General features: G+C 45.9%; 5 protein-coding genes across 5 annotated transcripts; 3 read left to right on the forward strand and 2 right to left on the reverse strand.

Annotated features, from left to right (window-relative positions):
• Nucleotides 1–24,845: 24,845 nt before the first annotated feature.
• On the forward strand, nucleotides 24,846–46,220 carry LOC103191457 (tapasin-like). Its single transcript, XM_042344820.1, has 9 exons — nucleotides 24,846–25,214; nucleotides 31,934–32,152; nucleotides 32,833–33,102; nucleotides 33,693–34,034; nucleotides 39,687–40,013; nucleotides 42,832–42,933; nucleotides 43,937–43,974; nucleotides 44,318–44,367; nucleotides 45,126–46,220. Exons 1-8 carry the CDS (start codon nucleotides 25,154–25,156, stop codon nucleotides 44,330–44,332), a joined length of 1,374 nt encoding a protein of 457 aa, XP_042200754.1. The 5' UTR covers nucleotides 24,846–25,153; the 3' UTR covers nucleotides 44,333–44,367; nucleotides 45,126–46,220.
• Nucleotides 46,221–48,538: 2,318 nt separating this feature from the next.
• On the reverse strand, nucleotides 48,539–93,015 carry LOC103189738 (complement C4-A). The gene is made up of 41 exons (XM_042344796.1): nucleotides 92,803–93,015; nucleotides 91,044–91,236; nucleotides 89,989–90,169; nucleotides 89,643–89,713; nucleotides 88,921–89,006; nucleotides 88,321–88,403; nucleotides 87,064–87,151; nucleotides 86,384–86,489; nucleotides 83,567–83,696; nucleotides 82,615–82,730; nucleotides 81,423–81,563; nucleotides 79,405–79,602; nucleotides 78,415–78,609; nucleotides 77,572–77,721; nucleotides 76,723–76,849; nucleotides 76,479–76,550; nucleotides 74,810–75,004; nucleotides 74,117–74,231; nucleotides 73,443–73,513; nucleotides 70,717–70,856; nucleotides 69,716–69,922; nucleotides 68,425–68,476; nucleotides 67,265–67,348; nucleotides 65,954–66,157; nucleotides 65,000–65,075; nucleotides 64,218–64,374; nucleotides 63,243–63,347; nucleotides 62,146–62,314; nucleotides 60,219–60,424; nucleotides 59,455–59,607; nucleotides 58,707–58,766; nucleotides 57,963–58,056; nucleotides 57,165–57,309; nucleotides 55,125–55,227; nucleotides 54,570–54,644; nucleotides 53,141–53,243; nucleotides 52,043–52,132; nucleotides 51,212–51,304; nucleotides 49,987–50,073; nucleotides 49,499–49,630; nucleotides 48,539–48,768 (listed from the first exon to the last, which is right to left on the reverse strand). Exons 1-40 carry the CDS (start codon nucleotides 92,865–92,867, stop codon nucleotides 49,539–49,541), a joined length of 4,878 nt encoding a protein of 1,625 aa, XP_042200730.1. The 5' UTR covers nucleotides 92,868–93,015; the 3' UTR covers nucleotides 48,539–48,768; nucleotides 49,499–49,538.
• A 6,057-nt stretch (nucleotides 93,016–99,072) lies between these two features.
• Nucleotides 99,073–103,055, forward strand: LOC103189736. The gene is made up of 4 exons (XM_007910238.1): nucleotides 99,073–99,417; nucleotides 100,682–100,811; nucleotides 102,045–102,118; nucleotides 102,651–103,055. The coding sequence occupies exons 1-4, from the start codon at nucleotides 99,087–99,089 to the stop codon at nucleotides 102,899–102,901; spliced, it is 786 nt and encodes a 261-aa protein (XP_007908429.1). The 5' UTR covers nucleotides 99,073–99,086; the 3' UTR covers nucleotides 102,902–103,055.
• Nucleotides 103,056–107,318: 4,263 nt separating this feature from the next.
• On the forward strand, nucleotides 107,319–109,613 carry LOC121851191. The gene is made up of 2 exons (XM_042344852.1): nucleotides 107,319–107,809; nucleotides 109,258–109,613. The coding sequence occupies exons 1-2, from the start codon at nucleotides 107,335–107,337 to the stop codon at nucleotides 109,473–109,475; spliced, it is 693 nt and encodes a 230-aa protein (XP_042200786.1). The 5' UTR covers nucleotides 107,319–107,334; the 3' UTR covers nucleotides 109,476–109,613.
• Nucleotides 109,614–132,526: 22,913 nt separating this feature from the next.
• Nucleotides 132,527–133,999, reverse strand: LOC103189735. The gene is made up of 2 exons (XM_007910237.2): nucleotides 133,501–133,999; nucleotides 132,527–132,900 (listed from the first exon to the last, which is right to left on the reverse strand). Exons 1-2 carry the CDS (start codon nucleotides 133,955–133,957, stop codon nucleotides 132,683–132,685), a joined length of 675 nt encoding a protein of 224 aa, XP_007908428.2. The 5' UTR covers nucleotides 133,958–133,999; the 3' UTR covers nucleotides 132,527–132,682.
• Between the last annotated feature and the right edge of the window lie 10,180 nt (nucleotides 134,000–144,179).

Consider the following 144,179-nt stretch of genomic DNA (forward strand, 5'->3'; position numbering starts at 1 on the left):
CTGGCAAGCTCGGTCCAGCTCGGACAATTAACTTGTAAGGTTAACAGGAACTGAGTGGTATGTGTCATGGATACCTTGTGTTTATTAATGCTCTACCTCATTCTAACAATATTGGCTGTAGATAGTCTATATATAGAAAGTTTGGGTTGAAATAAGCCGCTTTGCTTTAAGAGTAATTATGATTCGGGCACCACAATATAATTTTATAGCGGGACAGCCTTGGAGACGCAAAGTCAGTGATCTGGGTGAGTGTTGCAACAAAAAGGCAGGAAAAGAGGTTGTGTGGAGCCTGGAGCGGCAAGTGACATATTGGATGGGAAGGAGTTAAAATAGGAGGCGGCTCATTGGACTCAAAGTCGCTCTTGGCGTTAGTGTCATCAAGGGAGGGTTGCCTCCGGGTCAAGATTGTTTTTCTTTGTTTACTAACGTTAGATAAAGCTGCCGGTGACACAGTTCTGCTGTCAGGGTTTTATTTTTTGTTCAAGTTGTGACCGTCTATTTTATTGTCGGGCGTGTAAGTGAGCCATAGGGTCCATTGTTAGGACCAATAAAATACCGTTGTCTTCTCTAAAAAGTGCATCTCGAGTCTCTGTTAAATTCAAGGAGGGAGAGAGAGACACAAACAGGTTAATGAGAAGTCATCTGTCTGAGAGTGCGAAGGGCACTGACTGAAGTGTCCCATTGTTGCGCTATAAGGCATTGGGATGACCTGTCGTTGTGTTAATTCTCATATAGAGTTCTCAGCAGAACTCACAGAGAACAATCTACACAGAAGCCACGAGTACACTGGGCCCTTCACATAACATGTGTAAACATTCAGAGGACTCCCTGTCCCCAGTGATTGGTCTGCCCTGCAAGGTCCTGCCAATGAGCCAGGCTGGGCTGGGCTGGGCTGGGCTGGGCTGTCAGCAGCAATGACCTGGAACCCTGCGGACCTGCCTGGCTCAGGAACCAACTCCTGCTCTGTATCACACTGGTTGCTCTGCACTGTGTCGCACTGGTTGCCCTGCACTGTGTCGCATTGGTTGCCCTACACTGTGTCACACTGGTTGCCCTTCACTGTATCAAACTGGTTGCCCTGCACTGTGTCACACTGGTTGCCCTTCACTGTATCAAACTGGTTGCCCTGGACTGTGTCACACTGGTTGCCCTGCACTGTGTCGCACTGGTTGCCCTGCACTGTGTCACACTGGTTGCCCTTCACTGTATCAAACTGGTTGCCCTGCACTGTGTCACACTGGTTGCCCTTCACAGTATCAAACTGGTTGCCCTGCACTGTGTCACACTGGTTGCCTTGCACTGTGTCGCACTGGTTGCCCTTCACTGTATCAAACTGGTTGCCCTGCACTGTGTCACACTGGTTGCCCTGCACTGTGTCGCACTGGTTGCCCTGCACTGTGTCGCACTGGTTGCCCTGCACTGTGTCGCACTGGTTGCCCTGCACTGTGTCGCACTGGTTGCCCTGCACTGTGTCGCACTGGTTGCCCTGCACTGTGTCGCACTGGTTGCACTGCACTCTGTCGCACTGGTTGCCTTGCACTGTGTCGCACTGGTTGCCCTGCACTGTGTCGCACTGGTTGCCCTGCACTGTGTCGCACTGGTTGCCCTGCACTGTGTCACACTGGTTGCCCTGCACTGTGTCACACTGGTTACACTGCACTGTGTTGCACTGGTTGCCCTGCACTGTGTCGCACTGGTTGCCCTGCACTGTGTCGCACTGGTTGCCCTGCACTGTGTCGCACTGGTTGCCCTGCACTGTGTCACACTGGTTGCCCTGCACTGTGTCACACTGGTTGCCCTGCACTGTGTCACACTGGTTGCCCTGCACTGTATCGCACTGGTTGCCCTGCACTGTGTCGCACTGGTTGCCCTGCACTGTGTCGCACTGGTTGCCCTGCACTGTGTCGCACTGGTTGCCCTGCACTGTATCGCACTGGTTGCCCTGCACTGTGTCACACTTGTTAGAAAATAAAATCAGCCAAATCTGTAAGGAAATAACGCTAATTCCTCTAACCAGATATCAGACTGTTTTATTATAATTCGTTCGTTATTCACCAATATCCCGATGGGTCAGACCATACAATCAACAGATCTTATAACGGAATAACACCACTATAGATATCTCGGTTGAAGAGTTCAACACTGTGTCTTTCCAGCACACAAGTTTGATTCTTCATGTTTTCAGTCTTCTTGCTTACAGCTTTCAATCTTCCATCTGATATCCTCAGTCTTAGTGTTTCCAGCTCTCAGTCTTCCATCTCTGTACCCTTGTCTCCGCAGCCCGGGACGGTCCATCTCCCGTATCCTTGTCTCCGCGACCCGGGACTGTCCATCTCCCGTATCCTTGTCTCCGCGACCCGGGACGGTCCATCTCCCGTATCCTTGTCTTCGCAGCCCGGGACGGTCCATCTCCCGTATCCTTGTCTCCGCGACCCGGGACGGTCCATCTCCCATATCTTTGTCTCCGCGACCCGGGACGGCCCCGTACACAAAGTTATCGGAACTCTTATACCAATGTTCATCCAATCATGGTGCCGACATTAGATCACCGCACCGTCGAAATCATGCCGGGTTCACGTGAACACCTCATGGGGTGTACGTGCCTCACACACACAAACACACTGTCCTTGAGACAGTCCGTCATCTCGTGTACGTGTAGGGAGTTTCAGTCCAGCTGCCCACAACACACTTAACTTAAAAGTTAACCCGTTCGCAACATCTATTATGATTCTAACATTATACAAAAAGTGTAAATTCTAACACACTGTTTTCCCTGCACTGTGTCGCACTGGTTGCCCTGCACTGTGTCGCACTGGTTGCCCTGCACTGTGTCGCACTGGTTGCCCTGCACTGTGTCGCACTGGTTGCCCTGCACTGTGTCGCACTGGTTGCCCTGCACTGTGTCGCACTGGTTGCCCTGCACTGTGTCGCACTGGTTGCCCTGCACTGTGTCGCACTGGTTGCCCTGCACTGTGTCGCACTGGTTGCCCTGCACTGTGTCGCACTGGTTGCCCTGCACTGTGTCGCACTGGTTGCCCTGCACTGTGTCGCACTGGTTGCCCTGCACTGTGTCACACTGGTTGCCCTGCACTGTGTCGCACTGGTTGCCCTGCACTGTGTCACACTGGTTGCCCTGCACTGTGTCACACTGGTTGTCCTGCTCTGTGTCACACTGGTTGCCCTGCACTGTGTCGCACTGGTTGCCCTGCTCTGTGTCACACTGGTTGTGTGGGTGACCTCAGGTGATGTCTGTGTCGGGGAAGATGTCCAGTTCCATGTAATTCACCACAACAACTGCATGAAATACCAAGTGACAGCTCATGGTCAACAGCTGTTTCTTACTTAACGATGTGCACATTGCAACAACAACTAACATTTGTCCTGTGCTCCTCACGCAGGACAGCGTCGCAGAGCTTGACAGTAGCAGATCACGATACTGAGCCGGGGGAAGTGTGAGTAGGGGGGTGGCAACCATTGATGAGTGAGACTTCAGGAACGAGCTGAAGACGGGAAAGGAAGGAAGGGGCAAGGCAGAGTGATAGAGGAAGAGTATTCCAGAGCTTTGCAGCCTCGTGGCTGAAAGTGTGGCCACCAATGGTGGAATAGAGGGCCCGAGGAACATGCAGAGGCCGGAGTCAGTCGAGCGGAGGCAGCGGGTTATGGGTTAGGGGGTAAGCAAGTGGGAGAGGTTGGGAGGTGCCAGGGGATTGTAAGATTATATTTGTGATATAAGAAAGAAAAGGCTACAGAACTCAGACACCTGCCTATCTCAAGGCTGAGAAACAAGTAGGCTGTGGCAGGCTGCCCGGAAGTTGTCCATATCTCTCTCTCTGTGCAAAGCAGCCTACGACAGGTGGGAGCTGTCTCTGTGACAAGCGGAGATAGAGTTAGAAACACATGAACTTTGATATAGTTGGAGCTGTTATAAAGGGTCAGCACACTTCCCAGTGGAATCAATATCGATTCTACTGTACCTATGGTCTCAGTTTTAAGAATAAGTTAAGATAATTGTATTACTTAATAAACCTTGGGGTATTACACCACCATATTTGTCATTTCCATCTGAATCTCTTACAGCATGAGGGGATTTGGAAATAAACGTGAGGATCTTGAAATCAATCCTTTCGGCAATAGGGAGCCAGTGGAGCCTGGCTAGAACTGGTGTGATGGGTGTATGGAGTTTAGTACGGGTGAATCAGCTGGATCCTGTGCACGGTGGAGCTGAGAGACCGGCAAAGAGGGCATTTGAGAAATCCAGTCCGGAAGTGACGAACGCATGGATGAGTGTTTCGGCTGTGTCCTGAGTAAGGAACAGTCGGAGGTGGGCAATGTGGCGAGGGTGGAGAAAGGCAGGGATGGGTTGCTGGGAAGGAAGAACAGCTGTGGATCAAACCTGATGCCCAAGTTACATATAGGTTTGGTGAGTCTGAGGGATAGGTCAGGGAGGTTGAGAAGGTCAGAAGTATGTATATGGAAAGAGACAAGGAACCATCTAAAGTGAAGATATTCAACTGGAAGAGGGCAAATTTCAGTGAACTAAAAAGGGACCTAGCCAAGGTGGACTGGAAAGAAAGATTGGCGGGTAAAGAGCAGTGGGAAGTCTTCAAGGATGAGATAATAATAATAATAATAATAATAATCCTTGCATTTGATATAGCGCTTTTCACTTCGGGAGGACGTCCCAAAGCGCTTCACAGAACACACTGTAAAGTGAATTGACTGTATATTTGTGGGCGAACGCAGCAGCCAATTGCGCACAGCAATGTCCCACAAACAGTCGTGGATTGAAAATGACCAATTTATTATTGTTTTTGGTTTTGGAGGGATTATTATTAGGCTCTGTGTGGAGTAAGGAAACTTGCCCAAGGTTTGGCCCTCTGCCTGGAATTGAACTCAGGTCTCTCGCTTGCAAAGCGAGTGCTCTAACCACTGAGCTGCAGGACTCCACATTCAGGACCCCAGATAGTTCGGGAACAGAATAAATACATTCCCACAAAAGGGAAAAGTAGGGCTTCCAAACCTCCATGGATGACGAAGGTAATTGTATCTAAAATGAAGCAGAAAAAGGAGGCGTATGACAAATGTCAAACCCAAGATACAGAAGACAACCAAATTGAATATAGGAAGTGCAGAAGAGGTTTGAAAAAGGAAATAAGAGCAGTAAAAGGATTATACGAAAAAAGGTTAAGGGGTAACATTAAAGGGAATTCTAAAATATTTTACAAACATATCAAGGAAAAAAGGCTAATCAAAGGTAGGGTGGGGCCAATTAAGGACCGAGGGGGAAATCTTATTGTGGAGGCAGAGGGCATGGCTGATGTGCTGAATGAGTACTTTGCATCTGTCTTCACAAAAGAAGTGGATGCACCAAATGCTACAGTATCAGAGAGGGTAGAGGAAATGGATAGGATAAGTATAAACAAAGAGGAAGTACTGAAAAGGTTGACTCCGCTGAAGTCGCCAGGTCCGGACGGGATGCAGCCAAGGTTACTATGGGAGGCACGGGTACAAATAGCGGAGGCTTTGGCTACAATTTTTCAATCTTTGTTGGACACAGGAGTGATGCCAGAGGACTGGAGAGTGGCCAATGTTACTCCCCTGTACAAAAAGTCACAGAAGGACAAACCTGGGAACTACAGGCCAGTCAGCCTCACAACAGTAGTGGGGAAACGCCTGGAGACTATAATCCGGGACAGAATAAATCTTCACTTAGAAGAATATGGGTTAATTAGGGACAGCCAACATGGATTTGTTAAAGGCAAATCTTGTCTAACAAATCTGATAGAATGAGGTAACGGAGAGGGTGGGTAAAGGTAGTGCAGTTGATGTAGTTTATATGGACTTTCAAAAGGCATTTGACAAAGTGCCACATGAAAGACTTGTAAGAAAGATAGAAGCCCATGGTATAAAAGGGACAGTGGCAGCATTGATCCAGAACTGTCTGGGAGACAGAAAGCAGAGAGTTGTGGTGAACGGCTGCTTTTCTGACTGGAGAGAAGTGTACAGTGGCGTCCCCTAGCGATCAGTATTAGGACCACTGCTCTTCTTAATATACATAAATTATCTGGACTTGGGTATAGCAAGCACCATTTCCAAGTTTGCAAAGTTAGGTAGGGAGGTACACAGTGAGAAGGATAGGAGCCAACTGCAGGAAGACATAGACAGAACGGTAAACTGGGCAGACACATGGCAGAGGAGTTTCAATGTGGAGAAATGCGAAGTAATGCATTTTGGTAGAAAGAATGAGGGGAGGCAATATAGGCTGGTAATACAATCTTAAGGGGGGTAAAAGAGCAGAGAGACCTGCGGGGGGGGCAGGTAAATGCATCCTTGAAGGTGGCAGAACAGGGAGATAAGGCTGTAAAAAGGGCAAATGGGATTCTAGGCTTTATCAATAGGGACATAGAGTACAAGAGTCAGGAGGTTATGATTAACTGATATAAAACACTGGTTAGGCCTCAGTTAGAATACTGCGCCCAGTTCTGGGCACCACACTATAGGAAGGATGTTAAGGCATTGGAAAGGGTACAGAGGAGATTTACGAGGATGGTACCAAGAATGAGGGACCGTGATGATGAGGAAAGGCGATAGAGGTTAGGATTATTCTCATTGGAGCAGAGAAGGTTACGAGGAGACCTAATAGAGGTCTTCAAAATCATGAGGGGATTTGATAGATTAAAAAGGGAAAAACTGTTTCCACTGGTGGGTGTGTCGGTGACTCGAGGTCACAGATTTAAAATAGTCTCTAAAAGAAGCCGAGGGGAGGTGAGAAGAAATTTTTTCACGCAGCGAGTTGTTCGAATCTGGAACACATTGCCTGAAAGGGTGGTCAAGGCCGATTCGATAACTACTTTTAAAAACGCGGTGGATGGGTATTTGAGGAGGACGGGTTTGCAGGGTTATGGGGGAAGGGCTGGGGAGTGGGATTGACATTAATTGCTCTATTCAAAGAGCCGCACAGACTCGATGGGTCGAATGGCCTCTTTTTGTGCTGTACAATTCTATGATTCTATGATTCTTTGAAGTGTAGGATAGAAGATGCTGACAGGAGCCAATGATTATGGCTTCCGTCTTGTCAACATTTAGATGTAAGAAGTTTGCGCTCATCCAGCATATAAATGAGGAAGAGGAGGATGCGAAAGATGGAGCCCTGGGAGTCCTGCGGAGTACTGTAGCTCAGTGGTTAGAGCACGTGCCTCACAAGTGAGAAGCCTGGGTTTGATTCCCAGGCAGGGAGAAATGTTGGGCAAATTTCCTTACTCCGCACACTGCTGTTTACCTAGCTGTAAGTAGGAATCCAGTTGTTCGTCGATTGGTGGATCACTTTTACGGGGGTAAATGCAAGAACGTTCTTAAGGTGCTGGACAGACAGAGTTTCGGACCCAAGCTGGTGTTTGGGGTCGGGGAGGGTGTAGGGCAGAGAGGGGGAACTGGGTGATCGAAGAGCACGTTCAAAGAGCAGGGTCTTGAGATGGACTTGAAGTTGGCAAGGGAGGAAAGGCAGCTGAAACCCTCGTCCATGCGTTTGCATACCTCAGGAACACTGACCTCAGAAATGTAACACAACAACAACTTGCCTGGATATTACTGCAGTGTTGAACCATATCCATTTCATTGTGAGTTACAAAGATTTGTGTGACAAGCTACACATGGACCAATCAGAGTATTGCAGAGCGGAGCTGACAAAGTATGTGGACAATATATACTGTTCTATCTGCTCATTGCTCTCTTTTACTGTAGGATGTGGTGAGGCCAAGAGGATAAGAGATGAGGTTACTGAGGGCGATCTATATGGGTTAAACGTGCTCTTTATCGTTGTCTCGTCATCTCGATACTGTAAATGGTTAACCAGTTTATCCTTTGACAATTTGGGGTGAGCGAGTTTGGGGGGATCGGGGTTGAAGCTTGTCTGCCGAGCAAACCCCGGTGGAAGATATTTGGGTCTAATTTTGGTTAATGGGGGTGAGGAGGTCTAACCTCACTCACCAATCATTCACAAACTCTGCCTCGGTTTCCAGTCGCTGTTTGCTCACTTGTTATATTTTCCTTTATTGCTCTCCATCGTGGCTCTGACATGACTTTTTACTTCACTTGCCCTTTGGATAGTCTGACCCTATGATCTCCATGTTGTAAATCCCCCGCCTGGGGAGAGATTACATTAAGTGGAGTCCTGTAGCTCAGTGGTTAGAGCACTCGCTTTCCAAGCGAGAGACCTGAGTTCAATTCCAGGCAGAGGGCGAAACCTTGGGCAAGTTTCCTTACTCCACACAGAGCTTAATAATCCTCCAAAAACAATAATAAATTGGTCATTTTCAATCTACGACTGTTTGTGGGATATTGCTGTGCGCGATTGGCTGCCGCGTTCGCCCACAAATATATAGTCAATTCACTTTACAGTGTGTTCTGTGAAGCGCTTTGGGACATCCTCCTGATGTGAAAAGCGCTATATCAAATGCAAGGATTATTATTATTATTATTAGCACTTGAAGTGGATTCTGTTCACATTAAACCTGTTTCCATCCACTTTGAAACCAGTGTGAGAACCAGGGAAAGCATGTGTGTGTCTGGCTTTGTCATCAACAACAACAACGACAATAACAACTTGCTATACAACATCCCTCATGCAGGATAGCGTCCCAGAGCACTTGGTCAGTGAGTCTGCATTGACCTGCAGCTCAGTGCTTAGAGCATTCGCCTCGCAATTGAAAGGACCAGGGTTCACTTCCTGGGCAGCGCAAAACATTGGGCAACTTTCCTCACTCCACAGTCATGCTCTGTTTTCCTTGCAGCAAATAGGAACACAATTGTTATCGATTGGTGGTTCACTTTTTCTGGAATATGAATGTGATAGGGAGCCAGTGGAGCCTGGCGAGGACTGGTGTGATGGGGACCCGGAGTTTAGTGTGGGTGAGAATACTGCCAATGGAGTTCCGGATTGGTTGTAGTTTGTGTGTGGAGCAGCTGGGGTGCCAGCGAGATTAGGGGCCAGACGTGGAAATGGTAGGACATTTAGGTAGGAAAACTGATAGGAGGCAATATAGGCTTGGAAGTTCAATCTTAAGGGGGGTGAACGTACAGAGAGATCTGGGCGTTCAAGTAAGCGATTCATTGAAGGTGGCAGAGCAGGTAGATAGGGCAGTAAAAAGGGCATTTGGTGTACTGAGCTTCATTAGTAGGGGCATAGAGTATAAGAGTAGGGAAGTTATGCTTAATCTGTACAAAACACTGGTTAGACTTCAGCTGGAGTATTGCGTCCAGTTCTGGGCACCTTACCTCAGGAAGGACATTAAGGCACTGGAAAGGGTGCAGAGGAGATTCACAAGAAGACAGGCTGGAGAAGTTAGGACTTTTCCCATTAGAGCAGAGAAGGTTACGCGGGGACCTGATATATGTCTTCAAGATCATGAAAGGTTTCGATAGGTGAGATAGGGAAAAGCTGTTTCCGCTGGTAGGTGTGTCTGTGACTCGTGGTCACAGTCTTAAGATATCTACTAAAAGAAGCAGAGGAGAGGTTAGAAGAAATGTTTTCACTCAGCGAGTTGTTAGAATTTGGAATGATCTGCCCGAAAGGGCAGTGAAGTCCGATTCGATAACAGCTTTTAAGAGAGAACTGGATAGGTATCTGGAGAAGACAGGTTTGCAGAGTTATGGGGAGAAAGCTGGTGAGTGGGTTTAATAAAAGTCAGTTGCTCTGTCAAAGAGCCGCACAGACTCGATGGGCCGAATGGCCTTCTTCTGTGTCGTAACATTCTATGATTCTATGATTCTATGATCTGGGGGTCGAACCTGATGCCTCGGTTACATACCCGTTTGGTAAGGTTTAAGGAAATGACACGGAGGTTGAGAAGGTCTGAGCTACAGGAGAGGAGAAGTTGACAGGAACCAAGGAGTATGGCTTCCATCTTGTCTTTCAGCTGCAGGAAATTTGCGCTCATCCAGGCCTTGATGTCTGACAGACAAGCTGACAGGACAGCAGCGGACTTGGAATCGCAGCTGGTTGAGGAGAAGTAGATTTGTGTGTTATCTGCAAACACGTGGAAGTTAATCCGGTTTCTGCGGATGACATCACCGAGAGGGGCCATGTATTGAGGAAGAGGAGGGGGACAGGAATGGAAGTGCGGGTTCCACCACACGCCACTGTGCAGGAATCAAAAGGAAAAATATATGTTGAGAAAACTATTACGAATGCGGGGACTTCACATAATATATTGTAAAGTGAATTGACTGTGTATTTTGTGGGTGAAACGCGGCAGCCAATTGTGCACAGCAGAGTCCCACACAGTCGAGGATTGAACTGATCAATTTATTATTATTTATTTTTTTGAAGGAATTATTACCCATTGGAAAAGCGATCCACCAAATGACTAACAACTGGATTTGTGTTTAGTGCAGGGTAAACAGGCTTGTGTGTGGAGTAAGGGAACTTGGCCAACATTTCGCCCTGATGGGAATCGAATCCAGGTCACTCTCTTGTGAGGTGAGTGGTCGAACCACTGAGCTACAGGACTCCACATATCCTGTGAAAAGCTTTGAGATGCCTCGAAGAAGCGCTATAATGATTAGTTGCTAAATCAAATACAAGGCTTAGTATTGTATAAAGTTTCTACTGGCATCAGTCTTTCTTTTTTCAAAAAAATTATGCGTAGATTGAATATATAGTTACATTTATCTTAAAATTAAAAATTAAAACCACTTCCCATCAGTGGTTTTAAAACCACTTCCCATCAGTCAGTGTATTGCGGGATGTTGCTTCCCATTTACCTGACAATATATAAAGTTACAATTACACATTTCTGCCTTTTACTACTGTAACCGCTGAGGGGAAGACGGTAAGAGAGGCTGAGGGTGAAGCTGATCTTTGTGGGTTAAACGCGCTGTATGTTTCTCGATCAAGTAAATGTGCGTTTACATTCACAACCTCTGCATTTAGCTGCGTTTCCACACTCCACGTGGTTACTGGTCACATTTTATTTTGTCACACAATCTGGACCCAGACATCGATTGTCACTCTCCTTTCATCTGACAATACGATGGTCATTTTTGAATTCCTTGTCTGGGAGCAGATTTCGTTCAGTCCTTGAATGGTTCAGATCGTACCTCTCACACTGCCTCCACAAAATCTCTACAAACATTTTCTCCTCGAGCCCCCGCACCGTCTCGTGTGGTGTTCCTCAGGGCTTTGTCCTTGGTCGCCACCTCTTCAATATCTATATGCTCCCTCTTAGTGACATCATCCTCAGACATGGGGTCAACTTCCACATGTATGTGGATGACATCCAACTATACCTCTCTGCCTCCACCCGTGACTCCACGGGTGGACTCAACTGCTGTCCTGACAGACTGTCTGTCAGACATCAAGTCCTGGATGAGAGCTAACTTTCTACAGTTGAACTTCAACAAGAAAAAGTTTGGCTTCCATCAGCACCTCCACACCTCAAGCACTGACAGCATCACCATCCATGGTTGCACACTCCACCTTGCTAAGCCTTGGAGCCTTGTTTGACCCTCAACTATCCTTTCTTCCTGTTGGGATTTCCAATCCCGAGGTTCAAATACAATCCCGAGGTTCAGAGACAATCCAATTAAGGTGTATTAGAGATTTATTAATCAAAGTAACACATGCGAAACTAGTAAAATAATACTGCCACTGCAAATAACAGAACTTATACTACCAGTTTTGGAGCAGTCAGTCAGTTGCGATGGTTTCAGCACACCTTCTCTCTGGTGGTTCGGCTGCCCCCTTTGTCTGGCTGGATCTGTTGTCTTACTTACCTAAAGTCAGGATAGTTACACTTTTTCCACCTGGGTATCGTCTCCCCTTCTTCTCCAATCAAGCATCTTAGCGCGTACCCAACGTATTCGACCCTCGCACATCCTTGTACCCATATCTTCTAGATAAGCAGACCCTTTTGAGACAAAGCAGCTTTCTCATTATTCTTCAACACAGGACATCGTGCTTCTCCCTTCCAAGGCCGGAGCCTGTCTCTGTCTGGTAGAAACATTTAACGTGATCGGCATGTGTTCGCAGAATACTGAGCAACTTTACTGGAATGTAGATTTCTTGGGCCCTTCTTGAAGCCTGTTCTGTGCCTTCTCTCACCATGATAACTGACTGACTGTTGGCCTTTCAAAACCAGGATGGCTTATTCTGCCATTTCCTAAAATGTTAGTAAAACAGTTTCTTTCCCCCCTGTTTCCTACCGCAATGTATTTATGAGTATTGATAAACATTTATATTAGATTATTATATATCATATTACATTATTATACTTTAGATTAAATTATTATATATTATATTAGGTTATTATAAATCATATCAGATTATTATACGGCATGTTAGATTGTTATGCTTTATATTAGATTATCAAGTGATTGAGCTGAAGAGAGAGAGAGAGCGGAGGAGAGGATCATGAGATGAAGATGTTCACCAAATATGGTACCTATTATTACAGGTAATGAGCTCTAACACACATCCTCCATCTCTGCTACATTTTGCCAGACCTCCCCACCTCAATACCTCACCCTCTTCATAATTCTCAATCCATAATTCTCCCCCCAAACTGCCCTCCCTACCTCCGAGCTTCTATACCTCCCCCAACCATCCTCCCTCCATACCACCCTCCATAAGCACCCTCTACTCCCCTCCATAACAGCCCCATACCTCCCCACTCCATATCCGCCAACCATACGTCACCGTATCTATACATAGGAACGTAGTAATAGGAGGAGGCCATTCACCATTCTATCAGATCATGGCTGATCTGTACCTCAACTCCAATTACCTGCCTTTGCCCCATATTCTGTTACTTTTGGTGAAAAACCTCCTCCTAATTTCACTCCTAAACGGCCTGGCTCTAATTTGAAGATGATGACCCCTTGTTCTGGATTCTCTCACCAGAGGAAATAGTTTCTCTGTGATTGCGCTATCGAATTCCTTTATTATTTTAGAAACCTCAATCAGATCACCACTCAACCTTCTAATCTCAAAGGAATATAGACGATCCCTCAACCCCCTCCATACCTCATAAATCAACCTGACCGCTCCCTTCGATCACTGAACAGGTCTGCCCACTGTCATCAGATGGACCTTCAGCTATTCCTGCCCTGCTCTTTAGTGTATCAGCTGGTCAGTCTGGTCACAGTATAGAGTAGTGCTGGGGGAACATGTTCTTGTCTGACCTGCTGTCCTTTGGATGAGATGTTAAACTGACGCCCAGTTTAGGTGGATGTTAAAGACCCCGTGCCACTAATTGAAAGCAAATGGAGTTTCTCTCTCCCACTGTCTTGGGCGACAGATAAGTTTGGTCTCTCACTTCACAGCTGTTTGTGGGACATTGGGACATTCTGCAGGAATTAGCTGCACAATCCAACACTGTCTCTCCATTTCACAGTAAATCAGAACTGCTTTGAGGCGTCCTCTCAAAGAAAAGACACTGTAACATCTGTAAGAAATGCAAAGATTTGCTTCAATAAGAAATTGTACAATGTTGAGCCCACTGTCTGTTCTTATTTACCACTTTTGCTCTTCTTGTGGTTTTGTTTTGCATCTCTTTCAGCACTGCAATACCTCAGTCTTTCACTTCTGCTCTGTGTCAGAAGCTGTGATCCAGTGATGTGGGCAATCCCAGGCACTGTCACTAATCTCTCCATTGGGAACGATATCTGGTTCCCTGTAACTCACTTCGACAGCCAGTACATAGTGACTGTTCTACACAAACATCCAATTCCCACCGAGATTATCAGATGGATTTTAACAGAGTCGGAGATGTCAAAGATTGTGAACACCACCTACAAAGACAATGACAAGCGCTAAAGGACACGACTGTAAGCAACTCTAATACTTTCAGTGTAAAAGGTTACTTGAGTTTGTGAAACCCGGTGATAAATTAAGCCAGACATCGATATTCAGGTTAATACTTTTGTTTTCTAAATTAAAATACCATTGTATCAGAGTTACAATATGCTTCCTGCAACGTGTAGTTCCAAACTATCGAGTGATCATGATCTGCAGACGGGCAAAGCGCGGACAAGGCAGAGGGATTGAGACAGAGTTCCAAAGGTTCGGAACATAGTGGCTGAAAGATGTCGATGGTGCAGCAGAGGGGATGAGTGGCGGGCAGAAGGCTGAAGCCAGATGAGCTAAGGAGATGAGTAGAGGAGTGGGGTGTGAGGTCGAGGAGGTGGAGAGGCAAATTAATTTGTGAGTGTGAGGATCTTGAAATGAATCTGATAACACTGTTTAGAAACAGGCCATTGGGAATGACGTACAAAGTAGCTGGATGCTGTGATGGGGGAACGGAAGGACAGGTGTTCTGTAGGTCAGAAAGGTGTAATAAGAATGTAATTTGCTGTTGTTAGCAAGATGCAATAAATGTGACGCTAAAGACAAATGTCCTTGGAGGTGGCGTCCTTTGATTGAGACGTTAAACCACAATCCCGTCTGTGCTTGTGGATGTTAAAATTCCTGTGGCGCTACACAATAATAATAATGCATTTCATATAATAATAATAATAATAATAATCCTTGCATTTGATATAGTGCTTTTCACATCGGGAGGACGTCCCAAAGCGCTTCACAGTTCACACTGTAAAGTGAATTGACTGTATACTTGTGGGCGAACGTGGCAGCCAATTGCGCACAGCAATGTCCCACAAACAGTCGTAGATTGAAAATGACCAATTTATTATTGTTTTTTTTTGGAGGGATTATTATTAGGCTCTGTGTGGAGTAAGGAAACTTGCCCAAGGTTTGGCCCTCTGCCTGGAATTGAACTCAGGTCTCTCACTTGCAAAGCGAGTGCTCTAACCACTGAGCTACAGGACTCCACAAAGCGCCTCAACACATCGTTGAGATGCCTCAAAGCGCTTTACGGTGTATTGTAAAGTGCCAACAAGTGAAATGCAGCAAATTACACACTGCAGTAACCCACAAACAGTCACGATTGAGTGACCACATTTGTTTTGGAAAGGAATATTAGCCCCGGAAAGTGATGGGCCAATTGGAAAAGATAAGCGAGTTTCTCTCTCCCGGTGTCCTGGCCTGCAATCCTTCAGACAAAAATTCTCACTCACTTCACGGTTGTTCGTGGGACATTGCTGTAGGTTGCGTTCATCTTTGGATGCACAGGCAGTAACATGGCTTTCCTCTTGGCTTTAGCAAAGTGGGAAGGTGACCTTACTCATAACAACAGCAAGTGACATGGACAACAGTTGCCGCACGAGCCGGACACCCGACTGAGCAAACAATTGTATGTAAAGAGTGACATTTACTGTGTGATATTGACATTGATGTGACATTGTGTGTTTCAGAGCCCGTGGCCCAGCCCGTGGTGAAGTAACCACTAACTGCTCTGTGCCAGCTGCCACTCTGACCTGCTCTGCTCCCAACGGTACAAACCCACTATTCCACTGGGAGAAAGTTTTGGGCTTTGCTGGTAATACAGTCGACTACAATGGGACTACATTTCATCTGAGCAACGTCACGGGGCGGGAGCGAGACAGCTACACGTGTGTGGCTCACAACCCGGTCAGCCAGACAGCCAGCGAGCCAGTCACTACAGATCTGTGCCCTGACAGCGGCTCAGAAGGTGAGAGAGAGAGAGAACAATCCTACACTGACACAACCTGACATCAGGGCATTTAACAGGAAATTCAATACACGAGGGAGAAAGTACACTGGATTTTAGCCAAATTGGTGAGGGGGCAGGAGGGATGGAGGCTAATTGGAGTATAATTGTGCATCATCCTGACTCCAACAGTCACACTCTTACCTCTGAGTCAGGGTTTGGAACTCTTGTTTCAGGCGACAATGCAATGCAGTGCTCGGGGGGTATCAAGTTGGAGATGCCGTCCTTTGGATAAGTTCTGAAATTAATGTCTTGTCTGTTCCTGTTCACACGGACATTAAAGATGCTGTGGTAGAACAGAAGGGAGTTTCTCTCTCGGTGTCCTGGCTGACAATCCCCCAGATAAATCCAGTCATTCACTTCACAGCTGCTTGTGGGACATTGGTTTGCGCAAATTCGCTGCCGTGTTCACCCACAAAACAGTAAATCATGTGAAGCGTTTGGAGAGGTTCTCTGTCTGAAAGTCGCTGTATCAAATCCAGGGATTTTTGTTTTATTGTTGTTATTGAACTACATTTCCAATCTGTTTCAGGTGGAAGGCATCGCTGGGTTATTCTTGTTGTTCTACTGTTATTGCTGTCTGTGTCACTTGTTGTTGGTATGAAGCACAAAATGACCTCGAGACGAAGCTCAGCATTGGGGTGAGGACAGCTTCACACTTTACAGAAAACCCAAGAGATAAGCCACGTTTCTGCCTGTGATGTGTGGGTGTCTGGAGACGCGGCAGGTAGGCAGCCTGTACTGTACTGTCCTGTCCTGACCGCAATCCTCCAAATAACAATTGCTGATTCACTTCACGGCTGTTTGGTGGACATTGCTGTTCCCAGAATGACATCAGCCTACAAAATACACAGTTACTACACTTCACGGTAAACTCCTGTGATGTCACGCTGACGTGAATGGTGCTGCGCTAAATGCATCGATTATTATTATTAAGAACTTATTTTTCACCCTGGTATGAAAGCTGCTCCTGTCTCAAAGAGTTTGACCCCCCCCCAGAATATTCTCACCCACCACCTATATATGTTTCGTTTACACACAGGAGCCTGTGATGTGCAAGACATCTCGGTGAGTACAGTCGGTAACACTGTCGTGGGGACAACTATTATCATCTTGTTTCTGTTTCCTCCTTCAGGAGGAGGATTGTGTCACCAACAGCTCCAGATTGTGTGTCTGTGGATCAGACACAACCCACAAACAGAACTGGAGCGACATCTAATGGAGAGGAGAGTGTATAACATTATTGTGAAACTGATGTTGGAGATGAGAAGCTGCTGTCGGGCTGGGCTGGGCTGGGTTTGTAGGATACAAAATCCCTTTAAGAAGTACAAGGCCATAAAGGATGTAAATATACCTACAACTCATAATCTGGGATTCGTCAAGAACACGCGAGTAGGAACAAGAATTGCTCAACTCAGGACTCTGTGTATATTTCCCTTTCCTTGTCTTTAAGCGTCCTCCGCTTCTTCTGCATGACATTGGTCCAGTCAACTTTACTTGTGAATTCTACTGAATAGAGATCAGCATTACTTTTGATTCATTAACTCAATATACCTTGAATAAGCTTCCTAACCTGCATTAATAAATATTGATTAAATGAAAGAATTTGTGTTGATCTTTACTTCACCAAAGGATCAGTTATAGGAGATTCCTTACAGCCACCATTTACTGGACAGGAGAGATACTCGTTTGATTGTTATAAGCGATGACCTGTATGAGGCTGAGGTCACATCTTGTAATAATTGCTTATATGGAGGGAATCAGGAGTTATTAATTTAAGAATCTACAAAAATAGGAGATCCTCCCAAAAAATATGCCCATGACGCACCTTTGTACAAAACCTTTCCAATGAGATATAAATAATATCTCTACGTCAATCGGTTACTGTGTTATTGGCGGACAGCCACACACGCAAACATTTTGTCTGTATTAGTATAGATGTATCTCTCTAGAAGGGTGTGTGATGTCCTCTGTCACTACTTTATTGCAGAATACCATGCATGCCGCACATTTTGTGGTTTAATTAAAGTATTTTTTAAACCTAGCTGATCAACGATAGTACATCCCCAAGACACAATATGCCCATGACACTCTCCCTTGCAAGACCTTTCCGATAAGCTATAAATCATGTCTCTATGTCAATTGCTTAATTGCATTATTGGTGGACAGACACACAGAGAGACATTTTGTCTTTATTAATACAGATGATAAATCCTTGCTTTTCCCCTGTCATTGCTATAATTGACTATTTTCATGTTAATACTTTGATCTGTTGTTTAATTATTGAAACATGACGAGGCACCATTAAAATGACTTAATGTTTAATTTCAGACAGCTCCATCTCTGTATGAGAATAACCACCTGAATACAATACAAAATTGCATTTGTAAATCACCTTTCATATCGGGAGGACGGCCCAAGGCACTGGACTGTCAGGGATTTGGACCCAAGCTGGGGATCGGGATTGGAGAGGGTGGAAGGCAGGGAGGGTGGCTGAAGGCTCGCTCGAAGAAGCATGGCTTGAGGGAGGCAAGGGGTGGGCCAAGGCAAAGGGAATGAGGGACGGGGTCCAAAAAATGAGCGGAAAGGTTGAAGGCCCGACCGCAAATGGTGGGTCAGACCGGGCGGGGAATGTGGAACAGGCCGGAGGGAACGGACAGGATGATATGGGGTCAGCAGGTCACAGAGGTAGGAAGGAGCTAGCCATGGAGGGCCTTGAAGGTGAGGATGAGGATTTTGAACTCAATCCTCTCTACGGAGTGAAAGCACTCGCAATCCAGTCTATTGAGCAGGATTTGAGACGTTCACTAACTGAGTAGCTTCAGGTAGTGTGTGGGCAGGTGTAGTGAGAGGCTGTGGGCTGCGCATTCAGTCAGCCCACTGTGTTCCCTGCCCTCCAACCACGCTGATCCCAACCACCAGCTCGGATCCAAATTCCTGACTGTCCATCGCCTTGGGACATTGTCCCGACGTGAAAGGCGCTGTGTAAATAAAACTGGTTGTTGTTGTCTAACTTCTTCTTGAACGCATTTATGTTTCTGAATGAACCCCACTTCAGGCAGCAAGTTCCATAGTCTCACAAGTTCTGTTGCTCCTAAATTCTGTTTCATATCCGCTAGTCATGATGCTATATTTGTGTAAGTAATTTCTGGAATGAGATCACCAGCATGTGTCCCTCCAGGGAGATACTGTGCAGTCCATTCCAACAACCTATCTCTGGGATTTCCATGTGTCGGTGGGATGGATGCAAATCTCAACTTAAGCACTGTGTTGGGTTTCCGCATGTGTCAGACCTGGCTGACAAATGTATATATATTTGTGTCCCCTGGTTATGTAATCCCCAACCAGTGAGAAAAGCCTATTTATGGTCACCTTTTAGAAATTTAAGCATAGGTATTAGGGCCCCATTAAATGTCTCCTCTCAAGCAAATTAAGGCCTAACTTATTCAGTCTATCCTTGTAGCAGTAAGGAATTTATTAACTTGTAACATGGTACATTGTTTATTTACTGGACACCTCACTGGGAGCGAGGAGATCTGGGACTAACTCTCACTATCTTCTCTCTAATAGTGAGATCCTTTAATCCTTTGATAAGAAAGACAGAGATTGGACTGAGGACAGAGTCGATTTGATAAAACTCTTTTTAAACTCCTGCACGACCACTTCATCACAGTTCACAGCTTCCCCTCGGCTGACAATAATTACACACACAATAGAGCTGCCCCACCACCTTTTTATTATAATAATAATAATAATAATCCTTGCAATTGATACAGGGCCTTCTCATGTTGTTGAGATGTCTCACAGAGTTTTACGGAATATTGTATAATTTGGGGGCGAAAAGCGGTAACCAATTGCGTAAAGCAGTGTCCCACAAACAGTCGTGGATTGAGTGACCAAACTATTATAAATTTTTTTTAGGGGTTTATTATCCCCGGAAAAGCAATCCGACAATCGACCGATGCTACTTACTGCGAGATAACCAGGTCATATGAAGTAAGGAAACTTTCCCAATGTTTCGCCCTGCCCATGAATCAAAACCAAGTCCTTTGACTTGCGAGGCGAGTTATAGGATTCCCCATTTATTTAATACATTCTTAGAAGTGGGGACTTATTCAAAAGGGAAAGGAGTTTTTCCCGGTGTCCTGGCCAATGATCCTGGATTCATTCCACCTGCCTCTCTTCCACCCCACCCTTTCAAGGCACGTCTCCAGGAATGGATTAACTAATGAATCAGGTAAACCAAGCTTTAGAGCCCTGAGGTCTGAGGAGCCCTGGATATGTTGATGCTTTTACCTTCTGCTCTCCCCCGGGCAGTGCAGTGAGCGGTAGGAGGTAAGAGCGTGGAGAGCAGGAGCCACGTCTGGCAGCAACAGACATTCTTTTGGAGGTCAGTCTGGTGTCTGACACATGCGGAAACCCGTGCTTAAGAGTCTCCAAACCGAGCTGAGAATTCCATGACTCTTAACCCACCTCCACATGGAAATCCCAGAGATAGATTGATGGAATGGAATGCACAAACTCTCACCCTGGAGGGACACAACCTGCTAACCTGCTATGGGGTCCTGTAGCTCAGTGATTGGGGCACTCACCTCGCAAGCGAGAGGATCCGGGTACAATTCTCGGACAGGCCAAAACCCTAGACAATTTCCCTTCCTTCACACGCCTCTGTTTACTTAGCAGTAAGTAGGAACCTGTTTGTTGGCCGATTGGCAGCTGGTTTTTCTGGGGTAATAATCCCTTCAAAAAAAATATAATTAAAAAAAGGAATAATTTGGTCACTCAATCAATCCACGACTGTTTGTGGGACGCTGCTGTGCACACTTGGCTGCCGTGTTTCGCCCACAAAATATACACTTTACAGTATATTCTGTGAAACGCTTTGAGACGATTCGAGGAAATGCTAAGGGGCTGTATCAAATGCAAGGATTATTAGTATTATTACCTAATTTCAGAAAGTATTAGGCGGAAGTTGGCAAGAGATGAGGTTTGGGAACCCCACAGTGTGCGTTGGGGGGAACTGGAGTCATTTTCTGTGTGTTCACTGGAGTGTGTGAGGGTGAGAGAATGGCAGTGTGTGTGAGTTGGAGGAGAGGGTGGACAGGCTTTCCGATAGTCGTGAGGATGATTTGACGGCCTGTGAGTTCCTGATCTCGGCGCTGAGCGAAGGTATACGTCACTCACACGTCACTGGCAGGACCAAGGCCTCAAAGTGAAGCCATTACAAACACAGTCACTGTTAAGGTAAACCCAATGAACAACGGCAAGTTACAGGGACAGGTCACAGCAGTTTAAATACAAAACTTATATACTTAATCAAATAAAATCAGCTCACAAAATACACTTTACAGTAGAGTATATCTTATGAAGCTATTCGAGATGTCTCAATGACGTGACAAGGTGCTAGATCAAATGCAAGGATTATTATTATTATTAAAACAAAATAGAGCCTATGCAACCTATAGGGTACGTTAACATAGTTTTTGTGGTAAATGTTTTTTTTAATTTGGTCAGCCTCATGCAGGAAACCCTTTGTAAGATATACTATAAAGTGTAGTGACTGTGTGTATTTTGTAGGAAACACGGCAGCCAATTTACACACAGCCAAAGGGTCCAACAAACAATACAATGCAATATTACATTTGTATCGCACCTTTCACGTTGGGAGGACATCCTAAGGTGCTGGGTAGTCAGGGATTTGAACCCGGTGGGGGTGATTGGGTAATGGTGGGTGGGGGGTGGGTAGGGTAGGAGAGGAGCCAAAGGCACGGTTGAGGAGGAGGGTCTTGAAGGAGACAAGGGTCTGTGGGATGGAAATCCATAGGGTGGGGGCATAGAGGCTGAAGGCCTGAGCGTCGATGGTGGGGCTGGCTGAACGGGGGACGTGGAGCAGGCCAGATCCTGCTGAGTGGAAGGAGCGGACAGGTTGAAAAGTGGTCAGCGGGTCACAGAGGCAATCACAACGCGAACAAATGATTTTGTAACAACATTTCTCCAGCGCCCGTCACATGGGGTAGCACCTCGGAGCACTTAAAAGTGGCGGAGCTGTACTGCCCAGAAAGAGAGGAGGGGGGAGAGGTGACCGTAACCTATAATATGAGGGCAACCTGCGCCTAATACTTTAAGGAATTAGGTAAACAGAATGCGTCCCTCCAGGGAGAGAGGGCAGATTCCATCAGGTGGGATCCATGGAAATCCCAATTCAGTTACTCTTAAGCACGGTGATGTGTTTCTGCGTGTGTCATACACCTGACTGCCCAGTGCATTACTGTATACACACAGATAATCCCTATCCCATCACACGTAATCCAGATAATCCCTATCATCCATCACATACCGGCCTGCGATGCTACCTCGGAGTGGAGTCCTGTAGCTCAGTGGTTAGAGCAAGACAGAGGACCTGGGCTAAACCTTAGGCAATTTCCTTACTCCACACAAGCGCCTCTGTTTACTCTGCTGGTAAAGTAGGATAAAGTAGGTTGTTAGTCAATTGGGGGAGGGGAAATAAATACTCGCTTTTCCAGGGGAAATAATTCCTTCAAAAATAATAATACAGAATAATATATTGGTCACTCATCCACCACTGTTCTGTGGGACACTGCTGTGCGCAATTGGCTGCCACGTTTAGCCCGCAGGATATACAGTCAATTCTCTTCACAGTATTTTCTATGAAGCAGTTTGAAACGTCTCGAAGACTTGATAAGGAGCTGTATCAAGCGCAAGGATTATTATTATTATTTATTATTATTATTATTATAATTTTCCCAGTCTGTCTATTGCTCCCCTGTCTCCACCCCCTGTAACTAACAGCAGCTGATATTCGGACTGATTCTAACTGGTCAGGTTCCACCTTCGATCTGCCTGGAAACAGCTCACACCGAGAATCGACAGCCTCTTATAGAGGCGTTCCCACTGACATGGAAAGTCCCTGTTCTCTGTCTGTCTGTCGGTCTCTCTTGATTATTCTGTATCTCGCTCTCTCTCTCTCTCGTTTACCCTGTGTCTTACTCATCGTGTCTGTGCCAGTGCTCACCCCACCCCACTCTGTCACTTTCAACTCTAACCCCATTCCCTGCTCTCTCTCTCTCTCTCTCTCCCCCCCATCGTGCCTGTGCTGGCGCTTGCTTTCCCCACACGGGAGCTGTCTGCTGTAACCCCATTCCCCCGCTCGCTCACTCTCTCTCTCCCCCCCCCCCCCCCCCGTGTCCATGCTGGTGCTCGCTCAAATAATTGCCAACTTCTTGCTTAAAAGTTATTATCAAATCGGCTTCCGCCGCCCTTTCAGGCAAATGCATTCCAGTATATTCTATGAAGCGCTTTGAAATGTCCTGTAGCTCAGTGGTTAGAGCACTTGCCTTGCAAGCGAGTGGTTTCAATTGCGGGCCGGGCAGAACCATGGGCAAGTTTCCTTACTCCACACGCCTGATAATAATCCCTCCAAAACAAAAGGGAGGTGAGGGGATGGGAGGGGTGGCCGATGGCATGGTCGAAAAGGAGGGTTTTGAGGAGGGACTTGAAGGAGGCTAAGGAGGGGGCGAGGAGGAGTGACTGGGGGATGGTATTCCAGAGGTTAGGAGAAGAGTGGCTGAAGGCTCTCCCGCCAATGGTGGGGCGGGTGGGTCGGGGGACGTGGAGCAGGGCAGCGCCGGCTGAGCGGAGAGCACAAGCGGGTTGGCAGGGGGTTAGGAGGTCACAGGGGTAGGGTGGGACGAGGCCATGGAGGGCTTTGTAATGTGAGGACCAGGATCTTGAACCGGATCCTCTGAAAGATAGGGAGACAGTGGAGTCGGCCGAGAGTGGGGGAGATGGCGTCACGGAGTTTGGTGCGGGAGAGGACACGGGCTGCAGAGTTCTGGATTATCTGCAGCCGGTGGAGGGAGGAGCTGAGAAGGCCGACAAGCGGGGAGTTTGCATAGTTGAGCCTGGAGGTGATGAAGGCATGAACAAGAGTTTCAGCGGCTTTTATTTTATTAAAACAATAATAAATTGGTCATTTTCAATGCATGACTGTTTGTGGGATGCTGCTGTGTGCAATTGGCTGCCGCGATTCGCCCACAAATATACAGTCAATTCACTTTACAGCATATTCTTGCAGCATCAACCTCCATGGTTGCACACTTCAACGCACCAAGCCAGTCAGGAACCTATGCGAAAGCCCAACGTGAAAGGCGCTATACAAATGTAACCTTGTTGTTGTTGTTGTTGTATTCTGTGAAGCGCTTTAGACGTCTAGAAGACATGAAAAGCGCTATATCAAAGGCAGGATTATTATTATTATTATTGTTATTATTCGCTGTCTCTCTCTTGTTTACTCTCTGTCTTGCTCTCTCTGTCTCTCTCTCTCTGTATATATCATTCGTTCTCTTTCTCGGTCACTCAGTTGGGTGGCAGCCTGGCTCAGTGCTATCGCTCTCGCCTCTGAGTTAGAAGATTGTGGGTTCAAATCGCACGTCGGGATTTGGACTCACAATGACAAAGATGACATTCCAGTGCGGTGCTGGGGTCGGGTGGGGTTTGCATTGACAGAGGAGCCGTCCTTTAGATGAGACCTTAAACCAAGCTCCAGTCTGTGCCTGTTCAGGTGGTGCTGTTTGAAAAGAGTTTCTCTCTCTCTCTCTCTCTCTCTCGGTGTCCAGGCCAACAAACCCCCAGATGAAATTGACCGCCTGTTTCATGGCTGTTTGTGGGACGTCGCTGTGCGCAAATTGAGCTGCTGCTTTTGCCTAGCAATACAGTCACTCCATTTCACAGCATATCCTGTGAAGCACCTTGGGACGTCCTTCGAACGTGAAATGGCGCTGTACCAAACGCAAGGATTATTATTATTTGAGACGCCTCAAAGCCCTTCACAGGATACACTGTAAAGTGACTTGACTGCGTGTGTAACAGAGAGAAGAGGTTGTGGGATGTGGCCGTTGAGAGTTAGCTGATCTCCTTTGTGGGGGGGAAGGGGGGGGGGGGTTCCTCAGTAAATATCCGATGGTGAGCTCACGGGGTGACGAAGGGTTAACAGTTAAAGCTGGAGGCCGGGGCGATGGACCTCACACAAGCACTTGATAAAATAACAACGACAACTTGCATTCATATAGCCCCCCCACCCGGAGCAGCATCCCAGAGCTTGACAGTAGCGGATCATGACGCTGAGCCGGGGGGAGTGGGGGGTGAGGGGAGGGGGTGGGGGGCGGGGGGTGGAAGGGTGACTGTAGCCACAATCGAAGAGGAAGGAGCCAGTGGAGCCTGGCGAGGGCCTGGGGTAACAAGAAGCAGTGTGGGGGTTGAGCACGGCTAAGAATCCTGGATGATAATCATACGGATTCCCACCCACCCCTCACGCACGCTCTCGCGCGCTCTCAGTCCCAGCCCACTCAGGTCTTGAGAGCTGCTGATGTTTGTTCAGTCTGCGGCTTATCAATTCCAGGAAACCCCAAATAAAGTGAAAGTGAAACTTAAGGCAGGTTCAGTGCCAGTGAAGCTGGGCCAGAGTCGGCACTGAGCAGTCGGACCAGCTCCCAGCTCTCTAACCCACCATGAGGGAGATCGGTATCATCTTCCAGCTCTCGGTCCTCCTCGGCCTCTCCTCTGCCACAGGTAAGCCTCCCCGAGAGGACAGGTGCATGTCAGGGTCAGTGTGAGAGCCAGAGAGAGAAGCTACCTCTCTCTCTCTCCTGCTCACTCCTCTCTCTCTCTCTCTCTCTCAGCAGCTCTCTCCGGGCTTCACAAGCCGAGATCCAAGAGCGCAACATTTGCTCGAATATTAATCACGATCCTCGCACTTCGATGCAGCGTCTTAAACAAAGAGCCTCGCTAAAGTTTGCGCAATGGGATGCGCCAGAGGCCTGAGGGAGAGGGAGGGAGAGAGAGAGAGAGAGTGCGTGCGTTGCATTAATCTGAGACGCTGTCCTTTGGACGAGACGTTAAACCTCACTTTCGTGTCTTCGGCCCGTTCAGGCAGACGTTAACGATTTCCTCCCACCCACCCACCACCCCAGACACACACACACACACACACACATACAAACACACACACACATGCACACACCCACATACACACAAACATACACACACACATACACACACATTGACAAATACAGACACACACATCGAAACAGAGACACACACACATACAGACACACACAGAATATAGAAAAACACACACACACACATACAGCCACACACATATACAGACACACACATATACCCAGTATATATATAATTAGATTGATAAATAGTCCACTCCGTAGACACCGACCTGCTTCAGGTCCCCCGCACTTCCCGCCCCGTCATTGGCGGTCAGGCATTCAGCATCTCTGCCCCCAACTCTGTAACTCTATCCCACAATCTCTCCACCTCACCCCCTCACTTGCCTCCTTCAAGTCCCATCTGAAGACCTTCCTCTTCGATTGTGCCTTCGGCCACCCTCCCACCGCCATCCCCACCCCTCCTGCCCTCTAACCCTTCTGACCCCCAACTCCCAGCTCGGGTCCAATGCCCCGGATTGTCCAGCGCCGTGGGACGTCTTTCTGAAAGTTTGATTTGTTGTTTTTGCTGTTGTAGATTTAGACAGGGCCTTTAATATTGAGAGGATGCTTCAAAGCACATCAAACATAAAAGCACATACACACACACAGAATCACACACCTAGAAACACACACCTAGAAACACACACAGACAGAAACACACAAACAAACACACAAACACACGCACACAAACACACACATAGGAACACACCCACACAGAAACAAACAGAAACGCACACACAGAGCACACACATAGAAACACACATGTAGAAACACACGCACGCTAGAAATACACACACACACGCAGAAACACACATAAAACACACACAGAAATTCACACACACACAGAAACACACACAAATACACGCAAAGAGGTACCACCACCCCCCACCCCCCACCCCCAGGGACAGCCCAAACTGCCAGAGCCCAGGGAGAGGCGAGAGGAAGTGAGCCAGTATTTGATAGTTTATCGGGGTTTAATGTCCACGGACAACTGTTGCCCTCTTTCCGCCCTCCCGCCCCCACTTCACCTCCCCCCCAACCTCCGCTGCTGCTCCCCAGCCTCGCTGCAGACTACCAGCCCCACCACAGGCGAGAGAGACGGGAACCCACAGGGCAGTTGGATGTGAACTTAGCAAGGAGCCAAGTTTCACCTAAAGTGTTATAAGTGAAAGTAAAATGGAGGCTGTGTCTGCCCTCTCTGCCTCCACAGGCGCTCCGTCACTCAAGCTCTCTCACCCTATATATACCTGGTGATGAGGGGGAGGAGAGAGAGAGAGAGAGAGAGCTGCAGTGTCGGAGGCACCGTCCTTCAGATGAGATAATACACCCTCACTCCCCGTCTGTGACTGTTCAAGTGGACTTTAAAAATCCTGTGACGCTATTGGAAAAGAGAAGGGAGTTTCTCTCTCTCTCTCTCTCTGTCCCGGCCAATGATAATAATAATAATCCTTGCGCTGATATAGTGCCTTACATGTTTTCGAGATGTCTCAAAGTGCTTCCCGGGATATACTGTAAAGTGCATTGACTGTATTGTTTGACCCTCAACTGTCCTTTCTCCCCCACATCCATGCCATGACCCGCTCTGCCATCCCCCACCTCCGCAACATCACCCGGCTCAGCCACTGCCCCCGTCAGGCTGCCGAACCCTCATACATGCATTCAAGGCTGGACTACGGAAACGCCCTTCTTGTCGGCCTCCCCCAACTCCCCCCTCCACAGGCTGCAGATCATCCAGAAATCTGCAGCTCATGTCCTCTCCCGCACCGGGCTCCATGAGCCCATCAACCCCACTCATCCCTCAGAGGATACCGTTCAAAATCCTTATCCTCACTTTCAAGGCCCTTGCACGGCCTTGCCCGCTCCTACCTCTCTGACCTGCTGACCCCTTATCAGGGCTCGCTCTGCGCAGCGGGCTCTGTCCTGCTCCATGTCTCCCGCCCAACCATCGGCGGCCGGACTCTCAGCCTCTCTGCTCCCACCCTTTGGAACTCCATCCCACAGTCCCTTCGCCTCGCTTCCTCTCTTGCATCCTTCAAGGCACAACTCAAGATCCTCCTTCTCAACCATGTCTTCAGCCGCCCTCCTACCCTTTCTGTCCTCCCTCATCCCAACCCTGTCGTCACCCACCACTCGGGGTCTGATCCCTGACTGTTCAGCACCTTGGAACTTCCTCCCAACATGAAAGGCGCTTTACAAATGTAATTTTGTTGTTGTTGTATGTTTTGTAGCCGGAACGTGGCAGACAATTGTGCACCGCAGGGTCCCACAAACACTCGTTGAGACTGTTTTTGTTTTTGTTTTGTAAAACCACCCAAGATAGGCATTTATGCAAATTAAAAATACTAAAATTCATAATAGACATCTAGGCCTGTCATTTAATACTATTTTTAATCCAACATGGGCGAAGGGAGGCGAGGCGAAGGGACTGTGGGATGGAGATCCATAGGGTGGGGCAGAAGGGCTGAAGGCCCGACTGCCGATGGTGGGTCGGGCTGGGCGGGGGGCGTGGAGCAGGCCAGAGCCTGCTGACCAGAGGGAATGGACAGGATGATATGGGGTCAGCAGATCACAGAGGGTAGGGAAGGGCAAGGCCATGGGCAACTGTATCCTCTGGGGGACAGAGTTCTGTATTCTTGTGTAACTTTGCATTGTCTACAGACTTTTACAAATCTGCCTTTTCATTACCACAATTCCCAACCACTAAATGAAGATTAAAAGTCACTTTTGATGTTGACATTTGCAGCGCACTTAAAATAATATTTGTCTAAAAAATATCAGCATGTTTTCGAAATATAAAATCAACACCATTCTCACTTTAGCTATACACAGTGTCTGCAAACAACTCACACCAAGGAACAGATTTGATCTTGGACACAATTACTCATTAGCAGCAAGAAATGCAGTTTTAGCCATCTCCATCTTTAATATCTAGAGAAACGTAAAACAATCATCTAAATATAGAAACATAGGAACAGGAGGAGGCCATTCAGCCCCTTGAGCCTGTTCCGCCATTCTAGAAGATCATGGCTGATCTGTACCTCAACTCCAATTACCAGCCCTCGCTCCGTATCCCTTAATACCCCGACCTAACGGCTATAATCCACAGCCTTTTGGGGGAGAGAGTTCCAGATTCCCACTAGCCTTTGGCTGAAAATCTCCTGCTAATTTCACTGCTAAATGGCCTGGCTCTAATTTTAAGATGATGTCTCCTTGTCCTGGATTCTCCCACTAGAGAAAATAGTTTATCTGTGGCTACCCTATCGAACTTCTTTTTTTCTTTTAAAAATCTCAATTAGTTCACCCCTCAACCTTCTGAACTCCAGGGAATCCAGATCAAGTTTATGCAACCTGTTCTCATAATTTAAGCGCTTAAACCCATATAAAACTGTTCATTCACTTCATGGCTTTCATAATATTAATAATCCTTGTATTTGATATAACGCCTTATTACATCTTCAAGATTTTTCAAAGCACTTCACACAATCAAGTGCACGTGTATATTTTGTGGGTGAAATTATGGGATATTACTGTGTGCAAATTAACTGCTGTGTTTGCTTAATATTATTATTATAATAATTGTTATTATAATATTATAATAATTGAGACTCGTAAGAAGAATAGAAGCCCATATTATTAAAGGGACAGTGGCAGCGGATACAGAACTGTCTGGGAGACAGAAAGCAGAGAGTGGTGGTGAACGGTTGTTTTTCTGACTGGAGGGAAGTGTGCAGTGGGTCCCCAGGGGTCAGTATTGGGACCACCGCTGTTTTTGATCTATAAAAATGACTTGGACTTGGGCACAGGGAGTACAATTTCCAAGTTTGCAGATGTTACTGAGCCAGGAAAAGTAGTAAATGGTGAGGAGGATAGTGGCAGCCAACAAGCGGACACGGACAGACTGGTAAAATGGGCAGACATGTGGCAGATGAAGTTTAATGTGGACAAATGAGAAGTGATGCATTTTGTGAGGAAGAATGAGGAGAGTTAATATAAGCTGATGGTACAATCTTAATGGGGGTGAAGGAACAGAGAGACCTGGGGGGTCATATAAGTAAGTCTTTGAAGGTGGGGCAGGTCAGATAGATACAACTGTTAAAAAAGCATACGGGATACGAGGCTTTATAAATAGGGGCATAGAATACAAAATTCAGGAATTTTGTGATGAACTTTATAAAACACGGGTTAGGCTTCAGTTAGAGAAGGTTAAGAGGAGACTGAAAAGTTTTCAAAATGGTGAGGGAATTCGATAGGGTGAACAGGGAGAAACTATTCCCACTGGCGGGTGGGTCAGTAACCCGAGGACACCGATTTAAAATAGTTGTTAAAAGAAATAGAGGGAAGGGGAGGAGACATTTTTTCACGCTGTGAGTTGTTGGGATCTGGAATGCATTGCCTGAAAGGCTGGTGGAAGCCGATTCGATAACAACTTTTAAGAGAGAAGTAGATAATTATTTGGGGAGGACAAGTTGCAGAGCTATGGGGAGAGCGCGGGGAGTGGAATTCATTTAAAAGCTCTTTTCAAAGAGCCGGCACAGACACGATGGGCTGAATGGCCTCCTTCTGTGCTGTATAATTTTATGATTCTATGAATAATCATTGCATTTGTTACCGCGCCTTATCGTGTGGGAAGGACGTCTCAAAGCGCTTCACGGGATTTACTGTGAAACGGAGTGATCCATAGTAACTGCACTTGTATGCACTTGTGGAGTCCTGTAGCTCAGTGGTTAGAGCACTCGCTTTGCAAGTGAGAGACCTGAGTTCAATTCCAGGCAGAGGGCCAAACCTCGGGCAAGTTTCCTTACCCCACACAGAGCCTAATAATAATCCTCCAAAACCAAAAACAATAATAAATTGGTCATTTTCAATCCACGACTGTTTGTGGGACATTGCTGTGCGCAATTGGCTGCCGCGTTCGCCCACAAACATACAGTCAATTCACTTTACAGTGTGTTCTGTGAAGCGCTTTGGGATGTCCTCCCGACGTGAAAAGCGCTATATCAAATGCAAGGATCGTTATTATTATTATTATTATTATTATGAAGCTCTTTGAGCCGTTTCACTGAGGTTAGGAGGTGCTGCACCAAATATTGATACAGTGGACGCCACTTAAGCCAGACATGTCAGGGCTGGCCGTTTTGTCCGGTTTAAGTGGCGTCTGAGGCTAACTGATGTTTCCTTACCTTTTCCCACCCAGCAGAGGAGCAGTGGCGCCTCCTCCCTACCTCCCATTACTGCTCCCATTGGACAGGAAGGGGACCAATTAGCGGAGGCTCCCAGGTGATGGACAGCCACTTGTGCTTGGATGGGCTCCACCATTCACAAACACCGGGTTTGCCCATCAATCACGATTAGATTCCTTTCATTCCTTCCCTTGTTCCTTCCTGTTCCTCTGCGCTCCCCCAACCCCTCCCACCCCCCCAGCCTCGTGCTGCTTCTGAATGGCTGGAGTCACTGTTAATCAATTGCAATTCGACTCCTCCCATCGCCACCCTCTCGAGACGCGGAGTGAGTTAACGCAGCAGCAAATATCTCGGCGTATCGCTCGAGTTAATTGAAATGTTTAAAAAAGAAGTAAGAATACAAATGAATCGGCGGCCTTTTTGTCTGATTTACCCAGCGGCTGGGGGTTAACAGGCGTCCGGCTAAAGCGGCTTCCACTGTATTATAATAATAATGCAAGGATTTGATATAGCGCCTATCAGCGCCTATAGACACCTCAAAGCCCTTCACAGAATATACTGTTAAGTGAATCGACTGTGTACTTTGTGGTGAAAAACAGCAGCCAATTGCGCACAGCAGCGTCCCACAAACCGTCACGGATTGAAGTGACCAATTATTTTTTGAAGGAATTATTATTGGGAATTATAAGTACTGTGAGACGTCTCGAAGAAGTGAAAAGCGCTATATCAAATGCAAGGATTATTATTATTATTATTATCCCCGGAAAACTGATCCGTATAATAGTCTAATAACCGGGTTCCTACTTACTCATCGGTAAACAGAGACGTGTGGAATAGGGAAACTTGCCCAATATTTCACGCTGTCAGGAATCAAACCCACGTCTCTCGCTTGCGAGGCGAGTGCTCTAACCATTGAGCTACAGGACTCTGTGATGTACAATATAAAGTCTCCAGGGATGATCTTAAGGTTAGAATGAACGAATCAACGATGTGTGGGACCGGACCGGAAGCACAGAGTGTTTGGAGATGTGAGTGGGTTTGGGAATCTCTGGGAATAGATGTGCGACTCGTGTCTTGGCTGACTGTCTGTGTCTCTCCTCTCCCTCAGTACCCGGCCTGCCCCCCTCGCCGGGGGATGTGCTGGTGGATTGCTGGTACATCGAGGAAGGGGGCGGCCAGAGAGGCAGTTTCCCGAAAGCCGTGACTCAGGAAAAATCCCAACTTCACCTGCGCCGCGTCTCACACAAACCCGGAGCCGAGCAGGACATCCCCGAGCGGGTCTCCCCGAACGCGGACTTGAAACCCGGAATGCTGTTTGACGTCACAGGTGAGGCCGGTTCTGTCACACGCAGCGACACGTGAGTTCATTGTATTTTGCATGACATCGTCTCGGAGCTGAACTGGCTCCAAGGTGACGAGCCTAGCAATGGGATGTCGGAATCGAGCCAACCCTGCGTGACGGTATCTCGCCCGGTTCCTGAGCCACGAGGGTCCACAGTATTCCAGGGCACTGCTGATGACAGCACAGCCCGGCCTGGCCCAACCAGGACCTGGAAGAGCAGACCAGTCACTGGGGGCAGGGAATCCTCTCACTCAGCTCCTGTTAACCCTATAGCCAAAGCCCTATCGGGTCGGGTGGTCCTGGCTGGACAAGCAGCGGGAAAGTTCCCCAGACAGTGATATCCATGGCAAACTGCGTGGTTTTACCTGGTTAGTCTCCAGCAATTACCCGATGCACACTCTGGGATCCCCCAAGTTCTGGCTCTCGCCAACCTGCGCTGAATCCTCTCTGGGATTAAGTAAACCGGATATGTCCCTCCAGGGAGGGAGAGTCTGAATCCCGTTCCAGACACGGGGAGACGGGGAGGCTTCCGCGCGGAGGCTTAAGTGACTCTCAGTCTAGATTGGAGACTGCTTAAGTACGGTGATGGGTTTCTGCGTGTGTCTGAATCCGACCTGGTCCCAAAAACTAGTTAACGGAGATTTCTTTTTCGCGTCAATGACTAGATTATTGGAACGTGATCTGTGACCCCGGGTTTCGACGCCTTGAGCTGGCGGCCCCGAAGCCTCACTGCGAGATTAACAATTACGTGCCCCAGGATTCCCACGTGCTGTGGGCTCAGGGCCTGACCCAGGACCAGAAGACCCCGGCCTACGCCTCAGGCTCCTGGTTCTCCTCCGACATCCAGGCGGCCGACGGGAACCTCCGTGTGGCCAGTGTCCACCGGCTGGTCTCAGCCCCCGGAGAGCCGGGCACCGCCCCACGGAAAACATCAGGTACCGTGGGGGGGGGCGGGGGGGGGCGGGCAATAATGTGTGGGCTCCACGCTCCCAGCAACCGCATCCCCATTCACCCGCACATGCACACGCACGCTCACACACAGGCACACGCATGTGCACGTACATACACACACACACACACAGTAGGTCAACTCTGACCCCAACCTCCACTGACTCATGTTCCCACTGACTTCAGTTCCTTTGCCTGTATCTCGGTGGTTCTCTCTCTCTCTCGGCGTCGGCCCGTGTCTCTGTCTGTCTGCTCCTCTCTGCCTGTCTCTCTCTGTCTGTCTGTCTGTCTGTCTGTCTGTCTGTCTGTCTGTCTGTCTGTCTGTCTGTCTGTCTGTCTGTCTGTCTGTCTGTCTGTCTGTCTGTCTGTCTGTCTGTCTGTCTGTCTGCCTGTCTCTCTCTGTCTGTCTGTCTGTCTGCCTGTCTCTCTCTGTCTGTCTGTCTGTCTGTCTGTGTGTGTGTGTGTGTGCGTGTGTGCGTGTGTGTGTAACCTCTGTCTGCCTGTGTGTGTGTGTGTGTGTGTGTGTAATCTCTGTCTGCCTGTGTGTGTGTGTAACGTCCTCTCTCCCTGTTGGCAGTGGTGCTGAACGTGTTCACACGCTCTGCGCTGGTGCGCACACGCCTGGGGGGGGACGTGCTGCTGGACTGTGGATTTACGATGGACAGACAGACGGGCTTCGGGGTGGAGTGGCGTTACCAGTACAAGGGCAGCGGACACCTGGTCTACGCCTATCACGGACCCCGAGACCAGGTCCACGTGGCCCGGGACGGCACTGAGATGCTCTTCTATGAGCTGCACAGTCAGGGAAACGCGTCACTCCTCATCCGCAACGTCACTCTGGAGCACGAGGGCACTTACATCTGCACCGTCTACACACCCAACCTCCACACACAGCAGTCAATAGACCTGGAGATCGCAGGTACACACCGCCCCCACACACAGCACCGCGCGCACACACACACACACAGCACCGCGCGCACACACACACACAGCACCGCGCGCGCACACACACACACACACAGCACCGCGACACACACACACACACACACACACACACACACACACACAGCACCCGCGCGCACACACACACACACACACACACAGCACCGCGCGCACACACACACACACACACACACAGCACCGCGCGCACACACACACACACACACACACAGCACCGCGCGCACACACACACACACACACACAGCACCGCGCACACACACACACACACACACACAGCACCGCGCGCACACACACACACACACACACACACAGCACCGCGCGCACACACACACACACACACACACAGCACCGCGCGCACACACACACACACACAGCACCGCGCACACACACACACACACACACACACAGCACCGGGCGCACACACACACACACACAGCACCGCGCGCACACACACACACACACAGCACCGCGCGCGCACACACACACAGCACAGCGCGCACACACACACAGCACCGCGCGCACACACACACACACACACAGCACCGCGCGCACACACACACACACACACACACACACAGCACCGTGCGCGCACACACACACACAGCACCGCGCGCGCACACACACACACACACAGCACCGCGCGCACACACACACACAGACACACACACAGCACCGTGCGCGCACACACACACACACACAGCACCGCACGCACACACACACACACACACACACAGCACCGCGCGCACACACACACACAGACACACACACAGCACCGTGCGCGCACACACACACACACACAGCACCGCACGCACACACACACACACAGCACCGCGCGCGCACACACACACACACACACACAGCACCGCGCGCACACACACACACACACAGCACCGCGCACACACACACACAACACCGCGCGCACACACACACACACAGCACCGCGCGCAACACACACACACACACAGCACCGCGCACACACACACACACACACACACACACAGCACCGCGCGCACACACACACACACACAGCACACAAACACAGACTCTTCACACACAGCACAACAAAGACTCCTCACACACACACAGCACAGACTCCTCACACATACACAGACTCCTCACACACATACAGCATCACACACACACACACTGATACCTCACACACACAGCAACACACACACAACACACACAGACTCCTCACACACACACACACACACAGACTACTCACACACAGCATATACACACACACACTCAAAGACTTCACACACACAAACTGATGCCTCACACACATACAACACAGTGTGCACATACACACTGACTCCTCACACACACATTCAGCACATCACACACACACACACATACACACTGACTCCTCACACACACATTCAGCACATCACACACACACACACATACACACTGACTCCTCACACACAGATGCACACACTGACTCTTCACACACACACACATTGATGCCTCACACACACACAGCACAGTGTCAACCCACACTGACTCCTCACACACACAGCACTACACACACACACTAACTCATCACACACACAGCACCACACATACACACACTGACTCCTCACATACACATACAATAACTCCTCACACACACGCACACACAACACACACACATGCACACACTGACTCCTCACACACACAGCACCACATGCACACACACACACAAACATACACACTGACTCCTCACACAAACACACACACTGACTCCTCACACAAACACACATACTGACTCCTCACACACATACTCACACACACACTGACTCCTCACACACACAGCACCACATGCACACACACACACAAACACACACACTGACTCCTCACACAAACACACATACTGACTCCTCACACACATACTCACACACACACTGACTCCTCACACACACAGCACCACATGCACACACACACACAAACACACACACTGACTCCTCACACAAACACACATACTGACTCCTCACACACATACTCACACACACACTGACTCCTCACACACACACACACACACACATGCCTCACACACAGCACAGCACAGTAACACACACACTGATTCCTCACACACACACTGATTCCTCACACACACAGCACCACACACACACACTAACTCATCACACACACAGCACCACACACACACACACAAACACACACACACTGACTCCTCACACACACACTGACTGCTCACACACACACACACTGACTCCTCACACATACACACACTGACTCCTCACACACACACTCATACACACTGACTCCTCACACACACAGATCACACACACATGCCTCACACACAGCACAGCACAATTACACACACACACACACACTGACTCCTCACACACACAGATCACACACACATGCCTCACACACAGCACAGCACAATTACACACACACACAGACACACACACTGACTCCTCACATACACAGCACAACACACACACACGCACGCGACAACACACACACACGTACAAACACTGACTCCACACACACACCACCACACACACACACTGACTTCTCACACACACACACTGACACCTCACACACACATACAGCACAGTGCGCGTGCACACACTGACTCCTCACACACACACTCACACACACACTGACTCCTCACACACACACAGAGCAGACACACTGACTCCTCACACAGCACAGCACACATACACACACACACTGACTCCTCACACACACATACACACACACACACTAACTCCTCACACACACGCCCACACAACACACACACACTGACTCTTCACACACACATACACACACATGCAAACACTGACTCCTCACACACACGCCCACACAACACACACACACTGACTCTTCACACACACATACACACACATGCAAACACTGACTCCTCACACACACGCCCACACAACACACACTGACTCTTCACACACACGCATGCACAACACACACACACACATGCAAATACTGACTCCTCACACACACACACTGACTCCTCACACACAGCACCACACACACACACTCCTCACACACACTAACTCCTCACACACACGCACAACACATGCACGCACACATGCACACACTGACTCCTCACACACACGCACAACACAACACACATGCAAACACTGATTCTTCACACACACACGGATGCCTCACACACACATACAGCACAGTGCGTGCACACACACTGACTCCTTACACACACACACACACTGACTCCTTACACACACACACACACACAGACTCCTCACACACACACTGACTCCTCACATACACACACACTCACACACATATGCACTGACCCCTCACACACACACACACACACAGACTCCTTGCACACACACATGCCTCACACACAGCACACACACACACACAGCACACACAGATATACACACTGATCACACACACACACAGCACACATACACACGCAGCATACACACACAGCACAACACACACAGACATACTCACTGACTCCTCACAGACGCATAGCACAACACACGCACGCACACATGCCCACACTGACTCTTCACACACACGCACGCACAACACACACACACATGCAAACACTGACTCGTCACACATACACTGACGCCTCACACACACATACAGCACAGTACGCAAACATACACTGACTCCTCATACACACAGCACAGCACACACTCCTCACACACACAGCACCACACACACACACTGACTCTTCACACACAGCACCACACACACACACACACACTGACTCCTCACACACACTAACTCCTCACACACACGAACAACACATGCACACATGCAAACACTGATTCTTCACACACACACTGTCGCCTCACACACACATACAGCACAGTGCGTGCACACACACTGACTCATCACACACACACAGCGCAGTACACACACACACTGACTCTTCACACACACACTCCTCACACACACACAGTGCAGCGTGCACACACACACACACACTGACTCCTCACACACAGCACCGGACGCACACACACATACACACACTGACTCTTCACACACAGCACCGCACACATATACACACACACACACACAAACTGACTCCTCACACACACATACTGCGCACACAGCACAGCACGCATATACACACACACAGCACACGCACAAGCACACACTCGTCACTCACAGCACACACACACACAATCCTCACACACAGCATACACACACATACCCTCACTCCTCACATACAGCATAGCACACACCTACGCTCACATACGCACACACACCCACACAGCACCACACAGCACACACAAATACACAGCACACACTCAAATACACACACAGCAGACACATACACGCATGCACTCATTCCTCACACACAGCACACACACACAATGCTCACACACAGCACACACACACATACACTCACTCCTCACCCACAGCACAGCATACACACATAGACTCACATACACACACTCACATACACCTGCACACACAGCACCACGCAGCACACACACATGCACACATACACAGCACACACTCACAAACACACACAGCACACACATACACACATGCACTCACTCTTCACACAAATCACATACACTCACATACACCAACACGTATAAACGCACACATACAGCATGTACACACACTGCTCACACATAACAAACACACACACAGCACACACACTCACTCCTCACACACAGTACACACACAGCACACATATACACACAGCACATACACACACACATACACAGCATACACAAACACAGCGCAACACATACACGCACATTCACATACACACACACGCATACATACTCAACACAAACATACATACTCACTCCACACACAGCACAACACACGCACATACACACACGCATACATCACACATAAACACATACAGACAGCACAGCACACACACACATATACACACATACACATAGTACACACAGCGCACACACATACATACACACATAGCACACACACATTCACATATACACACACACATAAACCATACATACATACAGACACACACACAGACATACATACATACATACATACATACATACAAAGACACACAAAGACACAAATATATACATAGCACAACGCATACACACACACAGTACTGCACACACACAAAGTAAAGCACACAGAAACACACAGTACAGCACACAGCCACACACGCACACATTACAGCACACACACAGTACAGCATACACAGCACATTATAGCACACACCATACATACCGTGTTGTGAGCACAAGCCCCTGTCTGTGTGTGTCTGTGTGTGTGTGTGTGCGTGTGTGTGTGTCTGTGTGTGTGTGTGTGTCTGTGTGTCTGTGAGTGTGTGTGTGTGTGTGTGTGCGTGTGTGTGTGTGTCTGTGTGTGTGTGTGTCTGTGTGTGCGTGTGTCTGTGTGTGTGTGTGTGAGTGTGTGTGTGTCTGTGTGTGTGTGTGTGTGTGAGTGTGTGTGAGTGTGTGTCTGTGTGTGTGTGTGTGTCTGTGTGTGAGTGTGTGTGTGTGAGTGTGTGTGTGTGAGTGTGTGTGAGTGTGTGTCTGTGTGTGTGTGTGTCTGTGTGTGAGTCTGTGTGTGTGTGTGAGTGCGTGTGTGTGTGTGTGTGTGTGTGAGTGTGTGTGAGTCCGTCCCTCACTCCCCGCCCTGTGCTGTATTTGCCCAGAGCCCCCGAAGGTGACCCTGAGCCCTGACCCGCTGTACGCGGTGCCGGGAGGGGAGGAGAGGCTGAGCTGTGAGATCACCCGGTATTACCCGCTGGACGTCAGTGTCCGGTGGGTGAGGGCGATGCCCGGGGTCGCCAACAGCTCCCAGGAGGTGAGGAGGTCCTGGCAGAGCGGCCACCACCAGAACCCCGACGGCACCTACAGCATCAGCAGCTACATCCAGATCCAGCCCCAGGCCAGCGATCACGGAGCCGTCTACACCTGCACCGTCCAACACGTCTCCGTCACGCAACACGTCAGGAAAAGCATCACCTTGAGGGTCGCAGGTAACCGGAGCATTCCGCTACAACAACAACAACAGCAACAACCACATCAACCACAACATCAACTACAACCACCACAACAACCACCACAACAACAACATCAACTACAACCACCACAACAACCACAACAACCACAACAACCACAACATCAACTACAACCACCACAACAACCACAACAACCACAACAACCACAACATCAACTACAACCACCACAACAACCACAACAACAACCACATCAACCACAACATCAACTACAACCACCACAACAACCACCACCACAACAACAGCAAAAACAGCCACAACAATGACCACAACAACAACAGCAACAACCACAACAACCACAACATCAACTACAACCATCACAACAACCACAACATCAACTACAACCATCACAACAACCACAACAACAACAACCACATCAACCACGAGGTCAACTACAACCATCACAACAACCACCACCACAACAACCACAAAAACAACAACCACATCAACCACAACATCAACTACAACCACCACAACAACCACCACCACAACAACCACAACAACAACAACCACATCAACCACAACATCAACTACAACCATCGCAACAACCATCACCACAACAACAGCAATTACAAAAACAACAACAACAACCACAACAACAACAACCACCACCACAACAACAGCAAAAACAACCACAACAATGACCACAACCACAACAACCACAACAACCACAACAACCACAACAACCACAACAACCACAACAACCACAACAACAGGAAAAACAACCACAACAACAACCACCACCACAACAACAGGAAAAACAACCACAACAATGACCACAACCACAACAACAACAACCACCACAACCACAACCACAACAACAGCAACAACAACAACCACAACAGCAACCATCACCATAACAACAACAATCACAAAAACAACAACCACAACAACATCAACAACTTTTAACAACATCAATAACATCAGCAACATGAACAACATGAACAACATCAATAACTTCAACAACATTAACAACATCAACAACATCATCAACAACATTAACATTAACGCGTACCTGTAGCACATTTCACATCGGGAGGACGTCCCAAGGCGCTGACAACAACATTATCCTATAACATCAATAACAATAATATTATCAACAGTAACACCAACACGGATCACATCATCAACAACAACCACCACCACATCCACAACGACAACACCATCAGTACACTCACACTCATATTAAGGCATTTCATATAGAATAAGGTGAGGAGACATTTTTTCACACAGCGAGTTGTTGGGATCTGGAATGCATGACCTGAAAGGCTGGTGGAAGCCGATTCGATAGCAACTTTTAAGAGAGAAGTCGATAATTATTTGGGGAGGACAAGTTTGCAGGGCTATGGGGAGAGAGCGGGAGAGTGGGATCGATTTGGATAGATCTTTTCAAAGAGCCGGGACAGACACCATGGGCCGAATGGCCTCCTTCTGTGGGCCATTCGGCCCATGGTGTCTGTGCCAGCTCTTTGAAAAGAGCTATATAATTCTATGATTCTAAGGTCTTGGGTTGCCCGTGGCAAGGTTGGACATCAAGCAGGGGGAGGGGAGGGGACTAAGTGACAAGAAGCACAGTCAAAGAGTTGGGATTTGAAGACAGATAGAGAGGCGGTGAGACAGAGGGGCAGAAGGTAGTGGTTTAATGACTAGCACAGTCATACACAGACACAAAAGGCCAAATAGCCTCCTTCTATGCTGTGTAATTCTCCGATTCTATGACTGAAGACTCGACCACTAATGGTAGTGTGATGAGGGGAGTGCTGGGGACACACAGCATGCAGTTAGCAAAGCAGAACTGTGACACTATCACCAGCTTACTTTGGGGTGCCATACGGAGGAAGGGTCTATCCGGAACAGCCCCACCTTTGCACTGTTGTGGATTGTTTGGAGCACTCGCCTCGCAAGCGCGAGGAACCTGGGTTCAATTCACAGCCGGGGGCGAAACCTGAGGCAAATTTCCTTACCACATACACACACACACACACACTAATAATCCTTGCATTTGATATTTGATATAGCCCTTTTTTACGTCTTCTAGACGTCTCAAAGCGCTTCACAGAATATGCTGTAAAGTGAATTGACCGTATATTTGTGGGTGAAACGCAGCTGCCAATTGCGCACAGCAGCGTCCCCACAAACAGTCGTGGATTGAAAGTGACCAATTTATTATTGTTTTGTTTTTGAAGGGATTATTATTAGGCTCTGTGTGGAGTAAGGAAACTTGACTACCTGGAATTGAACCCAGGTGTCTCTGAATTGAACCGCTGAGCTCCACGCCCCTCTTAACCTAGCAGGAAGTGGTAACCCGGTTGTTAGCTGATTGGTGGATCGCTTTCTGGGGATAATAATCCCTTAAAAAAACATAATAAAAAATAATAATTTGGTCACTTCAATCCACGACTGTTTGTGGGACACCTCTGTGCACAATCGTTGGCCGGGTTTCCCCCACAAAATCTGCAGTCAATTCACTTTACTGTATATTCTGTGAAGCGCTTTGAGACATCTCAACAATGTGACCAGATGCTATACCATATGCAAGGATTATTATTATTATCACTGGGGGGGAGGGGGGGGTTCTTGAGAGGGGAGCAATTGGATGTGTATCGGAAGCCGCCCCCCGCGCCCCCAAACCTCTGTTTACACTGAGGGTCTCGGGTTAAGGGATGGAGGGAGGATTATGTCTCCCAGCATCTCGGGGAAGGCAGGGGAGCATGATAGACCCTCAGACTGACCATCAATGTTGACTCTCTTGCTCTCTCGTTCTCTGTGTCTGTCTCAGGAGCTGCTGGGCCCTCTATAGAGGATATAATGGGGCTGCTTATTTGTGCCTTTGTCCTTTATGGAGTCCTGAGGCTGATCTTCTGGATCTACAATAAATCAGGTAAGTGACTCACTCCCCACGTCCATTACTGGATCACAAGGTGGGTTTGATCACCTCCTCTCAGACCTCCTGCTCGCCTGACCTCCCATCCAGCTGCTTCTTAAACGAGTTCAGCGTCTTGGCCTCAGCCACCGTTCTAAGTCTGCTCGCTCTGCTCAGCGGTCTCCGGCCTGCTGCATGTCCCCCGACCACCTCTCCCCACCCATCTGCGGTCGGGCCTTCAGTCTCTCTTGCTCCCACCTTTTGGAACACCATTCCACAGTCCTTCTCTTGCCTCCTTCAAGACCCTTCTCAGATCCTCCTCTTCAACTGTGCTTTCGGTCGCCCACCCACACCCACCCCCACCCTCCCTCCTCCCCGACCTTCCGATCCCAACCACCAGCTCAGGTCCACACCCCTGACAGCCCGACACCCTGGGATGTCCTCCCGACATGAACAGTGCCGTGGAAATGTAATTTTGTATTGTATTGAATTCCACAATCCTCAACCATAACAAACTCTGCCCCCACCCCCCGCCCCACCCCCTCCGCCCCCAGTCCTGACCAGGGCCTCACTGGCTCCCTTCACAGAATGGATTGATTTCCTGGATTCTCGCGCTCGCATACAAAGTGGAGTCCTGTAGCTCAGTGGTTAGAGCACTCGCTTTGCAAGTGAGAGAGACCTGAGTTCAATTCCAGGCAGAGGGCGAAACCTTGGGCAAGTTTCCTTACTCCACACAGAGCCTAATAATAATCCCTCCAAAACCAAAAGCAATAATAAATTGGTCATTTTCAATCTACGACTGTTTGTGGACATTGCTGTGCGCAATTGGCTGCCGCGTTCGCCCACAAACATACAGTCAATTCACTTTACAGTGTGTTCTGTGAAGCGCTTTGGGACGTCCTCCCGACGTGAAAAGCGCTATATCAAATGCAAGGATTATTATTATTATAGGATTATAAAGTGGGAGGGAGAGAAAGTGTAAAGAAAATGTTCATAAATCTCTGTTGTTTTTTGCTTCTAGTTTATCCTCTGATCTTCGGCTCGGTTCAGCAAGAGAAGGTGAGAAAATAAAACCTCCCAAATATCATCACCGACCATCGGCCCGGAAACCCGATCTCCCCCCCCAACCCTGACCCCAAACTTAACCACTGACCCCAAACCCAACCTCAACCCCTGACCCCCTGACCACCAACCTCAACCCTTCACCCCTGACCCTAACCTCAACCCCTCACCCTTGACCCCAACCTCAACCCCTGACCACCAAACTCAACCCTTCACCCCTGACCCTAACCTTAACCCCTCACCTCATCCCCAGTCCTGAAATGCCCCAGACTTGACCGCTGACCCCTGACAGCCCCTGTTGCTGTCTTCAGTAACGCTGTCTGTCCTCTTTGCCCCTCAGGAGAAACGTAATTGAATCGGTGACTGCGGTGAAGAGAAGAAAGAATGATGGTGAGCGTGAGCTGAACAAACGATCGCACTCTCCCCCCCCACTCACCGCCCTCCCGCAGTGTCTGGGCTGTCACACAGTGACTGGCTGATGCTATATTATAGCGAGGATTACTATTATTATTTATTAATATTTTCTAAGTCGGGAAGACAGGGTTGGTGATTTCTTTCATGTGTCAGCCGGGCTCAGCTGGTAGCGCTCTTCTCTCTTAAGTCAGAAGGTTGGGGGTTCAAGCCCCAGGTCAGAGTCTTGGAATAACATTGTCTAAGCTGATGCTCTCCAATGCAGTGATGGGGTGAGCTGCATTGTCGGAGGTGCTGTCCTTCGGGCGAGACATTATTAAACCTCAGTCCCTGTCCGTGTCTGGTGGACGTTAAAGATCCCGCAATTAGAAAAGAGAAGGGAGGCTTTCTCTCTGTCCCGCGGTGTCTTGGCCAACAATCCCCTCAGATAAAACTGGTGATTCACTTCGCGGCTGCTAATGGAGGTTTGCTGTGTGCCAGTGTGCCGCGTTTGTCTACAAAACACGCTCACGGCGTTCTGCAGTGAATCCTGTGAAGAAGCGCTTTGGGATATCCTGACGTGAAATGCGCTCTATGAAATAATAATCATAATCCTTGCATTTGATACAGCGCCTTATCAGGTCTTCGAGACGTCTCAAAGCGCTTCACAGAATCTACTGTAAGGATTGTAGGATTATTAAGTGGTGGGATGGCTTGTGAATGGACGAACAGTGACTAACTGTGGGCTGTGTTTTCAGAGCGGCCTTTGGGCGGACACAGGGAAGCTGTGAAGTGGATGGTGAACTTGAAGTGGACGCTCCCCCCTTCCATCCTCCCCCACACCCGTCCAGACTCCATCTCCGCACAATCTGCTTTGTATTTTTGTATTTTTTTTTGCTGTGATTCTCTGCCTCGGGATTTTCTTTGTAGTCTGGCTGTGAATCGGACTGTGCTGTGTACATACTGCGCTGCTGAAGGGGTTAAACTGCCCAACGTCGGGGGAAACTAAGGGGAAGGGGAAACAACAAGAACTACTTGCCCCAAAGCATCTCAGGCCTGGGGAAGGGGTGGGAACAAGAGGTAAGGGGGGGTGGGATAGGGGCTGGGACATGAGGGGTGCGAGAGGGGGGAGGGAGGGAGAGGGAGGGAGGGGGAATGAGAAGCAGGAGACGGAGAGAATAATTCTGATTTAAGGTTTGGTTTCGCGGCTCTGAGTGCTGGCAGTCATTTTAAATGGGATTGAAAAATTACTCACTGAGCAATGATTTAAGACGCACCAAGTCCCCAATATGGGAGCTTGATCATTTGCAGCTTCCAAGCAGAGGCGAGAGTGCTACCAACTGAGTCAGGCAGACGGACAGTAATGCAAACGTGGAAATACTCCACATGGAAAAAACATGGAGTCCTGTAGCTCAGTGGTTAGAGCACTTGCTATGCAAGTGAGAGACCTGAGTTCAATTCCAGGCAGAGGGCGAAACCTTGGGCAAGTTTCCTTACTCCACACAGAGCCTAATAATAATCCCTCCAAAACCAAAAACAATAATAAATTGGTCATTTTCAATCTACGACTGTTTGTGGGACATTGCTGTGCGCAATTGGCTGCCGCGTTCGCCCACAAATATACAGTCAATTCACTTTACAGTGTGTTCTGTGAAGCACTTTGGGACGTCCTCCCGACGTGAAAAGCACTATATCAAATGCAAGGAATATTATTATTACTCTAAATTGTCTCGTTTGGCAAATTGTACATGTTTTTGAAGTCTGCAAATACTGTGAGCGTGCAATTTCTATAGATGTGTAAACTGCGCATATTAGATGACTGAGCAAATAAAGAATCAAACGGGGAAACCAAATGAATAGAAAGGCCTCAATTTATTGTCTAATTCTCTGGATAATGCCACCGAATCGAATATAAACACGTGGGCGTCCCCGACGTCTGCTGGTCACAAGTGGAACTGCAGCAGGTCTCAGCACCACTTTGCACATCACACGGCCCAATTTTGGCCCTGATTGTAATGTGTGGAAAGTGATGTGTTCTCCATAGGGAACGGTTAGAAAAAGGAATCGAGCATCCAGCGTGCAGTGCCCACAATCCACAGAAACTCACAGAACTCAGACCACATGACTGTCCAGCGCCTTTGGACATCCTCCCGACCTGATTTACAAGTGTAATTTTGCATAGTGGATCAATCCTACCCAAAGGAGTGTTGAGCAGAACGAGGCTGATCTCTAGTGTTAGAGGAATCAGCTATGAGTTGGGTCAATAGAACATTTTTACAAAAAAATTGTGGAACACTTTACAAATCCTGTGGGAAATTGCAGAAGGCTCTGTTAAATTTTGCAGGGGTTGATAGGTGCGATTGAGGTAGATTTTACTGCAAAATTTTTTCACTTTATTGATAAAAACTAAACATACGGAAATAACACATATTAGATTATTCCAAAAATAATTATTAATTGTTGAACTGCACCTGTGTGTCCGGAGCCTTTTCGCCCACAGCGATGTTTTATCATAAAATTGTACAGCACAGAAGGAGGCCATTCGGCCCATTGTGTCTGTGCCGACTCTTTGAAAAGAGCTTCCAAATCAATCCCACTCCCCGCTCTCTCTCCATAGTCTTGCAAACTTTTCTTCCCCAAACAATTATCCAACAGATTATTTGACAGAGGTGTAAATATATTTTGATGGCAAGCTCAATTGTGTTTGTACATAATTTACCTTGATATGTGTTATCTTCTACTCAATTTATGTGCAGTAAGAATTGCCGTGATTGCATCTCATACTATTAGCATAGGAGTAATAATGAAAATAAGATTTAACCTTGAGGTAGTTCAGAGTATTAAAGAGAGTAGTTTTAATGTGTTCACCTCACTATACTCATCATGTATCAAAAAAGAAATCCTAGGATTGAAGAATATGACCGTATATGATGCACAATAAAGCATTGGAGAAAGTTCAGTACTGACGTTGTGTGGTAACCTGTGAAAAGTGCAATCATACTGTTCCTCAGATTATTCGCTCATTCCTGATAGAATTTTGCATTTTATTTACGTTCTTTGAACTTAGAGTTAAGTCTAAAATATCCAATAATTACCTTCGAATTACGTATTACACACCAACATCCAACCACATGGAGCCCTGCAGCTCAGAGGATAGAGCACTGGCTTTGCAAACGAGAGACCTGGGTTTGATTCCCGGCAGGGTGAAACGTTGAGCAAGTTTCCTTACTCCACACGTCGCTTTTACTTAGCAGTAAGCAGAAACTTGGTTGTTAGTCGATTGGTGGATCGTTTTTCCGTGAGTAATAATTGCTTCAAACAAATAATAATAACAATAGATTGGTCACTTCAATCCACAACTGTTTGTGGGACGCTGCTGTGCGCAATTGGCTGCCGCGTTTCTCCCACAAAATATACAGTCAATTCACTTTACAGTATAATTCTGGGAAGGGCTTTGAGATGTCTTGAAGACGTGATAAGGCGTTATACCAAATGCAAGGATTAATATTATTATTATCCTGACCGACAATGTCCCAGATAGATTTGAGTCGCTGACCAGCCCTTGGATTCAAAGGATTGAATAAAATCATTTACAGTAAATCCTACGAAGCACTTTGAGACAGTTCACTGACATATTAAAGAGATGTATGAAATGCCAGGATTATTGCTATTGTAATTATACTAGATTTGGGAATCTAAAATATAACATTGCATAGATACCTTGTATTTGGTACAGTGGTCCCAGACACTGCTCAGGATGTACTGTAATGTACTGCAGTGTATCCAACTGTATATCAACCACTCCACTCCCTCCGCTCAGAAGGCTCTGACCTGCTTCATATCCCCCGCCTGGCTCACTCCTCCATCACCTGCCGGGCCTTCAGCCTCTCTGCCTCTACCCTTAGAACTCCATCCTTTGCCTCTCCCCTTTCCTTGCCTCCTTCCTCACGTCTCAACACCCACCTCTTTGACTGAGCCTTTAGCCACTCTCCCACCCTCCCTGCCCTCCACCCACCCTAAACCCGTCCCCAGCTCGGGTCCGAAACACTGACTGTCCAGAGCCTTAGGACGTCCTCACAATGTGAAAGGCGCTGTGGAAATGTAATTTATTGTTGTAGTGACTGAGTGATTTGAGGAGACAGCTCATGTGAAGACTGTGAAGACAGGCAAGTTATTGCTGTTAATGTTTATTAAATGAAAGGGTTTCGGTTTAAAACAATGAACAGAAACTAGACAATCTGGTTCATTGTGAGGGCTGACTAGCCCTTGCAGCCGTTGGTTTCAAAGGATTGAATAAAATCATTGACGGCTTTACAGGCGTTTCTGTATTTGGAGAGAAGACATTGGTCGTCAGATGGGATCTCCTCAATCCAGGTCTTAGAGTCCAGGACATACTGTATCCTGTACAGGGTGGGGGGAGGCGGGGAAAGAGGGAGCAGGGAGAGGAGGGGAGAGAGAAGGGGAAGAGAGGAGGAAGAAGGAGAGAGAGAGAGAGGGAGGGAGAGAGAGAGGGAAAGGGAGCAGAGAGGGAGGGAGAGAGAGGGAGGGGGAGGAGAGGGAAGGGGGCAAGAGAGGGGAGAGAAAGAGAGAGAGGAAGAGAGATGGAGGGGATTGGGTGGAAGGGAAGAGGATGGAGATAAAAAGGTGGGAGAGTGAGAGAATCAGTCAGTGATGACCCACTTGCTATATTTTTGCTATTAACAAAGGTTTCAAAGAACGTGAAGGTTGTGAGATGTCCAGAAAATGTGAAAAGCGCTATATCAAATGCAAGGATTATTATTATTATTATTATTATAATAATAATAATGTACAGCATAGAAACAGGCCAATTTGTTGGCAGGTTTATCTCACAAAATATAGTCAATTCACTTTACAGTATATTCTGTGAAGCACTTTGAGACGTTTTGAAGACACTAAATCAAACGCAAGGATTATTATATTATTATTATCCCTCTCTCCCTCATGTGAAGGTCTTGACTGCACCTAAAATATGATTCAAGACAGTGAGTTCCACAATCTCTGTGTTATCCTCTGCATTCCTCCTAGATTCTCTTTAAGATCCTATGGTCGCTATCTTATATTTGTATCTCCTTATCTGAGTGTGCTCTGACCAGAGAGAAGAGAGACTTACATTTGATGATGATCCCGAGTTTTCCCCTCTTTTCCCATTATCAGAATTCACTCCCAAGCCTCAGCTTGAGTGGGCACGATCTCCGGTTCAGAAAGTGGCGGATGGCTCCATGTCCCAATCCGGCCTCGTTTCCTGTCAAAGCAGAGACCCAATAATGTCAAAGCGACATTTAAACTACAATACAATACAAATTACATTTGATTATTGCCTTTCATATTGGCAGGACGTCCCAAGGCGCTGGACAGTCAGGGATTTCGACTTGAGCTGGGGGTCCAGATAGGAGAGGGTGGAGGGCGGGGAGGGTAGGAGGGCAGCCAAAGGAACGGTCAAAGGGGAGGGTTTTTGACCGAGAATCACGCACTTTGAATGAAAGCCCCAAATAGGCTCACGGACTAGCCGAATGACTTCCTGTGCACTAAAAATGGCTTCCTAGCAGCTGTTGCCATTGTCACTTCCTGTGCGCCACGTCGAAGGAGAGTGTGACTCACGGCTGTTTAGTATTGGTTGGGTGATGTTGACAACATATTTTTCAAAGTAGGCCGTATGATTGATGCCCAGGAGCTGTACCTTGAAGGCTGGAAAAGTGAATATCATTTATTAAACAACAACAACTTGCATTTGTTTCGCGCTCTTCACGTAGGATAGCGTCCCAGAGCACTTGAATAAACCCATTTATACGTTTCCTTACACACCAACCAAAGTGGCAGTAAAATATCTTACTAGATGCACCTCATCAAAACACACCTCGCTAAATTTGCCTCATTAACCTCAGCCCAATAACCTCACCTCAATAACACAGCTCACGAAATATATTTGCCTACAAATTTCACAGTCACTACACTATAGAGTATAACTGGATGGTACCAGGAATGAGGGACTTGAGTTTTGTGGAGAGACTAGGGAAGCTAGGATTGTTCTCCTTGGAGCAGAGAAGGTTAAGGGGAGATTTAATTGAGATGTTCAAAATTATGAGGGATTTAATGGAGTAAACAGTAAGAAACTGTTTCCACTGACCGGTGGGTCAGTAATTAGAGGACACAGATTTAAAATAGTCATCAATAAAACCAGAGGGGAGATGACGAGAAATTGACGAGAAACAGCGAGTTGTTTGGATCTGGAATGCGTTGAAGGCTGGTGGATGCTGATTCAATAATGACTTTCAAGAGAGAAGTGGATAGATGTTTTGGGAGGACAAATTTGTAAGGATATGGGGAGAGAGTGTGGGTCGGGGTGGGGTGGGGTGGTGATTTTAACTTCAAACCATGACTGCTCACATACCCCGTCCCCCTCTTACCACATTGTCTTGGTCCCAGACACACCTTTTCTCTCTCTGGTCTGGCTGTTTTGCTGCAATTTTTTCTCTCCTCACCTTTGTTCTGCAATATTAACACCTCTATTTCCCATACTGCAGATTCTTACATTTGATATAGCACCTTATCAGGACATCAAGATGTCTCAAAGCACTTCACAGGACTCACTGTAAAGTGTGGTGACTGTATATTTGGTGGGCAAAACTCAGCAGCCAATTGTGCATAGCAGTGTTCCACAAACATTCGTGGATTGAGTGACCACATTTTTTTTTGGAGGAATTATTATTCTTGGAAAGCGATCCACCAATTGACTAACAACTGGGTTCCTACTTACTGCTTGGTAAACAGAGGTGTGTGGAGTAAGGAAACTTGCCCTGCCGGGAATCGAACCCAGGTCACATACCATAATCCACCACTGGACTGTAACAGGCAAAGTCGATTCGAGAGAAGCTGTTCAGCTGTGGGGACAAGATGTGCTCGATGTGAGGACAAGGACCTGATGGCAAAAAAAAATTGTTCTGATTAAACATAACATGCATCATAGGTACAGAAGGAGGCCATTCAGCCCGTTGAACCTGTTTCATCAGTTTTCTTTAAAAAAAATTAGAAACCCATCATGGACAAGCAGAGGGAAAGCTGCCAGACAAAGTTCTCAATGGGAAGCTGTGTGGTTATCAATGGTGACCCTCAACTCCCAATCTGTGGTCCCCAAGCCTCAGCTCTCGCCAACTAGTGCCCAATATAAGATAGCCAGTGCTCGATCTACTATGGAGTTTAGTTGGCTGTTCTTTACACAGAGGGTGGTGAGAGTGTGGAACTCATTGCTGGAAACTGTGGTTGAAGCAAAAAAGCAATGTATTTAAGCAGAAACATACCAGACGCACATACATTTCCACATAGATCTCAGTCTGGTTTGGAGCACAGTGATGGGTTAGATACCCGGCTGATCACAGAGATGGGTTTCAGCGTGTGCTGGACACCTGGTTAATCATGGAGATGGGTTTCTGTGTGGGTCAGACACCAAGCTGATCATGGCAATTGATTTCTACATGAGTCAGACACCCGTCTGAGCAGGATGATGGATTTCTGTTTGGTTCAGACAACATAATGCTGGGTTTCTGCATTTGTCAGACACCCAACTGATCATGGAGATGGGTTTCCAGTCGATGGAAGAACCACTGACCCCTCACTCTGCCCCTTTTCCATGCTTGTGGTTATTTCTCTGGTAACTTACCCTCCGCGCACTCACACACATCTGTGTGGCACAGTGTAGACACCAGGACGCTGTGCTCGGGGGCACTATATGTCACGGTACATTTGACACCTGCAAATCAGACACATGTGTCAACCTCGTCATATTAACCCTCACGGCTTAAAATGAGCCTTACATCTGACACAGCCATTTCAGTGTAGTGACTATGTAATTCGAGGGCAGCCAATTTGAGTGCAGTGATGTCCTGCAAACAGCTACGAAATGAGCTGTGAAATGATTTTACGCGGGTGTTGTTGGCCAGGACACCGGGAGAGAGTGAAAGAGAGAAACTCCCTCCTCTTTTCCAATAGCGTCACAGGATCTTTAACATCCACCTGAACAGGCACATTCGGTGAGCTCAGTTTATTGTCTCATCTGAAGGATGATGCATCGCTCCCACAAACAGTCATGAATTGAGTGACCAATTTACAATTTTTTTAAAGGAATTATTAACCCCAGAATAGTGATTTGCCAATCGAGTAATAATTGGGTTCTGACTTACTGCTGGGTAAACAAGGAGTGTGGAGTAATGATTCTTCACCTGCCTGGGAACCGAGCCTAGGTCTCTCGCTTGTGAGGTGAGTGCTCTAACCACTGAGCTACAGGACTCCAGACGTGTGAGAATGGAAATTTACACTGGGGAGATATAGATTGCTCTCCCCCTGCCACCCTCCACCCTCCCTGCTAGATCCCTTGTGCCCTATTGCACCTTGTCAAGTCGTGTGCCCCCATCCCATGCCTCCTTGTTCCCATCTGGTGCCCCCTAAACCCTACCCCGCCATCTGTCCATATACAGTCCAGCATAGAAAACAATAATAATAAATTATAATAATGATAATCCTTTCATTGGATATAGCGCCTTCTCAAAGTGCTTCAGAGAATATTCTGTAAAGTAAATTGACTTTATATATTGTGTGCGAAACACGGCAATCAATTCTGCAAAGCAGTGTCCCATACACAGTGGCATGATTGAGTGATGAATTATTATTTATTTTTAAATCATACTAATTTAAAGTTATAGAGAGACATTTGGATGCCTCTTGGTGGCCAGTGGTGATGGCAAAGTCCATGATTACTTACTGGGATTGTAGAAGTCATAAAGGGTGGCGGTGGCTGGCTGTACTAGACCCACAGGGACAACTTGGTTTGCAGCAAAGACCACACACTCTTTCTTTACACGGACCTAAATAATGGGAAACAGAGTGAGAGAGAGGGAGAGAGAGACAGGAGTTTGGGAGAGAAAGAGAGTGGGGAGGGGGAGGCTCACGGAGAGAGAGACAGACAGGGGGAGAAAGACAGAGAAAGCGAGAGAGGGGGATAGAGGAGAGAGGGAGGGAGATGGAGATTGGGACGAAGGGGATGAGAGAGTGGGGAAGGGGGAAAGAGTGAAGGAGGATAAGAGAGGTGTGAGAAGGATAAGAGGGAGAGAAGGAGAAAATGAAGAAGAGGAGAGAGATGAGAGAGAAGGAAGGAGGAAGGGGAGGAAATGAGGGAGGGGGTAATGACAGGGAATGGAGAGGATGTCAGGAGGGAAGGATGTCAGGAAGAAGAGAAAATAAATTTATAAATTTATATAGCACATTCAATGTCAAAACATCACGGTGCTTCACAGATAATTGCTATCACATATAGTTACTATTCTCTGTAGAACATGTCAGTCTGGACTGTGAGCTCACAATCCCATGTGGGGCTCAAACCCTCAGTATTCACACACAGAGTCAGTGACTCGCGAACCTATAAGAGCTCAATAGTTGTGATTGTAGACGGTGCAAATAATACAATACAAAATCATATTTATCCAGCGCCTAACACGTTGAGATGTCCCAAGATGCTGAACAGTCAGGGATTAATACCCAGGTGTGGGTGGGGTGGGGGTGGGGGTTTGGGATCAGGGAGGGTGGAGGGGATGGGTTTGTGGGTCTGTGCTAGTGTATTTCTTTCTGCCCATTTGTGAGTGTTTGTACCCCGCAGTCCCTTTGCCTTGCCCCCTCCCTTGCCTCCTTCAAGAACCATCTCAAGACCCGACTGTGTCTAAGGTCACCTTTCTACCCTTCCTCACCCTCAATCCTTCCTGATCCCAACCACCAGATGGATCGTCGACTGTCCAGTGCCTTGGAATGTCTTCCTGACGTGAAAGACGCTTTAAATTGTAATTTGTTGCTGTTGTTGTTGTATGTTTCTTTCTCTCTCTGTCTGCCTGTGTGTTGGTCTGTCAGTTGGTCAGTCTGTCTGTCTGCCTGTGTTTCTGTCTGTCTACCTTTCTCTCTCTATCACTCATCTCATACTTACGCAGATCAATTCCCTCCACCTCATTTCTATTCCAGTGTCTTGGGACATCCTCCCAACACGAAAGGCGCTATACACAAGCCATTTTGCTGTTGTGTTGTATTCCACCAAAGTTACCCCGACCAACTATCACCAACCCCAGAGCCCAAGCCTCACCCAGCCTCCGACCATGTACAACCAATAAGATGTGAGCCATGATAAGATGTTAACCCACAACACCCACCATGTCGAGGTACAGCAGAACTTTGCCATCCTTCAACTCATACTGGTCGATGTATTTATCCACTCCATTTTTTAACTGAAAGACAAGCAAATAATAATAATAATCGTTACATTTGGTACAACGCCTTTCACTTCCCAAAACACTTCACAGGATTCGCTAACAGTTACTGTTTTGTGGACGAAAGCGGCAACCAATTTGCGTACAATAATATTCTTACACTAGAGTGAGTGTAGAGTGAGTGACTGAGATTATTTAGGGGATTGTGTTGAGCAGGACATCAGGAGAGGGAAACTCCCTTCACTTTTCAAATAGAGCTATGAGATCTCTAACCTCCACCTGGGGACGAGGCACAGATGGTGAGCTCATTTTAAGGATGCACTAACAACCAGGTTCCTACTTACTGCGAGGTTAACAGAGGGTGTGTGTAGAGTAAGAAAATTGCCTAATATTTCGCCCTGCCGGGAATCAAACCCAGGTCTCTTGTGTATGAGGTGCTCTAACCACTGAGCTACAGGTCTCCACGAGGACCATTTGGTTGAAGCATTGATTGTGTACCTTTTCGAGATGAGTTGTATCTGGTTCAAACCCACTGAGCAGGGAGATGTCAACAACTGCCATTCCAGACTTGATCTCATTCAGTTCGATCTCATCCTCCCGCCTGGCACAAGAGAGGAGGCACATGGTATCAACACCACATTGACAATACAAATAATAATCCTTTACCTTTCATGCAGAGCCTTTCGGGTCAGGCGGGCATGTCAAAGTGCTTCACAGGATATACATTTTCACCTACAAAATACACCGTCAATTCACTTTACAGTAAATTCTGTGAAGCGCTTTGAGACATCTCGAATGATGTTTGTGGGACTCATGATAAGGCCCTATATCAAATAAAAATAATTATAATCCTTGAACAGGATAGATGCAACCTCAGTTTAATAATAATAGCTACATTTGATATAGTGCTTTTCACGTCTTTGAGATATCTCAAAGCTCTTCACAGAATATACTGTAAAGTAATTTGACTGTATGTTTTGTGGGCAAAACGCGGCAACCAACTCCACACAACAGAGTCCCACAAGCAGTTGTGGAGTGAGTGACAATTTATTATTGTTATTTTTTTGAAATAACATAATTATTTAGTTATTTGGGGGAGCTGGGGAAGCGCAGAATTTTCAGAGGTGCCTGGCTTCACTTTGAGATGTTAAACCGAGGTCCCATCTATACCTGTTTGAGTGGACATTAAAGAGCCCTTGTCAGAATTCGAAAACAGAACGGAGTTTCTCACTCTCCTGGTGTCCCACTGATTAGTCATTTGTTCATTTTATGGTTGTTTGTGGGAATTGCTCCCTGCAACCTGTCTGCTTTGTTTGCCCACTAAACACGCAGTCACTTTACAGTGACTTTGAGTGAAGCTTTGAGTGTTTCTAACTTGGTGATGAGCTGAATGCCGAGGATTGTAATGAATTAGGTGTGGAGTTGAGACTTTTGCTGTCTTTCAATCTCAACTGCACACCGAATCCAATTTGACTGCATTGCAAAAGGGACCCATTTGATTTTAAGAAATCTGTTTAGACGTGGCACAGGGTCAAACTCGGGATTTCACTGACTTCGCTCTACCATCTCTGTCTCCTCCAACATGGCTATGATTGACAGACTGGGCTACCAGCCAATCAGTCAGTGGCTGCTGTCCAGCCCTTGATTGGCAATTGCTTTTCAGCCAGGGACCGGGGCGGGGGGGGGGGGCAGATGAGGAGCTGTGATTGGGCTGTCAGTCAGTCAGTCAGTGGGTGGGCTGTGGGTCGTTGAAAATATCAACCCAATTACAAAAGAAGGCCAGATAAACAAGTCAGTTTTGTCCGACTTTGGCCAACCTTAACTGATTGGGAGGTTCATGAGACCCCTCTGACCACCACCACTGGTTCTGCCACTGCAGATAGACTTGATACAGCCCAAAGGATACAGAGGAGGGTAACCAAAATGATTGAGGGGATGGAGGGACTCGACTACGAGGAGCGATTAGATAAACTGGGGATGTTCACGCTGAAGGAGAGAAGGTCGAGGGGTGATACGATTGTGGTCTTTACGATTCTGAAGGGACTAGATAATGTAGATCATGATAAGCTGTTTTATCTTGTACTGAACAGTAGAACTTGAGGACACAGCCTGAGATTGAAGGGGGACAAATTCAGAGCAAATCTGTGGAAACACTACTTCAGTGAAGTGAGTATTAAACTTATGGAACAGGCTCCCTAGGGAGAACGTGGAAGCAGAAGATGTCATTTGTTTCAAGAATAAATTAGATAGATTTCTACTAGAAAATAATATATTGGGTACAACAACAAAAAGTTACATTTGTTAGTACCTTTCACATCGTGAGGGCATCCCAAGTGCTAGACATACAGTATTTACGACCCAAGCTGGGGGTCAGGATTTGGGAGGGTGGAGGGCAGGGGGGGAAATGGGACATAGTATATAGTTTGGGACATGACATGTTAAGCGACTGCCTGGAAGGTGAACCAGTCTTCTTTCGCCAGCAAATTCTTATGTTCTTATGATATATCCCCCACTCCGATCCTCTGCCAATATGCTCACCATGTGCAGACTGTGTAGTAAATGGTTCGGTCAGCCTCTGTCTTGACAACCTCTCGCTTCCTCCGTGACCTCAAGTCATGCCAACCAATGAGGCCCAATGACTGGTCTTCAGGAAGAATTGTGTTATTGTATTCAAAGTGAGAGTCTGAAGAACAACAATAACTTGGGTTTATATAGTGCCCTTAGCATAAGGTGGCATGTTGAATTAACAACAACAGTAAAATTATATTTCCATAATGCCTTTCACATGAGTAGGACATCCCTAGGTGCTGGAGAGTCAATGTTTTGGACCCAAGCTGGGGGTCAGGATTGGGAAGGGTGGAGGACAGGGGGGGAAGGAGGGTGAAGGAGGAGGTGGGGAACTTGAAGCAGGCTGGAGACTGATGAATGGAGGGAGCGGGAAGTTTGATAGGGGGGTAGAAGGTCACATAAGTAGGGGAGAGCAAGACCATGGAGGGCTTTGAAGTTGAGGACAGGATCTTGAACTGTATCCTCTGTATGATGGGAAACCTGTGGAGTCGGGCAAGAATGGGGGTGATAGGGTCACAGAGCCTGGAGAGGATGCGGGCTGCAGAGTGCTGGATGGTCTGCAGCCTGTGGAGGGAGAAGTTAGGGAGGCCAACAAGCAGGGAGTTTGCATACTCAAGCCTGGATGTTATGAATGCGTTTAGGGTTTCTGCGGCCTACGGTGTGAGATAGTGGCAAATCCAGGTCTCTTGCATGCAAGGCGAGTGCTCTAACCACTGAGCTACAGGACTCCAGAGAGGAGAGTGTTACTGGCTTCAAGGTATGACTTACCCAGGTATTCCATTTTGCTCTGTATGGTGACCTCCAGTTTGAAGTGTGTGCATGGGTTTGAAAGCTCCTCCAGGAGACGGTAAGTTTTGAGAAGCTGAAAATTAATAATAATCCTTACATTTGAAACAGCACATGCTCACATGATTGAAACACCTCAAAATGCTTCGCAGGATATACTGTAAAGTGCAGTGACTGTATAATTTGTAGACAAATGAGGCAGCACAATTTGTGCACAGCGCCATCCCACAAATAGCCATGAAATGAGTGAAGACTTTTATCTGCAGAATAATCAGCAGGTCAGCATGAGAGTAACTCCCTTCTCTTTTCTAATAGGTCACAGGATAATAATAAAAAAAATAATCCTTGCGTTTAACATAGGGCCTTATCATGTCTTTCAGATGTCTCAAAGTGCTTCACAGAATATACTGCAAAGTGAATTGACTGTATATTTTGTGGGCGAATCGTGGCAGCTGATTGCACACACAGTGTCCCACAAACCGACTTGGATTGAGTGACCAATATATAATTATTATTTATTTTTGAAGGAATTATTACCCCTGGAAAACTGATCCACCAATCGACGAACAATCAGGTTCCTACTTACTGCTAAGTAAACAGAGGCAAGTGGAGTTACAAAACTTGCCCAATGTCTCGCCCTAGCAGGAATCAAACCCAGGTTTCTCGCTTGCAAGGTGAGTGCTGTGAGCTACAGGACTTCACAAATAATAATTGTAAATGACTTACATTCAACGTTCCATTCCCGGTACCTGATAGCTTGACCTGAATTTTGCTTCCCAGCGGAAACTATGAGAGCAAGAAGTCAAACAGAATATTAATAATAATAGTAATGATATGGCATTTATTACAATGTCTGTGACATCCAAATCTCACAGTGCTTCTCAAGTAATTTTAATAATAATTCTCACACTTGGTTTCTCATTCTATAATGTTGTTGCATCTCAAAGTGCTTCACAGGATTGTACTGTGAAGTGCAGTGACTGTGAGTTTTGTGCACAAATGCAACAGCCAATTTATGCGCAGTCCCACAAACAACCATTAAGTAAATGTTCATTTTTATTTGGTGGGGGCAGGGGGCATTTTCAGCCATTATAACTTGGCTGAAAATGCACTTCAAACAATGCAGTGTGCACCCACCCCACCCCTCCCCGCCCCACCCAGCACTGCACTGAAGTGTCAGCCCGGATTATATGAGTTGCAAGTTGTCAACATGCGGCTTCAACTCATAACCTTCTGACTCTGTTCCACTATTGGCAAACATGCTTTTAGTCACTCTGTTACTGCCTACCTCTGCCTTTCCCCATCTTTGTCCATCTTCAGATCTGAAGACCTTCCTCTTCAACCGACCATATGGTCACCTCCCCTCCCTCCCTGGTTTTGTGTCAAGCTCTGTCACTGTTAAGCCCCCCGAGGTGCTGCCTCCACATGAAGGGCGTTGTGTAAATGCAATTTGTTGTTATTTTAATGTCTGTACCTTCAACTCGGTGCGGCTCAAAGCATTTCTCTTCTGTAAGTAGATTTGCGTCATCCTTCCATTCTCACTGAATTCCACATCCATGTTCAGCTGTTCCTTCTCAAAGGTAATCCTGTGGTAAGTAGACAGAGCTTCTAGAGCCACCACTGTGTCCTGCACCGGGAATAAGAGGGGAAGAAATAGGCAAATGACCTAGGGTTAGCGGAAACAAGTTATGAGACAAGCTAAAGGGGCTCTTCAGCCTTGAGAGAAGACAACTCAGAGAGGATCTCTTAGGTGTGTCTAAAATTTCAAATGAGATTGAAAAAGTGAGCTGAGCCGCGATTCTGCTCCACCCTCGCCTACCCCCAGGCAAGCGACCGTCACACAGGAGGCCTGTAGCTCAGGGTTAGAGCACTCGCCTCGCAAGTGAGAAGACCTGAATTTGATTCCCAGGCACGGTGAAATGTTGGGCAAGTTCCTTACTCCACAAGCCTGTTTACCTAGCACTAAATAGGAACCCGGATGTTAGTTGATAGCGGATCGCTTTTCTGGGGGTAATAATCCCTTCCAAAAAACTAATAACAATAAATTGGTCACTTCAATCCACAACTTTTTGTGAGACACTGCTGTGTGCAATTGGCTGCAGTGTTTTCCCCACAAAATATAGTTAATTCACTTTACAGTAATGTAAGTGTACTCTGTGAAGTGCTTTGAGACGTCTTGAAAACGTGATAAGGTGTAAGGATTATTATCATTATTATTGAACCGGAAGAAATTCCTACCTGTGTTGAGCGGAATCCTCCACCATAGTTACGTTGCTCTGTCAGCCATTTGGCAATGGTGGATGCAAATGTCTCGTCCTTCATCATGAGGCTTTGCAGCAGAGCATAGGACGTTGCTTCCACCGCCAAGGCTGAGGCGTGGGAAGGGTTCTTCTCTCCCCCAACTAGTTCCACATCCGTCACCTTCCAGTAGCGAATGTCTTTCTCTGTGTGAACAAAAACATAAATGCTGCTTGGCCCATTACATAATAATCCTTGCATTTGATATAGCACCTTATTACATCTCCGAGTTGTCTTTTGAATTTAAGATCCTCATCCTCACCTACAAGGCCATTCACGGCCTCGCTCCCCCCCTACCTCTCTGACCTACTATCCCCCTACCTGCCCGTACCCTCCGTTCCTCTGGCTCCGGTCTACTCCACATCTTCCGCCCCAACCGCCCTACCATTGGTGCCCAGGCCTTCAGCCTCTCAGCCCCGAGGCTCTGGAACTCTATCCCCCAGTGCCTTTGCCGCTTCCTCCCTTTCCTCCTCAAGACCTCAAGACCTTTCTCTTTGACCGTGCCTTCAGCTCCCCTCTCGACTCTCTACTCCCTCCTCGCTCACTCCCTTCCCTCCCCTCTACCTGACCATTTCCCCACTGCTCGGGTCCTGACCCAACTGTACAGCGCCACTTGGGACGTCCTCCCGACGTGAAAGGCGCTCTATAAATGGAATCTTGTTGTTGTTGTTGTTTTGGTGCTTCACAATAAAATGAATTGACTGTACGTTTTGTAGGCAAAACGTGGCGGGCAATTGCACACAGCTTTGTCCGTCCCACAAACAGTCGTGGATTGATTGATCAATTTTTTTTACATTCCTTGTCAAGATTTGCTGGATCCCTGTCACACAGGATTGACTTCAAAGTCCTCACACTTTGCACCTGAGCACCAGCCCCACCTCTCTGACCTGCTCAAACCTACTCCTGTAACCATCGCCGTCATTCATCTGTGTCCGGTCTCCTGCTGATACCTCATCCCATCTGCTCCAGTATTGACCTCTGGGCTTTCAGCTGCTATGCCCTGAACATATGAAACTCTCTGCCTCAATCCTTCTGCCTTGTCCCCTCTTTGCCAATCTTCATCTCACGCCTGAAAACTTTCCTGCATAGGCCTACGGTCAGCTCCCCTTTCTCCACAGCTTGCGCCAACTTTCCCATTATTAATTGAATGGCGGATTGCTTTTCAGAAGTAAAAATTCCTTCAAAAAACCTATAGTAATAAATTGGTCATTTTAATCCACGACGGTTTGTGGGACACTGCTGTGCACAATTGGCTGTCGCGTTTTGCCCACAAAATATACGGTCAATTCACTTTACAGTGTTTTCTATAAAGCGTTTTGAGACGTCTCGAAGACGTGATGAAGCGCAATATCAAATGCAAGGATTATTATTATGAGTAGTAAATGTTCTGAGATGCTACCCTGCATGAAGGGCGCAATATAAATCCAGGCTGTTGTTACTATAATGTGCCCCACTACAGCGCAGGTTCCATTATAATACGGTTTGAGTCGCTGCTGTTTCCTATACTAAAATGGCTATCTTCCTTCTTATTAAGTCAGCGCTGTTTTCCAGGATGTGGTTTCAGCAGCGACCCAATGACCCGATAGTCAGCCATTTTCTGGATACAAACTGACCGACTTCTAGAGTCACCTGGTCGTCGATGACACCACTTCCTGTTTTGCTTCCTCTGTGTGGGAGGGGGGAGGTGACCGTAAGCACAATCAAAAAGGAAGATCTTTGGGTGGGATTTGAAGGGGGTAGGGAGGGTGGGAAAGGGGGTAAGGCAGAGGCATCGTGGAGAGAGTTCCAGAGTTTTGGGGTGTGGTGGCTGAAGGCATGACAACCGACAGTGGCAATGCCACCCACTGTTACCTCTCAGCGAACTCACCTCTGTTGTAATAGGCCAGGTCCTTCAGCTTTCTGTGAGCCTTCACTGACCCAGGACTATCTGGACTGGCCAACGTGAGTGCATAGGCAGCGATAGCGGTTACAAAGGGGTGCTTGATACTCGGCACTTCCTTGTGCAGAAAACCGAGAGCCTTCGCGATACTATTTTTCTGGAAAAAAAGCCAAGAATAAGCCTGGAATCTGACCTTGAATCAAGACCCTTTTCTTCGACAGTGCTTTCGGTCACTCTCATACCCTTCCTGCCCCAAATTACCCCAAACCCCTCCCACTGCTCAGGTCCAAATCGCTGGCTGTTCAGTGTCTTTAGATGTCCTCCCGATGTGAAAGTTGCAACACAAATGCAATTTTGCATTGAATCGTATTCATAAAGCAATTCCCAGGCACTCCCAACATTGGGATCATAGTGTGTCTCTACCGAATTGGGAGGTGCCATCTTGTAAATGAGGAGGTTAAACCTTGCTATCCATTTATGCCTGTTCAGGTGGCAGTTAAAGTTCCCATAGTGATAATCGAAAAGAGAAGAGAGTTTCTCTCTCCCTTCAATTCCCCAATCTCCTGCAAAACTCCCCCCCCAAATTAGTTGCTCCATGACTATTTGCGAGATGTTGCTTTGTGCAAATTGGCTGCTGCATTTGCCTACAAATACCGGGTAAAATCTGTGAAGTGCTTGGAAATGTCTCAATAATGTGAAAAGCCACTTTATCAAATTCAAGAATTATTATTATTATTACTATTATTATTTTGTGCATAGCAAAGTCTCACATAGAGTTACAGGAAGAATGTATGATTTTGTTGGGGGATTGTCAGCCAGCACAATAGGAGAGAGAAATTCCTTTCTCTTTTTAAATAGCACCATGGGATCTTTAACGTCCACTTTAATAGGCACAGATGGGGCCTTGGTTTAATGCCTCAGCTGAAGGATGGCATCTCCAAAAATGCCACACTCCCCCCCAGCATTACACTGAATTGTCAGACTAGACAGTGAGCTCAGGGTCCCCAAATGAGGCTTGAACCTTCAACCTTGTGACTCAGATTTGGGGGAGAGAAAGTAAGAAGGTAAGTTATCTATCACCTTACCACTTGTGTAACTGGGATGATGTCATGTCTCTTATATGAATCCAAGGAATGCTGCAAGGCGATGGTAACAAAAGCGGTCATGGATACCAAGCTTTCAACTCCTCCCTGAAAATACACAGGGGAGAATTTTAAAGACAGGTGCAGAAAAGAAAAACTAAAGTGTAAAATCATACAACGACACCAGACACAACCGATCACACCCAACCACCCACAACCACATGCAACCAAACACACACGTCCATGTAAACACTCGCAATTACACACATCTACACAGACATATGCAACCAGCCACACAACCACACAGTGACACACTCAACCAGCCACACACAACCCAACGAGACCCTCACAAGCAGACACTCACAACTACACAGAGAAAAGTGTGGGAGAGAAGAAATAGTGTTAGAACTTTACACAAGATTGGTTCAGGTGAAGAAAGCCTTTGGTCCCATCTAATCTGATTCTTCCAGAACACACACCCATAGTGTCCTAGAATCATAGAATTATACAGCACCGAAGGAGGCCATTCGGCTCATCATGTCTGTGCCAACTCTTTGAAAGAGCTATGCAAATTAATCTCACTCCCCTGCTCTATCCCAATAGCCTTGCAAACTTGTCCTTCTCAAATATCTATCCGCTTCCCTCTTGAAAGTTGTTATCAAATCTGCTTCCCCCACCCATTCAGGCAAACCATTCCAGATCGAAACAACTCAGTGTGTGAAAACAAATCTCCTAACCTTCCCTCAGGGTCTTTTGACAACTATCTGTCCTTCCATTACTGGATCAAGCTGCTTTTTAAATAACCCCCAGTGTCCTGGCCTAACCCACCATTCCTGGTAATCCTGTTCCCATTGTCAGTTCCTCTCTGGCTAAAGAAAAACATCCTGGTGTCTTTATCCTGAAATTGACCTTTACAACTCCAAACCAATGTCCTGCTGTCAAGGTTCATCTGAAAGTATTGATCTAAATTTATGTGACCTGCATCTCTCTTGCCATCACGGGATGGGGATCTTCAAAGTGGCCGGAGCTGTTCTGAGCATTGATCAGATAAGAAACAGATTTGTGGATGAACATGTCGTTGACAATGATGTGCTTCCTGGCGATCGAGAGGATTTTAACCATAAATGCTGTTAGCCTGAAAAGGTAAAAAAAAAAAGGCGATGAGGAGAAATTTCAGCTCATATTTATGCTGATACTCCTGTGGAGGGCCGTCCTTTCTATGAGATGTCAAACCAAGCTCCCTATCTGTATCTGTCCAGGTGGACGTTAATGAACCCTGTGGGAGAAGGGATTTCTCTTTCCCAATGTCTTGGCCAACAATACCCTAGATAAAATTGGTCATTCATTTCATGGTTCCTTGTGGGACAAATTGGCTGATGCATTTGCCTACAACACGCAGTCGCTAAATTTTGCATGTTTTATTTATACAGTGCCCTTCATTGGGGTAGCATCTTGGTGCACTTAATGTTAGTGGAATTTGATGCTGAGCCGGCGAGAAAGGGGAGGTGATCATAGGCACGGTCAAGGACAAAGGTATTCAGGTGCGATCTGAAGAAGGGGACAAGGTGGAGGGCCTGAGGCAGGGAATGATAGGTTCTCGGTGCGCAGTGGCTGAAAGATGGCTACAGATGGTGGAGTGAGCGTGGGTACAAGGGATATGCAGAAGGACTGAACCAGCTGACTTCATAACAGATCATGGCTATGAAATCTATCACAAAATGTGATATTTCTTCACCCCAATAAATACATGTAAATCTCACCACACACTGCTTGGAGTTTCCTTCCACGTTCCATATGATCCATCCGCTTTCTGATACTCCAGAATCTTTGTATAACCTGGAATTGAACCATGGAGTTTGTATTAAAATAAGTCCTGTAACTCAGTAACCTCCCATCACAAGCGAGAGACCTGGTTTTGATTCCAGTTTCCTTACTCTACATGCCTCTGTATACCTAGTAATAAGTGGGAACCCAGTTGTCAGTCGATTTGCAGATCGCTTTTCCGGGGGTAATAATTCCTTAAAAATTAATAACTTGGTCACTCAATCCACAACTCTTTCTGGGACACTGCTGTGCACAATTGGCTGCTGTATTTAGCCAATAGTCCACTGGCTCCCTGTCACTGAACAGAGTGATTTTAAGATCCTCACAAGATCCTCACATCCATCGTGCCCTGGCACCTCCCTACCTCTCCGACCTGCTTACTCCCCAAACCACAACCGCTGCCTCCGCTCGACTGGCTTCGGCCTTCTCCATGAATCATGTGCCCTCAGTTCCACTATCGGTGGCCACACTTTAAGCCACTACACCCTGAAACTCTGTAACCCTCTTCCTCCATCCCTCCACCTTGCCCCTTCCTTCCCCATTTTCAGGTCGTGCCTGAAGACGTTACTATTCGACTGTGCCTACGGACACCTCCCCCTTCCCCTCAACTCGGAGTTGTGTTCCACCACTGTCAAGCACTCTGGGAGGCTACAATGCATGAGGGGTGCAATATAAATACAAGTAATTGTTGTTGTTATTTTTCAATCCTATTTAAAATCTTATCCCGGTTCCCCTCTGAGATGCTTCCCTCGAGACTGAATTGGCTTAACCTTGTCTAATCTCTGAATTGTCTTAATCCAGACTTTGGCTTGTGTCAGACAGAATGAGCCCATCATTCCCTTATTCAGACTCTGTGTGAGGATGAAGCAGGAGGAAGCTGAGATCAGCACCTGTCTTAATGTTGGCCAGAGCCTGGTCCTTGCGCTCTGATGGCAGATGCAGCCACTGCTGGCTCTGGTCCAAGTATTCAACGGCGTAAACCGTGGGAGCCAAGTGCATTGCAGTCTGCTCTGCACACCCGGTTGGTACTCTGATCAGACGGTTAATACCCTCTGGAGACAGGGAGTTTTCAATGGATTCACCCATCAGGTCACCTGCACCAGCGTGGGAGAGAGGATGGTAGAGAGAAGGTTAGTAACTATTAGCATGTGCAATGCCAGTGTGTTGCGCTTGAGTCTGAAGTTTGTGAGTTCAGGCCGCTCGTTGAAACTCATAGAATCTAAGTTGATGCTCCAATGAGGAGTACTGCATTGTTGGAGATGTCATTCTTCAGATCAGTCATTAACCCGGGATCCCCTCTGTGCCTGTTCAGGTAGAAATGAAAAATCCTCTGGAATTATTGGAAAAAGAAGGGAGTTTCAGCCAACAATCCACCAAATAAATTTGGTTATTCACTTGGTTGTTTGCTGTACATTGCTGTGTGCAAATTAACTGCCTTGTTCACTCACAGAAAACATGCAGTCACTGCACTTTACAATAAATCATGTGAAGCGCTTTGAGACATCTTGACAACACAAGACACTATATTAAATACAAGGATTATTATTAATAATAATGACCATCAACAATCCTTGCATTTAATCAAGGACCTATGATATTGAAAACAAAAACAGAAGTCGCTGGGAACACTCAGCAGGTAAGGCAGCATCTATGGAGAAAGGCAGTAAGTCAACATTTCAGATCCATCACCCTTCGTCAGAATGGGTCAAAATCTATGATATTGAATCAGCTCAAAATACCGCGTATGGAATTGCTGCAGTGACTCTCTTTTTGTGGATAAATAGGGCATTTGGTTTACAGCAAAGTCCCACACACGTGAACTAGTGATTATCTGGGGTATTGTTGACCAGGACACTGGGGGAGAGAAAGTCCCTTTACTTTGCCAATAGCATCCGGGATCTTTAACATCCACCTGAACAGGCGCAGAAGGGATCTTGGTTTAACGCCTCATCCAAAGGTCAGCACGTCTGATAATGCAGTGCTCTCCCACTGGAGCATGAGCTTGGATTGTGAGCTCAAACTCCCAAAGATGATAAGGATTAAAGAACATTATTTAAATATTAAACAACATTAAAGTCATCTTTTAATCACAAAGGTTAAACCATTTCAGATTTCATGCTAGAGTAGGTTAACAACATGAGTGTGTACAATTCGGTACCATGACCTCTAGCCTACATTGGTTTATTCAGTCTTTACCTTACCTCTGGCTTTGATGTACAGGTAGGATTCTGTGTCAGGGACCTGGTTAAGAGGAGTTTCTGTATTTATGTCATGCGAGCGTCTCACTGAAACAAAAACGCATGAAGGAAATCTCTGTTATAACGCATTTCTTTATGGCAAATTTAGTTTGGCATATGCCTGTTGCCCACGGGAAGCTTGCAGGAAGCTCCTGGTACCTACCACCAATCTAGTGAGGGCTCAAAACCCACATTTGCAGATTTTGAATGACCAAATAGTGACTATCTTCCTTGGGGTTAGGTAAGTGGGGTCTCTTTGGAAATGCTTGTCAATGGAATGTCAGAATTGAGCCAGCCTGTGTGACGGACTCCAGTCCAGTTCCTGAGCCAGGTCTGCAGTATTCCAGGGCACTGCTGATGGCAGCACAGCCAACCTGGCTGATTGGCAGGACTTGGAAGGGCAGACCAGCCATTGAGGGCAGGGAGTCATCAGCTCCTGTTAACCTGAAAGCCAAAGGCCCTAATGGGTAGGATGGTCATGCAGCAGGAAAGCTTGCCAGCCAGTAATGCCAATGGCAAGCTATGTGGTTTTAGCTGGCTAGATGTTACCACAATGCACACTCTGGGGTCCCCAAGCCTTGACTCTTGCCAACCTGCTCTGAATACTTTTCGAAGTTAGGTAAGCAGGTCGAGTCCCTCCAGGGAGAGAGTGTGCCTTCCATACCAAGAATCTATCTCTGGAATTTCTATATGTAGGGGAGGTGCATGGACATCTCAATTAGTTTGGATACTTTTAAGTATGGTAATGAGTTTCCACATTTGTCAGACACCCGGATGACCAAAAAGTAAATGCCTGTTCACCTTCCATGTGCCCACCTATACAAAATAGATGACTCCAGTTGTCAGGTCACCGCCAACTTCACTTCCTGTTCTCACGAGCAAAACAGGAAATGTCGTCGGCAGCGACCTGATGACCCTGACTCCTAGAGGTTGGCCATTGCAGCTTTGCTCATGAGCTTAAAAAAATGATCACAAGGCCCTCCCGGCAATGCTACATCCTGTCTTCCGTACACAAACAAGACACGAAATCGGCTGTGATCTGATAATCTGAATGTCAGTCATTTTGCCATCAGTGCAGGAAGCAGTCACCCACCCCACTTAGCATTTGTACAATGGAACCTCACCCAGTGGATTAATAAGAAGGCTCGTCTCTTCGGTCTTCATCACACCTTCCTCCTGCAAAATAAAGGGCTAACGTAGGTTAACAGAGCAAAACATTTTGCTGAAGTCACAAGATCAGATAAGAAGTCCCTTCTGCCCATCTGATCTCATCCCTCCAGAGCACCAACCCTACCGTCCACCCAAGATGGCATCAAGCTGCTTTGTAAATTAATTCCAACGTCTTGGCTTCAATCACCCTTCCTGGTAACTCTGTCTCAAATATTAATGACCCTTTGCTCCATCTCAGTCCTCAGGGAGGCATCTTCCTTTGGATAACAATATTCCTTGCAATTGATGCAGCGCCTTATCACATCTTAGAGATGTCTCAGAGTGCTTCACAGAATATAGTGAAAAGTAAATTGACTGTATATTTTGTGAGTGAAATGCGGCAGCCAATTGTACACAGCAATGTCCCACAAACATTCGTGGATTCAAGTGACCAGTTTATTATTTTTTTTAATGAATTATTACCCCCAGAAAAGTGACCCACCAATCGACTAACAACCTGCTGGACAGCAGCTTACTGCTAGGTAAACAGAAGCATGTGGAGTAAGGAAACCACTGAGCTACAGGACGACATGATAAGACATGAAACCAAAGAAAGAAACAGGCACTACATTTGATAACTATTTGTGGTGGAGTCCTTTGAGACATCTTTCTGTTGTAGTCACTGTCAAATCATAATAATAATAATAGAAATGTAATTTCATTTGATATAGTGTCTACTTGTATCATGAAGATAACTCAAAGCTCTTTATAACAATCCTTGCAGTGCCTGTGTATTATGAAGGCAACGTGGCAACCAATTTTCACACGGCAACATCCCACAAACAGCCATCAAGTCAGTGTCCAATTTTATCTGAGTGATTGTCAGCCAGAACACCATGAGAGAGAAAATCCCTTTTGCTTTCCAACAATACTACAAGATTTTTAATTGTCCACCTGAGCAGGGCACCAACGGGATCTAAGTTTAATAGACAGTGCTTCTAACAACGTGCCCCCCTCCCACAAACAAGTCAATGGAGTGTGAGCTCAAAGTCTCCAATATGGGCCTTGAGCCCATAACCTGCTGACTCCGAGATGAGTGTGTGATAGACTGAGCCAGGTTTAGACCTGGACGTGAGTATGATAATAATAATCCTTCAATTTGATATAGTGCCTCATCACGTCTTCTAGGCATCTCAAAGCATTTCACAGAATATAATGTAAGGTGTGTCGACTGTATATTTTTTACATGTGTATCTTGCTTCATACCACAACTCTCAGGTGCTTGAGAAGAGCATCTCTCTGTCCACTTGTGCTGAGTGCAACCACATGGATCGGGATATTCCCAGCCACCAGTGGAACGATTGGAAAGCCCAGGGAATGGGCAGAGTTTCTTCTGACAGTAATAACTCGGGCTTCATCCTTTGAAGTGGCCGGGCTACAGAGACCATCAGCTCCCCTCATGTACACGAAGACCTGAGAGACACGGAGTGTGTGGGAAGGGATAGGGGAGAGTGGGGGTGAGAAAGCACAGGGTCACACATTCGCTATTCTCCACATGAAACAATCCCCATCTTTATACACATTCATGGAATTAAGTAAGGAACCTTCCATAACCAGTTACAGAATTAATCTTTAATAACTAGTCACACTGATACCAAATGTAATTGGTAGTTATTAAACAGACTTTACCCACAGAGTCATGAACACGGACACAAATACACACAACCTGGGTTAGTAACAGCCTGGGTTAGTTGATAGACATGGTGAGTTAATAAGTAATAATAACAACCCTTGCATTTGATATAGCACCTATCACGACTCTGAGATGTCTCAAAGTGCTTCACAAGATTTACTGTAAATTAAAGATATATTTTTGTGGACGAATGTGGCAGCCAACTGCATATAGCAGTGACCTACAAAAGTCATGGATTGAGTGATGAAATTATCATCATTATTTTTTTTGAGGGATTATTATCCCCGGAAAAGCAATCTGCCAATCGACTAACAGCCGGTTCCTACTTATTGCTAGGTAAACAGAGGCATGTGTGTGTATGGAGTAAGAAAACTTTTGCCCTGCTGGGAATCATTCCCAGGTCCTCTTGTTTGTGAAGTGAGTACTCTAACCACTGAGCTACAGGTGTCCACATGCCAGACCGATTCACAGATTGGATTTGTTACAGCCTGGGTTAGTTGATAGACCAGGTTAGTTGTCAGACCAGGTTGACAGATTGGGTTTGATGACAGACGAGTTCTGTTGGCCTCTGTACCTGGATATCCTGGGCGAGATAGTTGTACAATATCACTCTCACATCCACCTGCTCATTCCTTGTCACCGCATTCGGGAGTCTCATTGATATAAAAAACTCCTGGAATACTGTCAGTTTCTTGGATTCCGCGACACAGAATCCTGAAGAATTAAAACAAAATTCCAACATTTGTAAACTGTTCCCTAAATCCATCTTTTTTATACTGATTTATGCAATTTTTACACAGATTTCACAATTTTACATAATTAATAATGATATTCCTTGCACTTGATATAGCACCTTATTACAACAACAACAAGATTTCATTTATTGAGCGCCTTTTATGTCGAGAGGACGTCCCAAGGCACTGGACAGTTAGGTCGGGACCTGAGCAGGGGGTAAATGGTCAGGGTGAGGGGAGGGAAGGGAGGGAGCGAGTAGAAAGTCGAGAGGGGAGCTGAAGGCACGGTCGAAGAGAAAGGTCTTGAGACCGGCATTGAAGGAGGAAAAGGAGGAGGCGGCGAAGGCACTGGGGGATGGAGTTCCAGAGCCTCGGGGCTGAGAGGCTGAAGGCCCGGCCACCGATGGTAGGGCGGTTGGGGCGGGGGATGTGGAGCAGACCGGAGCCAGAGGAACGGAGGGTACGGGCAGGTAGGTAGGGGGATAGTAGGTCGGAGAGGTAGGAGGGACAAGGCTGTGAATGGCCTTGTAGGTGAGGATGAGGATCTTGAATCAATCCTCTGGGGGATGGGGAGCCAGTGGAGGTGAGCGAGGGTGGGAGTGATGTGGTCCGTGTCTGGTGCGGGACAGTACACGAGCTGCAGAGTTCTGGATGACCTGCAGCTTGTGGAGGGAGGTGGCGGGAAGGCCGGCGAGGAGAGAGTTCCCATAGTCCAGCCTTGAGGTGATAAAGGCGTGGACCAGAGTTTCAGCCGCGTGAGGGGTGAGGTAGTGCCGTAGTCTGGCGATGTTTCGGAGGTGATGGAAGGCGGTGCCAGTTGTGGTGCGGATATGAGGAAGAAAGGACAGCTCAGGGTCGAACAGAACCCGAGGTTCCTGACCGGCTTTGAGAGGTGAAGAGTGCAGCCTTGGATGCTGATGCTGTCAGCACCTGAGGTGCGGAGGCGCTGACGTGAGCCAATCAGGAGGGCCTCAGTTTTGCACATGTTGAACTAAAGAAAGTTGTCTCTCGTCCAGACTCGATGACAGACAGGCAGCTGTCAGGACATCGGGGTCGTGGAGTTGAGGGTAGAGGAGGAAAGGTAGAGTTGGGATTATCAGGTATTATCATTGAGCCATCTCAAAGCACTTCACAGAATATACTGTTAAGTGAATTGACTGTATATTTTGTAGGCAAATCCAGGCAGCCAATTGCACACAGCAATTTCCCACAAACAGTCATGGATTGAGTGACCAATTTTTTTTTGAACGAATTATTCTACAGTGTGCATTGTTTTTGGGAGAGTGGGGCATAACTGCTGGAGTCTAAAGACCTAAAACCATTGAGAGCACTGTCTGGTAAGTTTACCATTGTTTAACCCAAAGCACATTACAGGTTATTACACATTACTGGGCTGCTGTGCTCACCCACAATTTACTGTACAGTTACAGTATTTTGTGGGTGAGCACAACAGCCCAGTTTACACACAACAATGTCCACATAAACAGCTATGAAGGTAAGTGACCAATTTATTTTGGGGATTGTTGGAGAGACAGAGGGAAACCCCTTCTCTTTTCCAATAGCATTGCGGGATCTTCATAATAATCCTTGCATTTGATATAGCAGTTTATCACGTTTTTGGGACGTCTCAAAGTGCTTCTTATAATATACTATAAAGTGAATTGACTGTATATTTTGTGGGCAAAATGCGGCAGCCAATTGTGCACATCAGTGACCACATTCAGTCGCGGATTGAGGGGCCAAATTATTATTAATATTTTTGTTGGAAGGGATTATTATCCCTGGAAAAGGGATCACCAATCAACTAAGTACCGGGTTCCTACTTACTGTTAGATAAACAGGTGTTTGTGTGGAGTGAGGAAACTTGCCCAACATTTAACTGTGAGGAGAGAGTGAGGAGTGAGGTTCAATGTCTCACACAAATGTCAGAAACTCCCTTGTGCTGATTGGAGCAACAGTTTAGATTTTCCTGATGTTGGGGTTGAACCCACAATCTCTGCTTCTGAGCCGAGTGCACTATTGACTATGTCACACTGATGCACAATCGGAAATCTGCTCCAATGCTCAGCTGAAAGAACGATACCAAGACTTTAAGGGTTGAATTATGAGGATAAGTTGCATAAAGTTAGTTTCTATTCCCTTGTCTTTAGAAGGTCGAGGGGTGATCTGATTGAGGTGTTTATGACGAGAAACGGATTTGTTAGTGTAGATGCAGTGAAACTATTTCCCCTGGTGGGGGAGTCAAGAACAAAAATCATTTTAAAATTAGAGCCAGGCCATTTAGGAGGGAAACCAGGAGGCAGCTTCTCACCCAAAGTGTGGTGGAAATATGGAACGCTCACTCTCAAAAGGCTGTGGATGCTGGATTCACTCACATCTTCAAGACTGAGGTATATAAATATTTGTTAGCTCAGATTATTAAGGGATATGGGACAAGGACGAGTAACTGGGCTTGAGGTATAGATCAGCCATGATCTTATAAAATGGCAGAACAGGCTGGAGTGGCTGAGTAGCCTACTCTAGTTTCTATTATCTATGTATTTATGATATTAAGGAATTGGTTTACCTTTATTGTCAAACATGGCGACTGCTTGAATCTCCCAGGTTGTGATGGAGTCAGGAATGCGAGCCGACAATCTAAAATTTTTTTGAAAAAATATTTGTTATCCCTTACTAACAAAGAAAAATAATTAACAAATCTTTATACTTTTCAAATATCTTAGTGGTCTCGCCCCCAACCCCCTGATGCCCCCCTTCTGTGACCTCCCACCCCTGCCCATTATTGTCACAAGGCAGCCAATTGCGCACAGCAGTGTCCCACAAACATTAATGGATTGAGGGGCCAATTTAATAAATTTTTTAAGGAATTATTACCCTTGGAAAAGCAATCCGCTAATCAACTAACAACTGAGTTCCTACTAACTGCTAGGTAAACAGAGTTGTGTGGAGTAAGGAAACTTGCCTGATATTTCACCCTGTTCAGGAATCGAACCCAGATCTCTTGCGTGGGAGGCGAGTGCTCTAAACACAAGCTACAGAACTCCTATTTGAATGATATGAGTTTAAATTCCAATGTGAGGCTTGATCCCACAATTTTATGAGTGCTGTTGTCTGAGCCAGCCTGACCCGGTGGGCACTTTAGAGTTGGAGGGACTTGAGGATAGAGTCCGAGCAATGGGGACTGAGTGGGTAAAACATCCCTCACTGATGGGGTAAAATGTTTCTGAGGGAAGATCTTACGTGTGGTTTCCTGGACCCTGAACTCGGTGGTTCCCCCACAGCCAACTGTGAGGGAAGATACTGCGAACATGGATTGACGTCTCATCAAAAAACTCCTCAAACTCCAATGGCAGAGCTGTGAGGGGAGGAGATACAGAGTGTGATGATTATACAGAGCTGTGAGGAGAGAGAAAGTGGAGATTATACAGAACTGTGAGGAGAGAGGGTGGAGAGTGCCGAGATGTGAGGAGAGAAAGGGGAGATTACACAGAGATGTGAGGAGAGAGTGTGGAGATTACAGAGATGAAACAGACAGGCAGAAAGAGAGACAGAAAGAAGAGGCAGCCTGGCAGGAGTTGGATGGGTAGGCTGGCAGGCAAGCAGGCACACAATGAAACAGACACAGACAGAATGAGAGATAAACAAAGAATCAAAGATAGAAAGAAATACAGAGAGACAGACAGCCAAATGGACAGGGGGTGAATGGATGGACAGACAGACGAACAGAGGATGGAAAGACACACAGAAAGAGGAAGAGACAGACAGACTAATAGAGAGACAGAGACAGAACATACAGATAGACAGAGGGACAGACAGAGACAGACAGAGCCAGACGAAGACAGACACAGACACAGACACAAGACAGGCAGAGACAGACAGAGACAGACACAAACAGATAGAGACAGACAGAGACAGACAGATGGCGTTTCTTACATCTGGCCACTGACCGCACATTCAGTGACTGGTTTCTCCTTAGCTCGACTCCGTACTGACAACAGAGCAGGAAGACCGCCCTGCACCTCCGCTCTCTCACCCTCTCCACTCGACGGCCACAGCTGTACCTCATCGGGATCTTGGTCAGTCCATCCGTACAGCACTTCCTGAGCCTGGGCTCAGTGTACTGATTCACTGGAAGACAAACAGGCAGAGCCGTCAGCCTGTCAGCCTGGCTCAGTCAGCAACACTCACGTCTCTGAGTCAGAAGCTTGTGGGTTACAGTCCAACATTGGCCACAAAATATAAAGTCAATTCACTTTACATTATATTCTGTAAATTTCTTTGAGACATCTTGAAGGCCCTATATCAAATGCAAGGATTATTATGTCAGCTCACAATCTAAGATGCTTTATTGCAGAATGGATGGATTTCCAGATCCTCACACTCACACACAAATCATTTCACCTTCCTACCCCTCTGACCACTCACACTCTACTCCACTACCCAATGCTCAGCCATTGCTCGGCTGGCTCTTATTTTCTGCATGTCCCTCATACTCTCTGCTCCACAATCGGCAGCTGTACTTCTAGCCATCATGCCCTGAGGCTCTCCTACTGCCTTCCTCAATCATTGCCTGTCTGCAACTCAATGTTGACAAGACGGAAGTCACATTCATTTGCTCCCATCAATATCTTCTATCCTGCAACTCTGACCTCCTTAACCTCTGCGACGTATCCCTCAGACTACCGAACCGTGTGCAACGTAAGCGTCAGGTCCAACTTACAGCTGTCCTTCCTTCCCCACATCCGGTCCCTGACCAGGACCACATTCCTCTGCCTCTGTAAAATTGCTCACCTCCATGACTTCTCGACTCAACTTCTCAAAGGCCCTCTATTCCACTAACTCCACCATGCACAGGATCCAGCTAATCCAAAACACTATTGCCCACATACTCATCCGCACTAATCTCCGTACCCCCATCACACCAGTTCCCTATCACTAAATGGATCAATTTCAAGATCCTCACACTCATTTTCAAATCCCCTCATGCCCTTGCAGCTCTCTACCTCTCCGACCTGCTTCACAACTCACAACCCATTCCTCTGTTATTGTTGTTTGTTGTTGTGTTGTCGACTTGCTTCGGCCTTCTGCATATCCCTCGTACCCTCCGTTCCACCATTGATGGCTGCGCTATCAGCCATTATGCCCAAAACTCTGCAGCCCTCTTCCTCTATCCCTCAATTTTACTCTTTCCTTCCCCATCTTCAGGTCATATCTGAAGACCATCCTATTCAACTGTGCCTTTGGTCACCTCCCCTGGCTCGGCGTCATGCTCTACCACCGTCAAGTGCTCTGGGACGCTTCCCCTGCATGAGGAGACGCTAAATAAATGCAATTTTTTGTGGTTGTTATCTTGAGATTGCATCTGAAGTTCTTCCTCTTCGACAACACTTACAGTCACCTCGCCTCTCACCTGGCTTGGCGTGAAGGATGCTATATAAGTGTAAGTTGTTGTAAATCACGCTTACATCCTTCCTCTTTGAACGTGCCTATGGTCAGCTCCTCCTACCCTCTCCCTTGGTGTCCGACCCCTGTGCAGCGCTCTGAGACATTACTGTTCAAGATAGGGTACTGTGTAAATGTGAATTATTGTTTTGGTTCCTACATTTGTTGGTGTATTCTTTCTGAACATCCAGCGATCGTTTCTGCCTCCTGGCATCTTCCTCACATGAATATCCTGAATGTGGAACAAACAGTGCAACAAGGTTGTTTTGGAGACTTTTAAGCATGATGGTAGGTTTTTGCATGGTTCACACACCCGGTTGAATGAAAAGAAGCAATAACTTACAGAATCGAGATGCTTCTGAACAAGCAATCTTTCAGGCGGGAAACTGAGGGGTATTTTTTACCTTTACGAAATTCTGACTTTGCCACATCAGAGAGAAATGTCAGTCCGGCATCCATAAATACTCCAACAGTGTTTGCTCCACCTCCATAATAACACCCTAGGTCATACGAGTTCATCGCTTCAAAGACCTTTTGACAAACCAACAAGGTTACTGCCATTACCACAACAAATATAAACCAACAGCAACTTGCATTTATTGGGTAACACTAGTAACACTTCACAGTGATTAACAGTGGTGGGTCTTGTCACTGAGCCAGAGAGAGGTGGGAGTTAGGCAGGGTCAAAGAGGAAGGTCTGAAGATAGGTGAGGTAGAGGGAGCGAGGTAGAGGGATTGAAGCAGAGTGATAAAGTTTCGGGTGCAGTGACTGATTGAAGAAAGCATTGGAGAAACCGAAATAAGAGGTAATAACAATCCTGGCATTTGATGAAGCAACTCTCACATCACACGATATACAGTAAAGTGAAATGACTGTGTATTTTGTGGGAAACGTGGTATTCAATTCGCGCACAGCAAAAGCACAAACCAATTTTATTTGGAGGATTCGTGGCCAAGAGAGAGGTACTAACTTCTCTTTTCCAATTGGCCATTGGGTCCTTTAAAGTCCACCTGACCATAGTCCTTGTGGTTTAACGTCTCAACCGAAGTACTGTGCCTCCGATAATGCAGCATTCCCTCCAGCACTGAACTGGTGTAGAGTGAGAGAGTGATTGTAGACGGTGTGTGATGTGGAGTCATGAGAAAGTCACTGCATCACATCACTCTGGAATTCCCTTCCTCACTCCCTTCGCCTCGAGGGCACTATATAAATTCAAGTTGTTGTTGTTGTTGCAGAATGAGACTCCACATACCTTTCTGGCTGTCAACTTGTACTTGTTGTTCACAATGTAAACAGCTGAATCCACAGCCACCATGGCCACATCGGCAGCATCATCCGTGCTCAGTATGACATTAAGGTCACTGCCGGGAGCGTGCCTTTGATCCATCTCCTTTACTTCAATCTGACAAAGGCGAGCACAGAGCCACATATCACATGAAGGGTCAATATACTATAATAATCATAATAGTATAGTGCCCTAATACATCTCACAGGATACACTGTAATGTGTAGTGACTGTGTACTTTGTGGGCAAAACACAGCAGCCAGTTATGCACAGCATTGCCCCGCAAACAGCCACTCAGCGAGTGACCAAGGTTATTTGGGGGATTTGTCAGACAGGACACCAGGAGACAACCTCCCTTATCTTTTTGAATAGAGCCAGAAGATCTTCAACACCCACCTGAACATGCAAAAGGGACCTCACTTTAACATCTGAATAATTAATATTGATAAGTGATAACAATTAACATTAATTATTAATAAATAACATTAATTAATAATAGCTAACATTAATTTATAATAATCAACTAATAATAACTAGGAATGATAATTAATTAATATTAATAATTAGTGATTAACCGTTAATCGTAATAAGTAGATCGAGTTCAAGATTCTGGTCCTCACCTTTAAATCCCTCCATATAACTCTATGTTACTTTATGTAACATTGTGTTACTCTATGTTATACACTACTCTATGTAACTCTGTGTTACTCTATATTATTCTATGTAACTCTATGTTACTCTGTGTTACCCTGTGTTACCCTGTGTTACTTGATTTTACTCAATGTGATGAGTTGGTTGTGAAAGCCTTACCTTTCCCTCACATTCGTCCTTCACATCGACCCATAAAGAGTTGGCCACCATCTCGCTCCTGTGGTCATTACCGATGTAATAATAGGCAATGAGGCGAAACGTCGGGACCAGACTCACATCCACTGGGATGGTAAGTTCAGTCTTTTCCAACCTGCGGGTCTTACCAGCTCGAACTACTCTGCCCTTGTTTGTAACCTGTGGGTACAACAAACCAGAGAATTACTGGGCAGGACTGGGGTAAAGGAGGAGAGATGACAAGACGGGTCTCAGCCTTGACTCAGTTATGCTCTCACCTCTAGACTTAGAAGCTTGTAGGTTGGAGCCACTGTGTGTCAGATTGTAGGCTAACATTCCAGTGCAATGCCGGGGGGGAATACTTACCCGGAACAAACTCTGGACCACCATCACCAAACGGATTGAATTCAAGATCCTCACACTCGTGTTCAAATCCCTTCACCTCTCTGACCTCCTCACTCCGCAATCCACCACCCAGTGCCTCTGCTCAACTACCTCCCATCTCCTGCTTGTCCCTCGCATCCTCCTCTCTACCATTGGAGGTCGCACATTCAGCCACGTTGCCCTCAAACTCTGGAAGACTCTCCCTCTGTCTCTCCACTTTCTCCCCTCTCTCCCCTTTTTCAAGTCCTGCTAGAAAAGCTTCCTTTTCGACCATGCTTATGGTATCCACCCCAACCACACCAGGACACTGGAAGAGAGAGAAACAAACTTCTCTTTCCCAATAGTGCAGTGGGAACATTTTAATGTCCACCTGAACATGGCACAGATAGGTCTTGGGTTTAATGTGTCAATCTGAGCACGGTGTCTCTTTCAACACAGCGCTCCTCCAGCACTGCACGTGAGTGTCAGCCTAGACTATGTGAGCTCAAAGTCCCCGATATGTGGTGAGAAAGGGAAGAAGTTTCAACCCACAACTTACTGACCCCAGTGTCCAGCACATTAAGATTTATGAAAGTCTAAAAATTTACTGACCAGATAATAAATGTAGTCAACATCTCCAAGTTCCGGCTCAGTCACAGCTTCCAGTTGCACAGTGAGGACCTGTCCGGAGCGGACGAGAGTAGGCTGAACGTACATGTGAAGGTAGCTCCTGCTCACAGATTGATAGGCATGGACAATATGCACAGCTTGACTGAACTCTCTCCCCCGAGTCCCCTCACCAGCAGTGATCTGCCAAGGGTACATCTTCATTAGCTCAGATAAATAATCACATTATCGTACATTGAATTGCAGAGCCCTTTAGGTTGGGAGGACATCTCAAAGCACTTCACTGGATTCAATGTAAAGTGCAGTGACCGTGTATTGCAGGTGAACATGGCAGTCAATTTGCACACAATGATACACCACAAACAACCATGGAAGCGAGCAACTAATAGAGGAATTAGCTGTGAGCACCAATTAAGACAAGCTGTGGCTCTTTAGTCTTGAAAGAAGATGATTCAAAGAAGTGTTTAAAATTTTAAACAGGATTGAAAAAGTCAACCCAGAGCAATATTTTAGGTTGCACCAAGAACAAGGGGATGCAGATTTAGAGTGGCAATTTCAGGACAGATACCAGGATGTTTTCCTTTTCCCAGAAGGTAATCAAGAACTGAAACAGGATTGCCAGGAAGGGTGGTTAAAGCCAGGACATTGGAATTTGTTTTAAAAGCAGTTCGATGGGGAACAGTTGGGCAGGAGTTCTGGAGGAATGGGCAGAATGGCTTTTTTTTTATTCGAACCAATCCATCTCTTTCACAGGCTACAAATATGCAGAATTGTGTACTCCAGTGCTGCGCAGTCCTTGATATGAAAATGGCTTCCAAATTCAGGAAAGAATAGTCTAGAGAACAGTCTGAATCCTCCGGCTATCGGGAATTTTTCAGGCTATGGATGGACAGGCAGTTGATCCACAGGCAGTGGATGGACAGGATCTGATGGACAGACTGTGGATGGACAGGCAATGGATTAACAGAGAGTGGATGGACAGACTGTGATGGACAGGCTGTGATGGACAGGCTGTGGATCTCCAGGCAGTGGATTGACAAGAGTGGATGGACAGACTGGGGATGAACAAGCAGTGATGCACAGGCTGGAATAGACTGGCTGTGATGGACAAGCAGTGGATAGGTCAGGCAATGGATGGACAGGGAATGGATGGACAGGCTGTGATGGACAGGCAATGGATAGACAGGCAGTGGATGGATAGACAGCGGATGGAAAGCTGTGATGGCCAGGCGGTGGATCCACAGGCAGTGGATTGACAGATAGTGGATGGACAAGCTGTGATTGACAGGTGGTGGATGGACAGGCAATGATGGACAGGCTGTGATGGACAGGCAGTGGAAGGACAAACTATATGGCCAGGCAGTGGATGAATAGAATGTGTTGGACAGGCAGTGGATGGAAAGGCTGTGATGGACAGGCAGTGGATAGAGACTATGTTGGACTGGCTGGGGATGGACAGGATGTGATGGACAGGGACTGGATGGACAGGCTGTGATGGACAGGCTGTGATGGACAGGCAGCGATGGATAGGCAGCGATGGACACGCTGTGATGGACAGACTGTGATGGACAGGCTGTGATGGACAGACTGTGATGGACAGGCTAGGGATGGCCAGGCTGTGATGGACAGGCAGTGGGTGGACAGGCAATGGATGGTCAGGCAGTAGAGGAATAGGCAGTGGATGGTCAGGCAGTAGATGGACAGGCTGTGATGGACAGGCAATGGATCCATAAGCAATGGATTAACAGGCAATGATGGACAGGCTGTGATTGACAGGAGGGGGATGGACAGGCTGTGAAGGACAGGCAATGAATGGACATGCAGTGGATGGACATGCAGTGGATGGACATGCAGTGGATGGACAGGCTGTGATGGACAGACTGTGATGGACAGGCTGTGATGGACAGACTGTGAAGGACAGGCTGTGGTGGACAGGCTGTGATGGACAGGCAGTGATTGACAGGCTGAGGCTGTGGATGGACAGGTGGTGAATGGATGCTCACATTCACAGAGAGAATGCTGGCGTTAGCGGGGGCAACCACTTCAAACACCACTGTGCCGGTCTCATCCGTGTACAAGGTATATCCTTCTACTGTCACTGGAATATTTGGGGTAGGAGATTGGTCAGGAGACGTCACCAACACCTAATAAAAAGCAGATCACATACAGTGAGTATCACACAGTGAGTCTATTACACAGTGAATATATCACACAGTGAGTGTAATAGTAATACTATTAATAATCCTTGCATTTGTCACAGCACCTTATCAAGTCTTCGAGATGTCTCAAAGTTCTTTGTACGATATAATGTAAAGTGAATTGTGGAGTCCTGTAGCTCAGTGGTTAGAGCACTCGCTTTGCAAGTGAGAGACCTGAGTTCAATTCCAGGCAGAGGGCCAAACCTTGGGCAAGTTTCCTTACTCCACACAGAGCCTAATAATAATCCCTCCAAAAAACCAAAAACAATAATTAAATTGGTCATTTTCAATCTACGACTGTTTGTGGGACATTGCTGTGCGCAATTGGCTGCCGCGTTCGCCCACAAATATACAGTCAATTCACTTTACAGTGTGTTCTGTGAAGCGCTTTGGGACGTCCTCCCGACGTGAAAAGCGCTATATCAAATGCAAGGATTATTATTATTATTATTATTAATTGACTGTACATTTTGTGGGTGAAATGCAGCAGCCAATTGTGCACAGCAGTGTCTCACAAACAGTCGTGGATTGAGTGACCAATATTTTTTTGTTTGAAGGAATTATTATCCCCGGAAAAGTGATTCGCCAATCGACTAACAGCTGGGTTCCTACTTGCTGCTAGCTAAACAGAGCCGTGTGGAGTAAAGAAACTTGCCCAATGTTTCGCCCTATGTTTCGGTCTATGCAGCTGGTTGAGAACAGCTACAAAATGATTGCACTTAATCATAATCCTTGCATTTCATATAGCGCCTTATCACATCTTCGCGACATCTCAAAGCACTTCACAGAATATACTGTGAAGGGGTAGGAAACTTGCCCAATATTTTGCTCTGCCGGGAATTTTAACCTAGGTCCCTCACTTGAGGGCAAGTGCTCTAACTACTGAGCTACAGGGCTCCACACAGTCACCTGTGTTGCAGTGAGAGCTATGTGGATGTTGGGGTTTTATTCAAAGAGAAGGGTATTATTTATCTGCTCTATACGATGGCTTTCTTACCACCACGGGAAATGGAAGGCCAGGTGCGAAGTGTCGCCGAGTCTTTGATAAATCGATCACATATGGCGTTGCAACAAATGGAATTCCACTCACTTCGGTTTCCTCCAATTCACCACCTGCAGCAAAACACGCGGCTTTAATATTATAATAATAATAAGCCTGGGATTTAATATCACACTGGGAAGTCATCTCAAAGTGCCTGGAAGTATCTATTGTAAATTGCAGTGGCTATGTGTTTCATAGATGAATGCTGGGGCCAATTTGCACACAGCAACATCCCCACAAAAGCCATGAAGTTAGTGACAATTTTATCTGGGGGATTGTCAGCCAGGACAATCTCTTTCTCAATAGTGCAGTGGATCTTTAATGCCCACCTGAACAGGTACAGATGGGCTTTGTTAAACGTTTCATTTGAACAATGCCTCTGACAACAATAATAATAATAATTCTTGCATTTGATATAGTGCCTTATCACAGCTTTGTTATGCTCAAAGTGCTTCAGAGTATATATTGTGAAGTGAATTGACGATATGTTTTGTGGGCGAAACGCAGCAGCTAAATTCGTGGATTGAAGTGACCAAATTATTATTAGCATTTTTTTTGAAGGAATTATTACCTCCAGAAAAGCAATCCACTAATTGACTAACAACCAGGTAAACAGAGGCACATGAAGTAAGGAAACTTGCCCAACATTTTGCCCTGTCTGCGAATCAAACCCTGTCTCTCGCTTGCGAGGCGAGTGCTCTAACCACTGAGCTACAGGACTCCACCAGCACTGCACTGGAGCATCGCCTGGACGAGCTTAGCGTCCTTGACCTGGGTCTGGTTCAGCTGATAGCGTGAGAGGCTCAGCCAGGCTAACAATGAGCTCATTATGGTTCAAGCATAATTATTCTGATTTCTGATTGATATAATTATCAATATGTTAAATCTATCTGATGTTTCTACTTACTGGCTGTTTCAAACACAGTGAGAGCCACGTACAGCCGGGAACCCACCAGTTTGTTCACACTTGTCAGCATCTTCAACTGTTCCAGCAGGTCTTGAGTCTTTAAAGAACACGAGACCTCCCCGTTCTTCATCTGAAATCAGTCACAACAACAACAGATCAGTCATGTCTTCTATTGATTGATTGATTGATTGATTCCGGAATGATAATCTCTTCCACACCAGTCATCGGCTCTAGATCAGGCATTGCTTTTGGATCAGACAACACTTCTAGAATAGTCATTGCTTCTAGATCAATCATCACCTCTTAGATCAGTTATTGATTCCAGATCAGTCATCTTTTCCAGATCAGTCATCATTTCTCAGTCAGTTACCAGTTTTGGATCAATCATCTATTCTAGACCAAGCATTGCTTCCAAAACAGTATTTACTTCTAGATCAGTCATCGCTTCCAGATTGATTCTAGATCATGCTTAGATTTACACTTCACTCCGCACAGATCTCTCGCTCGCATGCTTCAACTCATCCAAACATTTGCTGCCAGCATCCTCACCTACATCATACTCTGCAGACTCATCACCCCTGCCCTCACTAGGCTCCATTGGCTCATTGGCTCCCAACCATTCACTTCAAGATCCTCACCATCATCTACAAACCCATCTACTCCCTGATACCTCCTCATTTCTCTGATCTACGCTAATCTGTTCATGCCCTCTAACTCAGGCCTCTAACTAACTGAGCAATCAGGCCTATTGTGCCCCACCCTCTCTTCTCAACCATCGATGGCCGAGCCTTCAGTCACTTGACTCCTTACTCCTGGAATTTGCTCCATTTCCCACTCCATCGCCCCCTCCTCTGTTTCTGTCATTAAACCTCGCCTTGAATCCAAGCTCTTCTAATGTGGGTATGATCATCTTCCCCTCTCCCTTACTCGGTATTTAACACTGTCCCTTTGAGCACTCTGAGACAAAGAAACAACAACGGCTTACATTGATATAGTGCCCTTCATTTGGGGCAGAGTCTTGGAACGCTTAAGAGCATTGCCCTATTCGATGGTTCTGTATAAATTCAAGTTGTTGTTGTCATCGTCGATGTATTGGCCATTCTCCAGCTCAACCCTCTGCACCTAGTGGTGGCCAACTTTTATAGTCGTCCAACAAAATAAATTTTCTTAATTGAATATTTCTTGGTTTATGCCATAAATCAAGAAACAGTCAATCAAGAAAGAAACGGAAACCACACTAACGATCAAAGATGGACTTTGTTAAACTGAGTTTTCTGGTTGTAATATTGATTTTCTGGTTCTCAATTGCTGGGCTGACATGACAGGAAGGGGAGGAAATCTTGCTCTCATCTGGCCAAAACAATTAAACTTGATAAAAAGTTAATTTTTGCCAGGAGAAATTATTTCACATTCATCACTTCTCTCGCTTCTCCCTCGTCTCCTGTGAATCCAACCCCACATCGGGGACATTTAGCTCACAGTCCAGGCTGACATTTTAACAAAGTTACTGTTGATGAGGATGAGGGAAAGTGCTGCATTTTGTCAGAGGTGCCACGCTTCAGATGAAACATTACATTGAGCTCATGTGGGCGTTAAAAACCCTGCCATGCTATTGGAAAAAAAAAGGGAGTTTCTTTCTTTCACTCTCTCTCTCTCTCTCTCTCTCTCTCTCTCGCCCAGTGTCCTGGTCAACAGTCCACCAGCTTAAATCGGCCATTCACCTCCTGGCTGTTTGTGAGATGTCTGTGCAGGCAAATTGGCTGCTGAATTGGTCAACAAATCCCCTTGGCAGGATTTACCCGTCAAGCGTTTTTAGAGGCTTTTCAATATCAAACATAATATACTCCAAATCCCCCCAAAAATGGCACAATCTCTCTCCCTGGGAGCACGACAAAGATCTGCAGTTTTGTAATGTTTGAAGGAGCGAAAGCGGCTATGAGGGCTGATCTGGCGTGTCTGCTGCCCTTTCCTCGTTCCACTTCATATTTCTCTTCAAATATTTGTTTGCAAGATTATTGAACTCCCTTCACCCGGTGTGTCTGTTCACCAGTCCAACTCTGAAAAGTTGTGTTTTTTGGGAATGATATTAAACTCATTCAAGCCACTTGTGCAGCTCCAGGCTCCTGCACATTCCTCATCCCCATCTCCCCACCATCAGCTCCTGGGATTTTAGCTACTCCATCTCAAGATTCTGTCATTCCCTGCCTCAAACTAACTGCCTTGTCCCCTCCTTCAGATCACTTCTGAAGACCTTCCTCTTCGACGATGCCTACAGTCACCTCACCCAGTCCTTGCATAGCATAAAGCTCTGCTACTGTTAAGCACTCCAAGATGTTATATGAGTATAAGAGGCAATATGAGTACTACTAATAATAATCCTTGCATTTATATAGCTACTTATCATGTCTTCAACACGTCTCAAAGCGCTTCACAGAATGTACTGTAAAGTGAATTGACAGTATATTTTGTGGACAAAACACAGCAGTTAATTGCACATAGACGTGTCCCACAAACAGTCGTGGATTGAGTGACCAAATAATAATAATTATTATTTTTAAAGGATTATTACCCCTGGAAAGGCGATCCACCAATTGACTAACAACTGGGTTCCTACTTACTGCTAGATGAACGGAGGCATGTGGAGTAAGGAAACTTGCCCAATGTTTCACCCTGTCAGGAATCTAACCCAAGTCTCTCACTTGCGAGGCAAGTGCTCTAACCACTGAGCTAGAGGACTCCATGATAAGAGGATAAGAGACAATAAGAGTATTGAAGCATGTAGACTCCTCACCACACCCCACTCCCAGATCCACTCACTCTCAGTTCTTGCTCCAAGCCTCCCAAGTTTGTCTTATTGCCATTTTGATCGAGGATTCCGAATCTGACGTATGCCTTCCCATCCACGCGTTCCCCATATGTGTGTCTGTGGAAAATAACAATAATAATCATCCTTGTATTTGATTATGGCACTTTATCATGTTGTGAAGGCATCTCAAAGTACTTCACAGAATATACTGCATAGTAAATTGACTGTATATTTTGTGGGCAAACATTGCCTAAAACTGTAAAACACAGGGCCGGACTATGTGTTTTGTGGGCAAACATGGCAACCAATTTGCACACAATGACATTCCGCAAACAGAGATGAGTCAAGTGATTTTATCTGGGGGATTGTTGGCTAGCAGAGAGAAACTCCCTTCTCTTTTCTAGTAGCGCTGTGGGAACCTTAATGTCTACCTAACACCTCATCCGAAGGACAGCACCTCTCACAAGGCAGCGCTCCCCCAGCACGGCACTGGAGTGTCAGTTTAGAGTATGTGACTTACAAATCCCGATGTGGAGCCTTGAACCCACAAACTTCTGACTCAGAGACAAGGGTGTAACCAATACACTCTTGTTGAAGAGGAAGATGGATAGAGACTGATGAAGTGAGGGGGATTAAGAAGTGTGGCGGGAATGGCTTGCCACTTGCCTCATTGCCTAAATAGAGTTCTTACATTGCCAGAATTTTGAAGCTGAATTCATCCTTTGACACGAGGTAGAACATTTCTGAGGCTTTGATCTTGATTTCAAACCGGGGGAGAACTGCACAAAAAACAGATGACCATAATACATACCATACATTATATCATAAATGTTCCTCACAGTAATATGGCACAAACATAAACAGGAATTGTTGGTCTGTGAAGTCCCTGTGTGTTTTACCGGTGAATACGGATGCTAAATTGCATGCAACAAACTCTCACAAACAGCTGTGAAATAAACAACTGATTTTATCTGGCGGTTTGTCGGTCAGTGCACCGGGAGGGAGAAAAACTCATTTCTCTTTCCAAATAGCGCTCTTTGATCTTTAACGTCACCTGAATGGGGGCAGACGTGGAGCTCGGTTTAACATTTCACCTGAAGGATGGTGTCTCTGGCAAGATGGTGTTCTCTCTCTCTCTCATCACTGTACTGGATGGGGCTTGAACCCACAATCTTCTGACTCAGAGGCAAGAGCACTACCACCAGAGCCAGGCTGATACTCATTGTTCATGTGTGAGGCTGGACTGTGACTGTTGACAGGCTGACATAGTTGAGTGTGATTTGGCTCCACCCTGGCTGCAGTACACATGCACAGCCAGTAGTGGGTGCTGCAGAGGGACCAGGAGCAGGAGTGCTGACTGGTTTCCCCCCACTTACCCTTGGAATTAATTAAATCCTCAATGCAGCCCAACTGAGCCCAGCAAACTCAACACAAACAGCAAGCTCCTGGCTTGTAAGCCGTAGCTCTATCCGCTATGCTAGCGGAGAAGTAGCTGCGCCAAACTCAGTGACTCTCATCCTCAGCCTGGTTGAAAATCCTGGTCCTCACCTACAAAGCTCTGAATGGTCTCGCCACACCCTATTTCTGTGACCTCCTAAGTCCCTACCAACCCGCCCGCTCCCTCCGCTCAGCTGGCTCTGGTCTGCTTCACGTCCCCCGACCCACCCACCCCACCATTAGCCATTCAGCTACTCTGCCCCCAACCTCTGGAACTCCATCCCCCAATCACTCCACCTCGTCCCCCCCATTTCAAGTCCCACCTCAAAACCCCTCTTCGACCATGCCATTGGTTACACCCTTCCCCTCCCCTTCCTTCTCCCCCCTGACCCCAGTTCAGTTCTGAAATGCTGTACACTGTCCAGTGCCTTGGGATGTCCTTCTGATGTGAAAGGCGCTATACAAATGTAATCTTGTTGTTGTATTATTAATTTTACTATTTAGCACTCACCGAACTCCTTGACCTCAAACTGTGTAGACACCTTGGACATCGTGGAATCGGAAAACTGAGCCTCGATCCTCCAATTCCCAGGTCTTGGATGGAGCAAATAGAATGAGGAAAAGGATTGGGTTTAAACAGGTTCTTAGGGAAATAAGAGTCAATCGTCTGATTGCGAGGGTGCGGAGCCAGACAGAACGTTTCACATTCCAGATTAATACCTGGCAACTCCGCAAGAGAAATGATCAGGGAATCACTATCATTATTGATTCACATCCAGTGAGTATTGGTTATGTAGATTATTGATTTTGTATATTATTCTTAAGTTTATAGATTATTCCTGATTTTATAGTTATTGATTTTATAGGTTGTTATTGTTTTTCAGTATTCTTATTATTGATTGGGATTATTACCATAATTGATTTGACCATTTCTTTTATTGATCAGTGATATTCCCTTTATCAATTGGAATCCTATCATTGGGAACGTTCCCATAATAGTTTGGGAACATTCTCATTATTGATTGCGAATATTTTCCCATTATTGATTGAGAGTTTCCCATTATTGTGGACCGTTCGCTTTATGAAAGAAGGGATGATATCTATCACTCACGCCGCATTGTCGGGAATTCTGATGTGATGGAGTAAGATTTTCCCAGATTTCCGGATATCCGCTGTGATCTGCATATTTTTGGAATTCTGGGAAGAGGCAAAAGTATTATGCCTCTCGTCTTTAAAAAACAAACGTCCCATAGAGAGCTACACAGGTTGTTTATTACTGACTGAACAGGTCAACAGTCCAACCAGTTTGTGTCAGTGTTTATGCTACACACAAGCCCTCCTTCCCACACACGCGGCCCCCTTCTTCCCCCCCCAACCCCCCACCGCCTCTATTCTCCTCTCTTACACCCTCTATTCCACTCCCCAACACCCTTCTATTCCCCTCTCCTACCCCGCTCTACTTCCTCCTCCTATACCCCTCTATTCCACTCTCCAACACCCCTCTATTTTCCACTCCAATAACCCTCAATCCCTCTTTCATATACCCCTCTATCCTCCTCTCCTACAACCCTCTATCTTCCTCTCCTACACCCCTCTATCCTCCTCTCCTACACCCTTCTATTCTCCTCTCCTACACCCACCTATCCTCCTCTCTTACACTCCTCTATTCCCCTTTCCTATACCCCACTATCTCCTACTTGTAAACCCCTCTATTCTCTTTTTATATACACCCAGTTTTCAGTTTCATCACTTGACAGCCATTGGCTGTGTAGATATTGAAGCTGTATCACATATAAGTTTTCTGAACGAGTGATATTAAAGGATGAAACTCACGAACACGCTGAAGAGTATTTCCTCATCCACCGGCCTCATGTGGTGATCGAGAGTGAAGATACTGAACCTGACTGGGGTGACAAGAGCGTCAAATAAAGGCGTCCAACTCTGTGACCCATTTCACATTGCATGCCCTCTCCACAGAGAGACACAGAGACTGATAGAGAGAAACAGAGATAGAGACTGACAGAGAGAGAGAGAGAGACTAAGAGAGAAGGACTGAGAGATAAAGAGAAAAGACTTGGATTCAGAGAGAAAAAAACTGATAAAGAGAGACAGACACAGAGAGAGACAGAGACACAGAGAGAGGTGACCCTGACTATTTTGAAGCCCCCTCCCCACTCACCATTCTCCTCGGGGGTGTAGATGGACTTGTCGGTCCGAATGAAAATATAACCCCTCTTGGAGGAGAGGCGGACATGGACCATCCTGCGACGCCTGAACAGCTGATCACTCTCAGCCACCAGAGTCACATAATGCTGGTGTCGTCTCCAAAGCTGAAGGTTGCGGGCTGTCTCTGGGGAAACCTAGAATAATAATCATAGAATTATACAGCCCATCGTGTCTGTGCACGCTCTTTGAAAAGACCTATCCAAACCAATCCCACTGTCCCGCTGTCTCCCCATAGTTCTGCAAACGTGTCCTCCCCAAATAATTAGCTAGTTTAATTATGATTAACAATAATACGTAATATGAAGGTCAATAATACTAGATTATTAATAATACGTTTGCCCCTATTTATAGCATATCAATCTACGACTGTTTGTGTTGTGCACAATTGGCTGCCACATGTTGCCCACAAAATACACAGTTACTGCACTTTACAGTATATTCTGTGAGGCTCTTTGAGGCATCTTGAAGACATGATAAGGCACTATATCAAATGCATTGATCATTATTATTATTAGAGTAATAATATTAATCCTTAATAAGGATACATGTTGTTAATGTGGCTGTTAATAAGACAATTCAGAATTGGCTTGACAAAATATCCCATGCACAAAGTATCTCCTAGTAAGTTCAAACATACTACAAACATATTTTTGCCTACAAAATATACAGTCAATTTTCTTTACAGTATGTGTTAAATGCTTTGAGACGTCTGAAAGATGTGGTCCCAGTGCTGCTTTGGAGCATCATCTTAATCCTGTAGCTCAGTGGTTAGGGCACTTTTCTCGTAAGCGAGAGACCCAGGTTTGATTCCCGGCAGGGCGAAACATTGGCCAAGTTTATTATTATTATTATCCAAACCTACCCAACCCAACTGCAACCCATTCCACCCAACCCAACTCCACACCAAGTTCTCCCCTTGCCTGGATGTGTCCACCGGTGCAGTCCCTTCCTCACTCTGTGCTCCCACCCCCTTCCCACAACTTGCTCACCTGCCTGTCTTCCACTCACCCGTATGGTCCGTATCTCCTGGAATGAGTTCCCTGCGTTCAGGTGGAAGCCAACATGATCCGAACAGTTGGTGTTTCTGATGATGTCCCAGCAGTAAACAGTGACGGTGACCGGAAGCTCAGCTCCGTGAAGCTGAACAGAGACACTCTCCTCAACGCCCACATGCATGATGTTTGGGCCGGTAATCATGTAACTAAAGACACACATGGAACAGAGTCAATGCGAGTGGAGAAGGTACAGTGGAAAACAATAAGCACCATCCTGTTTACCTAGCAGAAAGTGGGAACCCGGTTGTTAGCAGATTGACAGATCGATTTTCCATGGGTAATAATTCTTTCAAAAATAACAAGAATAAATTGGTCACATAAATGCTAGATTATCTGTAGGACGCAACTGGCTGCCGCATTTTGCCCACAAAATACACAGTCATTTCACTTTACATTATATTCTGTGAAGCGTTTTGAGGCTGTGAAAAATAATAATAATCATCATAATGAATTGACTATATTTTGTGGGCGAAACATGGTAGCCAATTGCGCACAGTATCCCACATACAGTCACGGATTCAAGTGATCAATTTGTTGTTATTAATTTTTGGCAGGAATTATCACCCCTGGAAATGTGATCCGTCAATTGATTACATCTGAGTTCCTACTTACTGCTCGGTAAACAACAACACAACAACAACAACAACAAGATTCCATTTATAGAGCGCCTTTCACGTCAGGAGGACGTCCCAAGGCGCTGCACAGTTGGGTCATGACCCGAGCAGGGGGGAAATGGTCAGGGTGAGGGGAGGGAAGGGAGGGAGAGAGGAGGGGGGAAATGGTCAGGTGAGGGGAGGGAAGGGAGGGAGCGAGGAGGAGGAAGATAGTCGAGAGGGGAGCTGAAGGCACGGTCAAAGAGAAAGGTTTTGAGACCGGCCTTGAAGGAGGAAAGGGAGGAAGCAAGGCGAGGAAACAGAGGCTTGTGGAGTAAGGAAACTTGCCCAATTTTTCACCATGCCAGGAATCGAACTCAGATCTCCCTCTTGCGAGGCGGGTGCTCTAACCACTGAGCTATAAGACTCCACAAGCTATTGCTGTTCAGTCTTGAGAGAAGATGGCTCCCACACAACAACAAATTACATTTGTACTGTCGCTTTCACGTCAAGAAACTCCTCAAACCTGCCAAACTGCTGGCTTGGTGGACATTGCTCTGCTTCACGTCCCCTACTATGTCTATCCCACCAACAGCAGTCAGGCCTAGAAAATTGGAGTTTGTACCCCCACTCTCTGGAGCACCCTCCTGCAGTCGCTTCACCTCGATATTTCCCTCGCCTCCTTCAGGATCTATCTCAAGACCTTGCTGTTTGACATAGTCTTTGGTTAGCTTCCCCCCACAAACCCCTAGCCCTCCTTCCCTCTTGATTCCAAACCCCAACTCATGTACAATCTCTCGAATATCCAGCGTCTTGGGATGTCTACGCAACGTGAAAGGTACCATATCAATGCAAATTGTTGTTGTTTTAAGCTCTTTGTCTAGTTGCCTCTTGAAGGCACATGGATTCTGCCTCAACCACCGGCAGGGCATCCGGTATTCCAACAGCTCTGTGCATGAAAACAAATTTTCCTAATCTCAGAATCCTGTGTGAGGCAATACCTCCTGGAAATACCACAGCTTTTGGATTTGAGAGTATACAGATCTGTACCTTGGAGCAGATCCCACAAATTAGATCCCTCACATTTCCCCGTCCCCTGTCTCTGAAGGTCTAACTTACGAAGGAGTTTGTCTGGTCGCGGGCAGGATGGCACTGAGACAAAGGAGCAGCCCCCTCACCCACATGGTTGTGAGGTGGATCGCCAAGGTTGGTGTGACAGAGAGGATAACAGAGAGGGTGACAAAGAGGGTGACAGACACGGCAACAGAGAGAGACGTTAATAAGGAGACGAAAACAGAGACGGTAACAGACACCCTGTCAAAGTCTGACTGATGTCACTGAACAGGAAACCAGCTGTTTTCACAAGAAACAGAATATCTCCACATGAAGTTAATGATTGACTCGGGAACCATTGGGTGTCAGACAAGCATCACTGCCCCTACATCTGGTGGTTGTGGGTTCAAACCCCACATTACATTGAAATATTGGGCAAGTTTCCATACTCCAAACTCCTCTGTTTACCAAGCAATAAGTAGGACCCCAGTTGTTAGTGGATTGGTGGATCACTTTTCAGGGGATAATAATTCCTTAAAAATAATTGGTCACTCAATCCACAACTGTTGGTGGGACACTGCTGTGTGCAATTGGCTGCTGCGTTTTGCCCACAGAAGCTACAGTCAATTCAATTTACAGTTTATTCTGTGAAGCCCTTTGAGACATCTTGAAGATGTGATATATATCAAATGAAAGGATTATAATTATTGTATCTTGTGAAGCACGTTGATGTAATGAAATGCAAGGATTATTGTCAGTGGCAGTACAATGCTGGAAGGAGAACTGGATGTCAGAAATGCCATCCTTCAGATGAGACTGTCTGTGCCTGTTGAGATATTAAACAGATTGGATATTAATGACAATTCCCCCAGATAAAATTAGTCACTCACTTATTGGCTGTGTGTGGGCCATTGCTTTGTGGAAATTAGCTGCTGTGTTTGCGTGCAAAATATAGTCACTACCCCTTACAGTAATTGACTGTGAGAAGTTGGCACATTCTCCACGCTGGACTGAATGGCATTATTATTAGTAGTATTCCCTGTTATTATTGTTAATACTCACCATCATTGGGCCTGTGACGGCTGTCACCCTTTGATGTACATGCAAATTTTATTAAGGCTTTTGTACTAAGTCGTCTCTGCTTATCTCCTAACCCTGTTGGTGCAAGTTCCTATTTCAAAGTTAACTTAACCAAGTCAGAGTCACACACAGACAGGTATTCTCTGTTAACCCCAATGCACGGTAACTGGAATGTCTAATTGGAGTCGGCTTGCAATAGTAGACCTCCAATGTTGACGACTACCCTCCGAGGTGCTTACTCCTTTACTTGTCGAGAATATTACAAGGATACATATGGTAGAAACAACAGCTCTTTATTAAAACTTAGCAAACCTAGGCTACCTTGCATATAAGGAACACAACAATGGAAGGTATACAGCAATGGGAGCAAATATAACAATTACACGTAACTATAACCACTGACATAACAATACTACATTAGTAAATAACTATTAAGCTAACCTGACTGTACAGTAGTCCTGTACACGTCAGTACACACCAGACAATGACCATGAGTTAGCAACCAGGAGGAGCGCCAAACATTGCTTTATATGGGAGCGTTGCCGCTCTCCTCTCCTGAGAGCTGTCACTGCACCTAAGGACAATCAACAACAACAACAACAAAATTAAATTAGTAGAGCAGAACAACATCAGGGTAAGATCACCTGTTGCAGTTAGCACTTGTCACCAAGGGATGGCGATACGGCTCCACACAAACAGCATAGTCTCCGGTTATATTTACTTTTGTACCATATGAAAGGAAATAGTCAAAATTATTGTTTGATACCTTCCCAGGGCGTGTAAGAAAGATGGGACCAACAATAATAATAATCCTTGCATTTGATATAGTTCCTTATCAGGAGTTCAAATATAATTGTTTTAAGGAAGTATTACCCTTGGCAAAGCGATGTGCCTATCAATTAACCACCGGGTTTCTATTGACTGCTAGGTAAACAGAGGAGTGTGGAGTAAGGAAACTTGCACAATGTTTCACCCGGCATGGAAGCAAACCCAGGTCTCTTGCTTATGAGGCTTGTAAAGTACTTCACATGGGGACAAAACATTTTGGAAGGGACTATTATTTGAATGGAAGGATAATAATATGCACGGGAAATGAAAAGGACCTGAGTATGGGATTGACAATAAATTGAAGCTCTCCCAACAATGCCCTATGTCACTGAGTAAAGCAAACCAGATGTTGGAATGTATTGAAAAATCAAGCAGCCAAAATAGTGGGGTAATCCTGTCACTGTATAAATCATTGGTGAGACCATACTTAAGAGAGTGCTGTGCACAGTTCTGGCCGCAGCAGAACAAAAAGCATATTGGAGAACTCGAGAAGATACAGGGGAGGGCAATCAAACAGATAGAGGTTAATGAAGGACTGGAATATGAGGAGCAACTAAGTAAATTGTGCATGCTCATGCTGGAAAACAGAAGATTGAGAGGAGAGATGATTGCTCTCTTTAAGATTCTAAAGGAGCAAAACAATATAGATCAGCTGTTACTTTTTCAACTTGTCCAGAATAAAAAAAAAGGACACGGCCTGCGATTGAAGGCGGGTAGATTTAGAATGAGTCTACACAAACACTATTTCAATGAGTGAACAGTGAACCAGAATAGTCTCCCTATTGAGACGATTGAATCAGGAAGTGTTGATTCTTTAAAAAACAGATTAGATAGTTTTCTTTTAGGAAATAAGGAATTCTGGGTGTCAGACCGGACTGATCACAATGATAAATTTCTGTGGATAATATATACCCACCAAACAAAAGAAATTCTGCTTCTTGTCCTCTTCATCCCTCCACACTGAACAAACCCATATGAAACCCACCATTTTCTCCCTCGAACCCCTCTCCACCCAACTACTGACCACCCTATTGCCCTTTCACTGTCCACTACTGGTGGACATAATCAACCTGTCCTTCCCTTCTGGTATCGTCATCTTCAAAACTGCTGTTATCAGCATCTCCCTCCAAACCCACTCCACCCTCAAACCCTTAGTCAATCTTCCATCTTGCCTTCCTGCTGAGCCCTCTCCAGCTTTTAGCCACCCACAACCTCTGCTTCACAGACATACCAGTGCACAACCTAAACTTCCAGTTCAATTCTCAGGTCTCCTTCCACCTTAACATGTGTTCCTGACCAAGACTCCATCCCTGCCTCTTTGTCTTTCTCTGTCTCTAACTGACACCAAACACCATGCTCCTTTGTTACCCTCCTACCTGACGTCTCTAACCATCTCCCTCTCTCTTTCGCTCCAGCATCACTCAGTTCATTCAAAACTCTATTGTCTGCATCGTCTCCCGTCTGCCCATCAGGCTGTAGCTTGACATGCTTTGCTGGCTCCCAATGGATCGACATGAAGATCCTCATCCTCAACTACAAATCTGTTAATGACTCAGTACCTCCCTACCTCTCCGATTTCCTCCAACCGCACTCCTCTGCTCGCCCTCTCTGCTTAGTTAGCTTGTTTGACTGAAGTTTGAGATTCTATGTTCCTGAACTCCGGAACTCACTTCCTCTACCCCTTTGCCTTGCCCTCTCATTATGTGTTTAAAATGGCGGCAGGCTGGAGTGGAGGCCAAAATCCTGTTTTTTGCAATCCTGGCAAGTGGCTCAATCGGAGTCCCATTGGAGCTAAGCAGGAGTTCGTGGACTCGAGGCCTCCCACGGCGGGCGGCACGGAATAGGGGCTGAAACGACCTCACACGAGCGATGCCTGGAGCGAGGTCTCAACTCGACGACTGGAGCGGGCCTCTGGTTTACACGGGAGCGAGGCCGAGTGCGGCTTGAGGCCAGCGCCGGCATGGAGTCCGATACCCCCAACGGCATCCAGATCCAACGCGGGGGCCGAGGCCCCACTCACACATGGAGCTACATGGAGACAACGTGGGATTCACCGCCTCGGCCATCGCTGCCTTCGCTGACTCTCCTGGTCAACAGGCGATCAGAGACCGGCTTCCATGTGACGTCACATCTGCCCATCACCTGTAAACCTCTCAGCCTGGAATCACTGCGACAGTAACATTGTACCCCCCCCTCCCCATGATCATCCTCACTAGCGGCTAACCATGCCTTTCAATCTTACTCTCGGCGTGCACATTTTGGCTGCCGCCACCTACCTGAGCTGCCTCCGCATAATGCCCCCACCGCTGTCCTCTACCCTCCACTACTCCCACTCACTTCTCCTCTCCCACTGCCCTCCCCAACTCCTATCCTTGCTCAACAATCCCACAGTCCCCCTCTGCTCCAGCCTAAAAATTCTCCATCAGGCCAACCATGGAAGTCGCCGCTGGCTATCCAACAGCAGTCACTCTGACTTCCCTATCCCCCATTCTCATCGCTAGGCTCCTTTGCTCTTTTGTGCCTCACCAAACCTTACTTCAAATGCCAATTGCGAGGTGATGCCGGAATTCCTCAAATCCAAAGTCGAGGGAATCCGCTCAGCTGCCTCTGCCACTGAATCCCCCTCCCACCCTGGACCCTATGCATCCATCCCTCCACACATTTGAACCTGTCTCCCCCTTCTCACTCATCATCACCATAACCCGCTTGAAATGACCACCTGCTCCCTCGACGCCTTCCCTGCCCCCTTCCTTACCTCCCAGCTCCTTGCTCCTTGCCCCTCTACTCACTGATATCATAAACCTCTCCCTGTTCTATTGTGCTGTTCCCACCCCATTAAAAAACGCTGTCATCACTCCAATCCTTAAACTCTACTTAGACCCTTCCGTACCCAAACTGTCACCACTACTACATCCTCCCTTTCCTCTCCAAGGTCTTGAAAATGAGTTGTTGCTTCCCAGCTTTGCTCCTTCCTCTCCCACAACTACCTTCTCGAACCCCTCCAATCAGGTTTCCATGCTGCCCATAGCACAGAGACAGCCCTGATCAAAGTAACAAATGACACTCTGTCCATCTGCGATCAGGGCTTCCTCTGCCTTCCCGTCCTCCTTAACTTCTCTGCTGCTTTCTACACCAATTCAAGTCAACAAATTGCTTCTCCTCTATCCCCGCACCATCTCATGCGGAGTTCTTCAGGGCTCTATCCTTAGTCCCCTCTCTTCAATATCTACATGCTCCCTCTTGTTGACATCATCCAAAGACATGGGGTTAATTTCCACGTATATGCGGATGACACCCAACTCTATTTCTTTGCCTCCACCGTTAACTCCAGGACCACAGCTGTCGTTTCTGAATATTTGACGGACATCAGTCTCAACCTTAGCTAACTTTCTTCAGTTGAATCCCAACAAGACCAAGGCTCTCTGATTGGCTCCCATCAGTGCCTCCTCTCCTCAAGTATTGACAGCATCACTATCCATGGTTGTCCACTCTACCTTGCTAAGCCAATCCAGAACCACGGGATCTTATTTTACCATCAACTATCCTTTCTACCCCACATCTATGCCATCATCGACTCTGCCTTCCCACACCTCCGCAATGTCGCTCGGCTCCACTAATGTCTCAAACCACAGGCCACCGAAACCCTCATACATACTTTCATTCATCGAGGCGTGGCTGTACAAACTCATTGCTTATCATCCCCCCTCCACAGGCTGCAGATCATCCAGAATTCTGCAGCCTGTGTTCTTTCTAGCACTAGGCTCCGCAACCCTATCACCCCCATCCTTGCCCAACTCTACTGGCTTCCCATCACACAGAGAATACAGTTCAAGATCCTGGTGCTTCAAAGCCCTTGCTCCCTCTACCTCTGTGACCACCTAACCCCCTACCATCCTGTTCGCTCCCTCCTCTCAGTGGGCTCCAGCCTGCTTCACATCCTCCCGCCTCGCTTGCCCCACTGTTGCCTTCTGCTATTCTGCCCCCACCCTCTGGAACTCCATCCCGCAGTCCCTCCACCTTGCACCCTCCCTTGCCACCATCAAGACCCATCTCAAGACCCTTCTCTTCGACCGTGCTTTCCCCTCTGCCCTCCATCCTCCCCGACCCTGACCCCCAGCTCGGGTCCATAACTCTGTATATCCAAAGCCGTGGGACATCCTCCCGACCAGAAAGGACTTTTCAAATTTAATTTTGTTGCTGTTGTGCCCTTATTCACAAAGGTTTAAGCCCCAAATTGTCTACCTTATTCTATCACTTTCATATTTATTATCTTTTAAACATAAGATCTGTGGATTTGGATTTGTCAGTGTTTGATGGATGATGAATGGTTATTTGATCTGAAGGCTTTATCCTATTGGCTAACCTGCCACACACCCACTGAACCAAGAGCAATAAACATCTCTGCTGCTCTCCGTATTGTTCACTTCACAGATGAGAGAACGATGGATGCAAGAAGGATTAGAGACTACAGGAATATAGTGTCAGAGTATAATCCGATGAAAAGTGTAGGTGGTGGGGGATACATTCCCCAAAAAATCAGCATTCGCTTATTTGGCAAATTGGGACATGGCAAATCTACATTTATTAACAACTGCTTCTGTGTTGTGAAAGACAGCGATTATGAAAACTTTACAGGAGAAGGTCCTGCAACAGGTGGAGCTGTCAATAGTCGGATTGAAGCCCATGACCTCACCAGCAAAGTAGAAATTGTTGACAATCGAGGGTTGAGGAATCTGAATGCGAGAGAAATACATGAATGTAACATGCAACTGGGTAAATATCAAGAAGATTTATGTAATTTATTACTTTTTGCAGTTACTCTTGCTCTCATCTTTGAGCTAGACTGGGACATTGTCCTGATTTAAAAGGCGTTAGACAAATGTAATTTGTTGTTGTTGTGGGTTCAAACCCCAAGTTGGGATTTGGATTCACATTGTCTATGTTGACGCTCTAATGCAGTTTTGGTGGTGATTTGCATTGTTGGAGGTGTCATCCTTTGGATGAGATGTTAATTCATGATCCTGTCTGCCACTTCAATAGGAAATTAAAGAATCCACACACTATTCGGAAACAAAAGCAATTTCTCCCAATATCCTGTCCAACAAATCCCTCAAGGAAATTGTTTTCACTCGCTCCATGGCTATGTATGGGATGTGAGATATGCACAATGCTGTCGAGTTTTGCCCACATAATAATAATAATAATAATCCTTGTGTTTGATATAGTGCTTTTCATGTCTTCTGGACACCTCATAAAATGAATTGACTGTATATTTGTGGGTAAAACACAGCCAATTGCACACAGTAGTGTCTCACAAACAGTCATGGATTGAGTGACCAAATGATTATGGCTTTTTTTTGAGGGATTATTATCCTAAACAAGCAATCTGCCAATCGATTTACAACAGGGCTTCTACTACTGCTAGGTGAACAGAGGTGCATGGAGTAAGGAAACCAGTCCTACTAACCCAGATCTCTCGCTTGGCCAGTGATCCAACCACTGAGTTACAGGACTCCATGCACTCCACAAAATACACAATATATCCACTTTAATACATCTCAACGTGATAAGGCACTATATCAAATGCAAGATTTTTTTTGTTGAGTGGTTTGTTTTAATATTGGGTACTTTCTATTCTTGTTGGAGTCCCATAGCAATGTGGTTAGCGTGCTTGCCCCGTAGGCAAAATAGATTTGATTCCCAGTTAGAATGAAACCTTAAGCAAATTTCCTCATTGTACATTTTGTTTACCTAGCAGTAAGTAGGAACACAGTTCTTAATTGATTGGAGGAACTGATTTCGTGTGTAATAATCCCTCAAAAAAAATTGGATAATCAATCCACAATTGTTTGTGGGACATTGCTGTGGGCAATTGGCTGCCACATTTCCCCCGCCAAATGCACAGTCAATATACTTCAATATATATATATATATACAATATATTCTGTAAAGCGATTTGAGACTTCTCGATAATGTGATGAAGTGATATATCAAAGGCAAGGATTATTATTTATTATAATTCTGTTGCATTTAACAGATGGAGTTCGGAAAACCCAGACACAGGTTCACACCAAAGGTTGGGCTTCCTGGGCTTGGTTTCTGGATCAAATGAAAGGACGAGAAACAGAATGGGCCGAGACAATACAAGTTCCGATCTTCATTTACAGGTAAGTGGCGTAAATTCCCAAGAGTTGGAGCCTGGCTTATCTTATCACTACTGTTTAACTCATTGCGTGGCTCAGTGATGTCCCTGAGTCAGAAGTTTGCGAGTTCAAACCTCACATCGGGACTTGGACTCAAATAGTCTAAGCAGAGTGGTTGCTACACTTTCGGACTGCCTCTGAAAGATACACAATGGGTTTCGGTACAGTATAATACTAATAATTAACCCTACATTGGATAAAAATCCTCATCATATTGTCAAGAAGTCTCAGAGAGATTTATAGTATTGTTTTGTTGGCATATTGAAGCAACAGTGAAATGTACACAAACCTTTTTTGTTCCCATCAGAGTCGAGTCAAAACTGAAACTCACATCTGTGAAGCAATTTTTCACTGGCTTCCACTTTTTTTTAATCTTGCCTTCCCCACCTGCTCCCTCTTTCAATCAATCAGTCCCTTTATCAAGCCAATTACTGTCTCTCAATCACTCACACTCTCACCTTCTTTCTTTCTCACAATCACTTTCTGTCTCTTTTCTCTCGTTCTTTCGATCTCTCCTCCTACATACTCTCCCTCTCTTCCTCTTTCACATACTCTCTCACTCCCTGACACTCACACACACTTTCTCTTTCCTTTCGCACAATCTCTCTCTCTCTCTCAAGCTCTCTCTCACTGTCTCTCAATCAGCTGCATGGGATGTTTCACTATCTGGCAGTGGCAGGAGCTGAAGTTTGGGGCGATGCGGTTGGCAACGAAACTCACTTAGCGAAAAGCGGACCGCAATGCCAGATGCGGTCCATGGGCCACCAGTTTGACCACCCTGATTCAGATGCTTATACGACTTATAGATCAGATTTATGTGAATTTACCTGTAGCTCAGTGGTTAGATCTCTCGCCTCGCAAGCAGGCGAATTGAGTTCAATTCTCGGCAGGGTGAAATGTTGAGCAAGTTTCCTTTGTCCACACACCTCAGTCTAACTGGCAGTAAATAGGAATCTGATTGTTAGTTCATTGGTGGTCTGCTTTTCCAGTGATATAATTTCTTAAAAAGTCACTCAATCCATAATGGTTTGTGGGACACTGCTTCATGCAATTGGCTGCTGCATTTCTCCCGTAAAATATTCAGTCAATTCACTTTACAGTATATTCTGTGAAATACTTTGATCTGACTCGAATGTATAATAACAAATGCAAGGATTATTATTATTATAACATCTGAAATCTGATTCCTTAATGCAGAGCGGATATGCCCAGGATTCCGTCTGAAATTGTCCATCTTCGGCAGTTTGCAGACAACGCCTATTACTACACTGGTAAGAGAAATGGGTCGGGTCGAACATGTCACGATCACAGATATAAATACCCATCAGGTTTTCTTCCAAAGAAAGTGTGGCAAAATGTCTAATTTTTCTTTCAAAAGTTGTATTGAATTTGATTTTATAAAACAAGTATTTTTTTAATCCTCAGTGATCACATTATTGAGATGGTGAAAAGATAGTGGAGCTGGCCAAAAGGTGGTGGGTAAAGGAGTGAGCAGGAACAATAGCCAATTTGCGCATAGCAATGTTCCCACAAACGGCTCGACAGTGAATGTCCGATTTTATCTGGGGGATTGTTGGGCTGGATACTGGAACAGAAAGAAACTCTAAAGCACTCCGCACAGGAGTTTCAGCCTACAACTGTGGATTCAAAGTCCCTAATATGGAGGCTTGAAAAGCCAACTGTCTGACTCAGAGGCAAATACTCGAGTGACTGAGCCAGGCTGACACCAAATCTATCTAAAGGAATAAAAGTTGAATATCAGTGTTTCTTAATTGAAAAAGAACCTTCTCTCTCACTTTACAGGAATCTATCCTATAATTGTTTTGATGATGGCTGAGAAGATGTCAGAGAACCTTGATTCAGTCAGGGGCTTTTTTGGAAACCTCCACTGCACCGATATATATCCAGTAAAGAATTATCACGAGAAAGCAACAGAGAGGAACATGGAAACAGACACAATGATTTTGGAAATCCTTGTGAAGTGTCTGAATCGTGCTGATAGTGTCATCAAAAGAATTCATCCTGACACAGTTAAACCAACTTGGTTCAAATGAGAGGCTGGAGTTCACACAACAGTGGGCACAAAAGAAATTGCACTCAAAAATAGTCCAGCAGTATAATAGTATATGCTATTCTGTGTCTAATGATGATAGTTCAATATATAACCATTGACTTATATACTTCAAATAATGGTATGATTTTTTAAAATCCACATTGTACACATTATTTGATTCTCCAGCCAGTAGAGTTTCTTAAGTTTCCTAACAGTTTGATTGATTGGAATGTTATTGGGAGAGGCTCTCCTCTGATCTGTGTGGGAAAAATGTTTCCTTCATCTTTCTGTCACTTTATGGTTTCTATAAAATGGAACTAATTCAATGATTGAGATTGTGTTGGATTCCTGATTATTGAAGTAAGAATCTTGAACTTGATCTGCTGGAGGATGGAGAGTAAGTGGTAGCCGGGCAAGGATGAGGATCATGGGATCTGCAGTGGGTAAATATCGATAGCCATTCAAAAGCAGTGGAGGTGGGGTTGTGGGGGGGGGGGGAAACACAAAAACAACAACAACAACAACAAAATTACATTTATAGATCGGCTTTCATGTAGGAGGATGTCCCAAAGCGCTGAACAGTCAGGTGTCGGGGCCCGAGCATGGGGGAGGGGTGGGGTTGGGGTGAGGGAAGGCAAAGAGGCGTGGGAGGGAGACCAAAGGCACGGTCGAAGAGAAGGGTCTTGAGACCAGCCTTGAAGGAGGCGAGGGAGGAAGCGAGGCAACGGGACCGTGAGATGGAGTTCCAGAATGTGGGGGCAGAGAGGCTGAAAGCCCGGCCAACGATGTTGGGGTGGGTCGGGCAGGAGACACGGAGCAGACCGGAGCCCGATGAATGGAAGGAATGGGCAGGTTGGTAGGGAATCAACAGGTCAGAGAAGTATGACGGGGCAAAGGAAGAGTGGGAAGGCCGATGAGGAGGGAGTTCCTGCAATCGAGCCTTGATGTGACAATTGCGTGAGTGAGGGTTTCGCTGGCACTAGCCAATCAGGATGGTCTCGGTCTTGCTTATGTTGAGTTGGAGAAAGTTGGCCCTCGTCCAGGACTTGATGTCGGACAGGCAGTCGGTCAGGACCTCAGTTGTCCTGGAGTGCAGGGTGGAGCAGAGAGATAGAGTTGGGTGTCTTCCGCATACATGTGGAAACTTACCCCAAGTCTGCGGATGATGGGGGAGCAACAACAACAACAACAATAAGATTACATTTATATAGTGCCTTTCACATCAGGAGGATGTCCCAAGGTGCTGGACAGTCAGTATTTCGGACCCGAGCTGGGGGTCGGGATTGGGGAAGGTGGAGGGCAGGGTGATCAAAAGCATGGATGAAGAGGAGGGTCTTGAGATGGGTCTTGAAGGAGACAAGGGAGGGAGTGAGGCGGAGAGACCGAAAAGAGAACCCCGAGGAACACCACACGAGACGGGGCGGGAGCTGGAGGAGAAGCCGTTTGCCGCGATAAAGTGGAGGCAGTGTGAAAGTCAAGGACAAAACCTTGAAGGTTGAGGTGGGAGAAGAGAGAAGGATTGAGTGGTCCATGGTGTCAAAAGCGGCGGAGATGTCGAGGAGGACGAGGAGGCAGAGGGAACCCTGGTGGTACGTGGTCAGGATATTGTTTATCTTTCAGCAGAGCAGTTTGCGGGCAGCATGGAGACCCGATTGGTGGAGCAGAGGGCACGAGGAACAAGGCAGGAGGCCGTTGCCTGTCGAGCGGATGCACTGGATGGTGAATAGGGCAGTGAGGGGGTCAGAGAGGTAGGGAGGTGCCAGGGTTTTGAAAGTTGATTGATTCGTTGATGGGGAGCCAATGAAGCCTGGCCAGATCTGGTGAGATGGGGTTACAGAGTTGGGTCCGGGTTGGTATGCGGGGAGCAGAGTTCAGAATGAGCTGGATATTTTGAATAGTTGAGCTTGGGAGACCGGCGAGGAGTGAGTCTGAGTGATCGATAGCAGGAGGTGACAAACACATGCACGAGGATTTCGGCTGCATTTGGTGCAAAGGAAAGGGAAATTAGAGGGAAATTAAAGAAAAAGTGAAGTGGATGAGATGAAGAATATCTTTTTCCCCATTCGATCTCATCTCTCCAGAACACGATGTTGGACATGAACCCACAACTTGGAGGTGAGACTGCTCCTGAGCCAGACGTACCTTACCCCGGAGGAAATTGAAACACTTGTCCCTGCGTTCGTCAGCTCCCGACCGGATTGATCAAATCGCTTCTTTGCTGGTCTCACGAGCTACACCATACAGAATCCAGCAAATCCAAAACTCCACTGCCCACATACTCACCCATGCTAAACTCCGCACCCCCATCAAACCATTACTTTAAGCCACTATGCCCCAAAACTCTGGAACACTCTTTCTCTTTCTCTCTGGCTTGCCCCTTCCTTCCCCATTTTTAGGACGTCCCTGAAGAATTTCCTATTCGACCATCCCTACTGTCAGCTACCCCTCAACCTGGCTCGGATTCATGCTCCATCACTGTCAAATGCTCTGGGACGTACCCTGTGCGAGGAGCGCTGTATAAATGTATAAATGCAAATTGTTGTTGTTTTACTTTTCACTATCGATAGCATTGCTATGGTGAAGTGGCTGAATACGTGACCTCCAATAGTGGAGCGGAGGACTATCAAGCTTGATGGTTGATACACAACTATCAAGAAATAGGTTTGGATGAAGACGTATTTTGGGCCCATCTGATCTGGTCTGTCCACTCCCCTCCACTCGCCCATCAAAGCATTGAGCTGCTTTTTAAACGAGACCCAGTTTCCTAGCTTCGACCTTCTTCCTAACAAACCTGTTCCAATTGTTAATTTTAATTACTCTCAGGGTAAAGAAAAACTTCCTGCTCTCTTGTCCTATCAGAGGATGAAGTGACACAATAAAAACTGTATAATAATAATAATCCTTGCTTTTAATACAGTGCCTTATCATGTCTTCGAAACATCTCAAAGCGTTTCTCAGAACATATTGTATAGTGAATTGACTGTATATTTTGTGTCCGAAAAGTATAAGACCAACATTACGTTCCATTGGGAAGGAAAAAGTGGTTGTGATGGCACTGTTAGAAAGACGGAGAGAAATGATTCACAGAAGAGACTGACAACAGAGGCAGACAGTGAATCACCTAAATAATGAGTCACGCCGAGGGCTTTTCACCTCTGAGATGCAAAAAAGATGAGATGCTCCTCAAAAATGGCCACCGGCTGCTCATCCCTGGTGCTGACAACATCGCTATCCATGGATGCACTTTTAAAGACTACATCCGTGCTATTACCCATTATGTCTTCTCCCACCTCATCACCATTGTGCGTCTACGCCATTATTATCTCCCCTCAGGCTGCCTGGACCCTCATTGACTACTTTCTTTATACCAGGGCTTGACTAGCGCATTATCACAACAACAATAACAACAAAATTACATTTGTAAAGCGTCTTTAATGTCTGTGGATGGCCATCCCAAGACGCTGAACAGTCGGCTATTAGGACCTGATTGTGTGGGGGTTGGGTTGATGGGGTGGGTGTGTGGTGGGGGCAGGGTTGGCATGAGGGAGGGCAGAGAGGTAAGAGGGCAGCTGAAAGAATGATCGAAAAGGAGAGTCTTGAGTCATGCCTTGAAAGAGGCAAGAGAGGGAGCAAGGCGAAGGGATCGTGGGATGGAGTTCCAAAGGGTAGGGGTAGAGAGACTGAAAGCCCAGCCAGTAGGGTGGGTCAGCTGGGAGACATGGAGGAGGCTGGAGACCGCTGAGTGGAGGGAGTGGGCAGGTTGATAGGAGGTCAGCAGGTCAGCGAGGTAGAAGAGGGCAAGGCCATGGAGGGCCTTGAAAGTGAGGACGAGGATTTTGAATTCTATTCTCTGAGGCATGGGGAACCAGTGGAGCCAGGAGAGGGAGGGGTTGATGGGGTCATGGAGCCTGGTGCGGGGAGGACATAAGCTACAGGGTTCTGGATGATCTGTAGCTTGTGAAGTGAAGAGTTGAAGGGGCCAAAAAGGAGCGGTTTGCACAGTCGAGCCATGAGGTGACAAATGCGTGTATGAAGGTTTTGGTCGCCTGAGGGCTGAGACAATGGTGGAGTCGGGTAATGTTGCGGAGATGCGGGAAGGCAGAGCAGAAGGCACATCTTCGAGATGTCTCAAAACGCTTCACAGAATATACTGTAAAATGTAATTGACTCTATATTTTGTGGTGAAGCTTTGCAGCCAATTACTCACACAGTGTCGCACAAACAGTAGGGAATTGAGTGACCAAATTATGTGTTTTGAAGTTAGCATCAAATAAGGAAACAATTTACATAAACCTACTTTCTCTTCCGTGACAGCCTATAATTTAGCTGCTCACATTGTAACCACACCCACACAGGGAGATTATTATGGAACCCAAACTCTCCACACTTCACAACAGACAAGAAGCTGAACACAGACAGATAGTGAGGAGGAGAATGAACTATAGAGGTTTAGCTGAACCTCTCCTCCCAATGCCTTCCTTGGTAATTGTCAGATCCCTGTGCTCTCAACAGGACCTTACACGTGTTCTCGATCAACTGAACCTGATCAATCATGTGGAGGTGAAATACTCAGAACTCAGTTCAGCTGAATTAGAGCCGTGGTGTTTGTTGCAGTGCTGGATGTGGTGTTGGTGTTTGCTGGTGTGCAGCGTGCGGTACGTCTGGCAGTGTGTGAGGTTCATGGGGCAATGTCTATACCTCGGATTCCACTGGCTGTTCAGCTGCTGTTGCGGGTTTAGATACAGCTGGATGAAACAAGAAGCTCGGAAGTGTAAGCCATTCCTGGGCTGTTTGTGGCAAAAGAAACTGAACGTGGTCCACCACTCAGCTCTGCAAGGAAGAATGAATATCACAGATGTCTACGATTCTTTATACGACTATATTCTAACGTACATGTCATGGAGAGTCGGTAGGTGCAATCTGAGGGGGTCCTCACTGCTGTTTCTCAAAGCTCCATTTCCCTTAGCAGTTGGCTGCTGTGCTTTACCCACAAAATATACAGATAATTCACTTTGCAGTGTATTCTGTGAAACGCTTTGAGATCTCAAAGACGTAATCAGGCGCTATACCAAATGCAAGGTATTGTATTGAAGTGCTTAACAGTGATGAAGTTTGATACTAAGTGGAGGAGAAGTGGAGGGGGTCTGGTGGGAGAGTGGGGCGTGCTGGAGTGTATGGTTGAAGAGGAAAGTTTTCAGGTGGGATCTGAAGATAGGCAAAGAGGGGGAGGTTTGAGGCAACAGATGACAGATTTTGGGGTGCAGTGTCTCAGAGCATGGCCACTGATGGTGGAGTTGGAGGGTACAAGGGACAAGCAGAAGGCTGTAGCCAGGTCAGAGAAAGAAGCAGGTTGAGGAGTGGGTTGTGAGCAGGTGATCATGGACCAGATGTGCTCTGAACTTCAGTGCGCTGATCTCCAAATCAATCTCATCTGCCACTGGGAACCATTGGGGTCTGGCGAAGATTGGAGCAATGGGGATGTAGAGTTTAGTATGGGCAAGAATAGGAGTGTTATAGTTTTGAATTAATTGAATGTTATGAATCTGTGTTGTCTGTGTTAGAATCTGATGGTTTGATTCTCTTTGATGTTGTCAGCCTGGCTCAATGGTTAGGCACTCTCCTCTGAGTCAGAGGGTTGTAGGTTTTAGCTTGATTCTATCTCAAAGGAGAAGGGAATTTTTCTCTCCCAGTATCCTGACGAAGAATCACAGAAATAAAACCAGTCCCTCACTTCATGGGTGTTTGTTGGATAGAGCTGAGAGCAAAATTGGCTGCCACCTTTTCCCACAAAGTACACCATTGCTGCACTTTACAGTAAATCTTGTGAAGTGCTTTATGGTATCCTTACAATGTGAAAGGCACAATATCAAATGTAAGGATTATTTGTATGTGGTTATTACAGTTTAAACCTAAGTGGCTTTCAGGTATGAGTCAGCCGGACTAATAACACTGTCACATTACATTTGTATGGATTTTACTTTTCTAGTATGTTTGAACTTTCTAAAATTGATACTGTCTGCAGGAGGTTGATATTTTGCTCCCCAGGTAATTTGTCAAGCCATTTCTGAACAGTCTTATAAACAGTCTCAGTCGCGTGGTGATTATAGGAACTATGTTTGTTTTGTACTCACACATACATCCCCATTCAATTTGCAGATTAATATGTTTCCTAATCTTCTCTAAATCTTTGTTTCCTACATTGCTAGCACTTGGAATAGCCACATCAATAATATTACACGTACAGCCTACTAATTTATAATAATAGAGATTACTGTACTATGTCTATGTACCTGTGAACCCCAGATTATTGTGATTTATTTTTCAACGTCGCTTTTATTATTTATTATTATTTTACAGGCCGGGAGTCTATCATCTTCATTGTGGACAATGTGCAGGACGGCAAAACTACACAGGACAACATCAAAGTTGAACAGCCAACTTTAATTCAATGTTGCAATAAAATTTTCATCTTCCAGAACACTGATGAGAATGGATGGAACCAACTGGAAGAAGACAGATTAAATATATTTCTCCAAACATACTTCAAAACTGTTGAATTGACCAGTGTGGATTGAAGGCCAAGAGTGCTCATGGTCAATGTGCCCATGTTTGGCCCTCGACAGACAGGGAACACCAGAAGCCATTTTATTCTGGTTTCACTTTCTCTAAAATGAACTTTACAATGTCTATTATTATCAGAATACCAGTAGTGCCGGGGCTATGATTGATTTCCATTGCAATTCTGGGTGAACAATTAGCTCAAATAATCATATTTACTGTAGAATGTTTATTTTCTGTAGAAAGTTTCTCTTGTGGTGAATTATTGATCTGTTTGGTCCAAATGTAATAAAATCTCTTTATTTTCCTAAAAGCACTTTTATAATGCTTGTGGAATGAGATAAGGCCCTGATCCTAAAACGGTGATAAGGTGACAACTATAATAATGTGATCATATTGCAGTGCAATTAACCTGGCTCCCATTCCACTTTACACTTGGATCAAATGTCTACTTCGCTAATTAATTCCGTGGTTTTATTTAAATATGCAGATAATACACCTCTTTAATGTGGTACCTAGCCTCATTGAAATCTTTTCTATTCCACATCTTCCCTGTTCTCCTTCTTTACCCCATCCACCGCTCCCTCCCACTCTGGATTTGGTCCAACAAAGCCATCAGAGCCATTCCCACTGCCATCCCCCCCACCTTCACTGTCACCTCTATCCTCTATCAGCCTATGTGCTGATGATGCCCTGTAGATCACTCTCAAAAAGCAAGAGGCCTGATTCGATTATTGGGCGGGACGAAATATTGACCAAGTTTCCTTAGTCCACAAGCCTCTGTTAATCCAGCAGTAAGCAGGAACCTGATTGTTAGTCAATTGATGGATCGCTTTTCCGGAGGTAATTATTTCTTCCAAAAAAAATTGGTCACTTCAATCCACAACCTTTTGTGGAACACTGCTGTTTGCAATTTGCTGCTGTGTTTAGCCCATAAAATTTACAGTGTATTCTGTGAAGCGCTTTGAGACAAATCGAAGATGTGATAAGGGTGTATATCAAATACAAGGATTATTCTAATTATAACAGCTGAAATCTGATTGCTTAATGCAGAGTGAATTGCCAGGATTATGTCTGAAATTGACGAATTTTGGCAGTTTGCAAAAATTGCCGATTCCTAGACACCTTCCACCCACAAAATGCAAAATAATGCAGATGCTAAAAATCTGAAAAAAATATAGAAATCGCTGGGAATATACAGCAGGTCAGGCAGCATCTATGGGGAAAGGAAAGTGAGTCAACATTTTGCGTCCACAACCCTTCATTAGAACTGGGATATATTGGGAGGGAGAGGCTTTTAAGGGCTAACATGTAGGGGGGAGGGAGGTCAAGGAATACAAAGGAAAAAATGGGGTAGAGGTCAGGGGATGATAGGTTAAAGAGATGTTATTGATGCAAAATAAAGGGGGGAGAATACAACAAAACAGGGAAATAGAGGTGTTAATAATGCAAAACAAGGGGTGGGGGGGAAATTGCAACTAAAAGAGGTAGACCAGAGAGAGAAAATGTGTGTCTGGGACTCATATGATGTGGTAATCGTCCCAGAAGAGTGGGAGGGGGAAGCTGACCTGTCATAATCTGAAATTTTGATATCAATATTGAAGCCAGAGGGCTGTAAGCTCCGCAGCAAATAAATGAGGTGCTGTTCCTTGAGCTTGCACTGTAGCTCGTTGGAATAACATAGAAGACCATGGATACAGAGGTCTGAGTGCGATTGGAAGGAAGAGTTGAACTGGCAATAAACTAAAAGTTCGGGTTTTGCTTGCAGACAGAACAGAGGTCCTCGGTAAATCAGTCACCCGATCAGCATTTTCGTCTCTCCAATGTAGAGGAGACCACATCATGAGCAGCAAATGCAATAATCTATATTGGTGGCAATACATGTAAATCGTTGTCTCACTTGAAATCTGTGTTTGGTGCCCTGGACAGTGATATGAGTGCTCTGAGATGCTCTGAAATGCCGTCCGGAGTGGAGGGCGCTATATCAATCCAAGTTGTTGTTGTTGTATAGGAAGAGGTGAAAGGGCAGGTATTGCATCTCCTGCGCTGGCATGGGAAGGTGCCGTGGGGAGGAGAGCAACCTTTGGTGGTGATGGACTCTCCCACTGTGTCCTCCCACTGTGTCCTGCTCTCTCTCTGCCTTCCCTGTCTCCTATCCCTATTTGACCACACAGCCCCATTGCCTCCCTCTACTCCAACCTGGGAATCCTCTACCGGGCTCATCGTGGCACTCTGTGTTGACCGTCCAGCAGTAGCCACACCGACTGCCCCATTCCCCACTACGGCCACAAACCACCCCGGACCCTGACCCCGGGGGCTAACCTCTCCTTCCTCATCTGCATCGCCACCCTCCCTCCCAACTTATCCACTACCCCATCCCATCCCACACATCCCCTGCCAACTGTCCACTCCACATTGGCCTTCAAAATGTCCACTTCATCTGCAATAAGACCCTGACCTTCAGTGTTCTCATCCTTGATGAGTACGTTGATATTATGGCCATCACGGAAACCTGGATAACCCCAGGTGACACCTTCCTTTTACTGAGGCCACACAACCTGGCTATACCTACCACCAAGCCCCACACCCCAACCGTTGTGGCAGTGGTGTGGACCTCATCTCTAGGGCATCACTTGCCCTATTCCCCTACTCCACTGGCTCATTCTCCTCTTTTGAACACTTACCCTCTGCCATCCCTCCCATCTCTCAATAAAAATTCTCCTAATTTACAACCCCCCCCAAATCTTCCCCCATCTTCATCTCTGACATCTCCATCCTTCTAGCTTCCCTCTGCCTCTGCTCCGACTGCCTCAGCATCCCAGGCAAATTCAACCTCCACTTCATCCCCTCTTGCTCCACCTCCTCAGACTCCTCCTCTCCTCTCTCATCTTTTACCTCCACTTCCACTCTGCTACCCACATTCACGACCACTCGCTCAACCTAGTGATCACCCAGGGCCTCAGAGTCTCGGATGTCACCATCACTGACCACCATTTCATCTCCCTCAACTCCCATATCCCTCTCTCCACTGGCTCAAAACCTACCACCATCTCCTACCGCTTGTGGAAGAAGATCTCCCCGCAATCTCTCTCTGCTACCCATGAGTCCTCTGAACTCCTCCACTTCTGGCCCACCTCCCGCACCAACCCATCCTCTAGGTTTACTCTCCCCCACAGCATCCTCTCCACCACACTCGACGCCCTTGGCCCCCTCAGCTCCCGAACTACCTCCTATTCCCGATCCTCACACTGGTTCACCAGCCACCTCCACTCACTCAAGGGTCAGTTGAGGGCTGCCGAATGCATTTGATTCAAACCCGGCCTAATGGTCCACCGCCACATCTGGCTGGACCATCAAAACCTACTGCTCCGCTCTCACCTCAGCCAAATCGTCCTTCTATTCCAGGTTAATCCTGGAAGAGAAGGGCAACCCAAGACGTTCTCCACCACTATCTGACTCCTCCGCCCTCCCCGCCACGCCTCGCAGATTCTTTCATCCAACTCCCACTGCGAAGAAATGCTGGACTTCCTCGAGTGCAAAATTGAGGGAATCTGCTCAGCTACCACTGCCCTTCCAAATTCCACCCCCTCCCTACCTCCCCCACACTCCGACCACTACCCATCCCTCCTTCCACACCTTAATCTGTCACTCCCTCTTCTGTCATCACCACCATATCCTCCATGAAGCTCACCAACTGCTCCCTGGACCTCATCACCAGCCCTTTCCTTAAACCTCAGTAAATTAATCAATTAGATAGATAGATAGATAGATAGATAGATAGATAGATAGATAGATAGATAGATAGATAGATAGATAGATAGATAGATAGATAGATAGATAGATAGATAGATAGATAGATAGATAGATAGATAGATAGATAGATAGATAGATAGATAGATAGATAGATAGATAGATAGATAGATAGATAGATAGATAGATAGATAGATAGATAGATAGATAGATAGATAGATAGATAGATAGCTGGGCAGATGGATGGATGGATAAGAAAATAAAGTAAATAATTAAAGTGGAGACTTACTTGCCTCACTACCGTGGAGTCCTGTAGCTCAATGGTTGGAGCACTCGCTTTGCAAGTGAGAGACCTGAGTTCAATTCCAGGCAGAGGGCGAAACCTTGGGCAAGTTTCCTTACTCCACACTGAGCCTAATAATAATCCTTACAAAACAAAAAACAATAATAAATTGGTTATTTTCAATCCATGACTGTTTGTGGGACATTGCTATGTGCAATTGGCTGTCGTGTTCGCCCACAAATATACAGTCAATTCACTCTACAGTATATTCTGTGAAGCGCTTTGGGACGTCTAGAAATGCGCTATATTAAATGCAAGGATTATTATTATTATTATTATTACTCGCCGACATCATCAACCTTTCCCTGTCATCTGGCACTTTTACTATCCCCCTCACAATAGCTACTATCAACTTTGAAGAAACAACACAGCTATCTAGATACCGGCCCGTCTCCAACCTTCCTTCTCTGTAAGGTCTTTGGACAGAGAGGGTCAAATTTCCACATGTGTGCAGATGACACCCAACTCTATCTTTCTGTTTCTACCCTCAAATCTAGGACTACTGACTTCCTGACATCAAGTACTGGATTAGGGATAACTTTCTCCAACTCAATGTCAGCAAGACCAAGACCCTCCCAATTACCTCGTGCCAGCGCCTCCGCACCACGGCTGCACACTCAACCTAACTAAGCCAGTCCGCAACCTGGGTGTCTTGTTTATTCCGAACTGTTCTTTCTCCCCCATATCTGCACCATGACCAACACTGCCTACCACTACCTCAGCAACATTGCCAGACTCCCTCAGACTGCTGAAACCCTTAACAACGCATTCATGACATCAAGGCTCGATTTTGGAAATTCCTTCCTCATCAGCCTTCCCAACTCTTCCCTTCACAAGCTGCAGATCATCCAAAACTCTGCAGCTCATGTACTGTCTCGCACCAGGCTCCGTGACTCCATCACTCCCACCGTCCCCCGACGTCACTGGCTCCCCATCCCCCAGAGGATCGAATTCAAGATCCTCGTCCTCATTTTCATCCATGGCCTTGCCCCCTCCTACCTCTCTGACCAGCTGACTCCCTACCAACCTGCCCGCTCCCTCCATTCAGCAGGCTCCATGTCTCCCGCCCGACCTTTCTTACCATCAGTGGCCGAGCTTTCAGCCTCTCTGAACTCACACTCTGGATCTTCATCCCACAATCCCTTCACATTACTTCCTCTCTTGCATCCTTCAAGACCCTCCTCTTTGATCATACCTTCAGTCATCCTTCCACCTCTCCATCTTCCTTCGACTCTACCCAACCTCTCCTCCATGCTCGGGTCCTGACCCCTGACTGTCCAGCGTCTTGGGATGTCCTCTCAAAGGCACTCTATAAATATAATATTTTTTGTTGTTATTGATAATCTATGCCCCAAGATGGAAATGGTGATATTGAGGAAGGGAAGGGAATAGTTATGAATGATACTGAGGGAGTGTCCCAGGTGGCCAACAAACTGGCAGGTGTAGCTGGGACCCATGTGGGTTCCCATAATGACACCTTTTACTTGGAGGAAGTGGTTTGAGCTGAAAGTGAAGTTCTTCAATGTCAGGACAAGATCAGCCAGGCGGAGGAGGGTGGTAGTGGATGGAGACTGGTTAGGCCACTGTTTGAGGTGGAAGTGGAAGACCTGCAGGCCCCTTTGGGGGATGGAGGTGTAGAGTGACTGAACTTCCATAATAAATAGGAAATGTGCAGGGCGAGGCAACTGGAAATTGTTGAAATGGTGGAGTGCGTCAGATGAGTCACAGATGTAGGTTGGTAGAGCCTGGACAACTGGAGGAAAAATGGAGTACGGATATCAGCAGATCAGTTTGGTGGGGCAGGAACAGGCTGAAACAATAGGTCTCCCAGGACAATGCTGTTTGTGGATCTTAGGATGGATATTGAGGCGGGCTGTGCATGGCTGTGGGGGCTATCAGTTTGGATGCTGTGGGAGGAAGCTCCCGAGAGGAGATGAGGTCATTGACTGTCTCGGTAATGATGGCTTGGTGTTCACTTGTGGGGATATGGTCCAATGGGAGGTAGGAGGAATTGTCAGAGAGTTGGCATTTAGCCTATGCCAGGTAAAGTTCCTTTTGCCAGATGAAAAAAGTGCCTCTCTTGTGAGCAGGTTTGACAATGATGTCAGGATTGGACATGAGAGTGTGGATTGCAGCACGTTCAGAAGGAGAAAGAATTGTGTGGCAGAGGGGAATGGAGAAACGGCCAAAGCCGATGTCAATGAATGGACACAGGTGTTCTCAATTAAAAGGTCCAGGTGTGGTAGGGAGCCTTGTGGCAGAGTCCAAATGAACTGGGACTTCTGAAGACAGGAGAAAGGGGTCCTCCGGTGTGTGGGAGGAGACCTCCTGGCAAAAAAAGTGGGCAAAGAGGCAGAGGAAGAAGAGCTCAGCATCATGCCAGGATTGAAATTCATTGAATTGGGGGCAGAAGGGGTTGAAGCTGAGGCCTTTACTGAGGACGATCATTCAGGATCAGAGAGTAAGAGATCAGAGGGTATAGGGAAGATATGGCAAGGAATGGGATTGTGGGGAGGCATGCTGTCAGAGGAAGGCAAAGGTGAGGAGCATTCAGGAGAGGGTTTGTGAAAATCTGAAAATCTGGAAATCTGAAAGAAAAATAAAAGTAGCTGGGAAAACTCAGTAGGTCAGGCAGTATCTATGGAGAAAGGAATATGGGTCAATGTGTCCTGTGCATGACCTTCATCAGAACTGGGGCATTTTTGGAGGGAGAGGCTTTCAAGAGCCAAAGAGAATAGGGAGGTAGGGCAAGGAAGACAGATGAGAAAATGGGGTAGAGGACAAGGCATTAGAGTACAAGGCATGGAAGTTGTTAATGATCTTTTACACACATCAGATTCAACACTTCACAATCACTGATTCAAGTACCTGTGAAGTGTTCCTCCAAAGAAAATTTGGCAAAATGTTTAATTTCTCTCATTTAAAAAATTACTGTCTCCCCAACGTACAGTGATCCGTGCTATAATTGTTCTGCTGAGGAATTGGTAATGGATACATGGGCTTTTTTGCAAACTTTCAATGAACTGATTTGTTTTTGATAAAGAATTAACACGAGAAAGCAGGAGAGAAAAAGATGGAAACAAACGCAGTAATTCTGGAAATCAATTTGAAGTGTCTCAGCTTTGTTGGTAGGGTCATGAAAAGAATTTGTCCTTGGAAAGTTAAACCAACCTGGTAGAATTGAGCAGCTGGAGTCCAAACACAACAGTGTGAGCACAAGAGAAACTGCACTCAGAAATGGTTTACTCCAGCGGACGATTTGATATACTATTCTGTGTCTAATGATTACAGTGCAATGTATAACCATTGAATGATAGACGTAATGTAAAGGAAATGATTGTTTGACATCCAAATTATGTAGACTACTTTATTATCCGGCCAGTAGAGTTTCCTTGTTTAACAATCAAAATAACAACGTGCATTGATACAGCGCCCTTCATGCCGGGTATCACCCCAGAATTTCTATCAGTGGTGGTGGGTGAGCCCAATCCTGGGGGAGAGGGAGGGCTGAGGTGACTGAAAGAAAGATCAAAAACAAAGTTCTTTGGGCGAAATTTGGAAGTAGGGAGAGTGTTGGCGAGGTTGGGGGACTGCAGGAGAGAGTTCCAGAGCTTCAGGGAGTAGTGCACGCATGCCGATGGTGCAGCACAGGGGTCGAGCGATGAGCAGAAGGCTAGAGCCAGCGAGCAGAAGCAATGGGAGTGAGGGTTAAGCAAATCGGATAGATAGAGTGGTGCAAGGCCTTCCTGGTGTATTGTCCTATATATACATGACCTTTACTCATTAATTTTAGTCAAATCGACAAATTAATCAGGCAAACAATAACTGTAAATCTCTGTAAGAAAAAAGTGAGTAAACTTCACCGTCAGTTGTATTGAGATGATCTTTGCAGAATAATTTGGAAGAAGTTGCTAATGATTTTTTGTACATGCATGGCGCCTTGTTCACATTCCTGAGGAGATTACGGGAAATGTATTGATGGAATCAAAAGCTCCTGTTTTATGACAGAAACACCTAATCTAAAAATGGAGAACGGGTTTCGGTACATTGCAAAACTGCTAATTAATCTTACGTTGGATACACAATTGAACACATTATCTCGGCGTGATGAAGGAGCGGCGAAATGCACACAAACCTGTCTTGCTCCATTCAGAGTCAAATCAAAACTGAACTTCACATTTGTAAAACAATTTATCACTGACTTTCACTTTGGTCATCTTTCCTTTACCCCTGCACCTCACCACCTTGGCTTCCACCCGAGCCACGGACTGTTCAGCACCTTGGGTAAAAGGCAATTTGTAAATGTGATGAAATTCCTGGACGAGGGACAATTTTCTCCAACTCAACGTCAGCTAAACCAAGTTTCTTCCGATTGGCTCGCGCCAGCACCACCGCACTTCGGATGATGGCAGCATCAGCATCCATAGCTGCACAAGTAACCTCACTAAGCCAGTCAAAAACCTGGGAGTCTTGTTTGACCCTAAACTGTCCTTTCTCCACCACATCTCCATGACTGGCTCTGTTTACCATCACCTCCACAACATTGCAGACTCCACCACTGCTTCACACCTCAGGCTCCCGAAACCTTCACATTCATCACCGCAAGACTCAATTACGGAAACTCCCTCCTCATCGGCCTTCCCAACTCTTCCCTTCACAAAACTCTGCAGCTTGTGTACTCTCGCTCATCAGGCTCCGCGGCGCCATCATTCCCACACTCGCCCTACTCCACTGGCTCACCATCCCTCAGAGGATCGAATTCAAGATCCTCGTTGCCATTTTGAAGGCCATCTATGGTCTTACCCCATCCTACCTCTCTAACCTATTGACTCCTACCAACCTGCCGGCTCTCTCTGTTCAGCAGGCTCTGCCCTGCTCCATGTCTCCTGCCTGCCCTGCCCTACCATCACTGGCTTTCAGCTTCTATGCCCCCACACTCTGGAACTTCATCTCACAATCCCTTCATGTTGTTTCCTCCCTTGCCTCCTTCAAGGCTGGTTCCCACTCCCAACTCTTCAATCGCACTTTGTTCATCATCCCACCTCTCTGCCTTACCTCAGCCCTACCCCAACCCTCGCCCATGCTCGGGTCCTGAACCCTGACTGTCCAGCGCCTTTGAAAGTTGCTCTAAAAATGTTATTTGGTTAATTTGAGATGGAGATAGAGAGGGTGGGGAAAGAGAGGCTGAAGGCTCTCCATTGGGAAGGACAAGGCCGGGAGCAAGAAGCAGGCCAGAGCCTACATAACATAGGGACTGGACAGGTTAATAGCGTGTTAGGGGTGCACATACATCAAGGAGTGAGAACCGATGTAAAACACATACATTCACTGTGCCTTTTCACACTCTCCCTCTCAATCTGTCACTCTCTCTGTTTTTCTCAATCAGTCACATGGGATCCCTAAATGTCTGGCAGTGGGTTGAGTGGTTAGAGGACCAACTGCCAGAAAACCACCGCCGACCCCAAACCTCACATGTTGATACTGCCCTCGGGCCAGCAGTTAGAACACCCAGATTTAGGTAATTCTATAATTTATAAATCAGAAATATGTGAATTTAAAAGTAGCTCATTGGTTAGAGTACTCACATTGCAAGCGAAATATCTGGGCAAAATGCTGAGCAAATTTCCTGGGCCCAGGAAATTATTATATTTGCAAACAATGCCGATAACTGGACTGGTAAGCGAAATCTTATCAGACACATCTTTCACCTCAAAAATACAAAATACTGCAGATGCTGAGAATCTAAACAAAAACGGAAGTCGCTGAGAACATTCACAGGTCAGTCATCAACTATGCAAAAAGGAATGTGAGTGAACATTTTCGGTCCATGACCCTTCATCAGAATTGGACATGATGTAAGGGAGAGGCTTTTAAGAGCTATCAAAGAGGCGGAACAATGCAACAAGATAGGGGAATAGAGGTGTTAATAATTTAAAACAAAGTGGGGGTTCGGGTTGTGGAAATGGTAACCAACAGGCAGACCAGAGAAAGAAAAAGTGTGTCTGCGACCCAGATGTTGTGGTAATAGTCAGAGAAGAGGGGGAGGGGAATTTGAGCTGTTTTGGTCTGAAATTGTTGAAACCAATATTGAGATTTCCTCCCGACGTGAAATGCGCTCTATAAATGGAATCTTGTTATTGTTGTTGTTGTTGAGACCAGAGGGTTGTAAGCTCCCCAGCAGGTAAATGAGTTGCTGTTCCTCGAACTTGCGATGTAACTCATTCGAATAACATAGGAGACAATGGATGGAGACGCCAGAATCCCAGTGGGAGGGACAGTTGAATTGGCAAGAAACCAGAACCTCAGGGTTGTGCTTTTGGATAGAATGTAATTGTACGGCAAATCAGTCACGCAACCTGAGTTTCGTTTCCCAAATGTATAGGGCATCACATTTTGAGCAATGAATGTTGGTGGTCGTACATATAAATCGCTGTCTCACTTGAAATATGTGTTCGGGGCCCGGGACAGTGGTAATGAGAGGGGGTGAAAGGGCAGGTATTGCATCTCCTGCGCTGGCATGGGAAGGTGCCATGGGGAGGAGAGCAACTGTTCATGCTGATGCAGGTATGAACCTGGGTGTCACGAAGGGAATGGTCCCTTCAGAATGCTGATAGGGGAGGGAAAGATATATGAAGTGGTTGGATCACAAAAGAGGTATTGGACATTCTGGAGAATTATTTGTTGAAGCTGCTAGGGTGGAAGGTGAGGACTAGGATGTCCCTATCATGGTTCTGGAAAGAGGGGAAAGGGGTGAGGGCAGAGATTCGGGAACTATGGCAGACACGGTAAAGGGCCATGCCTACCACAGAATCTCGATCGAAGAAAATGGAAGATACTTCACCTGCTCTGGTATGAAAGGTGGCCTCATTAGAGCAGATGATGAGGAGGAATGGGGAAAAGGCTTTGGAGTCTTTACAGGAGGTGGTGTGGTAGGAGATGTAGTTCAGGTAACTCTGGGAGTTGATGGAATTCTCTAAGTTATCAGTTGATAACCTTTGCCCCGAGATGGAAATGGTGAATTCGAGGAAGTGAACAGTTCGAGTTGGACCATGTGAATGTTATGGAGTGTGGAAGGTGGAAGCAAAATAGGTGAATTTTTCCAGCTCACTGGGAGAACAGGAAAGAAACTGAACACAGTCGTAAATATATCTGATGAACAGGTCAGGGAACGGACCTGAATGGACCCAGAAGAAAGAGTGTTCCATGAGGCCAAAAAACTGGCAGGCACAGCTGGTTTCCATGTGGGTTCCCATAGCGACTTCTTTTACTTGGAGGAATTATTTGGAGTTGAAGGTGAAGTTGTTCAATGTCAGGACAAGATAAGCGAGGATGTTGGTGGGGAATGGAGACTGGAAATAGTCGATGTGGAGGAGCGTATCAGGAGAGTCACGGTTGGTAGAGCCTGGACAAGAGCAACATAAATGGATTCCAGATATGGTGAATCAGTTCATTGAGGCAGGTAGAGGCTGAAAGACAGTCCTGTTTGTGGATCTCAGGGTGGACTTAGAGATGTGCAGTGCGTGACTGGGGGGGCTATGAATTTGGATGCTGTCAGAGAATGCTCTCTAAAGGAATTTACTGTCTCGGTAATGATGGCTTGGTGTTCATTTCTGGGGATATAAGAACATAAGAACTTAAGAACATAAGAATTCGGCCCCTCACGCAAACAATAACTGTAAATCTCCGTAAGAAAAAAGTGACTAAACTTCACCGTCAGTTGTATTGAGATGATCTTTGCAGAATAATTTGGAAGAAGTTGCTAATGATTTTTTTGTACATGCATGGCGCCTTGTTCACATTCCTGAGGAGATTACGGGAAACGTATTGATGGAATCAAAAGCTCCTGTTTTATGATAGAAACTCCTTATCTAAAAATAGAGAACGGGTTTCGGTACATTGCAATACTGATAATTAACTTGACGTTGGATACACAATTGAACACATTATCTCGGCGTGATGAAGGAGCGGCGAAATGCACACAAACCTGTCTTGCTCCATTCAGAGTCAAATCAAAATTGAAATTCACATTTGTAAAACAAATTATCACTGACTTTCACTTTGGTCATCTTTCCTTTACCTCTGCACCTCACCACCTTGGCTTCCACCCGAGCCACGGACTGTTCAGCACCTTGGGTAAAAGGCAATTTGTAAATGTGATGAAATTCCTGGACAAGGGACAACTTTCTCTAACTCAATGTCAGCAAGACCAAGGCCCTTCCGATTGGCTCGCGCCAGCACCACCGCACTTTGGATGATGGCAGCATCAGCATCCATAGCTGCACAAGTAACCTCACTAAGCCAGTCAAAAACCTGGGTGTCTTGTTTGACCCTAAACTGTCCTTTCTCCACCACAGCTCCATGACCGGCTCTGTTTACCATCACCTCCACAACATTGCAGACTCCACCACTGCTTCACACCTCAGGCTCCCGAAACCTTCACATTCATCACCGCAAGACTCAATTACGGAAACTCCCTCCTCATCGGCCTTCCCAACTCTTCCCTTCACAAGCTGAAGATCTTCCAAAACTCTGCAGCTTGTGTACTCTCGCGCATCAGCCTCTGTGGCCCCATCATTCCCACACTCGCCTGACCCCACTGTCTCCCCATCGCTCAGAGGATTGAATTCAAGATCTTCGTTGCCATTTTGAAGGCCATCTCTGGTCTTACCCCATCCTACCTCTCTAACCTACTCAATCCTACCGACCTGCCAGCTCTCTCTGTTCAGCGAGCTCTGCCATACTCCATGTCTCCTGCCTGCCCTGCCCTACCATCACTGGCTTTCAGCTTCTATGCCCCCACACTCTGGAACTTCATCTCACAATCCCTTCACCTTGTTTCCTCCCTTGCCTCCTTCAAGGCTGGTCCCCACACCCAACTCTTCAATCGCACTTTGTTCATCATCCCACCTCTCTGCCTTACCTCAGCCCTACCCCAACTCTCTCCCATGCTCGGGTCCTGACCCCTGACTGTCAAGTCCCTTTGGGCGTCCTCCCGACATGAAAGTTGCTCTAAAAATGTAATTTGGTTAATTTGAGATGGAGATAGAGAGGTAGGGGAAAGAGAGGTTGAAGGCTCTGCATTGGGAAGGACAAGGCCAGGAGCAAGAAGCAGGCCAGAGCCTACATAACAGAGAGACTCGACAGGCTAATAGCGTGTTAGGGGTGCACATACATCAAGGAGTGAGAACCGATGTAAAACACACACATTCACTGTGCCCTTTCACACTCTCCCTCTCAATCTGTCACTCTCTCTGTTTTTCTCAATCAGTCACGTGGGATCCCTAAATGTCTGGCAGTGGGTTGAGTGGTTAGAGGACCAACCGCCGGAAAACCACCCCCGACCCCAAACCTCACATAATAATAATAATATTATTATTATCATTGGTTAGAGTACTCACATTGCAAGCGAAATACCTGGGCAAAATGCTGAGCAAATTTCCTGGGCCCAGGAAATTATTATATTTGCAAACAATGCTGATAACTGGACTGGTAAGCGAAATCGTACAGACACATCTTTCACCCCAAAAATACAAAATACTGCAGATGCTGAAAATCTAAACAAAAACAGAAGTTGTTGAGAACATTCACAGGTGAGGCATCATCTATGCAAAAAGGAATGTGAGTGAACATTTTTGGTCCACGACCCTTCATCAGAATTGGGCATGATGTCAGGGAGAGGCTTTAAAGAGCTATCAAAGAGGTGGTACAATGCAACAAGATAGGGGAATAGAGGTGTTAATAATGCAAAACAAAGTGGGGGTTCGGGTTGGGGAAATTGCAACCAAACAGGCAGACCAGAGAAAGAAAAAGTGTGTCTGGGAACCAGATGTTGTGGTAATAGTCAGAGAAGAAGGGGAGGGAGAAACTGAGGAAAGTGAAAGGAAAGTGAGTTAATTTTTCGTGTCCGCAACTCTTCGTCAGAACTGGGGCATGTTGGGAGGGAGAGGCTTTTAAGGGGTAGCAGAGCGCGGGGAGTCAGGGCAAGAAAGACAAATGAGAAAATGGGATAAAGGACAGGGCATGATGGGTTAAAGAGACATGAATGATCCACATTGGGTCCAATGATCCACATTGGATTCAACACTTCATGATCACTGATGCTGTCAAGTGTTCCTGCAAAGAAAATTTGGCAAAATGTTTAATTTTTCTTTCAAAATTAGGAATAGAAATTAATGTTAAAAAAGTTTAATTTAATATAATTCTTACATCATGATCACATTATTCAGATGGCGTAAATGCTGAAAGAATGAGTGCAAATGGTGGAGCAGAGGGAATGGGGATGTGTAGGAGGCCAGAGCCAGCTGACCAAAGGGGTCTTGGGCATATCAGTGAGCAGAAACAACAGTTAATTTGGGTACAGCAACATCTCGACCATGAACTGTAAATGAATGACAAATTTAAAAAGTGCATTGTCAGCCAGCAAACTGGTTGAGAGAAAAACGCAGCCCGGGACTGTGATTTCATGTCCCACAATTTTCTGACTCAGAGATAAGTGCTTGAGTGACTGAGCTGGGATGACACGAATTCTACCTGAAGGAATAAATGTTGAATATCAAAGCTTTTAATGTGAAAAATAGCCGTCTCCCTCAACTTACAGGTATCTGTCCTAAATTGTTCTGATGTTTGCTGAGGAATTGAAAGGAAACATTGATACTTGGGCTTTTTTGCAAACCTCCAATGCGCTGAGTTTCCTTGTTCAACAATCAAAATAACAACTTGCATTGATACAGCGCCCTTCATGCCGGGTATCGCCCCGGAATTCCTATCAGTGGTGGTGGGAGAGACCAACCCTGGGGGAGAGGGAGGGCTGAGGTGACTGAAAGAAAGATCAAAACCAAAGTTCTTTGGGTGAAATTTGAAAGTAGGGAGAGTGTTGGCGAGGTTGGGGGACTGCAGGAGAGAGTTCCAGAGCTTCAGGGAGTAGTGCACGCATGCCGATGGTGCAGCACAGGGGTCGAGCGATGAGCAGAAGGCTGGAGCCAGCGAGCAGAAGCAATGGGAGTGAGGGTTAAGCAAGTCGGATAGATAGAGTGGTGCAAGGCCTTCCTGGTGTATTGTCCTATATATACATGACCTTTACTCATTAATTTTACAGTCAAATCGACAAATTAATCAGGCAAACAATAACTGTAAATCTCTGTAAGAAAAAAGTGACTAAACTTCACCGTCAGTTGTATTGAGATGATCTTTGCAGAATAATTTGGAAGAAGTTGCTAATGATTTTTTGTACATGCATGGCGCCTTGTTCACATTCCTGAGGAGATTACGGGAAATGTATTGATGGAATCAAAAGCTCCTGTTTTATGATAGAAACACCTAATCTAAAAATGGAGAACGGGTTTCTGTACATTGCAATACTGATAATTAACTTGACGTTGGATACACAATTGAACACATTATCTCGGCGTGATGAAGGAGCGGCGAAATGCATACAAACCTGTCTTGCTCCATTCAGAGTCAAATCAAAACTGAACTTCACATTTGTAAAACAATTTATCACTGACTTTCACTTTGCTCATCTTTCCTTTACCTCTGCACCTCACCACCTTGGCTTCCACCCGAGCCACGGACTGTTCAGCACCTTGGGTAAAAGGCAATGTGATGAAATTCCTGTTCTCCAACTCAACGTCAGCTAAACCAAGTTTCTTCCGATTGGCTCGCGCCAGCACCACCGCACTTCGGATGATGGCAGCATCAGCATCCATAGCTGCACAAGTAACCTCACTAAGCCAGTCAAAAACCTGTCTTGTTTGACCCTAAACTGTCCTTTCTCCACCACATCTCCATGACCGGCTCTGTTTACCATCACCTCCACAACATTGCAGACTCCACCACTGCTTCACACCTCAGGCTGCCGAAACCTTCACATTCGTCACCGCATAACTCAATTACGGAAACTCCCTCGTCATCGGCCTTCCCAACTCTTCCCTTCACGAAACTCTGCAGCTTGTGTACTCTCGCGCATCAGACTCCGCGGCCCCATCATTCCCACACTCGCCTGACTCCACTGACTCCCCATCCCTCAGAGTATTGAAATCAAGATACTCATTGCCATTTTGAAGGCCATCTCTGGTCTTACCCCATCCTAACTCTCTAACCTACTCAATCCTACCAACCTGCCGGCTCTCTCTGTTCAGCGAGCTCTGCCATACTCCATGTCTCCTGCCTGCCCTGCCCTACCCTCACTGGGGTACTTTCAGCTTCTATGCCCCCACACTCTGAAACTTCATCTCACAGTCCCTTCACCTTGTTTCCTCCCTTGCCTCCTTCAAGGCTGGTCCCCACACCCAACTCTTCAATCGCACTTTGTTTATCATCCCACCTCTCTGCCTTACCTCAGCCCTACCCCAACCATCGCCCATGCTCGGATTCTGACCCCTGACTGTCCAGTGCCTTTGGACGTCTTCCCGACGTGAAAGTTGCTCTAAAAATGTAATTTGGTTAATTTGAGATGGAGATAGAGAGGTAGGGGGAAGAGAGGTTGAAGGCTCTGCATTGGGAAGGACAAGGCCAGGAGCAAGAAGCAGGCCAGAGCCTACATAACAGAGGGACTCGACAGGCTAATAGCGTGTTAGGGGTGCACATACATCAAGGAGTGAGAACCGATGTAAAACACACACATTCACTGTGCCCTTTCACACTCTCCCTCTCAATCTGTCACTCTCTCTGTTTTTTTCAATCAGTCACGTGGGATCCCTAAATGTCTGGCAGTGGGTTGAGGACCAACCGCCGGAAAACCACCCCCGACCCCAAACCTCACATAATAATACTGCCCTCGGGCCAGCAGTTAGAACACCCAGATTTAGGTAATTCTATAATATTATTATTATCATTGGTTAGAGTACTCACATTGCAAGCGAAATACCTGGGCAAAATGCTGAGCAAATTTCCTGGGCCCAGGAAATTATTATATTTGCAAACAATGCTGATAACTGGACTGGTAAGCGAAATCGTACAGACACATCTTTCACCCCAAAAATACAAAATACTGCAGATGCTGAAAATCTAAACAGAAGTCGTTGAGAACATTCACAGGTGAGGCATCATCTATGCAAAAAGGAATGTGAGTGAACATTTTTGGTCCACGACCCTTCATCATAATCGGGCATGATGTAAGGGAGAGGCTTTTAAGAGCTATCAAAGAGGTGGTACAATACAACAAGATAGGGGAATAGAGGTGTTAATAATGCAAAGCAAAGTGGGGGTTCGGGTTGGGGAAATTGCAACCAAAAAGGCAGACCAGAGAAAGAAAAAGTGTGTCTGGGAACCAGATGTTGTCTTGATAGTCAGAGAAGAGGGGGAGGGAGAAACTGAGGAAAGTCAAAGGAAAATGAGTTAATTTTTCGTGTCCGCAACTCTTCGTCAGACCTGGGGCATGTTGGGAGGGAGAGGCTTTTAAGGGGTAGCAGAGAGCGTGGAGGCAGGGCAAGAAAGACAAATGAGAAAATGGGGTAGAGGACAGGGCATGATGGGTTAAAGAGATGTGAATGATCTTTCACCCACATCGGATTCAACACTTCATTATCACTGATGCTGTCCACTGTTCTGACAAAGAAAATTTGGCAAAATGTTTAATTTTTCTTTCAAAATTAGGAATAGAAATTAATGTTAAAAGTTTAATTTTTTATAATTCTTAGGTCATGATCACATTATTCAGATGGCGTAAATGCTGAAAGAATGAGTTCAAATGGTGGAGCAGATGGAATGGGGATGTGTTGGAGGCCAGAGCCAGCTGACCAATATAATAATAATAATAATAATCCTTGCATTTGATATAGTGCTTTTCACGTCGGGAGGACGTCCCAAAGCGCTTCACAGAACACACTGTAAAGTGAATTGACTGTATATTTGTGGGCGAATGCAGCAGCCAATTGCGCACAGCAATGTCCCACAATCAGTCGTAGATTGAAAATGACCAATTTATTATTGTTTTTTTTTTTGGAGGGATTATTATTAGGCTCTGTGTGGAGTAAGGAAACTTGCCCAAGGTTTCGCCCTTTGCCTGGAATTGAACTCAGGTCTCTCGCTTGCCAAGCGAGTGCTCTAACCATTGAGCTACAGGACTGCACAATGGTAATGAGCGGGATCGGAATGGTATCGAGGGAGAAGGTGTTCGGTTTCATGTAGGTTATATTGGTGGTGAGAAAGGAGTGGGAGACAGGTTCGAAGGTATGGAGGGAGGGAAGGGTAGACCCACCCTTTTACTGAGTCCATGACAGATGGCAAAACCTTTCATAACTTTCCCAAAATCCAACTATTATGGTGGTGCTGTGGCCCCCTACCATAGCCTCACTGGGTCTATCCCCTTACTCCTGTGGATCCTACCCTCGAAACAGAGGGTCTTGATTCAGGTCTTCAAGGAGGCAAGGGAGGTGATGAGGCAGAGTTATTTTGAAATGGAGATAGAGAGTGTGGGGGGCAGAGAGGCTGAAAGTGCTCCATTGGGGCAGACAAGGCAGTGGACAAGAAGCAGGGCAGAGTTCGCTGAGCAGAATGAGTGGTCAGATTGATAGCATGTTAGCCATGCTTGTACATCAAGGAGTATAACATTCACATATTCACTATCCCCTTTCACACCTTCTCTCAATCTGTCTCTCTCCATTTCTCTCAATCATCCACATGGGATACCTAAAACACAAACAGAGAGAGTTGGGCAAACTCAGCAGGTCAGGCAGCATCTATGGTGAAAGGAACGTGAGTCAATTTTTCTGGTCCATGAACGACCCTCGTCGGAATCCATCAATGTTGACCTGAAACATTGACTGCTGAGTTTTCCCAGCTTTCTCTTTTTGTTTCAGCTTTCCAGCATCGGCAGTATTTTGTGTTTTGTGGGATGCCTGACTGTCTGACTGTAGCCGGAGCTTGGGAGGATGCGGTTGGTAAGGAGGACCAATCACCGGATAATCACTCACACCCCAACCCTCCCATGCTAGGTGCCACTCTCAATCCAGCAGTTAGAACATCCTGATTTAGGTCATTATATATAAATCAGAATTTTGTGAATTTAACTGTAGTTCATTGGTTAGAGTACTCGCCTTCCAAGCGAGATGCCTGGTTTGTATTATTGGATGAAATGTTCAACAAATTTCCTTAGTTTACGAGCCTGTGTACTTGGCAGTAAGCAGGAATCCGATTGTTAGTCAATTGGCAAATAGCTTTTCTGGAGGTAATAATTCCTTCAAAAAGATATTAAATTGGTCACTTTAATACATTACTGTTTGTGGAACACTGCTGTGTGTGTAATTCGCTGCTGTGTTTTGCCCATAAAATAGAGAGCAAATTCAATTTTACTGTGTATTCTGTGAAGCACTTTGAGAAGACTCGAAGATGTGATGACGGTACACATCAAATGCAAAGATTATTATTATACCTGAAATCTGATTGCTTATTGCAGAGTGAATGTGCCCAGGATTATGTCTGTATATGTTGCCGCTCCTTCAATATGATGACAAAACACACAAACACTTCTATAAAGCTCTCTGAGATGTATTGACAATGTGATGAGGTGTTTTATCCAACGCAAGGTTAATTATTGGTAATACAAAGTACTAAAACACATTGTGTATGTTTCAGATAGGAAGCTTCCACAATACAGAAGCCTTTCATTCCACAATGTGATTTCTCGGAATCTGCGAGACATGTGAACAAGGTACCACAATTCTAACCATTTACAATAAGTTAATCAGCAACTTCTTGTAGATAGAGATAAACTATTTTCTTTGGTGGGACAATCCAGAACAAGGGCACATAATCTTAAAATTAGAGTGAGGCAATTTAGGAGTGAAATTAGGAGGCATTTTTTCACCCAAATTATAGTGAAAGGCTGTGGATGGTGTATCCATTCACATCTTCAAAACTGACGTGAATAGATATTATTTAGGTCAGGATATTAAGGGATATGGGGCAAGGGTGGATAATGGACTTGAGGTACGGATCAGCCATAATTTTACAGAATGGTGGAACAGTCTTAAGGGGATGAATAAATGGCTCCTGTTTCTATGTTTCTATGTTTCGTATGTTTCTAGACAGTATATATTGATAATCATGCATTTGATATAGCACCTTATCACGTCTTCAAGATCTCTCAAAGTGCTCCACTGAATATACTGTAAAGCAATTTGATGGTATATTTTGTGGGCGAAACACGACAGCCATTTGCACACAGCAGTGTCCCAGAAACAGTCATGGATTGAAGTGACTTTTTTTTAAGGAGTTATTACTCCCGAAAAAGCAATCTGTCAGTCAACTAGCAACCGGATTCTTACTTACTGCTAGGCAAACAGAGCTACGTGGAGTAAGACAACTTGCCCAATGATTAGCTATGAATCAAACCCAGGTCTCTCGTTTGTGAGTCAAGTGCTTTAACCACTGAGCCATTTAAATGAATGTAAATGTCATTACACTATCAGAGAGTGCCTGTTCAGCCCTGGATGAAGCTGCAGGGATCCAGTGAGTGAAGTGAAGGAGTTTATTGTCATATTTCCATATATCTGACCAGGTTCAGACAGAACACAGTGTACAACGATAGGTACAGTTTAAGCGCTCTGACACGCTACACTGTGTGGAGGGTGCTATTTAAGTTCAAGTTGTTGTTTGTAGCTCTGGGATGGAGAATAATTTGTGCGTTGAAGTGTGTCAGTGGCCCCGGAGTCTCTGGCCTCTTCTACCATCTAAAACACTTGATATTATACTCCTATACACTCCTTCGTGTAAGCTGATCACCCTTTATAGCTCTAACCAGCTCAGACTTACACTGCTCAAAACCTCACTCGAAGCAGCCAAATCGCTTCCTGTCAATGTGATTGGGGCCATAGGCTCCCTTTTCCTGTCTCTGGGTAGGAGTACTTCACCGTGCTGCCATCTATTGTGTCCGGGGTGTTTCGAGAAGCCTTTATTTGTCCAGGGATCAGGCTCGATGACTCCAATCTCCCAGAGGATAGAATTCAAAATCCTCATCTTTTCTTTTAAAGGTCCTTGCTCCTCCCTATCTCTGCAACCTGCTAACCCCATATCAACCTATCTGATCCTCCTCTCAGCAAGCTGTGGCCTGCTCCATGTGCACCACCTGATCTGCCCATCATTGGCGGTTGGGCCTTCAGTCTCTCTGCCCCCACCCTTTGAAACTTCCCCCCTCTTAGCCACACTTCCTCCCTTGCCTCCTCAAGGCACATCTTAAAACCCTCCTCTTTGACTGAGACAGCAGTCACTCTCCTACCCTCCTCCTTCCCGACCCGATACCCAGCTCGGATTCAAATCCCTGACTGTCTAGTCTAGTGCCTTGGCACGTCCTCCCAGTGTGAAACGCGCTAAATGAAGGTAATATTATATTATAACATTTGGGCTGGTTCCCATTTCTTCTCCAGTCAAATTCCACCCAAGCTGCCTTTCACACTCCCAGTTCTCAGAGTCTGTATAAGTCCCATTGAGTGCACACAGATCTGACAATTGCCAAGGAACGCATTATTAGGAGAAGTTCACTTAAACCTCTATAGTCCATTCTCCAGGCCACTGCATGTCTGCCTGCATTCAGCTTCTGTTGTGAATTGTGCGAGCATTTGGGCTACATGGTATCTCCCTGCTTAGAGACTGTGGTGACAATGTGAATAAGCAGCATTTGGCTTGTCACAGCGAGAGAAATCAATTTTCATAAAAATCGGTTCCCTATTTGCTGCTGGGTTCCTCTTTGACCATAATGCTGGGAGGATGTGTTTCATGGTTTCAATGAGGACAAGTGTGAGCCAGGATCATCAAAGCACTTAACTCTGGGCACATATATTATTTCTGATCATCAAAGCACTTAACTATGAGCACATATATTATTTCATGACACACCCAGAATCGTTTCACTGTGCTTAATAGGGAACAATAAAACCAAACAACAAATTTATGTTTTCACATTGGGAGGACATCCCAAGGTGCTGGACAATTGGGTTTGGCCCAAGCTTGGGTTCGGATTCAGGAGTGGGTGAATGTGGGATGGGTGATGTATGGGGGGGTGGGTGAAGGTGGGAAGTGGGGTCGTGGAGATGACTGAAGGCACGATAAAGAGAAATGTTTTGAATTGGACATTGGTGGAAATGAAGAAATGGGCTCCTTGAGAAGTTCCAAAGAGTTGGGGCAGGTAGACTGAAAGCCCAATCGGTCAATATATATGTAATCTTTTTGACTAACGGTGGTATGTATTATATATGAACAGCGCCTTTCTTATCGGGAGGTGCTGAAACTCCTTCTGTGCAGTCAGATTCTACGATTGTATGAAGGTGTGCAGCAACTGACCAAGTAGATTAAGGGAAATGTACAAACATCATTAAGACTCTGTTTCATGTTAAAGAGGTTTATTTTCTGTACATTTAAAAGGTACATCATCTACAAAATTATTGACTTAATTTGCACTGGAAGGTATAAAGTGAGAGAGTGCCAGTTAACTCCACTGGAAAATCCTTCCTTTACCATATTTGTTTTAGCATCAGCACCTTATGTCATTGCATAAAGATCTCAAAGTGTAACTCAGGAGTTTAAAGTATAGTGACTCTGTTTTTGTCAGCAAATAAAGAGATTGTATTCTATAATAAAATTATTTTTGCATTTAATAAAGTGTCTTACCAGGTCTTTGAAATGTCTCAAAGCAGTTCACATAATACATTGTAAAGTGAATTGACTATAAATATTGTGGGCGAAGCGCAGCAGCCAATTGCACACAGCAGAGTCCCACAAACAGTTATGCATTGAAGTGAAAATATTTTATTATTATTTTTGAACGAATTATACCTCGGAAAGGTGATCTGCCATTCGACTAACAATCAGGTTCCTACTTACTTAGATAAACAGAGGCACGTGGACTAATGAAATTTGCCCAACATTTTACCTTGCAGGAAATCAAACCCAGGTCTCTTGCTTGCTTGTGAGGTGAGTGCTTTAACCACTGAGCTACAGAACTCCACAAATTCTCTTTATTTGCCTACAAATATTCTGGCATTTGTGCTATTCCCATAATAAAATAAACTGTTAAAAAAAGTTCATTCTCAGGGAAACTGAAATCAGAATAAGATACTGAACCAGAATAAGGTTCTGGTATTCTCTACCTCTCACAGACCAAACAGGAAGGAATACATTGAAAGATCATTTGAATCTTTATTCCACTTTGGTCAATTCATCAGCATTGGAATACGTTTGGAGAAATTTCTTTAATCTGCAATCTTCCTGTTGGTTCCATCCATTCTCCTCAGTTTTCTGGAAGACGAAAATGCTTTTGCAACATTGGCTTAAGGTTGGTTGTTCAGCTTTGATATTATCCTGTGCAGTTTTGCCGTCCTGCACATCGTCCACAATGAAGATGATAGATTCCTTTCCTGTAAATAATAATAATAATCTTTACATTTATTACAGTGCCTTTCACGTCAGGCAGACATGCAAAGTGCCTTCACAGCGTTTATTGTGAAGTGTAGAACTGTATATTTTGTTGGTCAATGCATCAGGCAATTTTGTGAATAGCAATATCCCATAAACAGCTATGAGGTGAGAGATGCTTTTACTTGGGATCTCTTGGCCGAGGAAAGAGAAATTTCCTTCGATTTTTGAATAGCGCCACAGGATTGTTCATGCCCTCCTGAAAGGCACAGACAGAACCTTGTTTTCATGTCTCGTCTGAAGGATGGCACCTTTGGCAATCGAACATCCACCCCCAGCATTGAATGGGGCGTCAGTTTACACTATGATTTCAAGTTCAGATACAAGACTTGAACCCACAACCTTCTGACTCAGAGGCGAGAGCGCTACCACTGAGCCAGGCTAACAACATAAAGCAGAACCCTATGGTCAGATACTAACACAACTAACACTGTAAACACTCCAACACACTACCCCGATTGACGGGTTTTGAGTAAAGGCAAACTATTGCTGTTAATGGATATGGAGCAGTGAGGACACACACAGATGTGCATTGCACCTACCGGCTTTGTTTGATGTGCTCTTCAGGACATTGTCGTAGAGGGAATCATAGACATCCGTCAAATTCATTCGTCCCTGGAGAACTGAGTGGTGGAACACATACAGGGTTTTGTAATTCTTGAGGCCCAGAAATATTCGAGCTTCTCGGATCAATAGTTTCTCAAGAAGCAGGCATGTAAGTCCACAACAACCAGGAAACACCCAGTGGTACCCCAGGTCTCTAAGTTCAAAGCATATGATCCCCAAGCAGATATATCGCCATCCCCTCCACATCCAGCATTTCCTCAACAAGGACGGATCTAGTTCAGCTGAACTCAGTTCTGAGTATTCCACCTCCACATGATCGATCAGCTTCAGTTCATTGAAAACACGTGCAAGGTACTGTTGAGAGCACAGGGATCTGACAATTGCCAAGAACCATATTGGGAGGGAAGGTTTACTTGAACCTCTGGAGACCATTTTCCTGCTCACTCACTGTCTGCCTGCGTCCAGCTTCTTGCCTGCTGTAAAGTGCAGGAGTGTTTGCGTTACAGGTTATCTCCCTGCTTGTGTGGGTGTGGTTATAGTGTGAGCTGGTAGGGTATGGCTTATCACAGAGAAGCCTGGTTTTATGTAAATTATTTCCTTATGCTGAAGTCTTGCAGCTCAGTGATTAGAGCGCTCGCCTTGCAAGGGTGACACCTGGTTCAATTCCAGGCAGGGCAAAACCTTGGGCCAGTTTCCTTACTCCACACACAGCATAATAATAATCCCTCCAAAACAAAAAAAATAAACTGGTCATTTTCAATCCACGATTGTTTGTGAGACACTGCTGTGCGCAATTGGCTGTCGCGTTCGCCCACAAATATACAGTCAATTCACTTTACAGTGTGTTCTGTGAAGCGCTTTGGGACGTCCTCCCGACGTGAAAAGCGCTATATCAAATGCAAGGATTATTATTGAAGGAGCGGTGAAACGTAGACAAACCTGTCTTGTTCCAGTCAGTCAAGTTAAAACTGAAAATCATATTTGCGAAGCAGCTTTTCACTGGCTTTCACTTTTGGCTATCCTCCCTTCCTTCCCCCTCCCACCAGCACATCGGCTCCCACTGTTCAGCACCTTGGGTAAAAGGCGCTTTGTAAATGTAATGTAACAGTCCGGAATTTTGTTTGGTCCTAAACGATTCTTTCTACCCTATATTCATGCTGTGACCCGCTCTGCCTTCTCCCACCTCTACAACATCACTCGGCTCTGCCCCTATATCACACCGCAAGCTGCGGAGACCTTACATGCATTCATAACACTGTACAAACTCCATGCACGTCAGCCTTTTCAAATCCTCCCTTTAGAGGCTGCAGATCATCCAGAACTCTACAGCCCGGCTCAGCCCAGGGATCCGTTACTGTAAAGTGCTCTCAGACGCCGTCCGGCATGCAGGGCGCTATATAAATCCAAGTTGTTGTTGTTGTTGTCCTAGCACCTTGGGATGTCCTCCTGATGTGAAAGTCACTATTCAAATGTAATTTGTTGTTATTTTTGTTGTTGTGTCAGCCTGGCTCAGTTGGTAGCACTCTTGATTCTAAATCAAAAAGTTGTGTGTTCAAGCCCCACCTCGGGACCTGTAAATCACAACGTCTAAACTGATGGTCCAATACAGTGCTCGGGGAGCTACAATGTTTGAGTTGCCATCCTTCGGATGAGATATTAAACCAAGGTCCTGTCTGCTCGTTCACGAGGACTCAAGTTGTTTAAAGATTTGAAAAAATAAATTAGTTTTATCCTGGTCAACAATATCCCCCCAAAAATTGGTTACTCACATAATGGCTGTTTATGATTCATTGCTGCTGCCTTTGCCCAAAAAGCACAGTCACTACTCTATAAACAGTTTACAGCAGTGAAGCATTGTAGAATATCCTCCTGGTGTTAATAATCTTTGCATTTGATATAGCACCCTATCACATTTTCGAAGCGTCTCAAAGTGCTTCACAAAATATACTGTAAACGGAATTGACTGCATGTTTTGTGGGTAAACAAATTGTACTGAATGGCTGATTGTTATTATTTGCACACAGCAGTGTCCCACAAACAGTCGTGGATTGAGCGATCACATTTTTATTATTTTTAATTATTGTTTACTTTGAAGAATAATTATCCCCAGAAAAGTGATCTACCAATCGACTTCAACCGTATTCCTACTTATTGCTTGGTAAACAGAGGCATATGGAGTAAGGAATCTTACCCAACATTTTTGCAATGCTGGAAATAGAACCCAGGTCTCTCGCTTGCAAGGTCAGGGCTCTAACCACTGAGTTACAGGACCCACGACCCACTGCTTTTTACTGATTGCCTGTCAGCGATCAATTCCTGGATGAGCTCAACTTTCTCCAGTTCAATTGTTGATAAAACCGGGGCTCTCTTGCTTGGCTCCGAATAGCGCCTTTTTACCTCAAGTGCTGACCACATTGACCTGTACTAATGCTCACTCCACCTCATGGTGCACAGAATCCTGAACCGTGATTCAACATTTCTCCCTTGGCTTTCTCTCACCTCTGCAATATTGCGCAACTCTGCTATGACCTCTTCTCTCACCATCCAGATGGCTCATGTCCTCAATTCACTTTTTCATCATATCCAGGCTTAATTAATCCAACATTCTGCTCATCCGACTTCCCAGGTCCTCCCTACACAATTTACAGAGCAGCCAGAACTGTGGATGTCCTCTTCCACAGCAGGGTACATAAGCTCAACACGACCAACGACATGTGGCCTAACCAATATCTTACCCATATTCCTCATCACTTTATTACCTTGGATTCAATGGATTCAATTGGCTCTGGCTGTGAAATAGAGCTGCTTGCTGATATAACTCAGGATTTACATCAATGTTCTTGTTTCAATGCAATACAAATTTACAATAGCAACAACACATTTATATTTTTACAGCACCTTTCAAGTCGAGAGGATGACACAAGTTTCCTGACAGTCAAGGGTTTGTATGCAATCTGCGGTTGCATTCAGAGGTACTGTGTACAACGGGTACCTGTTGGAATATAACAATATAAGGAATTTATAATGTAGTATTATTCAGGATTATGTTGTGCGAATATGTATTAAATGTATGATTTTATGTTAAATGTTGATAGTCATGGGATAGGACACATCTGGTTTTCTCTGTTTCTGAAGGAATAACAAGACAGCCTTGGTAAAGGGCAGGAGGTCACCACTTATCAGTAAATAACAACAAGCCACAGAGGTAACTGTCTTGATTGTACAACTCTGTGTTCAGACCTTTATTGGTTAACGGTGAGGATCCAATTACGGTAGAAAAAAACTCAACATATATAAGGTGTACACCTTATACAATTGTAAAGGGGATAAATTGACCAACGTTGTGGTCAAAGGAAGTTCTTCAGGTGGACCTTAAAGAATATGAGGGAAGGGCTGATGGGTGAGCAGTTCTGGAACAGAATTCCAGAGAGTGAGGCCAAAGAGAGATGGAAAGCTAGACCACCGATGATGGTATATATTACATTTACACAGTACTTTCCTGATCCAGAAGATGACCTAAGTTTCTGAAGAGAGTATTGGCTTGGCACCTGAACTGGAGGGTGGGAGCCAAGACGGGTAGGGAAGGGATAGTTTATTGTCAATATAGTGTGCAGGCATGTTCAGGCGAGTGCTACAGGAACTGGGAGAAATCATAGAAGTGTGATAGGACCGTGTGGAGCATTTATGATAGCCAATTCAAGGTCGGTGTGTGGGAAGTGACAAGGAGAGCTGGGGAAAATGCGAGGAAGTTGTTTCAGCATGGAGCCAACCTCCAGAGTGGAGACAGCTTTCCTCTGCAATCTTTAAGAAAGAGCAGTACGTTGTGGCAGGAGCAAGGTCAATGGGTATCAGTGAAGTTCTCAAGGAAGAAGGCCAACAGATCATGAGTACCACGTACTGACAGATAATTGACATGCAATTCGCGGGCATCTGTTGTATCCATGTGCGGAGATGCCTTTTTTTTCAAAATACCACGTTGAATCAATGGTCAAAACTGCTTGATTTCCCAAACTGCGGGTCAGTCGAGTGTTTGCATTGAATCTGTGGTTGGATTCAGGATGGCTGGTGTACAAGAGTAAGGGCAATAAATTGACAAAAGTTGTGGTCAATGAGGAAGATCTTCAGTCAGTCCACGATGGAGGCAAGGCAAAGGATGATGTGAAAAGCTTCTGGGATGGAGTTCCAGAGAATGCTGGCAGAGATACTGAAAGCCAGACCTTCAACTGTGGTACATATCATGCAGAGAGAAAACTTGGTGCGATTCTTGTTTAATAATAGTAAGTAGGATCCAGGCTGTCAGTCGATTGGTGGATCCCATTTCGGTGAATATAAACCCTTAAAAAAAATTACTATAATTTTGTCACTTAATCCAAGACTGCTTGTGGGACACTGCTGTACACAATTGGCTGCCGCATTTCACCTACAAAATATAAAACAACAAATAAGTTACATTTACATAGAACCTTTCGTATCAGTAGGACACAGTTAATTCACTTTACAGTATATTCTGTAATGCGCTTTGAGATGTCTTGAATATTATAAATTGCTGTATCAAATGCAAGGATTATTAGAAATTGCATTTACACAATGCCTTTCTCGTCCGGGTGATGATCCAAAATGCTGGGCAGCCAGGGATTGACATCTGAGCTGAAGGGTGGGAGCCAAGAAGGGTGGGGAAAGGTAAGAATTGTCTTTTATTCTATAAAGCAATTTATCCAATCAACCAGGATTGTGAGCAAAGTCCTAGATTGCCAGACATTTACAGTAACTTCATTGTCAACTTATAGTAAATCATTTTCCATAGTTTATTGTCAATATAACTGATAGTTAAGTTGATAACTTCATCAGCTTTGATATGAGATAGCTTTACTGGCATGATGTGTGTGGATTATTTTATTACTTGAGTGTAAATGTAAATGACTCTATCAGAGTATATCGCTCCAACCCTGGATGAGGTTACAGACACTCAGACCCTCAGCATTCAGTGAGTGAAGAGTTTATTGTTGAATTTCCATTTCCATGACGAGGGTTAGACGGAAGATGCATTGACAGATATAATTGCGGGATAAATATTTATTTGTACATGGAAGAGTGCCAGTAGCTGCAGGGTCCCTGTCCTGTCCAGGCCTCTAACTGATGCCAGTGTTTGCACCCCATTGAAATCTCCTGACTCCGATGTGAAATTGCTTTTTGTTAAAAAGGCCACAAAAATACTATTATCAAAGAAATTTACTGTCTGAAAGGTAAACAATAATAATAATAATAATAATCCTTGCATTTGATATAGCGCTTTTCACGTCGGGAGGACTTCCCAAAGCGCTTCACAGAACACACTGTAAAGTAAATTGACTGTATATTTGTGGGCGAACGCGGCAGCCAATTGCGCACAAATGTCCCACAAACAGTCGTAGATTGAAAATGACCAATTTATTATTGTTTTGTTTTTTTGGAGGGATTATTATTAGGCTCTGTGTGGAGTAAGGAAACTTGCCCAAGGTTTGGCCCTCTGCCTGGAATTGAACTCAGGTCTCTCGCTTGCAAAGCGAGTGCTCTAACCACTGAGCTACAGGACTCCACAATGGGCTTCTGGACTTCATACTAAAGCATGGCTGTCTGAAGACAGAATCATTGTTTGCATTATTGAAGTAAATATTTATTGTTTTTCACTTTTGATCGTCTTTTCTTTCCCAAACAGCCTCAGCTCCCACTCTTTTCTCTCCTCACTCTCTAGATCAGTATACCAAAATAACGTCCCATCATTGCCTCGTTCACCTACTTCAAGGTCTACCTCAAGTCCATCATATTGGAATGCTCCTTCACTCATCTCACCCCCAGTCCTCCTGAATCCTACATCAGAATGGATGGAAAACACTCGATTCCTTGCACCTTGCGATGTGAATCGAACTGTACAGACGTAAATTACCAATTGCTTTGTAAATTTGCATTGTGTCAAGAGGAATCTGTGTAAGACATTGATTACAACAACAACAAAATTACATTTGTACAGCACCTTTAACACTGGGAGAATATCCCAAGGCGTAGAACAGACAAGGATCAGGACTCGAGAATGGAGGGGCAGGGTTGGGATGTGGAAGGCCAAGTGGTGAGTTGAGAAATATCTTGAGATAGAAATGAAGCAAGGGATAGAAGGAGCCCAGTGACTGAGATTACAGGAAGGAGTGCCAGAGTGCTGAAAGCAGACAGGCTGAAATCCAGACCACTAACAGCAGTATATACTACATTTTGAAAGTGCTTTTCGTGGGATAAATGTTTATTTGAACTTTGAAGTGTGCTCCAGTGGCTCCAGAAACCCTGTCCTGTTTCAGCCTCTTAAAGCAGCCTGGGTGTGCACCCAACATCCATTCTAAGCTCCTGACTCCTCAGTCTCCGCAAGATCTTCCAGCACTGGAGATCCAACATCTGATAGTGTAATACCATTTATAGACCTATTTGTCACAGCTTAAATCAATAATTAAATCGACATACACCAAAACTGTAAATCTCCCTCATAAAAATTAATGAAATTATTACCTCACTATCAATTATATTGACATGAATTATGGACAGTGATTTACAAGGAGTTGCTGATGAAGTCAGTGTAAATGGCAGGACAGGTAGATAAAGCTGTAAAAAGGGCATATGGGATTCTAGGCTTTATAAATAGGGGCACAGAGTACAAGACTCAGGAGGTTATGATTAACATATATAAAACACTGGTTAGGTCTCGGTTAGAATACTGCGCCCAGTTCTGGGCACCACACTATAGGAAGGATGTTAAGGCATTGGAAAGGGCGCAGACGAGATTTACGAGGATGGTACCAAGAATGAGGGACCTTGATCATGAGGAAAGGCTGGTAGGTTAGGATTATTCTCATTGGAGCAGAGAAGGTTACGAGGACCTAATAGAGGTCTTCAAAATCATGAGGGGATTTGATAGGTTAGAAAGGGAAAAACTGTTTCCACTGGTGAGTGTATCAGTGACTCGAGGTCACAGATTCAAACTACTTTCTAAAAAGAGGTGAGAAGAAATATTTTCCTGCAGCGAGTTGTTTGAATTTGTAATGCATTACCCGAAAGGGCGGTGGAGGCCGATTCGATAACTACTTTTCAAAACACGGTGGAAGTATATTTGAGGAAGACGGATTTGCAGAGTTATGGGGAAAGGGCTGGGAGTGGGATTGACATTACATTGCTCTTCTCAAAGAGCCGGCACAGACTTGATGGGCCGAATGGCCTCTTTTTGTGCTGTACAATTCTGTGATTCTATGATCCTATGATCCTGAAAAACCTTCCCTGGACCTATCCCTCCTCTCTACACCCCACCTCTAACCTCCCATTCCTCTTCAAGGTCCTGGAACAAGTTGTCACGTTCCAGCTCTGCTACTTTCTTTCGCCATTCCTTCTTTGAACCCTTCCAGTCCGGCTTCTGCACTTCCCATAGCAAGGAAACAGTCCTGGTCAAAGTCACTAATGACATTCTGAACATCTGTGATCAGGGCTCCCTCTGCCTCCTTGTCCTCCTCGACCTCTCTGCTGCCTTCGACACTGTTCACTTCTCTATCCTCATACACTGCCTCTCTGCTTTACTGAATCTGCCGTTGCCTGGTTCGATTTCTATCTCTCTCACCATCTCCACTTTGTTGCCTCTAACGGTTTCTCCTCCAGCCCCCGCACTGTCATATCTGGTGTTCCCCGGGGCTTGTCCTTGTCTCTTCTTTAATATCTACATGATCCCCCTTGGTGACATCATCCGCAGACATGGGGTCAACTTCCATATGTATACGGATGACACCCAACTCTATCTTTCTGCCTCCACCCTCAACTCCAAGACCACAGACTGCCTGTCGGATATCAAGTCCTGGATGAGGGCAAATTTCCTACAGTTGAATGTGAACAAGACTGAGGCCCTCCTGATTGGCTCACGCCAGCGCCTCTGCACCTCAGGCTCTGGCACTATCAACCTCCATGGTTGCACACTTCAACTCACCAGCCAGTCAGGAACCTGGGTGTCTTGTACCATCCTCAGCTGTCTTTTCTTTCCCACACATCACCCGACTCCGCCACAACATCACCCCTCAGGTCGCTGAAACTCTTGATCATGCTTTCATCACCTCCAGGCTTCTGCAAATACCTGGCTTGTCAGCCTTCCCAACTCCTCCCTCCACAGGCTGCAGATAATCCAGACTTCTGCAGCCCATGTCCTCTCCCGTACCAAACTCCGTGACCCCATCTCCCCCACTCTCGCTCGACTCCACTGGCTCCCTATCCTTCAGAGGATCCAGTTCAACTCAACCTCACTAAGCCAGTCAGGAACCTGGGTATCTTGTGAAACCCTGAACTCTCCTTTCTTCCCCACATCCATGTCATAACTGGCAATGCCTACCACCACCTCCGTAATATTGCCAGACTCCGCCATTGCCTCACTCCAGAGCACAGAGGAAACGTGGGCTAAATAGTGTAAAGCATTACTTAAATTGTATTTGATGATTTATTGTGTGGGAGAGCAGAATGAGGAAGTATTGTTGACGATACCTAATACAGAGAGACATGTCGACAAGTTAATCTCTTTATTGGTATACAATTAATATAGGCATAAAGAATGACCATTGGCACATGTGTTGTGATAGAAATTATGTGAATAAAATCTACAGTAATTGCCCACACTGCAGCTGTTTCTGTTTGTACAACACAAGAAAGTCTAGCCATGCCGATGATCAGACAGATACCAGGAGCTGACACAATGATCTTGTGATCAAGCTAAATTGTTAATTCGCCATGTCATGATATCCCTGCTTAATTACTATTAGGTTCTAAGAAATGAAAATAAGACCAGCTTATTCTTGGTAGCCTTCTTTTAAATAAAGACCCATGAGCAGAGGAACCAAAGACACTCAGCAACTTATGCTTGCAAATTTCTTTATTTAATATGAAATGTAATGTTTGTTAATTCAAAATATCACAATACAGCAAACAAGTCAATAGCATAAACAAATATCTATATGAACGTAAATTAAGCAATAATTACTTAGTTCATAAATCATACAAATCTTGCTTCTCTGATGGAATCAGTTGATAGGAGTCCCAAACAGCGGCAACATTCTTGCATCACTGGAAAGTCTCTTTGGTTCAGACCCGAAATCTCTGGCTTGTGTATTTTGATCACAAAGTCAAAGTTGATAATGGACAGCCGATCCCTGTACTTTATTCGACATTTGTTATACGTTGTTAATATTTTCAACAGTTGTTATATGTTGTAAATATTTTCGACAGTTGTTATACATTGTTCTTCTCCCGTTAAGTTTAAAATGATTTCAGAAGTTCTGGAATTTCTGAGGTCTTCCTTCTTCTCAAAATTGCTGGAGTTAACGAAAGTCGATGAAATGATGGAACAGTCCATGTCTTTAATCCAAACACAACCCATTGGTTTCACCACTTGATATCGTCACATGAAAGATGGCTTTTTGTGTGGATGGCACCTGATATGCTGTGTCCCAGGCTGAACAAACTATAGTTTAACCATACATCTTTTATGATAGTTTTTTTTCCCCACAGTCGGGATAAGAATGCAAAATCTTTCCATTACCATATCCTTGAAGCAATTATCTCAAACCGGCTGAATTTCAAATGTTAGTGTAATAGAAGAACACCTTACTCAGCTATAACCTGAAGAATTGTTATGAAACTTGATTTGTTATAGAAAACATCTTTGACAAACTTCAGCTGTGATAAATACATCCTCTTGACATATTTCAAGAAAAAAAAACCAGCGCCCCCCCCCCCCCAGGGCTCACATCAGGGCCCACCATGGTCCTGTTGGGTTGGCTGCCCCAGCCTATGGAATAATGCCATCCACCTGACCGCTCGCTCCCGGTCCCCGCGTACGCACTATGGCTGCCGCTTTGAACCGATCCCCCTCACCCCCTCCCTCCCGCTCTGTCCTCCTCTCTCTCCATCCCTCTCGCCTTCTATCCCCACTTGACCCTCTCACAACCTCCCTCTGTTCCAGTCTGGGAATCCTCCGCCAGGCTCACCGTGGCACTCGGCGTTGGCTGTCCAGCAGCAGCCACACCGACTGTCCCATTCTCCACCACACTAGCCAGCCACCCCGGACACAGACCCAGAGAGCCAACCTCTCCTCCCTTATCCCCATTTCCCCCACCCCTACTTCACAACCTGGACCCCCCTCCCCTCCCACACACCCTTCTGTCAACCGCTCCATCCACATCGGACTACAAAACATCCGCTCCCTCTGTAACAAGGCCCTGGTCATCAACGATCTCATCCTTGATGAGAGCGTTGACATTATGGCCTTAACGGAAACCTGGCTCACCCCAGGCGACACCTTCACCCTCACCACCCGGCTACACCTCCCACCATATCCCTCGCCCCAACCGCCGTGGCGGTGGTGTAGCCCTTATCTCAAGGACACCACTTGCCCTATCCCCCTACTCCTCTGACTCTTTTCCCTTTTTCAAGCTCCTCACCCTCTCCCACCCCTGCTTCCTCTCGCTCAAAATCCTCCTCCTCTACCGGCCCCCTAAAACCTCTCCCACCTTCATCTCCGATATTTCGACACTTCTTACATCTCTTTGCCTCTGCTCTGATCGCCTCATCATCCTGGGAAAGTGTGGGGAAAGGGGACGTGACCATAGGC

This window comes from Callorhinchus milii, unplaced genomic scaffold (assembly GCF_018977255.1).
Source record: "Callorhinchus milii isolate IMCB2004 unplaced genomic scaffold, IMCB_Cmil_1.0 Scaffold30, whole genome shotgun sequence".
In the NCBI taxonomy this organism is placed as follows: Eukaryota; Metazoa; Chordata; class Chondrichthyes; order Chimaeriformes; family Callorhinchidae; genus Callorhinchus; species Callorhinchus milii.

Bases quoted from the DNA above. Each gene is read 5' to 3' on its own strand.
- LOC103191457 (XM_042344820.1), top strand. From the start codon at position 25,154: ATGAGGGAGATCGGTATCATCTTCCAGCTCTCGGTCCTCCTCGGCCTC. The intron at 34,035-39,686 runs GTACACACCGCC...GTATTTGCCCAG, and splicing joins AATAGACCTGGAGATCGCAG to AGCCCCCGAAGGTGACCCTG. The intron at 40,014-42,831 runs GTAACCGGAGCA...TGTCTGTCTCAG, and splicing joins CATCACCTTGAGGGTCGCAG to GAGCTGCTGGGCCCTCTATA.
- LOC103189738 (XM_042344796.1), bottom strand. From the start codon at position 92,867: ATGTGGGTGAGGGGGCTGCTCCTTTGTCTCAGTGCCATCCTGCCCGCG. The intron at 79,603-81,422 runs GTGAGCATCCAT...TACCCTTGGCAG, and splicing joins CCAGCATTCTCTCTGTGAAT to ATCACTGCTGGTGAGGGGAC. The intron at 59,608-60,218 runs GTAGGAATTTCT...TTCCCGGTGCAG, and splicing joins GAGGATTCCGCTCAACACAG to GACACAGTGGTGGCTCTAGA.
- LOC103189736 (XM_007910238.1), top strand. From the start codon at position 99,087: ATGGATGCAAGAAGGATTAGAGACTACAGGAATATAGTGTCAGAGTAT. The intron at 99,418-100,681 runs GTAAATATCAAG...TGCATTTAACAG, and splicing joins TGAATGTAACATGCAACTGG to ATGGAGTTCGGAAAACCCAG. The intron at 100,812-102,044 runs GTAAGTGGCGTA...TCCTTAATGCAG, and splicing joins GTTCCGATCTTCATTTACAG to AGCGGATATGCCCAGGATTC.
- LOC121851191 (XM_042344852.1), top strand. From the start codon at position 107,335: ATGAACTATAGAGGTTTAGCTGAACCTCTCCTCCCAATGCCTTCCTTG. The intron at 107,810-109,257 runs GTAGGTGCAATC...ATTATTTTACAG, and splicing joins GTACATGTCATGGAGAGTCG to GCCGGGAGTCTATCATCTTC.
- LOC103189735 (XM_007910237.2), bottom strand. From the start codon at position 133,957: ATGGTCTCCAGAGGTTCAAGTAAACCTTCCCTCCCAATATGGTTCTTG. The intron at 132,901-133,500 runs GTAGGTGCAATG...TATTATTTACAG, and splicing joins GAGCACATCAAACAAAGCCG to GAAAGGAATCTATCATCTTC.